Source organism: Coloeus monedula, assembly GCF_965178545.1.
Source record: "Coloeus monedula genome assembly, chromosome: 18".
Lineage (NCBI taxonomy): Eukaryota > Metazoa > Chordata > Aves > Passeriformes > Corvidae > Coloeus > Coloeus monedula.
The window spans coordinates 9,624,714-9,760,703 of NC_138798.1; the positions used below are offsets into that span (position 1 = coordinate 9,624,714).

Consider the following 135,990-nt stretch of genomic DNA (forward strand, 5'->3'; position numbering starts at 1 on the left):
TCTATGTATCTGACCTATTCTTGCTTGTGTCTTTAAAACACAACTGGTTTTCTCCAAAACGTAACTTGCCAAATGTGACTATTTGATGATAAGACACTATGCAGAGTTGGCTATGAATGTTTATTAACATCACATGGAAATCTGTACTCCAGAGAAGACAAACACGAGGCTGTCACCATACCTACAGAGTCCAGAGAACCAACACAAGCTTTGTAGGCTTCTCCTTTGCAGCAGTTGAGTGGCTGATGTTTGTAAGTTTTCCTCCCATACAGGATCATCTCAAGTATCAACACCTTGTTAATGATTTAACTGAAAAAAACCCTTAAGTTTAGTTAAGTTACTATTGACCTGGATTGACTAAAAAAGCAGATGACCAGGATGTGGGTTCTGACTTCCAAACAGATGTTTCTGACATTTTACACCAGCACCTCGTGGCAGGGGCCAGAGCCCCAGTCACTGCTCTCCAGTGCCTGCACAGGTTACATCTTAGTTACTCAACCAATCACAAGCAAAATTCAAATTGTTGCATACACCAGTCATTCTTACAAGCACAGTCAAGGGCATCACAGTAAACAAAGGTCATGGTTTCCAGAGACCCTTACAAGCCTTGGCCAAAGAGCACAATAAATACAGTGGTGGAAGAGCACAGATGTGTCAGGTGTCAGGGTAGAGGAGACAGTGGTAATCTGTATAACCAGAGATGCATCTTTTTCATGTGAGCCTCCAGAGCCCAGCAGTATTGTCTGAGAAGAGGCATGAGGATGGAACAGGAAAGTATCATTCAGCCTGGCAACAGCATTTTCTCCTGCTTAATTCTTCCTTTGATTCTGGAAAACTTCAGTTGGCACACTCTGTTCACCCACAAAACAGGTCATTGTAATGACAGAGTGAGGGCTTAAACACACTGCTGTTATCGTCAAGGTTTTAAGACTGAACACAACAAATAATACTGTAAGTTGAGGCAAGTTTTATTTAGACTGTACAAACAGGGTGTTGGGGAAAAAACACAGTGGCTTGATGTTGGGACCAGTTCTATGAATTAATTGGAGTAAGAAATTAAAAAGGCACTAATCTTAAGAAAAGACACTCCATATATTCTAAGAATATAATTCATTTAATACTGTTAATCTTATAGCACAAAAAATAAAACGAGCTATGATCCCCAAAATAAATTTTAAAAGCTTACACTTAATATTATTGCCTGAAGATCATGGTCTTTAAATTACATAATGGTGTTTAAAAGTTTACACAGTGAAGACTGTCTCAAATACAAGGCCACCTTTGCCACTGCAGTAATTGTATCCTTGTCCCAAAATACACTTTAACACAAATAAACAGAAATTGACAACTATACAGGAACACTTTCACTGGTCCCAAAAGGCAGTCTTTTAGGCAAATCTCACTTTCAAATGTGGGTATTGAGGAAAATGCTTGAAAACTGGACTAGAAAACAAAGGCAGCCCACTCATTCCCAGGATGTTAATACAATATAAAAAATTACTTTACAGGCACATGAAATGGCACAAAGAATGCTGTTTTTCCCTTTACAAAAATAATGCTCAGGCTCTTCAGAGCCTCAACCCAAACAGGATATTCCCTTTTGTTTATTCTTTCCCAATTTGTAAACAATCATGAATTAAATTAGCGCTTATCCAGTGATGGACACTGATTAAAACAGTTTTCATTTAAACTTTCAGACTGGTCAGAGGCTTCAATGTCTATATACACATGTACACAGCAGGAGGAAGCCAAGCCTTTCGTGATAGTTGACTACAGTGGCACCAGGTCATTACACCAGCTCCTAGTTCCAAAGCAAGGACAACTTTAATGGTGCATAGATTGAAGCCATCACTTGTAGGCTCTCATGCTTCATATTAAGGTTACCTTACACGCCCAAGAACATTTACACGGATAGATTATCACTCATTTAAGAGGTTTCATAAAACAACAGCACATGTGTAAGCAAGCGACAAGCGATTGAGAACCCAGAGTCCTTCAAAGAGAAACACACACTGATCCAATGCAGTCTTTATATGAAAATACTTGTCTCTTAGTAAAATAGCTAAGACACATTTTGAAGCAATGTTACAATCAGCTTAGGCTGGTCAGTATGCTACATTGAAACCACATTTTACATACCTGAACCACACCGCTGCTACTTGGAGAAACACTGTTCATTCATGGCCTAAAAACAGGTTCACAGAACTTCAAGAATTCTTGTCTTTGCATCAGATACCACTACACACAAATTTTGCATAGTTTTGAAGGTAAAACACTTTGTTTTTCTGCAGTATTGGAACATAATTAAACCTAAAACAATGGTTGTGTTCAAAGCGTACACCTTATTCAATGAGGGGATGAGTCAAGTTGTTTATTTCAGTGAAAAAAAATCAGGTTAAAAGTTACGTTCAAGATCTCAAATCTCACAGTATTTATTAACCACGCAAAGGAAGAATTCTACAATCAGTCTTCTGAAGAGCTGCCTGCAACTAGGTCAGGCCTGAAATAAGATTTCTCTGCAGCCGACTGAGTTTAGTGCAGTTTGTATTCAGAAGATGACTTTCAGTAGTACAATCCGTGTAGTAAACATGCACGTATTGTTGGGGCACAGGAAAAGCATGACCTTCTTTAATTAAGAGAACTGCATAGCTTTTCTTTGCAAGACAAAATGTCAATGCCTATTGTCAAGAATTACAGCACCAAACACTTCAGTCAATGCTACTCTAACTTCACAGTTAATTTGGTAGTAAAATGCTCTACAAGAACTTCTAGACTGTCAGCCACTTGATCAATACTACAGAAAACGTTAATAGATGAATGGAGAGACTTCTTTAAAACCTGGCATTTTGAGTGTCTGCTTGCAAATGCCATTTCTGCAGTTCTTCAGTGCCTTCCAACTAAGGATCTCATGGCACTTCCACATGAACTACTAACAATGTACTTTATTAGGATCAAGCAACACAAATCAACAAGAAAACATGCTGGAATTTAAGACAATGTTTATATCATTAGACATTTATAACATCTGATGACATTCTGCAAGTGTTTGAAGTTTCTCATTTTGCTACAACCAACAGCCTTCAAAAGCTGGAAAATGGGAGCTGCTGTTTTCCTGCCACCTTCCCCATCGGACATCTGCCTTAACCAGGCTGTCTGAAAAGGGAGGTTTTGTAGTTGCATCTTTGCAGACATGTATTCTGTTAATTCAGTGTTCCATCATTTTGAAAAGAGCATTCCAGTTCACCTACAACACATATTTGAAGAAGGTGGCACAGGATTCCACTGTACCTACGCTTTCATATCCTGCACCCAGGCTCAGGCTGAGCACCCGCATGGCATGAACTGCACTCACCCAGGCACAGCCATGAGTTCCCTGCTGGAGTACAATTACAGCAGGGGAGCTTAGGTACAGAAAGAGGGAAGAAGCTATACTAATAACAGACACCTTTGTGGCCTCCATCAGCCTGAGCATTAACTTATCACATGGGGGAACCCAGGCAGCTGACTCCAATTAACCACTTTCTAGAGGATGCTGGGAGGGGGAGGGACCTGGGTCCTATCTAAACCAGAGCCAATGCCTTAGGAAGAGTAAAAAAAAAGATGCCAGCATGCAGAGGACTTGGGATATAAGCAAGGAAAAAGAAAGAAAGGGAAAAAAGAAGAATGAAAGCAGCTCTGGAAGAGAAGCACAGCAACACAGACATCCTGGTAAAAAGGTGTACTGTGTTTGAAAAGGAGCTTTTGATGAGCTGGGGCTGGCATGCTAGGAAACTTTGGAGAGAGCAGGGAGCCGGCAGAGAAATGGATATAAAAGGTCTTTAAATGTTTAAATAAGAGGATTTTATCGGTATTTACCAAGTTCCTCTGTCCCACTCCTACCTCTCCTCACCATGGCAATCTCATGTGTCTACTAAGTAACAGCTTGATGACAAGCACTTCTGTACTAGTAAAACTACACTTTCAACACTGCAGAAGAGCTGTAGGTAGACCAGGCCATAAGTGTTTCCCCTTAAAGCTCACTTTCTACAGTTAGTGCTTGCAAAAATCAACAGAAATGCATTAAATATGTCAAAACCAAGTTACAAGTATCAATGCCTCCTAGGTTTCCTTATAAATAAATGCCTCAGCTTAAATGCAGTTCAATCAATGGTTATTTGCATTTAACACACACTGTTTCAGGAAGGTCAACAACAAGCTTAAAAGTTAACAGAAAAGAGCAGTGTCTAATACAACTGCTTAGAATACATAAGCTCCAATTATTGTCCTTTAAAGAAACCATCATTTTAAATGTACTACCTTAGGACAGGTCATTTTAAAACTAAATCTTCTTCAGTTCTAAAATTGCATTTTTGTTGTTGCTTTTTGTTGGACAGTAATGCACAAGTTGCATGTTTGATCTAAGATTAGGGCTCTTCCTACTAAACAAACCAGAAAAAGTCCACGGAAGTCTCAACAGGAAAGGTTTTTTTCCCATACCTCTCTGCTATATTCCGGTTCAGTCTTCTCCAGCTTAAGGCCCAACAGTTTTAAAAGTGAAACTAAATTCTGGATGACACAACTATGGTCTGAAGGTCAGGCAGTGACTTCAGTTGTATGTATTCCAAATGTATATTAAAAGAACTGTCAAACTGCAGCAAGCTGGAAAATGGGCAATGCTAGCAATGTGCCATTAAGTCATCATCCCACCTCAAACAATGCTAATGATAGCCAGGAAAATGAAGCAGCAGCGTAAATTGGGCAGAGGGAGTCATTCGTTCTCATCTGGGTTTTGAGGGTCAAATATTTTGACATGCGTGAAAGGGAAGAGCCCTTTTCGACCGTTGACTTCTCCTTCCCACTGACCGTTTATATTCATCCTCGTAACCTTCACAATATCTCCAACCTGCGTAATTAGAGACAAGAAAAATCCTTATCACATATGGGAATCTCACTTCTGATACAAATACAAATCAAATGAAGAACAACACATACAAGCCTATCATAGGGAAAGAAATCTTGCCCTCTTCTTGGCAGAAAGTTCAATTGAAAAACTACTTTTACTGAATACCAACACTTTGTTGCTAAACATAATAATGTTGTCTGCGTTCTTTCTTGGACTCTTAATTACACATATATTTATAAAGATTACTGAACTACACCTCTTTTTCTAGGTAAGCTTACAGCTTCATGCAACAGTATCTTTAGCCTAGATATAAATTCACATCAGTAAAGCTACCATCAGCAATGAGTCACAACATTCATTCAAAAGAGCACAGTACTGGTACTGGTTTTAGCAGCAGCTGACTTAAAATAAATGTAGTTTTTCAAAGAGAGATTCCTAAGGCAAACAAACCATTACTTGAAGATCTAATTCTGATGATCACAGTCTAAGAAGAACCTTCTGTAATTTCTAAAACAACGGTACACTTCCAAAGTGGGGAAAAGCAATCTCAAACTTTTTTTTTTTTCAGTAGTAGATGTAGATTCTGGCTTTATTTGTGGTTTTCACATCTACTTCCTGTCAAACCATTTGAAACAGGAATGATGACATGTCAGGCCTTTCCTACCATAACTGTGTCTCTCCCTGTCTGGCAGTGAAAAACGAGGAAAGTCTAAACTATGATCAAGCAAGAAACAACAGCCCAAATGATGATAAATTATACTCTTATTGTTCAACACCTGTATTTAATCTGGATTAGGACAATTCACAAAGCAAAATATCCAAACTGACAAGAAACATTTAAGACAAGCTAAATACTCATTATCCCTGAAGTGCTTATGGAGAGCTGAACACACTGTCTGTTACAGCAGCTCTCTAACTTTCCCCCTCCCTTCCTGTTTACTTATTTGACTCTATGTGTTAACTACAGTAAATATTTAAAAAGTGACATTAGCAGCTAAGAACTAATTTCACAAAAAGTAGAACCAGCCTATGACCAATGACCAACAGTTCGTAAGTTTCTTTCCCAAACTAGGTCCAAGCTCTTTGCAGTTGTGTCTCAGTTACCAAACTACTACTGTGAAATTCAAAGGAAACTAGCTTAAATCTTAAGGAAAAAATAGACATTGATACAGTATGTAAAGCAATTTGTCTACATTATCTAAATAGTATTAAAATTCAGACCAGATGCAGATAGGCCCTTGGCCAACATCCTTAAACTTCTCAGGTGAGACCTGTATATTTTATGTTAAAGAAAAAACCCTGAGTTTACAAAATGATGTGCATGTCACTAGATGATCTGAAGCCCATTTAAACCAGTCACCAGTACTGTAATAGATACTTTTAAAGATCAGTTAGAAGCAAGAACCCTTAGGTGAAATTTAAGATACTATAATAAGCTCCTTAGCAGTCAGTCACTCAATGTTATGTCTCTTAAAATAAAATTTGTTGAACTTTGAAACTATTCTTAGAGGTTTAAGCCTTATGTTGCGTATCAGAATAGAATTAGACATTTAAGCAAAGTGTGTTGCTCTGCCTTCCCTACTTTTTCTCCACTACTTTGGTTGTCTGTGTCCTGTCTGCCCCCCATATTTGAGACTGTCACACTTCAACAATTGTAATCTTGTGCTTTTGAGAGAGGAGAAAACCCTCTGAACTCCCATAAGTTCTTAGGATATAACTGAGACCATATTACTTTTTTCTTTTTATTTCTTTTTTTTTTTAATGCTGTTCCTAAACTCAAACACAAAGCCAGCACACAGAATTAAGCAGTTAAACACTGCCCATGATACACTGCATGTACACTGAATTCACCCGACTGCTCTTCATCTCTCCAGGGCCTGCTGCAGCATGCTTTAATTGTGTATTTGCTAAAAAGCACAATTTGTCAGACTTCTCACTCAAGAAAGCTTTAAATAGTAACAAGATGACCTAAAATAGGAACCTAGCAAATGTCTCCTTAGGAAAAGGCTGATAACATCTATAAATACTCAGCGTTACATTGCTATATTTAAATAACCCTTGAAGGCAGATCTAAGTTCCAAGTTCGAGACCCAAAGTGAAGAAGGTGCAGCCAACATCACAACAGTTTAAAGCTAATAAGGAGTTGCATACACCAAACCCATTCTCAAACCCTTTAATCTTAAAAATAATCTTTTTAATCAAAAACATGGACCTGCATTTTCTGAGTCTCACAATGTAATTCTGTTCATGCGCTGTAGAGATCAATCCATTATCATTTTGAAGCTCTGGAACAGATATTCTTTAACTTGGCTCTGAAAGATTTCACAATGTGAATAGGTTTGGAAGTCTTGCTTCAGCTGAGTGAAAAAAATATTTACAATATGTCTCCTATTGCATTGCAACAAACTGCCCTGTAGATTAATGATGTAAAATGCCTTTTATGCTGCTGGGTGGGCAAAGCTGCTGCACACCAGCATCTGCCACTAAAGAGAGCTGGCTGGCAAAAGCTACTCCACACATACTCCCTTATGCCGAGAACCACTGGAATAGTGAATTACTTTGCAATAACTTTCTACTATTTTTGAGAAGGCTTTTTTGTAAATGAAAACTGCTGAACATCCTCTTGTGCTATATAATTTTTAAAATGTAGTTTCCCTGAGAAGACTAAATGAAACAGCATGTTGAAATAAGATTTTTGGCACAGGAACCTTGATTTCATGATAGAGTAACTCATGGATCTTATCTTAAAGATCTTAATTTCAAAAATGTCTAGAAAAATCTGGTCAACTAGTCCCTCTATGTATTTTTCCCCCAAGTAGTAAGTAAAAGCATTATTTGGTAAATGCCTTTTAAAGCATCTGTAACATGGTCAGCTGAGGTGCAATCTCCCACTAAAATTATTTAACACACTCTTTTTCAGAGAATGTTTTAAGCCAGTCAGAAGGATTGTCTTATGATTAAGCACAGGACAGAGTCAGGAGACCTGGTTCTATTCTCATCTCTGCCACAAACTTCCTGTATGACTCTGGACAGCTAATGGCCCTTATCTATAAATCAGGATAGCACTTAGCATCTCTCAGATAAGTTAATTAATTCAGTTGCGAAGCACACCAGCATCACTGGAATGAAGTATCACTACTGAAATGAGTAATACTTCTGAAATGCAGCCATTTGGTTACACCCAAATGATAAAAATAAAAATGTATTTTAGATAGCATCTTTCATTATGTCCTTGTTAGAGCATGAATTCAAAGCCCTAGGGAAACACAAGCTGTGGAACATGCCAGTCAGAAAGGTTACTTCATTCACTCTAGAGTCTTTCATACCTGTCTTCCATTTGAAACTGATTCATACTCTGCAAAAGGTTTCCTGCAAGCCATTTTAGTCAACCAATTCAATGAGTTTTACAGATATTCCAATAACTGTATGTTAATAGTTCTATGGTTGATAAAGTTCTGTAATATAAGTTTAAGGAGATAAAAATGCATTAAAATTGTAAATCATTTTAGCCCACTGGGTCAGTGCTATAGAAAACATTGCTCTCTGGAATCCACAGGGTGTTGAATCTCAGTCATTATCCTAATTAGTGTCACAGCTCACCTTCTTTGGTAACACTAACATTAATACCAAAACAATTGTTCAGACCAGCTGCCTGTCTGGAGAAGAACAGACAAGGTCCAACACTGAGAAAATACCTGATATCCCATTGTCCCCAAGGTGAAGAGCTACACAGAATAGGCAGTGTTCAGCCACTCTGCAAACAGGACAAAAGGACGCTGAAGGAGCTGGTGCTTTATGTACTGGAAGATCCAAGAAACCACCAGGCTGAAAGCATAGCTTAATTACCCTTCATTTCTGATGTTCTGGGCCAGAACACCATTGATGCACAAACCAGAGAATCAAACAGTTCAGAGGAAAAGCTTCATCCATTCTTGAGACATGAAAGGAGGTAGAAGGGCAATATAGAAATGTGGAAGTCCTAGATCAAATTAATCCAGCCTTGCCTAGGAACACATTAAAACAAAGGAACTTTGCAGTTCACCAAGAGCCAGGAAAATTGTCAGAGTAGGGGTTACAGCATCAAAAAAAGTGCTGCTTTTCCTTACACGGTGGAAGCCTGTCTCCTTCAGATTAAGCCAGTGTCATGATTGTACAGAATTTGGAGAGTTCACTTTCAATTCACAGTTAGAGCAACTAAAGCTCCCTGATCAACAATTCACACTACACAAATATAGGATCAATATATTGCTTAAAATCCAGACTTTGTGGGTTAGATGCATTTTAATGTTTAAGACAGCAAGGCTAAGTTTCCTTGGCTTAAGAAAAACACAATGCTTGTTGTCTACTGAAAGAAGTAGCCTAATTTCCTAATTAAGAAAGTTCTACTGCTAGCACATTTTGGCCTACTTGTCTCAACTTTCCTTTGAAGAGGGAAAAAGTTAACTGTAACCTAATTGTAACAAGCTCAAGAGAAATACTGTAAGTCAGTTATATAATTATGGTGGATGGATATTTATTTCACCAAAACATTTCAGTGACAGGTTAACTCTGTACTAGCAAACATATACGTACGTGTATGATTGCTACATCACAAAAAGATAAACTACTTAACATTATAATGCTGGCACGAGTCTATAAAAAGCCATCACTAGTACAAAAACTTTTAAAAATACAGTGCAACTCTTGTTTAAAAAGAAAAAATGAATCTTTGATTCCATAACACTGTCAAGTTAAGTCTGGAGAGGAATTCTAGAACCGCTACTGCCTTCAAAATTGACTATGACACTGATTAGAGCATTGGTAACATATTTAAGAATAATTTTTTAAACACAACAGGTATAAATCTGGTGGCTGCTGCTGGTCTCCCATTTTCTGGTTCCTTATCCTATTTAATTCCATTTTATAAGTGAATATGGAATTTGTTGTTCATGTCCTCGTTAGAGCTTGTCAGTTTGAAACAAGGGTTCATTAGCATACTATTGCTAACAGACTGGCTATAGAATTACTACAAGTTTTTAAAGGCTGAGAAACTTTCAGGTAGACTTTGCTGCTCTGTATCACAGTAACAGTGCCACAGAGTCTTTACTCTTATAAAATGCATCACCTTCATAAAGTGCTATCCTGTAAGTCCTTTGAACACAGGATTGACCTCCTAGATTTCCCACAGTAATTAGCAGGACTGAAGAATAGCAATGCATGACCCTGTGGTGCAGAGTTCTAGTCCCAATAAGCACGGGACACTGTTAACTCTGTCCTTCATACTCCTTCCTCTGCAGCACCAGAAAGGAAGGAAATAGCTTCTTGGCTGAAAGTACACAAGTAAAGAAACAGATCTGGGTTGTGGGCTGTTGAGCTTTTTTCAGTTAGGGGTTGGGTTTGGTGGTTTTAATTTTTATTTTGTAGTTTGATTGTTTAGTGGTTTGGGTTTTTTTAATACAGTATCCATAAAATTCTACACATATTAGTAACTAGGTTAGTTGTAGTGAGAAACTACAGACTTCAATCATTTCATTAAAAACATTAAATCTGAACAGGCAAAGTAACTCAACAGACAAGAGCATATGTATATTTTAGAAATACATGTAATTTATTGTAGGCTTTACTAATTATTCCCTGGTGCAGGGAGATGCGCAAAATGACATGTACCACTAGCTGTAAGCTTTGAGATAGTATCTATACTTAAAACTACCATTTTAGCCCAAAAGCAGGTTATAATTAAATTTTTTATTTTAGACAGTAAAAGTGGAGTATATAACACAATAGGATTGAGTCAACACTTACACATTAGTAACTTCAATAATACCAATATTGTTACCCAGACAGGTTGTGAACTGCCAATTCCTGGAAGTGTTCAAGGCCATGTTGGATGGGGGTTGGAGCAACCTGGTCTAGTGGAAGGTGTCCCTGCCCATGGCAGGGGGGTGGAATGAAATGAACTTTAATGTCCCTTCCAACCCAAACCATTCTGTGATTCTATATAATGCTAAATAAACTTAGCCCAGCAAAAATAAATGCCCTATTAACTTGTATCCTACAGAAATAAAATTGTAGTTGCTCTTAAATTGTCACACTTGTAAATTCACAAGTTGAACCCTTGATCTTTATCCAACCAATCAGATCTTGTTTCAGATTTTCTGTAGAATAGTCACTTGGTTTATATTTTTCATGTAAGAAATTAAAAAAACCCATCAAAAAACCCTTGCTTACAAAACAAACTTCTCTTTAACAGGCTATAAATTACTACCTTAAAGAAAAATTCTATCAGCTTCTGTAAACAATAGTGTACAACAGAAACACTGGACTTGCAAGCAGAGAGCTTGTCCCATTTTCAAGCTGAACCAAGAAGAATGACATCGCTCCACTTAAAAGGAAGTTGAGCAGATTACTATGCAATGGCTTTATTTACTCCAGATGGTACTCTCTTCCTTTTAAGTACTGTCTGTGTGCTGACCACACAAGGCCAGAGCCAGCAGATATTTTGCTTTCATATTGTTTTATCAGTTTAAATGAGATTGCACAATCAGCAACCATGGAATTACACTCACAGCTGAACTGCCATTTAGAGTACACCTATACTAAGGTGGAGAACTGTCAAATACTATTTTTATGAAAGAACACCATTAACTTTCTTCCCTAAAACAGTCCCATAACCTTAAAAACAGAAGTTTCAAATGGTTCAGTTTATTTAGCAACGTGTAGAGCCCTCACAAGGCTGGTTTTAAATACTTTATCAGGGTCCTGCAGGTGTTTGGCAAACTAAAGGAAAATCATGAAAAGAAGCTGAATGATTAAGAATAGCCCACGTGACAAAAAAAACCTGCTATAATGAGACTGGTAAAGTTCCCTGTGCATGGGTAGATATGGAGAAGCTGTAACCACTGATTTCAATGAAAATGTAGAGCAGTTCCCAGAATTCTGCTTCTGAAGCCTCTTGAAAAGCCACAGTGTGGATGAGGTACACTTGCAAAGAAAACAGACTGCATGGGAAGACAAAATATGCCAGTGTTGAGAGACACAAAACCATGAGGCAGTAAACGATTAGAGAATCAAACAAAACTTCAGTAATTTGAAGGTTCAAACCAAGTCAAACCTATTTGTTGGCCAGAGAATTAACCCTACTGGTATCCTAGAGTAGTTATACTGATGGGGTTAACTAGGTCATTTAAAGGGCAATCAGAAAAGTCTACTTGTAAGGGCCAGCCTTCCAAGTGGTTCTGCTACCCTGCAGCAATTCAAGTTCCCTGAAGTAATTCCATGACACATTGATAACATAACAAAATCAATTGCTTGCCTTGCTTTGCTTTCAGAAGCATGAGTAGTTTTGGCAGGAATCTTCTGTACAGTGCAGTTGGCAGTGAATTTACACTTTGTTCTGTAGTAATTTTCACACACTGTTCACAAATAACAAGCTGCTAGATTTCACAAGACAAAGAAATTCCAGTGATTCATATTCAACCGTTAAACCCATAAGAATAACCACCTGTAGAAGTCTTACAAATACAGGAGTAAAACAATTAGGGTGAGAACTATGAATAATTGGAAGTCACGAATATAACCTTCCAAATTGCAGTCAAAAATATCAGCTTTGACTTGCAAAGTAACTGAGCAAAAACAACAAGAAAAGTTCAAAAGTATTTTTAAAACCATTATTATTTTACTTGCTAAAATGTTGTTTCCTATGCTTGTTTGCTTGCATTTGTTCCTGGAAGTATTGCAGCACATTCAAATTTCACTTTTTCCAGGTGAGACATTTTTGAATTACAGGTTAACTAGCCTTCAGTATCATCTAAATGCAAAAGTAACAATCTTAGTCTTCTGGATATAGCTTTGAAAAACTTCTTCCAATCAATCATTTATTCCAGTTAAACTAGAACTATAACATAAATTCTTTACTATTTACAGAATAACACTCTGAAGTTTTACAAGATATCTCTAATTTAAAAAAAAAAAAAAAAAAAAAAAAGCATTGCCAAGCACAGGAACTTCCAGCACTTTTGGAGGTTACACTGTACTCCTTCAGCTAACCTCCTCACCCCCAGTTTAGGTCTTAAGTTTCTCAAATTCCACTTTTGAAAACCAAAGTAAAAGGGACTAGAGTATTTCCAATATATTCTGCCCAGATTTCACCTCTCAGCACAAGATCTTCAAGTGCATCTCACAGCTGCAGATCAGAAACACTAAGTGTATCAGCCAGCAATCTTTACCTTTCTCTGGAGGATGCTACTGTCAGTTCTTAGCCTGGAACACGGCAGTGATTAATGAAACACCTCTTTCCTTCCCCAAGATTAGGTGGAGAAGCAAAGCCATCCTCTCACTAGCACTTATTACACAGCAGCATGTGTACACTGCTATCCTTGTAACATTTGCACAGTTGAAAAAGCAAGAAGGGAGGGAGAGTACAGGTCCTAAAGTTACTTACTAGGTCACTTTTCTCAAAGGAAGTGGTATAGATGAAGCAATTCCTGTGGATGTTTCTTCAGAATGTAACCTAACTTCTCAGTCCCTCGACATAAATAAGCAGACTCCACATGAAGTCATCCACACTAACTTCACTATAACAATTTTTAGTTTCTTCTTCCACAAGGCAATTGAAAACTCTTGACACTGGAGGAAAAACTTACCTCTAATGCCAGCGCAGTCTTGTCATAAGCACAGGGTACTCTCTTTTGGATAGCTTTGGCATAGACTGGTCCATTCTGTGTGGATGGCAGAGGATTGATCACTGCTCCAGGTGTACTGGATACTGAAGGAAGGGGAGCTGCGGTTTGAGGCTGAGCATAAGCATGGGCAGGTTCTGGAATACCGTAACTGTTGGAATTCCTGTTTCCATGCTTCCCAAGAGAAGATCTGACTAGCTTTTCTACATAAGGAACAGGAATCATCCCAATCCGACCATCCTTGTTTCTGGCACTCCACCACTGTTCTTCTGGCTTCTCTACAATTACCAGTATCTCGCCCTTTTTAAATGGAAGATCCTCGGCATCGTTACCAGGAAAGTCATAGAGAGTCCGAACACACTCCACATTTTCTTCTGCAGTGGACATGGCAGGGGCAGATCCAGATCCCATTGGTGGACTTGGATACCTGAAGATTTGATAAAAGTAATAGCTATTGGTTTCTATTTCCAGTAACAAAGCTAAGTACCAGGTTTGCAGTAGGAATATCAATTAGAGAAGAATGACTTACTTGGATTTGTGACAAAAGTATTGGCTTGGTAGCACTGTGAGGCATTTCGTAAGTAACTCACACTCTCAAATAATTACTTAAATACCCGGAGTAGCTTTCCCAGAAATCCAAAATAATCTATCATGGGATGCAGAAAACTGGGAGAAATAATGCAAAATCTTCATCTACCTGTTCTGGGTTGTTGTGAAGATCTTAGACTCAAATTAATTCTATAGCTTAAGTTATGAGAGTAATGATACAAAAAACCAAATTAAGACTATTTGGGTGACTGAAGCGGAAGGGTAATATATAAAAATGTAGCTGTGAATCTCTCCAAGAGCCCACCACCTCCAAAGTCACCCAAATAATTTTATTTTGTTTTTAACTTCAGCATCCACTTCTAATGAATTCAGTAACTAAATGCTAGACTTGAGGTACCATAGAGGAAAAAGGGAACAAAATTAAGATGGTATGACAGCTTCATAAAGACAGTATGAATTACTTGCATCCACTGATAAGAAGGGACTAAAAAAAAAAAAAGCTAGCCTTCTAGAAATATTCCTTTGCCCATTAACCATATTCTCTTTATTTTAATAATTTTTTATTACTAAGTCCATCACTTGTCAAATACAGTCACTTTGTTGTCTGTGATAATATGTAAGATTGTGAAGATTGTGCATCAAATGAGAATGCTTACACTGCAATCTATTTTCATCATAAATGTTATACATTTTATTCAAAGCAGCTGTCAAAAAACCTTAATGGATATAGGCCACAGCAGATACTTATTATCTAAGCTATGATGGTAAGAATGCCTGTCATTAGCCTACTTCAATTCTCTTTTGCTACTTGCAAAATATGATAGAAGTCAAATCCCTGTGATTTCTGCAAGACATGCCAGAAGCCCTGAACAGAAAGGTATTCCATCTTTCAGACACCTCGCTGCAGCCAAAGCAGGGGCAGAAAGTGAACCCTTCGGGGAGCAATTGCTCTGCATAAGCAAGAACTCAGGAACATCAATGAGGATGGTCAGAGCTCCCTACTAGAAACACAAAACAAACAAAGTTTAAAATGGTCCATTTACAACTGTTTTAAAAGTTTCAGATATCATCTCCAAGATCTAGAAGTACTTTAGGACTCTATATAGAAACCACCTTTCACACTGTACTTTATGAAATTAAAAGAATGAACAGCTTTCAAAAGCACAAGCATCTGAGAGCAACGTGCCCAGGAAAATGCCAGAGAAATAAGAATTAGCATAACAGTTCTGAAGCACATACCTGGCCACTCCTATTCTAAATCTAGTCCATTAACTAAAAATTTAAAAAACCAAAAATCTGGAAATGCTACCTTTCATCCCTCTTGCAGCAGGAAGTCTCTTTTGCACAGAATTTCACACCATCAACTGCATAATTGATTTTTCTAAGAGTTTTAACAAAAATCATGCTAAGAAAAACCACGTGGTCGATCCCATTTGTAGCTCTATAAAAAAGCCTGTCAATTCACAGCAGGTTACATCCCATCTGTCTCTGTGCTGAGAACAATAAGCAACCAAAACCTTGGAAATAAGGTGGTACTAAAATGTTCACAGAATATTTCACACAAGACTCCCAACAAATACCAAGTGAGCAAGTGCAGTCAGCTCTAAGTTCTCCAGTGTTTTGAGAAAGCCAAGTCAGTCATGGCCATAAATGATTAAGAACAAGTTTTTGCATCCAGAAAGGTTCAAGAGTATCCACGCTGGAGAACAGAGATAAGCATGAAGATTGCTTTAGCGTGAGACTTTTTTTTCTTCCCAACTCTCCACAAGTTTAAGCATGCACATAACACTGGGCAGCTCCATTTAAGCATTCCTGCAATGGTGAAAACTATTTTTTTTTCACCTACCCATCTCTCTAGTCACAATCACTACCCAAAAGGCTGCCAGCAGCTTGAAGAGTTCCTGAAGCTTGAGCTTTCTGTCACATCCTGCCCATCACTTGACAGCTTTTCAGAAAGACTTTTGAACACTTGAGTTTTTCAACCTGACAAGCTATTGTCAACCTCTGACAAGTGACTGACTATCATTAAGTACTGGTCTATGCCAAGGTTCAATTGTGATTATAAACCTCAAAGTTATTCTTTCCTCCTAAGAACTTGCTAATCTGCAAAACATAGTAAGATATTAAAAAAAAAATTCAGTTTCACCTCTAAATTCTGCATTTTAGTATGTCACTACTTTTCTCTTATTTCATTTCGTTCTATCCAGAAAGCCCAAAAGCCTTGAAAAAAGATACTGAGAAAGGCTTTATTAATTAAAAGTAAGGAATATGTTCTACGATTCTTGATAAGCAGTTTACTGATGCATGTTGCAGGTATGTCCCATGCAGGGACCAGGACAGAGAACTAGCTCATAGCCAAGTCACATTGTCCCATCCTCCCAGAACAGCATTTCTCAGTGAAGTGCATGGTATATGCAGATATAGATGAATAGTGCCATAACCAAACTGTAAGAAATAAGTGTTTCACATTTTTTTGGCAGAGAAATGCCACTCTAGAGGTTTGGGAAATGCTGCCCTAGAATGTATTAATGCTGACTTAACAGGGTGAAGCAGTCTAATCACACAAAAGCCAGTTCTATTGTAATCAGTGTGGGTGCAGTGGTAGACAGCAAACTAAGCTCACAGGCTATACTTCAATCACGAAAACGACTGGTGAACCACTTTCTCAACCATCCTTGGAATGGAGAGACAATACTAGAAGAAAAGGGTAACACAAAAAGGGTGACATGCTTTGTTACGACCACACCCTCTTTCAAGACAATTATAGCCCATGGTAGAGGTACATGGTACCCTTACACACAAGGTCAGCACAGGGACCGTGGATAATTTGACTGAAAGAGCAACACTTTAATTGTTAGCGAGATCCAGAACGTTAAGAAGGCCCAGTGTTAGAAACGAATGTTTCCTCAGCATTTATTCATAGCATCTACATCCAGTGCCAGGCTCCCGGAGCTACTCGGCTGCACTATGACACCTTTACAGGTCTCACCTCCTCGCGCCACCCGGAGCAAAGGTGGCGGTGGGTGTGGTGGGGGCGGGGGGCACTCACCTGGGCGCGGGCTCGATGAGGGTGGTGGTGTCCAGGTAGTGGATCTTGTAGAACTCCAGCAGGGCGGGCAGGTGCTCGAACTCCTGGTCGCCGATCTTAAAGCGGCGGTTGGGCAGGGAGTTGATGATGTAGTGGGAAACGCGGGAGTTCTCAGACACCGAGAGGACGTAGTCCCCCGGGCAGGTGGACGAGTCCCGCACCAGAAACATGCCGTGCCGCTGCCCTTGTAGTCGCGTCTGCGCCTCCGCCCGGGACACCGGGCCCACGTACCAGCTGGAGCGGTCCGACGAATCGAAACGAGCGGCGGAGGACATGGCTCTGGGAGGGGAAGGGGAAGGAAAGGGAGGAAGGAAGGTGAGGAGCCCGAAGGCCCAGGCGGAGGAAGAGACCCGGGGGAGGCCTGGGCAGAGAGGCCTGGGAGGCGGAGCGGGCTGGGGGCGAGGGGGAAGCGGCTCGTGCCTAGTCCAGGAGAAAGGAAACCCAGGGACAGCGGGATAAGGGAAAAGGAAGCTCCGTGCCGCTGGAGGCGAAGGGCCGAGGAGCGGCTGGGGTGGGGCTGGCCAGACGCGGCGCGCAGGGCCCCAGTCTCCCTCAGCGGCGGGGTGTGCAGGGCATCCTTCCCGCCTCTCTCAGGCCTGCGGCGGGCCCGGCCAGGCGGGTGACGAAGAGCACCGGCGGCTGACACGGACAAGCGGCCCGAGAACGCGGCGAGAGGAGCCGGCTCGGGGCGGGACGGGGGAGGCAGAAGCGCCGGGCACCGCGTCCTCCCGCGGGTTCCTCCCCTCAAGAGCCGAGCACCAAAATGGCGGCTGTGCCGGGCCGCGCAAACGCTCCGAGACACCGCCCCGCGCACGCGCCATGGCGGCGGCAGCGCGGGGCCGCGCCCGCCTCAGGGGCCGGGCTAGGGGCTTGTGCCCCGCTGTTGCGGTGCTCGGTTCTGGCGTCCGAGGGAGCGGGAGGGCCGCCCCTTCCCCATTCTCCCCGAGAGTCACTCAAGCCGTCCCCGACGCACCCCCGGTCGGTGCGGTGAGTGAGGGGGGGGGGTGGCCCCGCGCCTGCCGCATCCCCTCACAGCGCAGGGCTCCTTCGCTGCTGCAGGCGCGCTTTGACGCGGGTCACCTCCCTAAAACTCCCCAGCCCTTGGCCTTAAGGTATCTGAGGGGGTCCGTCCATCTTCTCCACATCCCTCTCTGCACGTTCGCCCTCCTCGGTGCCGCCCAGCCCCAAGCTTTCCCCCCAGTGCCCCGGGGCTGCCTCGGGCCGCTCTCTCACTGCTCCTGGATCTGAGGGGTGCCAGAACCCTGACCCCAGGCGGTTTGCAGACAGACACCACCTCCCCTGAGGTTTTGCTGTTTTTTACTGGTTAATTAATTTTCTTTTAAGGAACAAAACGGCCCGCTGTGATAATCATCTCTGATCTCGAGATAACTTCCTACGTGCTCTAAGGGGCCGTTTCCTGCCTCTTCATAGCCTTGTTCCCAGATAACGGGGTCAAAGCCCTGTCTGGCTCAGGCGGGAGGGAAGATGGTGTCGCAGCCGCTGAAGAGGAAGGAAACCCCGGAAAGGACTCAGCAGGGCTCGGGGGCAGCGCTTGGCACATGGTGCGGATGAGCTGTTTGAATTTGAGAGGGAGGTTGGCGCCGTGAGCCCAGACAGGCACCGGGCTCTGAGTCACGTTCCGGGGGCCAGCAGTAGCATTCGGCCTGTCCAGCTGCAGTGGGCAGGGGCGCGACAAAATAACTGCACTGGTTCCCCGGACGTGCTAGAAACCTCTGCGAATGGTGTGATTTTAGCTCAGTCTTGTGACTTTGTTTAATTTGTGCTTTTGATTTTGGTTTTTATTTTGCTTCAGGGCTGGCAATGTGAAATGAAGCAGCACTTGAAAGAAAAAAAAAAAAAAAAGCAAGCCAGTTCAGATGTCTGTCTTGAAGTGCTTAACTGGACTGTTGTGCAGTGTTATTCCAGCTTTGCCGTCTTTCTTTCATGCTCTGCCTTTTCCAAAAGCTCAGTCATTACACAGTCATTTTTTTCCTCTTTGTTCCTCTTCGTACATTGGCAACCAGTGCCAACTGAGGTGTCTGGATTGGAACATATGGGCTGTGTCTCTGCAGACATTTAGCAGAGTTCAAATCATCTAAAATGGAAGACTCCTCCAGTGTCATGTTTTAGACAAAACCATCCAGGAAAAGTCTCATCATTAAGACGAAAGGATCTTAAAGCAGCCCCTGAATCCATGTACAGGTATCATTTTACCAGCCGTTGACATACAGCCATCTCCTCGGTGGAAAACAACAGCTGTTAGTCATGTACAGCAACACTGGCAAAACAGTGACCTAGAGATGAGTAATTACATCTGAAAATTCACATCTCTGCAAAAAAAATTTCATCCATTACTAGGAGAGCTTATTTAGTGGCTATACCTTTGATCCATTCCTACTGGTTTAAGTGCTTGTATCTACTAGGAAGAGTCCGTTTTAAACACCTGTAGACAGGCTACAATAGAATATGAAGGTTATGATGTTTTCTTGTGTCATTTGAACAGATCTGGCTTGTTTTCTGTTTGACTATGGCCAAAATACAGATTAAAAGATGGCACTTGCAATAATACGCTAAATAATGTTTAAAAATAATTACAAAAGCTGTAAGTTAGCAGCAGATTTAGTAACACATAGTATATAAAAAGGAAATAAAAATTCCTGTTCCTTCATTTGATTGAATTACAAATTTTGTTAAAATAAAAATCAAATATACAGAGTGATTTTGCTTCCATTTTGTATGGATAATGATAGAATCTCAAGATAGTTGGAACATGTCAGAAATAAATAGTATTAATTATAAACCAGTTTTTGTGCAGTACTGCATGGGGCTGGACTGCTGCTGGAGAACCAACACACCCACCTTCCCACCCAGAGAGGATTCTAAGGCATGGAGAGGTTTTCAGTTTGGAAGGAACTGCCAAATTAGATGTTCTGAACTTGTACGTATGTAGGTTATGTGCATCCTTCAAGTAATTCCCTCCTCAGTTTTAGTAACTGTGGTTAAACTAAACCAGATGTTTTAGGTAAAAGATCCCACATTCTACTTCCATATGAGAAAAAGTTGACTTGTTCAAGATCATTAATGTTTTCTGATAAGACTGGGCTTCAACTTCTAGACTACAGACAGTCATCTCAGGTGTATTACATCCCTACAAATGCATTTGGTTTAGGAAGAATGTGTGAATGTCTGGTACCACTTTACCTTTTCATTACATATCAATACCTTTATGCTCTTTGACTTTACCTGTTGGCAGCTTACACTCTCAGAGCATGGCCAGGTAGTTGTAATGCGGTGGAGGAGGTGGGGAGCTCAAAAGTGCAACAGCTGCCGATGAAATAAAAACTCAGAATATTCCCTTGAGAAGGCCCTGTACCTCTTTCCCTGTGCCCAGCTGCTCCTTCTTCCTTTCACCAGAAGCTTCTGATCCCATCAGTTGGGCTGAATGCCAAATAAATTGTACATGTGGCTGATCCCTATGTAAGGAGAAAAATTTCTGTCAAGGGTACAGAATAAGAATCCTTATTTTGCTCCAAATCGAGTACTGGGTATGCTTCCAATGCAAAATTAATGACCCTAATTTAAACTATGAGGAAAATGAGAAAGGATATGTTGGATTTAGAAGTAGACAGCTGGAGAAGAAATACAGTAGTGAAAGCAGTTTTGAAACAAAACTGAAGCAATCACAATCACTTCTGCAAATGTGGAAGCCTGAAATACTTCAGTCTACTAATTACAAATCTGGCAAATATGCCTGTACAGCTTTACCTCTGTGCTGGCAGGAAATAGGAAAATAGATCATCAAGAAACCTAATTACTATTCTTCTGGACTTCCTAATGTATCAGCAGTTTAACTGTTGGTATTTTGATCACTCAGTTCTGGAAGAGCTGTTTGATTGTTCTCTCACAGACCAGAAATAACTTAAAGCTTTCTTAGTTCATTGTCCATCTGTCCACAATGTCATGTTATACTGTCTCAGAGGGCTTACTGTAAAAAACAAAAAGCCTTTTACTGTCAGGTACAAGACTGACATATTTAGGACATCGGAGAATTTATAAATAAAAAATACAGAATCAGTTGAAAATCCCCATGAGTACATGTTTTTCATGAGGTAACAGAAAGCTTAAGTGGGCTTGTGTAAGTTCAGTTCCTGAAGCATCGTTCTTGATAGGAAAACCAATTAATAATGATTACAGCTCTGTGTATCAACCTGTAATCTTTCCTGCAATTTGTTTATATAGGTAATTGTAGTAAACAACATGTGCTTTATGTCTGCTGAGTAAGAGAAAACTGACATTTTTAAAGCAAAGCAATTTTATTATTGTTTAGCCTATGTCAGTTTGAAAAAAGGACATGCTGGCCTAAAATGAGCTACTGCTAAAAAAATGATTAGGATGGTTTGAGCTAAACTCCATGGTTTTTTACCTGAATGAAATACATGCAAGTAAGATAGTGCATACTGTAATTTTCAACAGTCACCTTATGCTCAGATGTAAAGAAATTTTGGGGCCAAAAGTAACAGAAGTTTTATTTTTATCAAATATTACCCGCCCTTAGGTTTAGTTCATGTAACTTAGGGTTATTTTACCAGTAAGTAAAAAAAGAGAAAAAAAATAGTGTAGTGCTAAGGTAGATGATCATCTCCTTTAAGTAATTTCTTTGAAGCCACATTCTGAGCCTTATATACATTTGCTTTGCACAGCATCCAACTGCAACATTTAGTGAATAATGCAATCACAAAGTTGCATATGCTGATAAATGGAATAATGGATGAGCTCTCTAAAAATCAGTATTCAAACACAGGAGTGACAGGGTAGAAGCTGTAAAAAAATCCCCAAAAGTTTTCTCAAGCTGTTTCTTTGGCTTATTGATTACTCATTAATGTCTTCTATTCTCTTATGTAATCTAAGAAATAGCCTCTCAGGTTGGTTATTTGTAACAGTGAGTAATACCCTCTAGTGGTACACATAGGAAAAGGAGCTAGATAAAGAATGATTATTCCTTTTTTCATTGTTAAAGAGGCTAAGTAATATTTCATCTAAGTAACATAAATAACCCTATATCGTTGTATAACATAGGGCATCACTGGTCTGTCTAAAGGTGCTAGTTAAAATGGAAAATGCACTGCAGTGAGTTAGAGGTCTGTTAGTTAGAAACAGCTGGGTCTTTAATCACTTGTTTGCAGATGAAACAAATTGCCACCTGCAGTCTGGAAGGAGTGGTTCTAGTGATACTCAGGTCAGAGAGGTATGTCCTTATATCTGAAGGCTGCATTTAATTCCTACACATTAAAAGTAACTCTGTAGGCAAAAAAGGAATATTTATCAGTCTCTAATATTGCAGTGTAATAAAGACTTTATTTTCAGACTCTGTGTGCGGTTCAGAGTTCATTATCAAAAAAATATTTTCTGCAAAAGCTCATAATCAGTGTTTCCTGCAGTTACCAGGTCTTCTGTTTTATTTGTCAGCTGGCAGAGGTTCAGAGATGAAGGTGAAAACTGACAGTGCTAAAGTCCAACAAATGCCCCTCTCACCAAGAAATGTTATTGAACTTATTTAAAGAAATGTGCAAATACTTTTGAATCTTTTTCCAGAAGTCCAGTCTACTAAAGCAGAGTAATCTAGGTCTGTTTTAAAATGATCTTTGCTTCCATAAACAATGTATCCCCAAGTAGGGGGAATATCCAGGAAGTTACTCCATTTCTCTGAAGTAGCACATCCATGTACACTATTTATCATGATGTGATGACACTTGACTAGTCCCATGTCATTCTGATTGTCACTGTTTTTGCCTTTCTGCAACTCCATTATTGCTATAAGATTTAAAAGCTTTTGGTGGTTTGTCAAGATTTTCTGGGGGCACTGATTACTCCACCCTTCCAAGAGGAAGGATCTCATACTGTTCAGTATCCCACTGATTCAGACTTTAAATCAGCTTCTAACCTAATGTTAAGCAAGATGGTAGTCAGGAACCAATTATTTTAAGGCCCCATGAAGGAAGGATTTACTATGCCTTATCTTTCTCAGCTGTAGTTCCTGGCATTAGTTCAGCTACTGCAGTGTCTCAGACCAGTGTAATCTTCGATACTTCTCGTTATCTCATTATTTTTTTCTTTTGCTGTGGCAAACCAATCTCTGTTCTCTTTATCCTCTTCTAAAGCATATAATAACAGAATAAAAAAACTGCCCATCTCCCAGGCTGGTGTAACTTTGCCAGTACTGCTGTAGGATATAATGAAACTTTCAGCCGCCACATCACTGTTAATAAAATGGAGACAGCAGTTTAAAAAGGTCTGACAAGAATTTATTAATTTATGGTTCAGAACAAATGTGTCTGACAGTGGAATGACGAGATTGCCATATTCTGTACGGAGTTTTTCTAGAAATCTTCTTTCCACTGTGTTGACAGGACTTGCAGTATAGAAGTTCGGGAGTGGGTGTCAGTTCACAGACTCACCCAATTACAAGGATGGCTGCATGCCTAGATGAGATGAAGGTTCAGACTTTCTTGCTACTGTTCCTGTTTCTGTATGTTCAATCTTGCTGACAAACTAATCCAGCTGTCTGACACCTGGCACAGGAGGGTGACACTAGGTGTTACCTTCCTGTATTAAGCGGGCTAGGAAGTTTTATTACCCAAAAGAAAAGGAAAAAAGAAACCTCAAGAAGCTATTTCAAGCTAAAAGCTGGACGGAAAGAAGCTAGTCAAGCTGAGCCTTCTGTGCTTTTTTTTCTGTCCATGCTGAAGGCTGAGAAAAGCCTCCTTCAAAGTAAAAAGAACCTCTATACAACTGGGGGGAAATGGCAGTTGTGTGGTTACTTTAAAAACGCTGCTTTCTTGCAGGTGCGCAGGTACTGACTGTAAGTGCATTTTGTGCAGAACACTTGCAAATGGGTAGATATTAACTGTGAATGGCATTTTGTGCGGAACACTTACTTTTAAAACCTTTAAATACTTCTATGTGTATAAGAAAGACATATAAAATCTCTCAAGTACTTTCCCCAAGCCTTAATTTCCTCATCCACTGGCAAAAAAAAAGAAAAAAAAATTAGAGTTTTCTAATCTTCACTTGAGTTGTCAAATTCCTCCCAGTCTGATACGCTCATAACTTCTGATGGAAAGTCAAGATGATGCTTCATTCGGTCTGCGTGCCATTCTGAGAGCCACTTCTCTGTTTCCATTAAAATAGCCCTGGGCAATGTGAGGACACAGGCAGCCATCCCAGAAATATCATCCTCCAGCTGGGGTCCTTCCTCCCAACAGTCTCTCTCTGCATCATAAATGTGGACATAGTCCATGCGGATTCCTCTGTTGTGGGATCTGCCTCCCAAGACATAAATCCTGTTGTCTAAGACCGCGATGCCTGGCTCTCCATGTCCTGCAGGAAGTGGACATACATTTGTCCACTGATCAGTGCTTGGCTTATAGCAGGCAACCTGAAAAACAGAAAAGAAAAGAGAAAAGCCAAAACTGAACTTGTATCCTAGTGACAGAGCCTGGCCATAAGGTAAACTATTTAGGAAGGAATATCATCAGTCTTTTGACAGTGTGTTGATCATGGAGAGAGCATATGAGTGTGTAATAGAAGTACAGTGCTCAGCAGAAAGTCGTGCATAGTTGCCACATAGCTTTGAAATCACAAATACTGACCCTGCTGCTGGAGTAACAGCTGTATGTCATTCCAAAAATGTACACAAAAGTGAAAGAGAGGGGAACACGTACTAATATAAGCCCAGACATAATGCACCTGTTTGCATTAGAGAGAAAATGCTGGAACATACAAATATGACAAATCTGCTAAGCTGCCTCTGTGCCATGTGTTGGAGAGTTTTAGATTACATTGGGTACCTACTTGGCTAACTGCTTTCATTTGTAGGCACCTTCTTTCATCATTCAGATATGCTCTTCAGCTAGATTTAGTTCTGCCATCTCCACTGGCTCTATAAAAAGTTACTTTTTGTGCCTTCTTTTTAAGTCTCTAGCAGTTCTAGAAGCTGGAATACGGTTCAAGAGAATTCCCTCTGGACATCTCTTACCATCAGATACTGTACATTTAAATTGCATTAAACAACTGCCATCCAACATATCCTTAACAGCTCTGCCCTGCAATTACACATTGGTAATTCAAAAATTCTCCACTTAGAAAAAATGCATGTGAGAAGACAGCATAAAATAAATTTAACTGATGTGCTACTTATTGGGCATGTGCATGCCAATGAAGTTATCCATCAAAGATGTTTTCAAATTGATAAGAATTCCAAGTGCTAGAGCTTTAATGCTTTGTGGGTGAGACAAAGTGTTGAAGACAGACAACAGTAAATAAATCATTGCAAGTTCTGCAGGTGAGTGAGGGAGAGCTGGTGCAGCAGCCATTGCTGAGCAGTTTTACTTGCATACTTAGTAGGAGAAAGACATTACATCTAAGTGCCAGCAGCCATAAGAAACCAAGAAAAGACAGGTGTGACATGGTCTCACCTGGTGAACATCCCTCCTGTAGCCAGAATCATTGTTGCTTCCCCCGATGACGTAGAGCTTTCCCAGCAGTGCAGCCATCCCATGCCACGCCCGTCTCACTGGGCCATCTGCTAGAACGTCCCAGCGGTCAGTCCTTGGGTCATAGCACTGTAGTTCCTTCAAATAGTCTTCTCCTCTCCTCCCACAGGTGATGTACATCTTCCCATCCAGCGCTGCTCCCGCATGGGCGTACACCTGCATCACCACACAAAGGGGAAAGCAAGAGCTCTGGATTGATGTATTTCTCCCAGTTTTGAAGCAGGGAATAGACATGAAGGGAGTGATATTCTTCATGAATTATGCAGAGATCAAAATCTGAAAGGATTTTCTTATGGACCATTCTAAGATATTATAATTGTGAATTTCTGAATGAAACACACTAGAATTTCTAAAACTTCCAGAACTGCAGTGTTCTCTGTCTTTATTGTTCCTTGGTTAGAAGATCATTCATACTATACTTAACTCCCTAATCTACTTGGAAGCCTTTTGATTGGTGATTTTTCTTATACAAGCAGTGTTATCAGGAATGCAAGTTATTCTACTCACTAGCACTCAATTCAGGCTTTTTATATTTTCAGCACTGACACACATTTATTATTTGTTTTGTTAATAGTTTAAAGGATTAACACAATAAAGGTGCAGACAAAACCAACAAGAAACAGGAAAAATAAGCATTTAACTGGAAAATGTAATTTATATATATTATTTTATTTTATTGTTATTCATTTATTCCATATACAGAGTTTACTGTTTTCCATCTGAATATTAGCAAATTTAAAGTTACACCTGAGAAAAACAACTAACAAGATTAAATCAGGAATTGGGGAACTGTGGTAGTGTGTGTGGCTAATGCACTCCTTACCTCCTTCTTCAGAGGTGTCACATATTCCCAAGTGTTCGTTTTAGGGTCATACCTCTCCACTTCCCTCAGGTCTTCATGGTAATCTCGGCCTGCGACGGCATAAATATAGTTGTCCACGACACAAACACTGAGGTCAGCATGCTCTTGCTGCAGGGACTGGATCTGGAACCATCTGTTGTGTCGTGGGTCATACCTTGTAAAAGAATGGGATCAAAGAAAGTTATTCTTACAGCCACAGAACCACTGCTTGGAATACCAGACAGCTCCACGGATGTGGGTTACTGCACTGTCTTTAGCTGAGATTGAGCTCATCTGTAAATGATGTGAAATTTGGCCTTGTCAGCATTTTATTATTAGCAAAGTTGTTTTATTCTATTTATAGAAGATCAATTTTAGCTGACATAATCATGCTATAAAAGCTTAGGTTTTCCATTATCTTGTACACTGCTGTCAGGTTACATATCACAATCTCTGTTTGCTCAAAGCCATTCTACAAGCTAACACATTCTAAAAATAGCACAAAGACTGAATCTGGATCTTCAAGAACACAAGAAGAGCATAAATATGTGGTGGGTTCTTTGATTCTTACCCCCAAATATCTACTGCTCAAAGTGAATCTCATTATTCACTTTCATATCAAACTATCTCTCTCATCTGGAAATTTTAGTTACAGAGAAAACTGGTTGAGAATTGAAACCATGCATGCCAGAAAATAAGAGCAACTCAGCTAAGACTTGTAAAAATGAGCACAATATAAAGGCAAAAGGGTTTATATCTGTTTTTGCAATGTAATGGGCATGAAAGTCTAAACCTGATCCTTCTTACTGCTCTTTTCCCTGTCACACAGTAATATAAAAGGACTCTGGAATGCTGCTATCATGCATACATTTTTGAAAACCTAATGGTAATAGCATTTTATTTAAAATCCTCTTGTATTGGGACAAAAACTACACATAAAAGGCTTCCAGAAAATGCTAGTTAGAGAACATCTAGACAACCTAGAGTTCCAGGCTCATTACTGCTTCCCACACTTTTAATACTTCCCTCCTCCAACAAGGCAGAAAGTAGCACGAGTAATACTCTTGAATGAGTAGCTGTTTCTACACTGTCAGTCTTGGTTTTGTCTCATAAGCACTGCTGGGAGCTTCCTGTTACTATGAAGCTCATTCTTGTGTTTTCTTTCAGCGAGGCTCCTGCTCAGTTCCTAATCTTTTGGCTGGCAAGTGTACTGACTGTCTACTGGCTTACTGACTCAGAATGGGCAACTGGGTGGCAATAAAATTAATAGGATTATCCTTATCTTACCTCCAACACCTTGACTCTGCTCGAAAACCACTTACATTGTTGTCTCCACCAATTAAATATACAAAATTATTGAGAACAGCAATCCCTTGGTTGGACATTCTGGGGGCTAGTGCAGCTGTAAAGTGCCTCCACTCCCCCAACAAGGGGTTCAGATACTTCGCTTGATCACTGAGGACAATGGATGGAGTAGAATGCATCCCTCCAAATCCCACTACACACTGGAACTCTGATCTCAGCTGTGTCTGGGAGCTCTGAAGCATTGGCTGAAGACATTCGTTCTTGTGGTACATTAATGCATCTGCAACTGTATCTTTTAAAGGACATGGACTTAATTTGTCATGAAGCCTTTGCAGGATCTGGGGTTCCATCAGAGGAAAACGGACTGCCTCAAGTAGCTTAAGGGGCTCCATCAGGGAGACCTGATCTGTCTCCAGTTCCTCTGGAGAATAATGATAAAAAAGTGCTCCATCATAAACTTCAAACTCATAGTTAACCTCCAAACGGTTGCTGCTGAGAAGGGAGTAGACCTTCTGCAGGGGTAGCTGTCGGTACACTTGTGTCCTTGAGAAAGCTGTAAAGTTCTTCAAAATGTAGGAGTCCAGCTGCTCACTCAAATGCCTCAAGTCATAGTGGTCAGCTAGTCTGTACACATCAAGGATGTTCTCTTCATCTACCCAGGACATGAGGAAATCACAACAGAACTTAATGACTTCTGGAATCTGCAAGAGAGAGATATTTTTCATTTCAGATACCATGTGCCCCACACTTGAGAGACAGGGGACTGAAGCCTGGGATGATGGTAAGGAAACTGTCTACAAAATGGCTGCTCTCCTCACAGTCTGATCACCACAGTCACTTGTGTCCTATTCACCTTTCTCCAGAGAAAAAGAACTCAGCGTGGGTATATAGATGAATATAATACAGCTCTTCTAACCACACTGCACTACAAGACTGAGTTTGGCTTCAGGTGCAGCAGCAATGTGTCTTCCAAGACACATGGGACACTGGGCAGCCAGGCTGTCTGCTCTGCAGTCTGCCTGGGAGCAGTCAGGAAAACGGAAGGCACGGAGGACATGGTGATGACAGTCACTCTGTGTTTGTTCTTTCAGAGCACTACAGACATTCTATATCAAAGATTGTATCTGTAACAAATATATCACTCAAGAGCACAGGAAGCCATTGGAAAAGAAAATTAATATTTAGTATTGTCTTCTGAATACAATTTGAAGTCTTATATGGCAGGAGGAACTACTGGCAAACAAAGAACTAGCTGCTGTCCAGGAGCCCCTCTGCTAACAAAGCAGTGCTAAGTGTGCAAAAACCAACCAAAACTCATAAAGTTTAAGATTTAGTACCAAAGTACCAAAGCCTTGTGCAGCAGTTAGCTGCAGGGGAAATTAGAGAAAAAAAACTTGTCTTAAAAGCACATGAACCCTGCACTTAGTGCAAACCATAGTGGCAGGATTTCCTGTAGTGACGGGGTCAGGAGAGGCCATGTGCCTGTGGACTCACTTGGGGAAGACCTTGAGCAGCACAACAATTTCTGAGCAGCAAACCCTGCTCTTCACCACAGGCCAGAGATATTTCTGTTTCAGGGAAGCTTTCATAAGCAGATCAGTGAACGTGAATGCTATATAAAATACTCCTCTAGATGAAATGGTTAATGTTTTTAAGTAATGAAACCACTGGCACAAATGAGATGTACAAATATCCATTCATTGTTCCTACCCTTCCACAGTTAGTTCCAATGGATACAGCATCCCAGAAATCCTTCATATCATACCCATGCTCCTGCTCACCTCTTAACCCTCCCTCTAACCAGTTATCCATGTTTTCTGTTTCTTTCATCATTGCTTTTGCTTCTTGTTTCTTTTTTGTCACATCTCCCAGTACCTCACCTGAAGTTGACAGGCTGCAGCTAAGGTTTCCTGTACACTGTTCACACTGAGTTCAAGCTCAGAAGTGTAAATGAAGTTCAGGATTTTACACATTGCATTGTAGGAGATGCCATGAATATGAACTTCTTCTTGTTCCATCTCTCTCAATCCTCCTGCAAACATTCCTCTGCAAAACAGACAATGGCAAATGCTATGGTAGATTTGCATTGAAGCTATTTTCAGTTTGCTCATCTTATGCTGTCCTAAGAACATAAAAAATATTCAGAAAGATAAAAACCTAGCTAGACATTTTTATGTGATTACCTCTTCTCTAAGTTAAGAGTACAGGCCTTTAGGACCTAAGTAACTCTTCACTGTGCAGGAAATCAGTAGGGGCAACCTAGATGGTACAGTTTACAGGTGAAGTACTTAAATACAGACCCAGTATACATGGATGGTCAATGGTCAAAGGCAGATACTCTGGGTGTGGGGGAAGAGGAAACACAGAGGAACTTGGGACTGTTGGAATAGGGCAGTTCTTCCTTCAGTTAGAAGTTTGCCTGGATTGACTTGGGTGTTTGCTCTATGTAAACAAAGAAACTGCTAATCAAACTGACTGGGGAATGCCTGGTTTAATGGACAGCGAGTCGCCCTACAGCCATCTAACAGTGACCCACCTCCAGTGACTTTTTCTATATTATGAAATGATCACCACAACAGGCAAAGTCTTACAATGCTAAGGATATGTTAAAAGCCACTTAAAGTGCACTAAAGCAGAAGACACCAGTTCAGATAGTCTCTCCTCTTTATAAACCTCCAAGTACCACAGTGAATTTAGTGGAGGTAAGATCAGTGTGCAACAACAAGAGCTTTATCTCTGTAGAGAAATAACAGAGAGATGAATAAAGCCATAATCAGTATTTTGAAACATACTCAGCTCCATCTTATGGGTCTGATTTTAGATTCAGGAGGAGTATGCCCAGACAGAAGATTTGGATGTCACAGTTTTGAGTAACAGTCAGACACATGCTTGTTACTGAAGTGTACCTGAAGTAGTCACAGGACGCAGCCAGAAGGATGCGATGAGCCTCGATGGGTTTGTCTTCCACTACCAGAACTACATCGAAGAGGATGCTGCTGTCCCGGAGAGACACCAGGCCACTGAGCAGGGCCTGGGAGTGCTCTGCACTGCGGTAAGTGTTGCTGGTGCGCTGCTGGAGGGAGGGCTCCAGTTGAGCTTTGTGTGGCTGAGTCAGCTCCTGATCCTCCGCCATCCCAGGCAGAAATGCTCAGCCACCAGCTGTAGCAGAATGAAATCTGTGAGACAACAGAATCCACAAAGGTTTGTGCCTTTTGCTTTACAAATGGTCCTCTGACCTCCGCCTGTCACAGAAAATAAAGCAACTCTTCAGTCAATGCAGAGACAGTTTTATCCTGAACAAATTATTCAAAGTTATGATACTGAAAACAGACAGGTGGACATCAGCACACCAAAGTGGCAGAATAAGGTTTTCCGAAACCAGCTATTCTGACTCCTGGGTTTTCAGACCAGTATCAGAGTATGTGTCACATGGGTATTTTTTTATTCTTGGCAAGAGTTTCACTTCCCTACCCATTACCAAAACCCCTTGTTTCTTTTGCATTTCTGCATCATCTGCAACAAAAAACAGACCAATTTTTTGCCAAATTCCAAATTGCCTAATATTCTCAGGTAACTTTCTGCAATGTAAAGTGCACCTTCCATCTTTCCCTTAATATTTTACCACAGACTCAGAAAGCTCTCCTCTCTCCCTGTTTTCGCTTTTTCCGTTTTCTGTAGCTGAGCACATTTCCAACTGTAATTGTGCAAAATACTGTATGAAACTGCAGGTTTCAAAGTGAGTTTCTTTATTGTGGCAACTTCAAGCTAGCATGCAGAATTACTTTCCACTTCCCTGTGATTCCCTGCAGAGAGAAGGTATTTCCTCCAGAATGGGCACTGTCCAAGGCTATCCTGTACCTTTTTCTAGGGCTGCCACTGACACACTGGGAAGGTCCCCTATGTCACATTGGGAAACACCTGTAAAAAGCTATCTGGAAGTGATTGTGTTTTATGTCTATGGTTAAGCAATCAAAATCTCATGAGTCCTCTTCTACCATCCTGTAATTTACCCTTTCCATTGTCTTTGAAGAATGCCAGAAGTTGTAGCAGTCAGAGCTTATAGACTCTATCCAGTTGCCAGAGTGCATTAAAAAAACAGCCCACATTAGCAAAAGGAAGTAAGTGAGCTGATATGGCTGCTAACACATTCATAAGATCCTCTCTTCTGTGGCCTGGGAAATAGCTTAGTGGCACAAGGGGTAGTCACAAGGGGTTAGCAGCAGTAAGGGAAGCAAAAGGAGAACAAACTCAGCAAATCCAAAAAACCAGTGAAGAAATGGAACCATTGTTTAATTGTGCCAGCCATAGACAGTGAGTGCAGCACTGGAAATCTCTCCGAGTACTGCAGGTATTCTGTGTATGGGCAGCGAGGATGGAGCTACCCACATGACACCAAGAAATATGAAAATGTTTATTGTTCTGCCTGAGGAAGTTAGCCTACACTGTGCAAAACAAAAGGAAGGTGGTGTTGCATGGTGAATGGGATGGAAAAAGCCCTGAGAAAGTGTATTAATGTTTGTCTGCTCTTTGCCAGCAAAACCAAGACAGCAGCTCAGAAGAGGAGCTCTGACAAGACAGCCTTCTGGGGAGCACTCAGGTCGATTATAGAGGGAAAACTATCCATCATCAGCTGAAGAGATGAGTAATGGGTTATTTTTCATGAAAGGTTGATGCTTTTCCTAGAAATCAAATGAAAGCAGACAAAACATTACTGTATCATTGCATTTGCTCCTGGGGAATACTAAGAGAGATGGATTGAGGCAAGGGAAATAATATAGTAAGAAAGGCAAATGAAACAGTGAGTGTTACATGATGTTGATCACAATTTTCCTTCACTAAAAGGAAATAAATGCAGCAAAACTAAAGTCGGGTGACATATAGTCCAAATGAGGAAGTGATTAGCTCTGTTAATGTGGTTTAATGTGGTTAAAGCTCCACACAGGTTACATCTTTTCCTCAGCGAGCTGTATCAAAGGAAATCTCTATGGAAGTAAAATCACTGTATCAAAAAGCAGAAGTAAGAGCAACAAATTAACTATTTTCTGAATCCAAAGACATTTCATGAGTAAGGGAAACAGCATGACCCTTGATACAATCTTATAGTGTATCACATAGTGCAGTCATTGGTGGAAGAGAGGCCAAGGCGAGATAAGTGAGAGATAATAAAACTACACAGGTAACTGAAGCCCTGTAACAAGTGTTAGCAAAGAAATGTATTGTAGGAGAAGCAGGTTACAGAGAGAGAGATACATGCAGGGTAGAGTGGAAAACCCATATAATCATGCAAGCCTTTATTAATTTAATTTAAATTAATGTGACTGTAGATAGTTACTGTTCAGAATACATTCTGTATCCAAGTAATCTTAAAAAGTAACAGAAAGGGGATGAAGCTTTCAGTAGGTAAAGCCCCAGAAGGGATCTGATCTTACAAATGTGGTAACTGGAACCAGGAAGATTAAATGGTATTATGAAAGAGAGTAAATAAAAATAAATTAAAAGGATAAATCATTCAGTGATTCTGTAGCCAGTATAAGCATTAGTATCTGAACAGCTCTCAGTGACAAGTGGGGGCTGTCTCGTAGATCTGCAGGGAGTTTATCTCACAGTTAGAGTAGAAACAGACTTGAATTATGCCACAACTATTATCAGGATCTTAACAAACCAGCTCTTCTGTGACCACCCAGTGTGGTCAAAAAGAGATGCTGGGAGTGCAGCTGAACCATCTGTGAACCACAGCTGATTTTTGGCTAGTTAACAGCTGAACCTACAGATACTTTGCTATGCTCTGCTTTCTGAATTCCAGCAGTCCTGACCTCTTGTTCTCAACTTTTGCCCCTGGGTTGTACCTCAGCTGTCACTGGTGAGCTGGAGTGTCCCTCAGGGTGGTCATTCATGCATGTACATCATTCTAATGAATGGCTCCCAGCCAATAAAATTAAAGGTGAACATTTGTGGTATTAGTCTATAAAGTCTAACTGACTTATGTGGTTAAGTCTTCCTTGAGCCAAAAGCCAAGAAAAGCCTCTTAACTCCTGCCTAGGTAGTTTTAGGAGGTGGTAGAAAAGAGGTGTAAGACCAAGAAGGGTAGAGGACCACTGAGTGGCTGTGGGGGATGTGGTCAGCTGAGTGTGCTCAGCTTTGTGACAGCTGCACCAGGAACAGCTGGGGTCGGGTGGGCAGGAAGGTCCAAAGAGTGGCTGCTGAGGCAGGGTTAGTGGGGTTGTGTTGTGGGCTCCTCTGAAAGAAAAGTGGGATGGATTTGGCATTTGAGTTTTCTGGACTAAATACAGTGTGTTTGGTAAGCTAATTGATCATTTTGTGTATTTCTTTGGGTATTGTTCTAAATGCTGATTGCAAAATCGCTGAGGAGGGATTATGCTATTAGCACAGCACCCTGCTTCTCAAACTGTGTAGTCTAACTGACCTGTGTGCTTTTAGCCTTTGTTGCTGTCTAAAAATCTTTTCTGTTAATTCTTTATTAAAAAAAAACCAATCAACCCAGAGCTGCCTAAGTGTAGTGTATGCAGGACAGTCCTAGATGGAGAGAGAGAACAGGTTTGTTCCCTCTGTCCTGAGCTTCTCTACTGTCAGCTTCTTGCTTGTAGGATGTTCCTGAGGCTTCTGCTTTCTTAGTTCTGTTACTGTGAAAACAGCTCTGTGACTGAGACAAGTTCTTAGAAATTTGAGTACTATGTTTTCTTTCCCTTCTCTTCTTGAGCAAGTTTATCAGTACTGGTCAGCTGTTAGCAGTGGGCTTCAGTGGCTGAGTACTACAGAACTAACCCTGCAGGTGGAAAACATGAGGTGGAAAAGATGAGGAATTCTTTGAGTTCACTGGGCTTCTTTAACAGTACCAACGATAAAAGTATTGTCTCATGTGCTGTGTGATTGTCTTGTATTCAAATTCCACTTCTACAACATCTACAGATTACTGGTGTGAAAAAAAGCAGAAGTCTTAGGCTTCTGATTATTCAACTGAAAGAACTCATTAACTACCCATGAAAAGAGACATGGTAATTTTTTAAAACAAAATCCCCTCTCTGATCAACAACAGAATACTTGCTTTCACAATACAAGTATGTGGCTTATGACTGAGGAAGTTGGCACTGAGACAGGAGGAATTTAGGGAATGGACTGTAGTTTGATCAGTGGCAAAATGGTGAGAAAGTGGTATGCTGGTTTGCTCTTGTGCTCACTGAAAATCCTTATCCTCTTAAGAACACAAGGTCTAGGAATGGAGTAGCTCAACTACAAGCGGAGGAGAAGGGAAAAGTTAAAGGCATGGCAAAATAGATGTGGCAGAGGAGAATGCAGTGTCTGTCCTAACTGCATTTTTCAACAGAGATCAATTGTTAACACCATGGTGTTCCTGTGTTGCCATTACAGCTAACTCAGCCTTTATTTTCTGGTGAGGGATGCTGTGCTTTAACACGGTATAGATCATGTACAGTGCTGAAGTCTATTGTTGGTGTTGTGTGGTATGATACACACCTAGCCCAATATTCACCCCTTGTATGACCAGCATCCAGGTCAGAGAGATGCTCCTAATGTGTGGTGCATGTGTGGGTTTGGGGGTGTTTTTTCGTAAAGTTGTGCTGACAGCCTTGATTCTCTACTGTAGAGAAATGGCTGGATGCAGGAAGGATTAACAAAGTTAGTTTCTATGGAAACTCAGACATTTTTGTATCCAAGAGCTCGTGGCTGTCAGTTACATCACTACAAAGAGGTGTTTTACGCAGATAGTGATATTTTCTTGTGCATCAGCTGTGCCCAAAATAAACTAGAGCTTGCTGGTGTCGGGTATCCAAATCTGTTTAGCTTGCTGCCATATGGACAGGTGGCTTGAGCTTGATGAGGGTCCCATGCTTTCTTAGAAGTGTGGAATAATTTAGACTGGAAAGAAACTCGGGAGGTCTCTAGTCCAATCTGTGCTTGAAGCAGGGAAACCTTCAAAACCAGGTCAGGATGTGGAGAGCCTTGTCTAATAAAGTGCAAAATCTCCATCCTTGTCAGTAGTCAGAAAACTGATTGTTTAATCACCAGATTTGTCTTCTTCTTTAGCTGTCTGAATTTTTTTCCTGCAATTTGTGACCCTTGCCTCTCATCCCTGGCACTGTGTACCACAAAGGAGAGTTTGGCTCTACATTGTCCTGTGCCCATTAGGCAGCTTAAAAAATGTCAACTGGCTCTGCCCTTATTCTTTTTTTCCCTGCACTGAACAAATCCAGTGTTCCTGCCTTGCATGTGCTTGTATCTTCTTGTAAGTGCTCCTGCCCTGTATGCTTCCTCCACCGAATCCTCAGAGAGCTCAAAACTGGGCACAGTATTCCAATTTTTTCGGATTATGAGTCCTGAATAGAGTGGGAAATAATAATTTCACATGACCTACTGGCTGTGCTCTTGCTAACATAGCCCAGCATGAACCTGGACCCTACTGGAGGAATCATATTCAACTTGCTGCTCATCAGGGTCTCTTCTTCCAAAGCTGCCTTGCAGCCAGGCTTGTCTCCAACCTGCTCTGGTATATGGAGTTACTCTTACCCAGCATGACTTTGCTTTGCTGTTGAAAATGATACAGTTCCTCTTGGTCCACTCTTACAGCTTGCTGTCCTCTTTCTTGCAGGCCATAATCATCATAGCTTTTCCCTGACACAGAACAACCAGTGTGGTGTGCTGGTTGTGATCCAAATACATTAGGGCCTTAAAAGTCTTAGTGCATTGGAGGAATTTTAAAATCTGTGCCCTAAGGCTTCCCACAACTTCATCTCTCCCTAGGGAGTAACAAGGATTAGGATTTAAACCAGGCTTCCGCGGCGGAGGCCCTGGACAAGACAAAATCCAGGACCAGAGCAAAATGCCAGTCATGCTGAGTCTCGGGGGTTGCAGATGCCAGCAGGCAGAACCTGGCTATGTACCAGAATTTTAACAGGGCAGAGGGCACACAAACAAACAGATCAACTAAGTCAGGGAGTGTGCAGAAAGGGGAGGCAGCTGGGTGCCTGCCAAAATAGTTGGGAAAACAAACGTGATGCCACAAACACTGTAAAATGAAAAGCAAAACTATTGTTCATTCCAACTGGAGTGCAAATACTGGAATAATTCACCAACTATGTGATAATTTGTAATGGGCACTTGCTACATAGAAGACAATTGAGTTCATGTTATGTGTAGACAAGACTTAAGCCAATTTCATGCTTTATCAAGGAAAAGGGAAGAGGGGTGAAGGGAAGGCAGAAGCTTTTACAGTAATTCTTCTTTCAGAATCCCTCTAAGCATTCACAACTGTGCTAAAATAAATATTCTAAAATACTCCATTTTAGGGACCTTCTACAAATACAAGAAACAACCCAAACAACTCCTTCTGACTGAGGTCCCCACAAAAAGAAAGGAGGATATCTAGTATTATATAATATCTCAGCATTATTTTTGAACACTCAAACGATGATGTGCTTTTGCCTGGTCTGTACACACAGTGTTCCCTTACGTCACTAATGGAAATATGCAGAAACATACTCTGAATTGACTTTCTGAGCCATTTTCAGTTTCTAGCATTAGTAGTATACTTGAAGTGTGGGAGGAAACCAAAAGGCGTGGCTTGGGAAACAGCTTTTGCAAACTGTGCCGTCTCACAAATGTTGACATTCATTTCTTTCAGCAAACATCTGGGGGGGTTTTGCTTCCCACCCTCCCCCAAAGCTATTACAAGCTATTTCTAAGACATATCCAGAATAAAACACGTCCTTTAAAATATATATGACAAAACCACCATGAAATACATCAATATTTAAATAAATGGATATTTAAAAATATTTTCCTCCTGTGAATAGCAGTATAACCTAAAGAGTATGAGCTTTCTAATTTGGGTGTTTTTTCTGTAACAGATTTACAACTTACCCATGTTCATAGAATTGTAATGTTTTCTGTTGTGCAATTTTTGTGTAATTTATAAGTTAGCAAATATGCTCAAAGAATTTTGAGAAACTCAGGTAGCTGCCAAGACTTGAACCTGATTTGTTGAATGCTTAAATCACATCATGACTTTTAAAGTATTCTAAAAAACAAGGAAGAAAAAAATTAGGAAGTAATTATTTCTACGCCAAATACAACACTTAAATGACCTGGAAGAGAGCAAGGGCCTCTTCCAGCACGTTCCAGCTCCAGCTTCTCATCAACATGAATTTTTTCATGTTATTCACTACATTAATTTTGTTCTGGCAGGCATCTGTGGGGTTCTAACTCATAACTTAGACATTTTCCAGGAACACAGAATGAGCAGTTTTCTCTGCAGGGGAAGGTGACCTGGAATTGCACACCACTAGAAGAGTCAGCCTGGCTCTAGACCAACACTGTGACGAAGAGGTGAAAGCCAGGTCAAGCACAGTTATGCTTTTACTTTCTGTTGCCGGGTTGACGCTGCCTTTGCAGGTCCTGAGACCCGCTATGGTCCCACCTGCTGCCCCCCTCCCGTGCCGGCAGCCCAGGCGCAGCAGCCCAGGTAGCCCTGCACAGGTACGCGGGGCCGGCCTCGACCTGCCGGGCGTCCTCAGCGACTTCGGGCAGGCGCCGGGGCTGGGGCTGCCCCCGCACCTGCCACAGCCCCCGGCACCTGCTCTGGCCGCGGCACCTCCCTCCCGTTATCCCCCAGTGCCCCCCGGACATCCCTGCGGCGAGCAGGGGGCAGCAGGACACGGCCTCGGCCTGAGGGGTCGGACTGGGACACGCTCACACGGGCGGACCCGGGGCTCCCCCTACCCCCCCCCGGGGAACCGTAGCGCTGGTGCCGGCAGGGGAGCACCGGGCGGCCCGGCCGGGGCCCGCATTCCCTCACCCCCGCCGCAGCACCTACCGAGAGCGGCGGCGGCGCCTCCGCCTTCATGTGCGACCCGGAACCCACCGGGCGAGGGAGGGGCGGCGGCGTCCGGAACCGGGGCGGGCGGCGTGGGCGGCCCCAGCACCGCCCGGGCAGGTACCGCGGCCGTGCCCGGTGAGTGCCGGGCCGGTCACCGCCGGGGGGGAACCCGGGGCTGTCCGGGCCGGTACAGGGCACGCCCGGGCCGCCACCGACGAGTAGCGCTCCTGGGCCGGACTACATTTCCCAGTGAGCCTCACGCCGAGCAGGCGGGACCGTGCGAGAGTTGGCCGGGCTCGCACCGGGACTTCATTTCCCGCAATCCCTCACGCGCCGGAAGCGGCGGCGCGGCGGTTCCGCGGCGGAGGCCCGGGGGAGCGGCGGGGAGGCGGCGGCAGCGGCGGCGGCGCTCCCGGTGGCTGCGATGGACGTGACCGGGCCCGAGACTGACTGGCGCAGCGCCAACTTCCGCCAGAAGCTCGTCAGCCAGATGTGAGTGCGAGCCGCGGGCTCGGTGCTGGGTAGGCCGCGCGGGGGCCTCGGCTCCTGCCAGAAGGGCTTGAGCGGCTCCTGCCGCCCCCGGGGCCGCCCGCGGAGCTGTGTCTCGCCCCGTGTCCGCTCCTCTGCAAGGCTTTCCGGCCCTCCACTGGCTGGCTGGGTTCCTGCCCGGTCCCCGGTGTTTCCTCTCCCACGGGCCCTCTCGCTAGGGTACCTCGTTATCAGGATTTGCTCAGACCCTGTGCGGGGGTAACCGTGAATGGTCTTTGACTTAATTTTTCCGATCCTCTTTCTCTTTCACTTTTCTGTTCCCCAGCAATACCGACTTCCTTCCCTGCTTGACACCGTCTGCTTTAGGGCTTTGATTTTGGCAGCGTCCATGATGTTGTGAAATTTGGCATATTCAGCCCCATGAAAATCACTCTTACGGGCTTGCTCTGACTTTTGGGGGCAAATATGAAGTAAAAATGCTGGTGATTTAATGGGAAGTTCAACTTGTTGCCTTTTCAGTTGTCCTTTGTTACACAACTGCTTTCCTTGAATTCCTTTGCTGCTCTGCAGCTTTTTCTATTTTTTTGGAAGGCTCTTCTGCCCTATACAAGGTGGTGAGCACAGAAGTGAAAGCGATGTTCATTGTTTCTAAAGTAAGGTTGAAGTGCTAATTCATGTATACTTGGAAAGTTTGACGTTCCTTTGTTGATTATAACAGTCAATATCTAAAACTGGACTGTCTTTGTTTTATAACATGTAAGTAGTTTGACTGTTTGTGGGTTTACTATAATTAGGTGCTGTTTCAGAATTAAACAGTGACAGTGTTCACTGAAAAAGTATGATAATGTGTATCTGTCAAAGCTATGTAGATTTTCTTGGTGCTCACAACTGATGTTTCACTTTCTAAACTTTCTGTAAAGTCATTAATCTTGTTAGATTAATCCCTTACTTCTCCTACTCTTCTACTGCTTCATCAAAACAAGCAAACAGAAGTGCCCTTGAATGCTGTGTAACTTTGAGGAAATAAACATGAGTAAGCACATACAAACCTAACACAATAAAACTGAGTTTGTATTTGCCCTGCAAACAGTAATGTTTTTCTCTGAGCTGCAAACAATGCTCATAAATGTTTCAATGCAAGTGTACAACAAGGGATTAAAAAATTACTACTACTGACCAAAAAATCTTTAATGTTAATGCATGTGAAGAGATGACAGTAATCCTAAACTTTTAGTAAATGCCTTCTATTTATTTTCTTTTACGTAAGTGCACAGATGTCTCTGTATGATTCATGTGCTTTTTATTACAGATGTAGTGACAGTCTTTTTTTTTTTTGTCACTTCGTTGCACTCCATCCAGTTTTACAGTATGGATCAGATGTTTGCATTCATTAAAAAGCAAGCAAAACTGTTACTGGGATGACTGGGATGAGTTGTTACAGTGACTGCACAAGATTTTTTTAAGCAATTACTGTGTGTTAGATATCTGAGAACAGCCTGGCCTGGTTTCATGTGGCACTTGGAATAAGATGAAGCTAGCCAGAAGTAGAGTTTGTTGAATGAGAAATAAAAGCAATACATTGGCTAAAAAAACTTCACCTCTCTACGCAACAAGTTTGTATTTCTTTCCAGAAGCTCCCAGTTTTGTCATTAGAGGCTGACATAGTAAGTGGAAGAGGGAGGTAATTAAATATCTGGTGAATCATCTGAAAGTTTTTGTAAGTTGTGGGAAGGTTGTTCCTAGCAGTTATGAAAATACAGTCTTCAATGTATGTATGTCTTCCAGTTCATCCTGCAACTAAGAAGTGATATTTGTCAAGATAAATTTTTAACACTTGGTCTTGAACATTAAAAGCATGAAACCATTCACATAATGCATTTTGAGTGCATCTTTATATGCTGGATATAGATGTCTCAATTTATTGCAATTTTATACTTGGGTTTTCATTACAACACTGAGTTTAAATTTTCTGGGTTTTGGCTTTGTTTTTCAAGAGTGACTTTTTGTGAGTGAACATTTCAGTGTGGACAATGGGTATCCTGAGGAATGTGTACGTGGTCCATGTGTGTGATTTGGTTATGGACATTTGAGAGAATAGTGCTCTTCATGTCCTAAGAAGCCTCCTCCAGTATTAGATTCTGTGTGTCTGCAGGCCTAAGCAAGACTTCCGTACTGTTGCAAGATTGAGGAAGCCTGAGCTCAGATGACTGAGGCTGAGAAGCAGCTTTGGCTTCTCCCAGCATGTTGCAGGAGTCAGCAGTGATGTAGGAGTGTGGATATACACTTCTGCTTGCAGGGCACCACTTTATTCTGGCCCTTACAGAGAGCTGGTACATACTGGTACCTTGGGAGTCTCCTTTCTAAAGGCCTTTTTTCCTTCATATGTTTTTAAATGTTGGTATTGCCTGAAGGACATATCTGATATGGGTTGTAAACTCAGTCTGTGGTCGTGTAGGGCTCCTGCCCTGAGCTGCTTCTAGGCTGTGTTAGAAGGGAATTGTGTTGAGTGTAGGATTGGGATGTAACTCAAGTTGTGGGATGGTCCATGACTTCATGTGGTGTTGGCTGTGAAACTCCTTGTCCTCTTGTTCCGCTCTAACAACTGATTCATGGAGTCATGGTGTGGACTCTGTAGAGAGCTGGGGTAGTTTTGAAGGAGAACATTTTCCGCAAGATTTCTTGATTAGACCAGCTAGCCTGAGTGAGAGTTGCACATATTTGGGCTGGAAACAAGCTTCTTGAGAATGGAGGGGGAACTCCTGAAGCTGGTGTTGGTGTTGAATACTTTGTGGTGTGAAACCACAACTCTGAGTGTTTTGCATGAAATCAGGGCAGATTTTTAGTACAAATCTAATACACATTTACTGAGTGCTTATAAGGCAGATGAAGTGAATTGGCTGGTTCCATCTACTTCCCAAAGTTTTGTAGAGTTGGGTGTTCTGCAGGGAATGTTATTTGGTATCCTTAGCTCTGTGCTAAGGCTATGACTCTTTTTAAACTGACTTTCCTAGTCTTTTAATGTAACTATTTTTATGTTGATTGCAGTTAAATATGTGACCAAGGAACAAGTTGTGTGTTTTTGTTTGTTCCTAGTCTAAACCTTTATTGGAATGCTAACAGATAGGACATGGAGAGCTTGGAGTGGCACTTTCAGTAATGCAGATGTAGTCATGATAATACATCCTTCATATTCTATAATGTCAAGAGGAAATGGTAGATACATATAAAAGCAGACAATTTTTTTGCTGTGGATTTTTTTCTGAGTTCCTGATACCACATCGATCACTGTCTCTATCACATCCACTAAGTACTACCTATATGTTGCTTTCTTTACTTGCCTCTGTGCAATCTTTGTCTTCTCTTTTTGTCCGCTCAGTTTTCAGCACTCTCAGCATCAAAGAGACAAAATACATTGTCTATGTATTGGGACTGAAAAGCTAAGGAGGATTCAGAGTAGTGTGGATTTAGAGGCAGCCTTTCCAAAAGGGAAAGTGTTAAAAAAAAGGACTTGTTAATAAAGAATTGGATATAGCTTCTTCCTCCACAGCAGAGCTCCTTTATGAGCAGTTCACTTTAAGGCTTGTTTGCCCATGGAGGAATAGTTACTCTGCATTATGTTCAGACTTTGCTTCAGTTTAAGTAACCTTCATACATAAGTAGCATTGTTTTAGTGGCTGCCAGACCCCACAAACAGCTTCCCATGAGAGCCTTACAGCAGGTACAATGTTCCACTGTGTTCTGTGTTCAAGACTGCAGCAGTTTAGCTGTAAGCTACTGGTTTGCCAGGTAAGAGTGTGAGTTGTGGCAGCCTAAGTTCCTGCATCTGTAGCATCTGCTCTTCTCTTCTGTGACTGTGATTGAGTTAATTCAGAAAGCTGAGCTGGTTTACTTCTTGTGCAAGCACCATTCCTGCTGCATGGGAGGTGGTAGAAATTCAGGGGAAAGAAAACAGTAGCGTCTCTTCAGAGTGGCTGAAACTTTTAGGGCCAGTGCCCTGACGTGTATTTAATGTAGGGTAGCTGCTCATGCAGTGGGAGTCAAGGAGAAATACTTTCTGATATGTTAATTACAAAGTGAAAGTATTTCCTGATCTCTTGTTTGTGGAATTTAGACTGTAACTGCTAGGCTGCTTTAAAAAAGAACAAGTTTTGCAGGGAAGTTTCTGATAATGACAGTGCCTAGAGGATTTGAATAGGGCTTCACCTAGCTGAACTCCTTGTTTAAGGATGTCTTTCTTTGCATGATCCATAGTCAAATTGGTTGCTGCTCTTTGATGTACTGAGAATGCCCCTTCTTTTCCACTCATGTCCCATCCCACCCTGCCCATTGCTGCACCTCTGCCCTTCTCTTTCCCTAATCAATGCTCCCACTCATTATCCTCACTCACTGGTTAAACCTCTGTGCCTTTAGGGAACCTTTTTTGGTTTGTTTTGTTTTTCCACCTTATGTTTAGAGAATTCTTTTGGAAAATCCTGATGCTAGGAAGATCAATCTCATTGTTTGCTGAACAGGGATTATATTAATCATGTCATACAGCTTTCCTCAAATAAAAAAGTCCTTGTATTTTGTCAAAATAATACATCAGGCAGTAAAATAATGACTTGTTTAGCAGTTGGTCTTGAATTTCTGCAAAGAATATTTGTGTTGCCTTTTAGAAATTAGTTGGCTTTTTTCTCCGTTATTTGAAGAAACTTTAAAGGGTGGCAATTTTAAGTAATATGTGGTGGTGGTTTGGTTTGGGGCTTTTTTTTGTGATGGGTGTTTGGGTTTTTTGTTTGTTTTTAATCTATAAATTAGAGAGGAGTAAAAAAAACTGTTTCAAGACCTTTCTAACTATAGAAAGTATTTTGTGATGCCCTCAATTAATACCCAGCCTTGTTTTTTCCTCTTTTTTTTCAGTGATGAAGCTATGCGGAAAGCTGGTGTTGCCCATAATAAATCTAGCAAAGATATGGAGAGCCATGTGTTTATGAAGGCCAAAACAAGGGTAAAGCATCTCTATTTGCTTCCAGAAGTTATTGGGTGTCAAAAGAAGTTTGGAACAAATTGCAGAAATAGCAAAGCCAGTGCACTTAAGAATACAGAGTTATTTGAAATTTTGATTTATGTGTGCTGCTTCTTTTACCTTGAGGGGAAGTGAGGAGTTCTGCATCCAATAGATGCATCAAACTGGACTTAGTGCAAGACAGCTTTACTGATGCTGCAGTGTTTCATGCATATATGGAACCACAGTTTTCTTACCTGAATATTTGTGTGTAGTGAATTGCATAGAATTTCCTTTATCTACAATGTAGCACCATTCCAGTTTGGTGGTCAGAAAAACCTAGGATATCAATGAAAAGGCTCTGTCAAGAATAACCCCAAGGGAAGAGCCGTGGTCTCTGTGAAAGTCTGGCTATAATGTACAATTCTGCACTCTATCAAATCATAAACTTCTTCCCTGGAGCTGTGTTATGAGAAATCGGATGCTGTTGCTGTCTCCAAACAAGCCATGTTTGAAATAGAACTTGTCTTGGTGAAAATGTTAAAATGCTGATGTCACAAATCTGTGCCTGCTGTTGGCATCCTGCCTGGTAAGTTGTTGTTTCATAGGCAGGAAGGCTGTCTCAGCCCTCTGCAGCTTCCTATACATTAAGAAGCACACCAAGAAAATATTTTGAAGAATATTTGTCTTTTCATTCTGACATTTCTATCATGTCAGTTTTCCAAGTTATTGATTTACTTGTATTTGTAATATGAACTTAGCTTTAAAAAAAGTTATTGTAGTATGAATGTGACATAATTCAAGGACTAAAATAATTCAGTGTGCCAAGTGAGCAGGTTCTATCCTTATAAAAAAGGAATTACAGTGGATAAGAAGTGGAAAATGAATGTTGGTTTATAATGTTTGCATATTGGGATCCTGTTAGTGTGGCTGTCAGGGAGGTTCTTTCCTGTGAATTTTGTGGTTTCTTGGCATTCTTGTACCATCAACCACAATGACGTATTAGTAAAAATATTCCTAGTTAATAAACAGACTGTTTCTTGGAAGTGAACTGTTCTGAAAAGCCCACACACATTGTAAAGTAAAATCCAGTATGTTGAGGAAGAATACTGAAGAACCAGAAAGTATGTTATATGGTTATTCTGTTTTCATTTCTTATGCTAAAATACCTGTTTTTCACTTCTAGGAGGAATATCTTTCTCTTGTGGCCAGACTTATTATCCATTTCCGAGATATTCGTAAGTAATTTTTTAGTTTTGGTTTTCTTCTCAATCGTGGTTACTCATTGAGTCTGCCAAAAAAAAAAAAAAAAAAAAAAAAAAAAGAGAGAGAAGTAAATGTTAGGGCTTCTGTGTGTGATTCTGCATGTGATTCTTAACAGGTTGCTTTAAAAATCTTCCTGTAGTATGCATGCCTAGTTTCTAAATACTGTTTCTTTCACACATCATTTAGAATTGAAAAGTATTTGAGAAATTCTTTAAACTTGCTACGTTTCCTCCTTCCTAATTTTTCCTGTGTCTTTGCCTTCTTTCCATTTTTTGTATAGCATTTTGATTCAATTAAAATTGGCTTAGGTTAATGTATTTTATTAGAGCTACAGTAGATAGTGGGTTTTTAAAAATTTTTTTAATTACAGTGTGAATATATTTCTTGTAGAGAGTATATCCAAAGGGTCAATGTGACAATACTAGTGAAGATGATTAATTGTTTTTTTCCTTGCAGACAACAAGAAATCTCAAGCCTCAGTCAGTGGTAAGAGTTCCTTTGTTGTTGTTGGTTTTTTTCCTTCCCCCATACTCTCCATTTCTAAATAGAACAGCTTAGAAATCAGGGCTGTGGTGTACTAAGAATAAAGCATCTGTGTATTCCCTTGCTGGGGTATTAAATGCTGCTGGAGTAAAGGAGGGGTAGTGTGATAGTCTTGGAGTTGTTCAGTGGTGAGGGTGACAGGCTTGGACAATGCTTAGGATGTAACACAGCAGACTTGTTCGTTTCCGTGTTTGTACTTTTGTTAGCTCACAACACAAAGATTCATGAAAGCAAAAGAGTGGTTGAAAATAATCTCCTGCTGAGCAGCCCAGGTTCCTGCCTGTTGCCAGCTTTAGCTTCCTCAGGTGTTGCATCAGAGGCAGAAGCATTTGCGGGGTATATGTGCTGTGCCATTTGGCTGAGCTTAGATCTGATCCTGGCTTCTTCCTCTGTGCTAATTCTCAGTACGTTGCATGCTAGGGACATAGTATGGTCCTGTACTTTAGTCCTTCTGTAGGGTGAATATGCAGTCTGTGATTGATTAACATGCAGTCTAGACTGCTGGAAATTATTTTATAAGTATTCTTAAGAAAGAGGTGGTGTGTGTTCTGTACCTGGTTAATATTGCTTCTGCACCCCGTGTTTTGACCTCTTGAATTGTCTTTCTCTCTTTTACTTCACTTTTATGTGTGCCCAGGATTAAGATTATGAAATCTGTCTTGAAAGGCACTGAATTTATTCAGTGCATAAGAACAGTGATGTTAGAAGGGAACTGTATAGCAAAGTACATCCTCTGGTCTGAGCATTGCTTCTCTGACTTAAGGAGGAAGATCCACAGTGGGACTCTCTTGGTTTTTGAGGTTAAAAACTGCATGTCTTTCAGGAGTTTTGTTGGCAGCTTGTTTTGACTTGGGTATAAATTTGGAGGTGGCTAGTAAGTTCCTTTTCTCTAATGTATTTAAAATCTGTGTGGGACTTCATGACACTGGAGCACTTAAAATCATCTCTATTTACAGAGAGGCAAAGATGTGCTGGAAGCCTCTTGCCTCACAGGCAGGGCAGCGAATCTTAGTTTGTCAGGGTACTGGACCTAGTCATGGTCTGAAGTTGCCAGATCAGAGAGTGGATGATGGAGAGCAGAGGATTTTGGAAAAGTGATTGCATGGCTGGCTGCATATCAGTATCTCTTTTCTTTGTAGATCCGATGAATGCCCTGCAGAATCTAACTGGGGGTCCCACAGCAGGAGCGCCTGGGATGGGCATGGCTTCCCGAGCTCAAGGAGCACCAATGAGTGGGATGACAGGCCTTGGTCCAATGGCACAGCAGATGAGTCTCCCAGGGCAGCAGCAGCCTCCTGGAACCTCAGGAATGGCCCCTCATGGCATGCCGGGTGTCTCTACAGCTACTCAGCAGAGTAAGTGTTCAGTTTGCTTCAGCCACTGAAATTGTTAGATCAGCTTTTCAGTAATAAGTCCTTTCCTCAAGGAAAAGGTGCTGAAGAGATGTCACACTTCTGGCTAAATCAGCCAAGTGAACTGCAGAAGGAATTGATTTTAAGTACTGCTACCTAATTGGATATATGTCTTCCTTAGTATAGCGAGCAACAGTGTAGCCGTCGTATGAGCAAATTCTTCTTTCATCCTGTCAGCTTCAGAATACTGTTTTTGTAGAGCTCACCTGTGTTTTCCATGGTATGGTGCTTCCTGCTGGTGACCTTGGTGCACACTTCCTCCTGCACATTTTTACTTTCTTTACTAGGTTGCTGACTCAATGGAGGCAGAGTGAATTAGAAGTTGGTAGTACAAAGTGTAATTAATTCTGCTGTTAATGTGCCTCATCCATTTGAGGAAGCAAAAGTATATACTGCTAATGAAGGACATTAATTAATCTCACATTGTTTGGGTATCATGTTTTAAGTACAGTCTATCTTCTCTGTAGCCCAACTTCAGCTTCAGCAGATAGCTCAGCAGCAACAGCAGCAGCAATTCCAGCAGCAGCAGGTGGCTCTGCAGCAGCAGCAGCAGTTCCAGGCCCAGCAGTCAGCCATGCAGCAGCAGTTCCAGGTCCAGCAGCAGCAGGCAGCGGCTGCTGCGGTGGCCCAGCAGCAGCAGCAGCAACAGCAGCAGTTGCAGGCTGTCCAGCAGCAGCAGCAGCACATGCTGAAACTGCAGATGCAGCAGCAGCAAAACCAACAGCAGGTGATGACAAACAGCTACAATGGCAAATGTGGTGATTGGTTACTTGTCAAGTGAGGCTTGGCTTGTGTGGAAATATCATCTCTGCCTGTTACTAACACATTTCCACTTTAGGGTAGGGCTTCAGGTTAGACTGGCAAGTTAATTGACAGCAATATATTACATGCTAGGGAAAGGCTTTACAGATGTTTTGTTTCTTTCTTCCCTCATAGCAATAGGGAATTAATATCTCTGTCTCTTTCTTTTTATAAATGTCAGGATTGTCTTTCATTCTGACACAAATAGGTGGGAGAGAACAGCACTTGAATTACTCTAGCAAAAGTGGCTGTTTTGTCATTGTGTGAATAACAGGTTGCCACTTAAAAAAATGTGTGCGGAGCACATAATATATGTACGCATGTGTATATATACATACATCATCCTTAGGCACAAAAGCAGATGAGGAAACTTCAGCTGTCATATTCTTGCACAGTTTTTGGTAAGGGGTGATTACATTTGAAAAACTGTATCTGAGCCCATTTGTACAGGAGAAGCTGATGGACTTCACCTTTGCTTTTAAAAGTTGCAGGAAAGCTTGTAATGTGGAAATACAAGCTATAGCACCATTTAGGGCTGAGATATATGAAGGATGAGTGGATAAAAAGGTTTAAACCCTTTGGGTTTAAAACATCAATCTGATGTATTAGGATTCTGTTTACTTTTGGTTTATGCTATAAAAGTACGTCTGCTGTCACGTTGCTGGAAGCTTTATCATGCTGGCTTTTCCTGCTTTTCAGATGCAGCAGCAGCAGCAGCAGCAACAGCTCCAGCGGATTGCTCAAATGCAGCAGCTACAGGCAGCACAGGTCATGCAGGCGCAGCAGCAGCAGCAGCAACAGCAGCAGCAACAGCAGCAACAAATACCACAACAACAGATACAGCAGCAGCCACCTCAACAAGTCATGCAACAGCAGATGCAACAGATACAACAGCAGCAACAGCAGCAGCAGCAACAACAGCAACAACAAGTTGCTCAGGCACAACAGTCTCAACTTCCACCACAATCCCAGCCTCAACCCCAGCCCATGGTATCTCAACCACAGGCAATCTCAGGACAAATTCCCAGTCAGGTTATGCCTGTTACCCTTACGCCACAGCAGTTAAAAGCTATGCAGGTAAGGGCCAGTGACCAGCTGATTGTTGATTTGTTATGATCATCTAGAGAAATAAAAAATATATCCGACTTTAGCTAATAATGAAATAGGAAAACCATAACTTGTTAAGAGCTCTGCAGTTAGCAAGTTATGAGTACAGGGTGTTTAAAGGTTTATATCTGGGCCTGCCAGTACAGAGCAGTTTTGTAACTAAGAGTAGGAGTTTTGGAAATCTGTGAAAACCATTCATGCAACTAATATTTAAAACTAATTTCTTGTCTCACTCTTGAATGGACAAGTGAAAAAAAGAGAAAGAAACATACTCTGGTTAAAGAAAAATTATCTCAGTGTTGTTTGCTTTTCTACAACGTGAGCAAGTACATTGAAGTGTTTTAGACTGCAGCCAGTGTTATCTCTCTACCATGCTGGCTTTGCTTCTGCTGCCATGTTGGGAGGTTTTGGTCACAGTTTAATATGCTGGTTGTTCCTGCCTTGAAGAGAAGGTGGGTAAGACAGTCGTTTTACTCTGTTGAATCTCTTGCCTGGTAGTCCTCTGAGTGGTGCAGCTTTTTGAAGGGTTATGGTCATTTTCACCTGGGCTCCATAGGTTGCGGTTGAGCCGAAGCTCAGACCTGCTTTTCTTCGGGCCTTGCTGGGGGGGAGTGGAGTGTCAGCCACACATCAGAAATGGATGAGTTGATATCTCCACTTTGTGCTCCTATCAGCTAAGCTAGGAGTAGTTAAATGTCATGATTGTCACACTGACAGATGTAATGAATGTATAAACATTTGAAATGCTGGTCAACTTTTTGCCAGAAAGTTAAGTATCTATTATTGTATATAAGACCTGATAGTACAGGTAAGAAGTTGCAAGAAGTTGTTGAATTGGGTGTGCAGTCTGTGGGAAAACTATTCTAAATGTTTTAAACATGGGAACTTGTTTTCACAAAAAATCTCAAGAACTTTAGTTTGTGAGGCTGGTCTTGTCTCCATACCCTTTTTAATGAGCATAGTCAATGCAGTTGAAACAGAAGTGTCATACCTTACTCAGGTATGTATGTTTACTTTGGTTTTTGTTCTCATACTCAAGGTAAGAGCTCAGCTGGTCCAGCAGCAGCAGCAGGCAGCAGCAGTGCAAGCAGCTCAGGCCCAAGCTGCTCAGATGGGAGCTTCAGGGCAGGTAAGGGCCCAGGGGCCGGCATCACAGGTCACAGGCCTGTGGCAAGTGCATGCTAGAGATGAGCATGGAGTTGGGTTTCTGGTGGTTTCTGACGAGGGGTCTGACATCGGTCATCCCCTGTATAAAGGGGATATGGTCTTCTATGCTGTTTCTCCTTTGCCTGGAGTCAGAGGCAGGATTTCATTGACAACCTCTCTGTGCATGCTCTCTGTCCCAAGTAGGTACGAGTGTTGCCTGTACTGACACAGGAATGCACATGAGTAAGACGGTCTCCTGTGGGCACACTACAAGTCTGACTGTTGGTACCTGGAGTGTATCACCTCTTCTTTCATTAAACTCTCTTAGGTGACTGCTTTGTTGTGTAAACTGATTTCTGTACTGTGAATCTTTGCCTGCTATCTTTAATCATATGTGATTTACCTTCCATCTTCATGTATTGACTATAAAAAAAAAATAGTATAGACAATGAAATCTCTCTGCACTCCCCTTTCAGTCCTTTCATCTTTCATTCTTCTTCTGAGTGAAATGGGCAGTAGATCTAGATTGCTCTTGTTCTGGATGTGAATTGTGAAGAACAAATGGCGTGTGTCACAAGTGCAGAGTTACACTTAAAAAAAAAGTGCTGGGTGAAAGCTTGTTGTCTAACACGGTTTTTTTATCCTGCAATACACTTGCAGCCCCAGTGGTTGTTTCTTGATGTGTGTCTGGTATGAAGGAGACATGGGGAAAAAAATGGGAATGGCTTGAGCTGAACCTCTGATCCCATTTTCCACAAGAATATGAAAGTCTTTTGTGGCTTACCTCTGTAGTGTTTCATATTGAGGCATTTTACAGACATGGGTAAGTACAAATATCACTACTTTGTAGATGAAGAGAGAGGCAGACAGATAAAATGACCTGACTAGGTTTAATGGCAGAATTTTTTTTGTATACCCAGACATTCCATGTTTTTCAAGCACCATTTTCCGTTCAGTGTACAAGTAATTGTATAGATTCAGTAAGAAGCTTTTTATATGGACTATGATAGCAATTGCTTCTTCAATGTACAGACTTGTATCAGGGAGGGTATCTTTAGCATGGTAACTCTCATGTGGCCCATGTCCTTGTTGGTGTGGCCAAGTTCTGTTTCTGAGTTGGTCCTTTGGCTTGTGTCAATGTAACACAGGATGTAAAAGCTGAGCAGCGGTAAGTACAGTTGGGACAGTACTGACAGCAATGCAGAATTCTCTTCCTACAGTTGAAATGTGAATTAAAACTTGCTTGTTTGTTAAATAATTTCCAGGTGGGAGCTTAGGGGACTGGAAGGAGATACTGACTTTTTTCCTTGTTACTAACTCTAATGGTGCTCTTTTCAACTCTGAAGCAGATGGATTGTGTTTATGTAGTCAACTTGATTCTTGCCCTGTTTAGTGACTTCATGTGCCAGTGGCTTAACAGCACAGCACATTTGAAAAGCTTTGGGTGATGGTTGACAGCGAGTTTTGTATTGCAGCTTTATTCAGTCCTGTGTAGTAAAGTTGGGGATTGCTCTCTGTCTACCACATATGGAGTTTGGAGTATTCTACATATGGGCTTTACTCCATTTATGTTGATGCCATTGCAATATGAGTCTACTAAAATTCACTTACTACTATGAAGTCCAGTAACTAAATGGGTTTCTTGTACTTGTCTAAATGTTTTCTGTCTATAGTAGTTTTAAGATTGTGGCTGTATATAATATTCAATGCAGCTTCAGCATTGGGAGTGTATAAGGATTTTCTTTAATTTATAAGAAGTCTCTTTTAAGACTAGATATTTGCTTTGTATTTAGTACATTTTTCAGTAGCATCAGCATTTTTTATAATTCTGCCTTGATTTCTTTATTTGGTTCAGGGAAGCTTTTTTAATAAACAAATCCTATCCCAGTCTTTGCTTGTTACATTTAAACTTAGTCTTTAAGGGCTTTCAAACTGGGAATTTTGCTTGCTATGTCTGCATTTTTTCTTTTCCATAAAGTTTCTGTAAATCCTTTGTACATAAAAGTCTAGGATTTAAATGTGGATTCATGTGAGTTTTGAAGTTCTTCTCTGAAGTTATAAAGACACCACACAGGTCAATGTTATCCTGCTTGGGTGTCTCATCCTTGTGAGCATGGAACTCACAGGGAAGCTGATAGCAGTAGTGTCCTAGCAACCAGGGAGCTATACAAAATGCTTGCAGCACCAAGGAAAAAAAATCTGTAATCAACTGCAGTTAAGTATCAGTAAAGTTTAAGGCACTGTTCTGGTGCAATTCCTTCAGATGCTCAGAATGCAGAGTGGCTGTTGCTGTTTGAAAATCTGAGCTGCCTTTAGTGCAGTGGCAGTGGCACTGTACGTAGGTGTGCTCACCAGAAGCTGTGTATTTATGGAATGCTGAATGTTTGGATGTTAGATAAAAGAAAATTACAAGTTCTGGATTCTTATTGTTCTATTCCACTTCATTTTTATCATATAATGGGGTTTGGAGCTTACTTTGGAGGGAGATCCTCTTCTTGCTCTCTGATTTATCTCAATTTACAGGGTCTGGAATTTTACCCCATAAGAATCAATTTCGCTTGTGGAGGCAGATTTGTGTTCAGTTAAAATCTTTTTCAAAAGTACTTAAACATTTCTGGCTGTGTTCTTGTTTTGTAAGAGTAACTCCTTTATGGATATATTGCTTTGGAACCCCCTTTCTTGACTCCATTGTCAAAGGGTCACAGGTTTTGTAAATATAAATGAGCTGGAGACTGGGAAAAAATAGATTACTTTTGTTAAGAGAGTGGAATTGTGTCATTTTATGTATGTATTTCCTTTCCAAAGCACACATTTCAAAAAATACAAAAAAAACCTAACCCAAAATTGTATGCTTGTGCACTTGTTTGACCAACCACAGTACTACAGACAGTTGGGAGCCTTTGAATTGGAGTTTGTCATGCTGGTTTCAGTGGTTTGCCAGACACTTAACCTGTGAATATTCTTCTAATTTCCTTTGCCTCAGTGGAAGTAATCTAAATCTTCACACTTTGGTGGTGTGGCTTCAGAAACATGGCCAAGATGGGACATGTGGGTCACCATAACATGCCTGGGATTCCACACGCTCCAGAGATCTGTGTGCATTCACGAGGGTCTAAGATGGGGTGATTGTGCCTGAAAGGATATTTTTTCTTCCCCTCCCTAGCAATTTCCCCCTTTGTTTTGGTTTTGTTAGGGTTATGTTGCTTCACCAGCTCTCATATTGATACTGTAGCTCTTCACTGCACTTCGTAGCATTCACCTGTGCTTTGTGGCAGTGCTGGGTTGTTGTGTTTGCTCGTGGCGGCTGTTGCATGCTGTGTGTGCACGTGTGCATGTGTGTGTGATGTCTGAAGTGCTCTCATTTGTTTCCCTTTTGAAATCCTGTCTCTGACCATCCCTCTTTGCCTGGATGGAAAGGGACTGCATTGCTCTGATGTTGTGAACTAACAGCTGTGCTGAATTTGACACTATTTTCTTTATCAGTTATTGCTTTCCTTTTTCAGTCTTGCTATGTTGTATTTAATTTTATTTATTTTTAACAATTGTAAGCACATGCATTCTTTGACTCTAGAGACATGTTGCTGGCTGCTTCAGTCCATTTACATAAACACCAAGCAGGAGTGCCTCATACCATTTACAGGAAGGAGACTACATTATCTCTTAGGTTAGTTAGGATTGTGTAGGCTCCTTGGTAACATGTAAGCTAGGAAAAACAGGTAGCCCAGAGAACTTAGTGTAGATCTTTGAAGTACCAAACAGAAGCTCTTTGACTGATAAGTGAATCTGCCAAAGCTACCTGAATACTACCTCAAAAATATGCTGATTTTGTTGTAAATTCTCAGTATGTGGTGTAATATCAAATTTTAAGTAACAGAGGGCTATACATATATATATGTGGCTTATGCAGGCTGATGGTTCTGAAAGGTACTTTTAGACACTGCAGAGCAGCATAGTCCTAATACTACTTTAAAATAGTAGTAGAGGAATAGGTATTTGTCAACATAATGGAAATTTAAAAGGTATATTTGACTTATTCTGTGGGTTGTAACAGGAAGGAAATAGATTTTTCAAACCTGGAAGTCCTTTTTGTTGTCTTTGGCATTGTTATACTGGCATAGGTTAGGCTGGTGTGAGATTTGCTCACTGTGGAGCATTGTACTGACAGTTGCTGTTGAACTGTCTGACAAAATGTCTTGTAATGGAGGGGGCATTTGCAAGTACTGCTAAATCCTTGGAGTCCACAGTGGGGGAAAGCACATCAGAAACCTATGGCATTATAGAGCTTCTTATATGGAGCATTCTTGGCAGCAATCTTAAGAGTACTTATTTCCAAGAATTTTAGAACTTCAAGATGTCAGGAAAAATTTAGGGATGGCCCCTCGTGGAAATGACAGGATACTCAGCCCTTGACCCACGGATCTGAGTCTGCATATCGGCTCTCTCAAGATACCAGGAGCTCATTAGGTGCTCTCTGAAAACAGATAGGAGTACAAAAAGGAGTTTGATTTCCAAGCCAGCACGTTAGGTTAACCTTTAGAGAAAAGCTCACTAACCTTCCCTTCACGCTCCCCCCTCCCCAGTTCCCGGAGGTTGCATGTGCTTCTCATCCTGCCAGTGCACTGCATTTCTTGTTTTGCGATTACTTTTGTCTGTTGTCCCTCTGTCCTCAAAGATGATCACCGCACCTATGGCCCGAGGTGGGATGCAAATCAGACCACGGTTCCCGCCTACCACCGCTGTGTCTGCTACACCACCAAGCTCCATCCCCTTGGGCGGACAGCAAATGCCACAGGTATTTACTGGGACAAAGCACATTGTGTCAGGAATTGTGCAAAGCTTCACTGCCTGGGTCTGTAGCGCTGCCTTTCAAGCAAGGGGACATTCACGATTGCATCGAACAGTGAACTTGCTGGTGTTACTCAGGGTGTTGGTCTGTTTAGGTTGTGGTTTTTTATGGATCGTTTTTCATTTTAAGTAACAGGTTTTCTGAGCACTTGGGTTATCAAATAAAGCATTTTTTAAGTGGCATAGATCTTTATTTTAACATTAAAACTTCTCCATGTTCAGAATTGATTCAAGTCTCAAATTAAAGGTCCATGCTCCATGAGTGTGCATTTCTGACTGTTGCAAGTCAGCACTGCAGTGTACCTGGCTGCGTTGTGTCCAGGGCCTTGCTTGGCTTATGTTCATGCTCTGTACAGGTGCTTCTTGCCTTATTAGTAAACCTGGCTTGTTTCAGTTTGAGCAGCTTCTTGGCATGATATCAGGGACACAGAAAAATTTGAGCTGTTCTTTTCTTTCATGGTTGTGTAGGAGGAACTGCCAGAAGGATTCCACTTGTACCTGCATCAGAGAAGAACCAGTGTAGGCAGGCAGGCAGCTCCTATCCAGCTGTGGCTGGAAAATGCATGAGGTCAGAGCACTTCATTTCTTCTCAGGAGTTTGCAAAGGTAGTGACAATGACCAGAAGGATTCTGCAGTCCTAGGCAAACACATCTGTTGTGACTTCTGGTTGAAGATGGATGGTCATTTCAATCCAGGACAGTGTGTATATGTTAACTGTCATAAACCTCAGGCATAGCTGTGGCGTCAGAGGGCAATTCGTGCTTTGGTCACTGTAGCCCTACTGTAGCACTGTAGTATATATACTGAGATAATCATCTCCCATTTGAAATATCCACAATATTTGAGGCTTTCCCATGGAGACTTAAATATTAATTTTGCTCATATTTAATATTTGACTCACAGCATGACTTCTCAAGACTCAAGCATTCAGTGCCATAGGGTGGTCTTTTAGCACTGTCATTGTTACTGAGGAGCTTTGATTTCTGACACCAAGTGAACTGGTCATCAGAAGTGTTTTCAGTGTCATGCCAAGGATTATGAAAGTGATGTAGAAGCCTGAACAACTGGTCAAAGCAGAAGAAGAAGAGAAATTTTTCATGAACAATGATTGGTGTGAAAATGGCTCCTGAGCAGGTGCTAGGATGGGTGAGTGAGTCATGGTTTACTGGTGGCCGGAAACATGTTTTGAAAGGCTGTCTGACCTGCCATGTACTTGACAGCTCTGGATCAGCATGAATCTCTAGTACTGTCTGCCAAAATATTTTGTTCAGGTTCTAAGTAGATTAGAAATTAGAAATGTTGTCTTTTACACCTCTTAATCTTGTAAAATGCGTAGCTAATATTGTCTGTTGTACATAACTTCCTTGTCATCAGAGTCCTTGCAGCTGGTCACAATAGGAGTGAAGGGCTGTAGCATATATGTGGTTATTAATCACTCATTTAAGAGCATGTCCTCTCCTTGACTATAGTATCAAAATCCATTTAGATGTGGTGATAGGTAGTTCAGGGTGTATTTTCTCTAGGAAAGAATCTTGGTATTGCACTGAAGAATGCTTTTCAACAGAAGGACCAGATGTGATATCAATACCTTGTGGCTATTTGTTTTTACCCCATATGACAAAACAGTCTGTCCTTTTTTTGTCACAAGACTTATTTGATTCTCCAGTGAGTTTATTTGTTTGGTTGGGGTTTTTTGCTTATTATAGTCTTTTCAAACAAAACAAATTGCTGATATGACATTGTATTCCACAATCACCTGGTGTTTTGATTTGAAAGAGAGTTAGAACTGAGAGCCCTTACCAGCCTTATCTCCTGACTGCTGTTCTGTGCCTGAGACTGAGCAAACTGGAGATAGAACTCATAGCTGGATTTATCTTCCAGGACAGTGTGCTCTGAACACTAAGAGTAGCTTTGATTTAGTGGATGTAAATACAAACTTTTATCATGCAAGCCTAAATATCTTTTGGGCAAGACTTCAGAAAATTAAGAGTATGGTGTCATGATCAGGTCACTGTAGAGTCACAGAGCAAATTCGTACTCAGTGGGCTGTAGTAGCTGTCCATGGACATGTTTTTATGTGCAGAAATTCATATCCCTCAGTGAAAAAATATGTAGTTGCATTTCTTTGTATCTGTTGAAGATGCAAGGTATACAAATGATCAGTAACCATGGCTTAACTCTGGAGTTGAATGAGTTCAATGGAGTTAAAGCTCTGGAGAGGAGGGGTTTTTCTGTCTTTTGGGTTCATAGCAATTTTTGTGGTGTGTTTGGTTGGTTGGTTGGGGTTTTTTAAGCCTTCTTTTTACTCAGAGTCAGCTGCAAAGAGCATTCCCTAGAAGTTGAAATTTCATGAAATTGTTACAATCTTTAATCTGTGTCCTGCAAACAATGTAGGAACCTAAACCTGAATTCATCTTTAAATCTGTTCTATAGAACAACTGAAATAATGTAGCAAATGAACTGCTGTCAAAGAAAACTAAGGCAGTAAGTTCAGAACTGCCCACTTACGAATGTTTTTGACAATGTCACAATTTTGCCTACTATCAGACATTGGCCTTTGCTGTTCTGAAATGAAGCTGGCAGAGAGCAAACCTGTTGCAAGAAGGAAATCTGTTTGCCTGTGCATGTATTTGAATGAGGAGGGGTAGTGCAAAAAAATTCAATTCATCCAGCGCTTATGTACACAGCAAATGCTGCATGTCCTTTTCACTTTTCTGCAGCATTTGTAAATTAATGTAAATAATGTCCTTGGTGCCGAATTACACACAGAAACCTAAATCTGGCAAAAAAACCTAATGAAATCTCCTTCCCTCCTTCCCTCCTTCCCTCCCTCCCTCCCTGTAAGTGTTCAGATGTAATTGTGTGTGACCAACGTGAGACACTTAACAGGGGCCTGATGCTCAGGACATGATTAACCACTCCAAGCGGTCTTACTCTGACTTGATGAAAAATGGGTGGAGTATCCATATGGGTAAGTTCTAAATCACTTGGTGCCTAATAGCACATTAAATAGACTTGTGAAAAATCAGGGAATGCTTTTTGCAGTGTCCATCCCAGCTTCCTTCCAAACATGGTGAGCTGCCTGGTGTCGGAGGCAAACTGTGCTTTTCAATCTCAGAAATGCTTTTCCAGCTGTTGAGGAGAGACACGCTGTTAAAGAATCCACCTCCTTTGGAAAACAGTAAGCACAGGCTCAGTAGTTGTTGACTATGGAGAAAAGGAAGATATTGTAGCTGATTTATAACATCGTTCCAGCCTCACTTGTTCTAGGTATTACCTTTGTGGGAGAGATTGCAAAGGTACTGGGGTTATTGAAGATAGAAAAAAACCATCATAGTATGTCAGGCTGCATTTGATTTTAAACTATTCTGTAATGGATGATAAACTAGTATCTCCAAGCTTAGCAGTTTTGCACTGAGCTGGGGATTGTTTGTGCCCTTTTTGGGGGGGACTATGACCTTTTGCATAGCTGCAATGTGATGTACCAAGCAAAGCATTTCCTGTTGTAGTCAATGTGTCCATGCGAAAGTAGACAATGTGCTAAATACTCCAGTGTGCTAAATATCATGTCCTCTGGATACAGTTGGATTATTTAGATGGATATTTAACAAAAGAGTGAAGGGCAACACCAATTTGCAGTGCCTGTAAAGTGTCTGGGACTCGTGGATTTACTGGAACTTTCGCTTAAAAATGGTTTAGACTGAGGGAAGAGTTGTTAATTCAAAGATGGTGATCAATGACTTACAGATTGGACACATGGGTTAATGAGCCACAATATATTGCCTCTGCAGGCTAATTCCATTTATCTTTGTATGTACTTATTTACAGCCTCAAGTCATAAGATCTCTGCATGTGCCTTAAACATGATCACTTAATATCTGCATTACTATACCATGCCATTTTTTGTTTGGTTTTAAGTGATTAAGGGGAAAAATGTGTGTTAAAACAAATGTGAGAAGTTGCTCAAATTTTAGTATCATCTCGCTCTGGCACTGTAGAATGTACAGAATAAACTTAGTTGTTACCCCTGGTTTGGTGCTGGAAATGCTCTTACCTGACGTTTTGTCCTTCAGGCACACTTCATCATTCTCCAAAGGTCAGAAAGCTACTTCATTTTTTTTCCCACCCAGCCATTCCGTTTGGAGTTTCTATCTCCACCCAGATTTTCAGAACTCAATATTTAAACAAGATGTTGGTGATTTGGCTTACCTAATTTTTTTCTTCCTTCTTCCTAAAGAAAGCCAGTTGAGAAGCTACAGTCAAGTCTGACAGACCATTGAAGACTGTAATTAAAATGTTTAATAAGGAGGGTTTTTTGACTGTTAATTAAGTGGGAACTGTCTTTTCTTCCTGCTCTTCTTTAGTTCTAATAAAGTCCAGGTTTTTCACATGGCACTTCCGACATTTTAATTGCAACATGATGGTTTGGGCAGTGCAAAATAATTATTATACAGTTAATTCAAGCTATGTGCAGTTTTAATGGTTATTTCTACTGAAGTTGGTAAGATTTACTGCCCTGAGAGCTTCAAGAATGATACAGGTGGGAGTGTCCTTATGGAGGAGAAAGGAAACTAATGCTTTTATTTCTTGTAGGCCTGGGGGATACACTTCTCTCCACAGGTAAAGCCTTTTAGTTAGGTTCCCATCCTCTACTCCCTTTTGTTGTTACTGATAGTATCTTTTGCCACATTCCAGGTCAGCCAGAACAATATTACCATGATGTCATCCCCATCTCCTGTCCAGCAAGCTCAAACACCCCAGTCAATGCCTCCACCACCACAGCCGCAGCCATCTCCTCAGCCAGGCCAGCCAACTTCTCAGCCAAACTCAAACGTCAGGTGAGCCACACTGCAGCTTTTGAGGACTTCTGTTAATGCCATAAGTGTGAGGTTTTCAAAAACATTCAATATCTCTTAATCAGTTTCCAGTGAAGTGAATGAATTTTAATAACAACTGCACTGGGAGCACAGGGGAGACTGCTGAATACACTCTGAAACCCCCCATTTTGCGTAAAGAATCTGTGTATGAAATCCTCACCAAGGCAGAACTACAGTGTCATAACAATGCCTACTAAAATCATATCTGCTTATAGGCTGATGATCCCTCCTTGTCAGATTCAGGTTTGATTTTATGCTTATTTTTCAGTTCTGGCCCTGCTCCATCACCCAGCAGCTTTCTCCCCAGTCCATCTCCACAACCATCGCAAAGCCCAGCAGCTGCACGAACACCTCAGAACTTCAGTGTCCCATCCCCAGGTCCTTTAAACACTCCAGGTAAATGATCTGAGAGCTATACTGCAGACCATGAGTTGGGCTGTGTTTTGGTAACTGTAATAGTTCCTAGGAAACCCGTTATTTTTGGCACAGTGTAAACTTCCAAGAGTTCTATGTAGCAGCTGGCATTGCAAGTAGTGAACGTCACATACACCACATAACACAACAGCTTGGATTCCCAAATCAAAGTCAATTGAAACCTCTTTTCTCATCACTGAACCATGTAATGGGTTTTTCTAAGTTCCCCCATATTTTGAAAAAAGAATGATACTTAATTTAATGGAGCAAGTTTATAGAGGCGTTCCTTAGTTCCAACAGGAAGGAACCCTTAGCGACACTGTGCAGTTGTAAAGGACATAACCACTTAATTGCAGGAGCAGGCTGCTTTGCTCCAGAACACCTTCCCAGGTGTCCTTTGGCACTTTGCACTTCCCTCCCAGACATAATAAGCAGTTTGTGATACTGTGAATGGAGGTGACATACTGGCTCCTTTTCATGCCAGTGTTGTATGCTTTGCAGTTAGGAAAGGACCCACTTAACAAAAACTGCAGTGTATTTATTGTATTTATTTAGTGTTTAAAGCATCAGAGTGAAGGCAAGATAAAGACCTAGAAAATGGGTTTATGGAACTTCGGAACTTTTCAGAAAAGTACGGATTAAGTGGGAATTGCTGTTCTGCCCATGGAACGTGTTATTTCTACACAACACTAGAGGCTTGGGCAAGCACCTAAACTATGGAGGGCATCCAGTTGTGGATTTGGATATTTGACATGAGCTACACTTTGAGAGCAAGATTCTGAAATGCGAGAATAATGTTCTGCAGTATCTTTTTTCACCCTGTGACATGCAGTCTTCCTTTTTGCTAGGAAATCCAAATTCTGTCATGAGTCCAGCCAGTTCTGGTCAGTCAGAGGAGCAGCAGTATCTGGAAAAACTCAAGCAGCTATCAAAATACATTGAGCCACTCCGGAGGATGATCAATAAAATAGATAAAAATGAAGGTGAGGTTTCCTATATTTGGCCATGCATTTCTCTGTGTCAGCTCTCTTATCTGCTGAAAGAAGCAGTACTTTGTCTTTTATGGTGACTTCTTTTTCAGGGATTAAAAATGTGAGAGAAAGTGAGCTGTGCTTTCTTGCTTCTAACTAAATATTTTAGTGTGAAGAGTGGGCAAAGTCCTTATCTTTAAATTCTCATCAGTTTTTCTTTTACTTCTGATGATTTTGAAACATGTAGAGTTTATGCTTTGGATATACTTAGGATTAGATGACAGGTCTTTAATCCTCACAACTTTCTTTAGTATTGGCTCATGTTTTCATTTTTTGACAGTATGTTTTATTTCTGTCTGCAAGAATGGAAGCTATTCTTGTAGTCAGTGTTTGTGTTTCTCATACTATTTCAGACAGGAAGAAGGACCTGAGTAAAATGAAGAGTCTCTTGGATATCCTGACTGACCCTTCAAAACGGTAACATTTTCCGTCAGTTTTCCCAACCGTTCCAGAACTCTGTTGTTTAGCACCCAGCCCTGTTGCCATTGAGGCTGTCTGTGGGGCTCAGATAGCAGAAACACTTCAGCTGAGGTGCCCATTTTGTGGGTGATGTGGGTGCAATTTCTCTTCTTCTGCAGGTGCCCCCTGAAAACGCTGCAGAAATGTGAAATTGCTCTGGAGAAGCTGAAAAATGATATGGCTGTGGTATGTAATGCTTTGTGCCAGCAAAGATAAGTAATTCGTTCCAAAAGGTCTTAAGATTTGGCAGGATTATTTTTGCAGTTTTTATTACTCATGCTGTTAAACCTTCAAGGAAGGTTGGACAAAATAAGAAAACAGGAAAAAATGGGCAAGCATTTGCTTCATGTAAGTCACCTGTATGTATCTTTTAACTGAACTTGCAGTTTCTAGTGCTTTGTGCCAGGACTTGCATAGTTTCTTCTAGGGACTGTGGCTGATTTCAGGACAGCCTTCCTAAACCAAAACTGCATATGGGGTTTTTTTGCTTTACTTCCTCCCTTAATGTTACTATATACAGTTTTGAGAATCATTTGCATTCCATGCATTGGAAGTTTACTGCTGTAAAATTTTCCAGAATTAATAGTAGGTATTTCTATCTTTGGTGATGATTAAAAGAAAAGGGGCTTCTGCTGTGTTTCAGCCTACTCCACCACCTCCCCCAGTGCCCCCTACCAAACAGCAGTACTTGTGTCAGCCACTTTTGGATGCTGTTCTGGCCAACATCCGCTCACCAGTCTTCAACCATTCCCTGTACCGGACGTTCATGCCGGCGATGACGGCGATTCACGGGCAGCCCATCACGTACGTACCACAGGCCTGCTGCCTGTCTTCAGTGCTCATTATTTGAGGAAAAATGATTTTGTAGAAACTATTAAAAGAACAGATGGGTTTATGGATGGGAATGATATAGCTTTTCTTTTTTCACATGTGAAATATTTAACAAGTACAGTGTTGGCACATTTTCACCTGGTCCCTTTGTGGACTGTGTTTTACACAGGGCCCCAATTGCTTCCCCTCGAAAACGGAAATATGAAGAGGATGAAAGACAGACCATACCAAATGTCTTACAAGGAGAAGTTGCAAGATTAAATCCTAAATTCCTGGTGAACCTGGATCCTTCACACTGCAGCAATAATGGCACAGTTCATCTCATATGCAAGCTAGGTAGGAAGAAAGGGGGAAATGTGCAGTTTGGTTCCTCCTTGGGATTCAGAGGCTAGAAACCAAGCTCAATTATGCACAAAAAGCCTACTGTCTGGCAAGAAATGCTCTGTTCTGATGGAAGTGTGTTTGCCTTCTAGATGACAAGAATCTCCCAAATGTCCCACCACTCCAGCTCAGTGTTCCAGCAGACTATCCAGATCAGAGCCCTCTGTGGATAAAGAACCCCAGACAGTATGGTATGAAGATGCTGCCATGACATTTGTTGGGCATGTGTATGTGGCAGTAGCGGGGAATTGTGAACACCTAATGTTGCTCTTTCACTTTAATGTTTTTAATATGATTTTTATGACAACTTCCTTTATGTGTTATCTTTTTTTTTCCAGCAGCCAATCCCTTTTTGCAGTCAGTGTATCGATACATGACTTCAAAACTATTGCAGCTCCCAGACAAGCATTCAGTCACAGCACTCTTGAACACCTGGGCACAAAGCATTCGTCAGGCCTGTCTCTCTGCTGCGTAACAGCTAACCTCCTAAATCATGAAGCGACAAAGGTCTCAACAGCTGCCCTCTTCCACATGGCACTGGAAAACCACAGTGTGGGGAGGTTACTTCAGAAGAAAGAAGCCTTATGTTGTTTTGTTTCTAGGTTATCAGGTTCAGTAGAGAACCTGATGTTAGACTTAGCTTTCGTGCTTTCTCTCTTCTGCCTCTGTGGACTTTTGCCAGTCTTTTCAAATATACAAAATGTGTATATATGGTTCTCAAGACTGTATTTAGGATGAGTTTTTATTGTCTTCTTAGAGAAGAAATTATATGTGGACTTCCATCAGGGAGTCTGGTATAAGAGGGGTAGGGAAAAAATGTCCTAATTTGCTTCAATATTTGCTCAGTGCCAGTATTTTTTTCACACTGTATGTTTTGTGACCTGATACTGCCCCAGAAATAAATGAGCTGCAACTAGAATGCGCTTGCAAACTTCCCAGTGGGAGCAGGAAATCTTTTTGATTATTAGCGTTGCCCAGAGATGGGATAAATTACATCCTTTTAGACATCCCTCAAATATGTGAGGTAACTCTGAATAATTATATAATTATACTTGGGGGTGGGAATGTGGAACTAAACGGAGCAAAAAAGGTATTTTATAGCTTATTTTAAATGCTACTTTGTATAAACGGTTTTTGGTTAGCATGGACCACTCCAAAAGAATAAGGTTGATGAGAAAGAAGAGATACTAATGTGCACACTGACTTGCTCTGTAAATTCAGTAAATGTGTATGTAAAGCTGGGGGAGGGATCAACAGTATAAAGGCCAAATGATACAAATCAATCCAGCAGGCTCATAGCTACTTTTCTTCTTTTCAGAGTCTTTCTGAGGCATCTGGCTTCCATTGGGAGTTAATGCAGTGCACTGAAAATGTTTCTATACTACATCGGTTTGTTTAAACAGAAAAGGCAAAAACCAACATTCTGGAGTAGAACTGGCAACTAATATATTGTGCCTTAAACAATGATGGGCACTCAAGTCAGTCATCAGCTGCCTTATTGTTGGGCACTTTTCATTAAAACATTTACCACAAGTAACTTGAATTTAATACATTTTTCATATTTCCCCGTGTCTAAGTTGTTCCCTCTTAAGTTCCTGGTGCAGGAGAATTTCAAATATCAGATGTTCCAATTATATCCTGCCCCCTCTCTCTCTGTACTGTGCAGCAAACCTTAAAGAGTAGCTGGGCTCTCTTACAGTAGTGTCAAGAAATTGCTATGGCCTCTGTAAATCCATGTGGTGTCATCAGTTTTAGGATGTTTTTAAATGTGGGTACTTAGTAAGCACTGACTGAGGCAGCAGAATGCTATCAGTATTTTGTACATGAGCTAATGCTTGTTTCTACTGTAATAAATTTATTATTATTCCTGTGTTGGATGCTAACATTGTACTGCTCTTGCCCTGTTAGATACCAGTGTCACTGGATGAGGGTTACTGTGTTCTACGGTAAATGAAAACTTACAGGCTTTGAAGGTTAGGGGATGAAATCATAAATGGCTCTGTATCTCATGCACCACTGTCCTTACTGTCCTGAGTGAACTGGAAGACCTGGTCAAGAGGTTAGTGATAGGATCTACGTGTGGCATGGCTTCAGTTTTATAAATACTCATGGCTCATTCTTCCCCCTCCAAAAAAAAAAAAACAAACAACGTATGCACTAGAGTCTACAGGAACACTTTTATAAAAATAAAATTTACACTGATTATCTCTACAAGGCCACATCATTGTTTATAAAACTCCATTAACTTCAGTATTAAAAAATACTTTAGGAAGGTCTGATAAAATTAAAACATTTTAGTCATGGAATCCCAGGCTCATCCTTAAAACATTTATTTTTACAAGCCAGGAAGAGGGAGCTAGTGTTCATGTGGCTTCCATCCTTCAAAGAAAAAAGTCATTATTACAGCATAAAGAAAATATCCAATTAGGATAATGAATGTGCAGCCAACTGGCCCAATGTAAAACCAGGATGCAAGGAAGTAGATCATCAGCAGAGAAATCAGAGTCCTGTAGCTGGCCAGAAACCTCAGACTGATCCTGGGTCCCCAGTTCTGGCTTGTTCTGTCCCTCACCACAGGGCTGTACCTGATTTTCTGTACAAGCTGGGGGTTGGTAAGATGGTAGCGACAAAGTCTGCCAACAAAATCTTCTCTGGAGCAAAGCACTTCCATCTGATCAGCAAACTGAGGTAAGAAGCATTTAGAAGTTAGTGTCCTCCTGCAAATACTGTCATAAAGTAACTTACTTTATTTTCTTCATTTATAGAATGAGGATTATAAGAAATGGGGGCTCAAACTGCACTTTTAAACAGCAGAACTGTCTTAGTGCAGACTTGCCTTGTGTTCCTCATACCTAAGAAAATAATTTGCTTTTCCTGTTTTAGAAGTGTTCATTCTGAATGTTACTCCATTGTTCATCAACCATGAGCCCCTTAATAAATCACATTTACAATGTTTTGTGTAGGAAAAGCAGAATTAGAGGTACAGAAGCAAGCCTCTTACTACTAGGAAATACCCATCTAGACCACAATAAAGAAGATGGAGTAAGAGCAAATGAAGTGTCATGTATGTACATGTGCAGTAAAGAACAGAAATGTGCAGTGGAGAACACAGAAGGAGGCAGTGCTGTACTTACCCTTTCGTTGAGCACTGAGGAGAAGCGGAACAGGAGGCGGACAAGAGCGGCATTTTCATAGCTGCGGATGGGCTGAAGCTCAGTATCCCCTTGATACTGCACCTCAAACCTACGTAAGCCATTTATGATCTAGAAATGGGAAAATAAACACCTCATCTTGTAGCTCCCATCTGAAACACCTTTTTACTGGCACCTCTCTTAGCCCCAAGCAAGTTGCACTTCTCTTCATCATAGGACAACTTGATTTTTCAAGAACAACCTAGGGAGTGATATGGAATCGTTTCTCTCTCACCTGGTACCTGCCCAGGGGTGTAAGAATGAGGCCGTTCTCACTTGCAATGCAGTCTGGAAGCTGTTTTTTTCCATTCTCATCTTGAGCTGTCCCACACTTCATCATCATCTGAGTCAGCTGGGCTTCACTCAGCTACACAAGAATAACACAGTTTTAAAGCAGGTGTTTGATCTACCCCCTAGTTAATTTACTAATTAGCATTGGAAGTCTTTGACAGCCAGCTCAGATACCAAAAACTGCTTAATAGCACCTCAGTTAGACATTAAAATGAGAAGAACTTTTCCAGATTTGTCTGTGCTTGTCCAGTTCTAGAGAAGTGCTCTGGTTTGTATCTCCCTTAGCTCTCAAAGAGTATCAAAGAGCTGTCTCCTAGGGCAATTCTGTGTAAGGGAGTGTGGCTGCAGAGAAATTAATCTGTTATTTTTAACAGTTTGTCCATAGCTGCAGTTGTAGGTTTGATACTTAGAAATTCAGAACACCTAATTCCATCTATATTGAAAATGGGTTTTGAAGCAGTCAGGTAAAGTCGAGAAGATGTTAAAATTTAAAAGCAAGGTCTTTGGATAACTCTGTGACCCCACAAAGTACAAGAGACACAGATGTACATTTGACGAATCCCGACTCTTGTTCTCACTGCACAAGTTCTTAGAAAGATGTTACGTACCTTAAAGATCTGGCACAAATATTCCAGTGCCTTCTCTAAATATTCATCTGTTTTTTTGATGCTGTCCTGCCCAATTTCATCAAGGTCATTGCCTGTGTAGGAACCATTCATGTCAGATGGTGTGAATCTAAACCACGAGAAGAAGGACTGGCTGGCCATTGTCTCTGCAGAATGGTCTGATATGGACTTTGCTGTCTGCTGTGCCTGACAAATTAACTGAGCCAGTTTTAACACCTAAAACAAAAAACAAAACAAAATGGTGTGGGACAAAGATAAAGGATCACTAAGCATCAATAAATGGATAAAACTGTGCCTTGATAGCTGAAAGTGAGAGCAATCCCAGCAAACTCACTCCCTTTAGTGCATATGGATTTGTGCTGACTGACTGTTAGTTGGATTTCCAATAGGGCATAAGCAGTTCTGTTGAAGCATTTAAGAAATCTCAGTGCTGCTTGGGTTCTTTTGATGCATTTTTTTTTAATTTCTGCTGCTTTGACTTGCTGGTAGGTACTGATCAATCAGAAGATCCCAGTAAGCATGTTTGAGAGGATATACCATATACTGCTCCAAGGCAGCAAGCTGTTACATTAACTTATTTATCAAAGAGAAGCAGATTTTTACAGCTGTGCTGGACTGAGACCCCTCAGGGTCTAGAAGTCACTGTCAGCAAACTAAATTATACAGTAATGCAGGGTGTGAAGTGTTCCACTCTTAACTTCTCCTGACATGGATGCTCCACACTGAGAAAACATCTGTCAAAGTAGAAAGGCAGGTGACAAGGAGCTTGTTGCTTACCAAATTCCTGACTTCTGTGCCAAACATCTGTTTATACTGGAAGTCCTGTCCTTCCAGGCTGTAAACATGACTCTTCACCTTAAATGAAGCATCTGTAACAGCTGGAGATCGTGATGACAAAAAACTCCCACCAAGAGTGGGGCTCATAAAAAGTCGGTGTTGACGGTGGGGAATAACAAGTTCTGGCTCCAGGAATAACTGTTCTCCTAGAATTTGAAAAAAGCAGTGAAGATGGTTACATAATACTGGTTTTGCCTGGGGAAGGCCCAGCTGCCTTAAAGCTGCTGGCCAACTTTATTTAGAGATTGAGTTCTAAGGGGAAAAAGGCCTTAATTACTGTTTATTATTTACTTCTCTCTGCCCAGAGCAGAAAATGTCAGAGTGCATTTAATGCAGACCATACAAGCAGCATTTTAAGTTTGTAACATTTTTCAACAAAAGGCAGTGGAGAAATGTATTTCAGACATTTATATTTGTCAAATCTCACCACTCCCAAATTTACTGTTTCCTAATTATCCTGAACCACATGCCTGACTCTTTTACTAAGTATAGGGACTTTCAGAGATATACAAAGTTTAAATCCTGAAGTATATAATGAAGTAATACAAGGGTAAGAAAAACTGACAATTGTAATTGTGTACGTTATTCTTTAAAAAGAAATTGTGGAATGAAATCCATTGTGATTAGAAGAGAACTACAGACTTACTAAACCAACTGACAAACATTAGTGAAGAGACTTTTGAATGGCAAAATAGCACGCAAAATGGGAGAGAAGTCTATTCACTTCAGTGCTTCTGGGGTGAGATAACTATTGTGAAGAAAGATTGAGACAGGACAACATAAGATGTCAAAATATCCTTTTACCTTTCAAGATCATTTCAGCTAGATTGGGCTGAGCAAAAACCTTAGCAACTCGGAACACCATGAGGGCATTTTTTGGACTGACCAAGTCTGTTCGAAGAGCTCTGTTCAGAAATCCCACAAACAGCTTGGTATACATGAGTAGGTTTTCTTGAATGAAGGTAGCCCTGTCAAAGTGAGTACAGGATTTGTGAGTACAGCTATTTAGAGACTTGTTATTTTGTCTTTTACCAAATCAGCCACTAAAGGAATGTTTCATGTCTTTGGAAAGATTTACACTGAAAACAAAACAAAAACGGGTGTTCTAAGAAATCATCTCTAGTCTCATGTAGGAATTCACTTCAGGTTGGTGCATAGTTCCTGAAATACCGCTGTTTTAGTCAGGATCTCCATGAGGGTTGGCTCAGATTACTCACAGCTGCTCCCCTCCTCACCATTTCTCCGAGACGCTGCGAGGCAAAGGCTCTGTGCTTTGTGGTGGCTTTTCGGGTGCATACCTCCAAGGCTGCAAATAACTTAACCACATCTCAAGAACCTAAGCAAAATCACACATAAACCCACATGAGTGCCAGTACTTTTTTGGAGAGGAAGGCAGGAAGGGTTTTTTGTTAATTTTTTGTTATATAAAGATTTCTACTGCTCTAGAAAAGTGATGTAAAGACCAAGAAACAGCAATAACTAATAACTAGTTCTGTTGAGCACAGACTTAGGTGGAGAAGCAGGTACATACTGCTCTGAAAGAGGCATCCAGAGGCCAGTGGCCAAAACAGTGTTGCAGAAAGATATAAAGCTTCTCCTGGACAAACCGAGGAATCACAACCCTGCAAAAAGATTCAAAGTCACATGTATCAACTGGCAGCAACTTTTAAAAACAAAAAACCCAACCCTACCAACCAACAGCCCAACACACTTCCACAAACGCAAAAAGAGAAAGAATTGAGCAAAATTTGTTCTTTTTTAACTGAAACTACTTCAGGCCATCGAATTTCAACTAAAATTATTAAATGCCAAATACTAAACTAACCTTGGCCAGAATCCTCTGACAGCATTTTCTTTTCTCTATAGACTAGGGCAATGGCTGCTGCTGAAGCTGCCCCCCGTCAGTGGATGTGAGAAACATGATCCATTAGCTCTTGTGTACTTTTAATAATGTACTTCTGTATTTAGCATCAGAACAGCATAATTCAACCTCTCAGAGAAAGCTGAGGTTTTCATGGAGAAAGCTCAGCTTTTCAGGGGTAAGTTCTATACATTTCAGAGACATACTCATGTACTAACCTTTTAAACTCCTCCAGTGGGCTGGCTGTGTGGGAGTGGGCTGAAGGGGAGAGAGGCTCTGGTTTCAGGCTGTTGCTGAAAGCATGCAGATGTTTCACAAGCAGTCTTACCACTAGCACGTGCTCTTCAGTGGGCTTGAATGACTCCTAGATTCAAAACAAAAGAGAGGCAACTAATGAGTGTCATTTGCTAAATGCCCAGGGAATCCAGGAAAATTATATTCTCAGATCAAAATACAGGAAATGCTCTCTTCCTTTTAGGTTCTTCAAACCTGATTTTGGACAGGCTTGCTCCCCAGGACAAGCTGCATCAATCTTCTGCCATCAGTTCACTAAGAAACAGTAGCATATTTGGATTGTAAGAAAAGTTATCTACAGTACTCTAATGCACTGAATTTTGGGCCAGCTTTAAAGAACAGAATAACTTGTAGATTTTGACTTACCCCTTTCTGAAAAAAGAATATTCAGCCTTTCATTATGGCTGTAAGTTCATTGCTGCAGAAGCACAGCAGGTCCTTTGTTTATGCTCATGGCTGGCTTTACTGAGTTCTCCTTCCTATGCTGGTACTCATCAGCCTTACAAAAGAGAATAATCCTAGACAGAGTTATAGGAAGAATAAGAATTGTTTTGAGTCCTGTGAGATCCTGTTGGTTCTAACTCCTCCCTATCCTTAGGGGGAGAAGTACCCTGGGTAGAGTAGCACAAGGAGTGATGGTGAGCCACAGTGATGTTACTAATGAGAAAGTGAGTGTTTGATATAGCAGGGAGGTGAACAAGGAAAAGAAGAGCTGGTTCTCCTGTGTGCCCAGCACCAGAGTGAGTCTGCTGCAGAATGTGCAGACAAAGCACAAACTCCTTTGCTACTGTCATCTGCTTTAAGAATAGTGAACTAATCTCAATCCACCACTGAAGGCAGATTTTGACATCTGTATTCTGTTTCACAGAAGTTGACAAGAATAATGTACATGAAACATAAGTTACAGCTGCAAATACAACAGAAAAGTGCTGGAAAGGTGTATTGGACAATAGCTGCAAGAAGTTTGCAGTGCTTGAGGTGGGGAGGGAGTGTCTGTCTGTGTGTGTCTTTATGTCCTTTCTCAGCAATACCTGAGGCAAAGCAGATGTGTTTTCACACTCTAAGATTTTGAATACACTGTGACATTCACTCCAGGAAGAGATTCCAGGCTCGATGACAGATACAGTTCTGTAGTGCAGCCAGATCTGAGACTCTTCTAAGAGAGGGATAAACCTTTACCAGTTCTAATGAAGGCTGGGCTTGTTTTTGACAGCTCCTACTTGTATCAGCATGTTTTCCACAATCCTGATGAGTTTATGCAAGAGGGTAGAACTCCAAGAATTTGTGTGGTCCTTGGAGTTTGGACCGGGATTTCCACAGCAATTAGAGAGGCTGAGTACTCTACTACAGGCCTTGAAAGGGTGTAATGTTAAAAATCCTAAGCCCCCTTTGAAGGTACCTTTGCAATTTACAACCCCACACTATTTCAATACATCATTTTGGGTGACGTTAGTAGTTCTTCCACGTAGCAATTCTTATAATTTCCTCTTAGCCTGGATCACCACCATTATGAACATCACTGGTTTAAAAACTCTTTTTCCCCACATGTGTTTTTGTTGTCAAACCTTTTCATACAGGATGGAGGTATGCCATTTTTAATTCTTAACACAGTAATTAGATGAATGGAACAGTAAAAAAGATTTAAAGTAATACTTTCTGTGTTCCTTTCTAAACAGCACCTTGAGATACCATAGCAGTTAATTAAAACAAAACATAACAAAACAAAAGGATTGAAGAGCAGGGAAATGGCATGTAGTGCTAAGGAGCTTTAAAATACGTAAGCTTAGCCCTCCCCATTCCCAAAATGAAGACCCAATGAATAAAGGGCTGAAGTAGGGAAAGAGGAATCAGCAATCTGTTCCAACAGGAATGTTTTTGCATGCACATTTCCTGAACAATCTGCAAATGTACCACTCGTGCTTTTGCAAAAGTGGACAGTCAAGTTGACATTGCCACCACAAATTTAGTATTATCCAATGACATTTCCTTGGCTAAAAACCCCCAGATGTTACCTACCTTAATCTGGGTGACAGCCATGCAAATTCTGATATTTCCTTCCACGCAAAGTTTGCTTAAATGACTACTGTGTGAGAAGCAGAAATCTGCCACTGGAGAAGACAGCTTTGGTGCCAAAAACCAGCATTGCTGGTAAGTGTTACATTGCAAGAATGCATCTTCAGAAATAGAGTTTCCAATTAGTCCTCATAACATGCTAGTTTAACTCTTTTCTCCATGACCTTTGCTAATATCTCCCAGTATCTATTTCACCAAAAAATTTAGTGAATTTCAATGCAGTGTTCTCAAATTATAAAACCACACCTTGGCAGAAGAAGCTGCTGTACAGCCAGCACCAATACACTTCGCAGATTATATAATGGAACAAGATTTTTAAAAAGGAAACAAAATGAAAAGATGATAATACTTGGTATGCGTGGAGGGCCTGGTAGCTGGATTGGGCAGGACTACCGTGGTGTTTACTGGAGATACTGAGTCGGTAGTGGAGAACCTCCAGCTGAGACAACAGAAACAAAAAGGAAGGGGGGAGGGAAAAAAGGAGAGAAGAGAGCAAGAGAAAAAAAAAGTGAGAATGAGCCCAAGGAAGAAGGGTGGGGGGAAAAATGAACATCACAAATACAGTCAGGGACAACATATCACAATAACAACTGCAGCCACAGTATCCTCTTTTTTCTAGTGTTCTGTAGATTGATTCCACAGTATTTCTTATCCTTTACCAGCTTGGAAATACAACTGGGAGCAGGTGTCAAAAAAGTGGCTGTTCTCTTTGCTATGCTCAGAGCAAGGACTGGTAGGGGATATGGAGCTTTTGCCAAATAAATTTCCCATTTCAGAAGTGAACTGAACTGCAGTAACAAGGATTTACACACTGTTACAGTGTTTTATTAAAAACTGATAAGAGTGCAATATTCTGCATGCGTTTTACATCCATTTTGAAAACTTTGTCATTTCTTCCTGTTCTGCTGGAGAAGCACAATTTTGTATGTGGAAGAAACTCAAATTGAAGTTCCCTGTCCAGAGAAGTCCTATGTCTTCTCTCTACTTAAAGGCCATTTGGGAAGGCTGCAGGTCGTGTGAATTTCCTCAAAAGAGGAAATTACTTTTGCTATTAGGGAAACATTACATATCTAAAAAGGCAAAGACATACCTAGCACAGTGTTATATGCTGATGCAGAAGGCATCTTGCCATAACACTGAAGTATCTGCAAGCCTCAGCCAGATCCCTTCTTGAAGGAACAACCTGAACAGTATTTCTGACAATGATAGTGAAGAGGATACTGTAGCAACAGTGACACACATGTATGAAATTAATGAAAAAACATAAAACAAAAAATGTACACTACACAGACCCCAATGACTGTTGTCAGGCATCTAAACTAACTCTCCAGATCACACCTCTGCTGTCTTTAAACAGCCTCTACCTCATTTCCTCCAGTGTCAGTTTGGCAGCTTTTGGTTTCACACCCTTAGAGTGGCAGGACTGTCACTGCAGGCTCCCCAACAGCTTGGGCAGATCATCTGCTTCCAAACTGACTCCCCTGCCACAGGAATCTGCAACCCCCTGTATTTTAATGGGTGTTCCACATGCAGTGCTGGGGGATGAACACCTGGCATTGGAAGGTCATGAAGCATTACATGAAGTTTTATCAAACTACTTCTTTTTATGGGTTTCTTGTGGTAACAGCAGAAGGGAATAGGAAAAAAGATGCTGCACACTTGGACTCTAGATCATCAGAGAAAGAAAAAACAAACAGACAAAAGAATTGGAAAATAGTTGAATTAAAAGGGAAAAACAGTGACAGCATAGCAAATAGCAGCAACCTGAGGTTCACAGCAGACCCAAAAAGAATTCAAAGCTATTTACTATTCATGCCCCTGCCTTCTACTTATAAAGGGAAGTCTGTGACAACACCAACAAGGTTTAAGGAAAAATCTATGATTCTCCTTCCCAAGAAAGCTACTTATCTAAGATCTGTCTTGGCCTGTGAAAGCAAACAAATCTGGCTGCTGGACAAAGAGTGAGCAAGTTCTGCAAAACCTCATCCCACCTTCCAATACAGATATGCAGCCATTTCAAATCACTGATGCTCAAACAGCTCTAGATCCAGAACTGGACGGTCACTAATTACCCTTCCTTCCAAACACTAAATGGAAGGCTAAATGGAATCAACTGAACCTGCATCATTATTGATAATTTTAAGAATAAGGTATAGGGCAATCTTGGGTCCCCAGTCAAGGTCTTTAATGCTTGTGTTAAAATAGAACTTACACCTCTGGATGTTCTACTTCCTCATGTGAGGAACTACAAGGCAGACTGCTCTCCTTCAGCCCACCCAGTCTACAAAGTTCAGTTTAAGCATCACAGGCTAATGAATAGTCCTGGCCCCAACTGATCTGGAACCTTTCCTTAGTCCTGCAGGAGAGATCCTTCATCCATTTATGTATGTCACAGGGAATTCCAGTCCCCCATTCCAGTGCTCTACCCCCCCAAAGAATGAAGACCTCCTATTTTACATGTTCATGATTACTTCCCATCAAAGATGAAACTAAAATACCATCAGGGAGTTATGGCCTCAAGTTGTGGTTCAACACACCTTGTGGAGGATCCTGAAGTGCTGATTTCAGAGAACTGTAAGCTCTACCTAGGCCCTACTCCACCATAACGTGGAGAGTCATTGTCTGCAACTGCTGCTCCCTAGTGCTAGAAGAGAGCATCTGAAATACAGAGGGTGAACAGAGGAGAGAAGTTTAAAGCAATCATCATTTCTGGCCTAAGCACAGCGCTTGATGCACAGAGACTGGACAGACAGACAGACCAAAGGTACTTCAAGCAAAGCCTTTCCATCACAGGTGCACAGCCATGCTGCTGGGAGTCCCAAGTGGAGACTTTGCAACATTAGTGAGTTTGCATTTTGACCTCAACTTTGAGAATAAAAGACAAAACCCATCACATTTCAGCTCTCCAATGTTTTTCCCTAGCTAAATATAAATGTGTTTTATTTCCTATCCTGTGGAGTGAAGGATAAGAATTTCTCAATCAACTCTCATATTGCACTTCCACACAGGAATAAATCCTGAGTAGCTTTTATTATTTCTCTCCCTTTCAATGAAAGTCCCACTGTGACCCAGAGGGAATTCAGAGGATCAAGACTTTCTCCTTCAAATTCCCTTTACATTTATGATGTCTTTAATCTTAGCCTCCCCAACATTTACTTCTTACATGCAGTAGTTTGTTACTGAACAGGCCACCACAAACTGCTTACAACAGTGTATTATCTGAGCAAGAGCTTGTCAGATAATCCAAACTCTAGCTACAGAACTGCTTCTGACACCATTATGGTGAAAAGCATGTTTTGGGACATGAAACAATAAAAATGGCAGTTTAGTAAGATTTTTTTTTTTAAAAATTTGAATTTAGGCTAAAATGTGGTTATGGATGTTAGAAATTACCAACTGGTATTTCAGTAACAGTTGCTATCTCTGCTGGAAATCAATTTTAGCTATTTTTAGCAGTCATGTTTCCCCACTGGGATTTAACACAATGGTTTTATAGTGGCATCTTCTCAATCATTACTACTTTAACATTGATGTTCAGATTGTTGTGACCATCCCACAAACTCATCTTGAACAAAAAAAAAGAAACAAAAACCAGAACAAAACTAACACAACTTCTGCAATGAAGGCAAATCTGGATGACACACTTATTCACAACATTCTTTGTAACTGGATTATCAACTCTGACACACTCACATACATACTCTGGTAAGTTATTTCTTTCCTTTGCACCAATATACAGAAAAAATTCTCCACAGAATAGGAGATTTACCCCAAGGTAAGAGCTCAACCATCAGGTGATGTTTACGAATGCAGTACAAACTATTACCTTGACGTGAGGGGACTGCATTTTCTGATACATTTCCAGAGAATAATGATGAAGCCACATTTCAACAAAGATCTGCAAAACAAGTATTTTCTCAGCTAGGGGAAGAGAAATAATCCTGCACTGTCAGTCAGAACATAAACATAAGGAAAACCACAGTATATAACTTGAAAACTAAGCTGTACTGGTAAACAGCACCTATTCAAGATATTTCAGGTTGTCACGTCAACGGCTGAGATGACAAACTCTTAGCACCTGCCAGGCATCAACTAGTCAGTTCAGCAACATGGCAGGAACTTGTTTCAGAACAACTGCTAAATCCAGATTTTCTTTTCCTTCTCTTGGTAGTGAACAAAACCAACTTAGCAGTGTTCAACCTTTGCATAGAGCATAGAACTGATCTAAGATTTAAAAAAGAAAATCAGGTGCAGAAACTTTTCCAGAAAAAAATATTCAAATGCCTGAGACCAGTTGTTAGATCCTTAGGCTAAAAAAAGATATTAAGTGCCTTTCTAAGCTACAACTTAACTGCTTCACAGTGGTTCTTTGCTGCATTAACAGAAAGCAACAGCTGCACTGCTCAATTCCAAAACCAGGCTAAAGCAAACTGGCCTAACTGCCTCTGCTTTAAAAAGAAGAGATCCCTCAGTGAGCAGAAAGAAATGTTGCAGGGCGTTTTCCTCCTTAAATGCAACGTACCTGAAGCAGTGTTTCTGATCTCCAGATCTCCTGGGAAGCTGGGTCAGCATTCACAGAGGGCTGGTGGGCAATGTGCCGTTTCAGCAGGCTGGTGTGATGCATGCCATAGGAGGAGAAAGGCACTGCTGGAGACCTTTGAGGACAAATGCATGGAAATACAGAAGTCAGTAAGCCTCGATGCAGTACAGGGGAATGTATCATTGCTTTTAATCAGTATTTTATAAACTAGAAAACAGGTTTTTAAACTGTATAATTGATTAAGTTTTCAAACTTCTGCAACTTACTGTTACTACTAATCACTTCAACTACAACTATAACCAAACACTGCATCACTATTCCTACGTAAAAAGTACATACGGATCGAAGTGTGGATGTTGCAAAATGATTAGAGGATCAGGGACATGGATTATTGATAAAACCAAATCAGTAGAAGAGCTGTGCAGGCAAAGGCCTGCAAGCAAAGGCCTGCATGAGAAAAAACCTCCATGAGAAAGTGCCTGTGTGAGAAACAGGCCTGAGAAACAAAAAGGGAGTTTTAAGGAGGTACAGTCCTGTGCTGATAAGATATACTGACCATGAGAAGGGAGGAAGATTTTCGATCTCTCAAAACAAAACATAAAGCTTGCCAAATGTAGTCTTTTATCTAACCCAATTATGTAGAAGTAAGAATGTGCTTTTGTAAGCTTAAACCAATCAAGAACTGATAAGCTTGTATTCAATACTACGTAAGTGCCTCTGTACTGCTAATAAACAAAGCTTGCTCTACCAATCACATTGACTGTCCCCATGGCTTCCCCCACCCGAAAGTTGGCATTTGGCGCCCGAACAGGGACTGGGACTTCGTTTTCTTGACTAAGGTGGGAGACCAACATGGCACCGATAGCAGCAATCGGGGGGCAAAAGATCAGCAGCTGCAGGCAAGCGTCTGATCTGTGCCTGGACTGACCTGACACAGGGGTCCGCCGTTTCGGCTGACAAGGGCAAACCTGGGAAAAGGCTGCACAACTCCTGTCAATAGGGGTTGCGGTAAGACGTGGACTGCGGTAGGACGCAGATATGGAAACAGAGGTGACCCTTAATTTATTTTTACACTTTTTAGAAAAGCGAGGAGTTAAAGAAGTAAACCTTTGTAAGGAACTAGCTGATCCAAGATCGTTTAAAAAGAAAGCTAAAGAAGCAAAAGCTCTCGGATTAATCTGGAGAGCAGTAACTGGCACTCTCACAGAGATGAAAACAGAGAGGACAGTGGCCACAGCTGCCATAGAGAGTGGCAGCTCCAGGTGTGGTGGCTACAGGAAAGGAACAGATGGGGGTCTTACGGAGCGGCGGGCAGAGACTGGAGCGGAGTCCAGGGTAGCACGGTCCTTCCGGCTGGCTGCGGAAAACCGATTAAAAGCACAGCAGCACCCGTCTGCTCACTGCAGGAGCTGCTGAACTCAGCAGGGCAGGACGTTACCCCTCCGACGTCTGAGAGAGGAATGGCCGCGAACGCGGAAGCTGAGCCGCCAGACCCAGGGGGCGGGGCACAGGCGGGCCAAAGAGACACAGGCAGTCCTGCTGCCCGACCGAAAGCGGCAGAACAACGCAGAGGTCCTAAAGCTCTCCTGCTGAACAGCAAAGTAATGTCCAGCTGTGAAGAGGCTTCTGCGGTTTCGTCGCCTGCAAAGACAGAGCCAGCCGGGGCTGCCGGGAGTCGGCCCTGGGAGGGGGAAAAGCACCAAGAAATGATACAAGAAGTAATCAAAAAGCTTGCTGACTTATCTACATGAAGCATTTTGTAGTTTATCTTTACAGCAGATGTTCTGTGTCTGAATGATTGCATCAGCATCACACAGTCGTTGTTAACCCCTTCACAGTTCCTGCTCTGGGAACGAACGTGGAAACAGCTAGCACAAGAAGCTAGCAAACATCAAAGTGACACACAAGACCCACTGTATGCACTCCAAGCTGACATGCTAACTGGAAGCAGAGCTTACAGGGCAACAGTAACACAGCTGATCATGCCTGTAGTCATTCATCAGTTGTCACAGACTCTTGCCCACAAAGCCTTGTTGTCAGTACCTGAAAAGAAGAAGTCTCCCTCGTATGCAGCAGTCCAACAGGGGCTGTCTGAGCCATATGATCAGTGCATTGACTGTTTTGTCAGCAGCCTTAAAGGATGCAACTGAGCTCTCTGAAGAGCTCCAAGAGCAAATGTTCCAAACACTTGCATTTGAAAATGCTAATAGGCAAACTAAGATAATTCTTGCCATGCTGCCCCAAGGAGCAGGTGTAGATGAGATGCTTGTACGTGCTACCCGTGCAGAACAGCCATCTCAAACAACTGCTTTTACTGCAATGCTGCAGAATGTCCTGCAACAACAGAGACAAGTCATCGCCACAGCACTGACCAGAGGGGTGCCCAGCAAGTGGTGCCGTGCTACAGGACCCCGAAGCGAGAAGGCACATCGGCTCCTGAGGAGAGTGACGCCACTACTTCAACAGCTGGGACTGAGGAGCCTTGAGAGAGGCTGCAGACGTGGCTGAGTGAAGGAGCTGAGGACTTGCCAGATCCACCACTCTCCGTAGCAGGAGAAATAGCGAGACTCTGGGGTGAATGTAACAGCTGCCCTGGGTGGTTGCTAGTGACTTGTGGTGGGTGTTGGGGAACTCTCTCCAAAGACAAAACTAAAAAGGAGAGTTGCATAAATTTTTAGGTATAGCATCAGACATAGAAATAGAGTAGGGAATTAGTTTTTTTGACTGTCTTGAGACGAGCATTAGCGGACATTTTCAATCAGCTGTCCACCCATTTAGATCGAGTGAAAGCAGTCAGTTTGGCTAGCATCTATGTTTTTACCTGGTACTTCAGCAGCCAGAGCTTACGCTATTTTGCATAAACTTGCTTGCTTGGAGAGGGATAAGTTAAACATAACTTCGCAAATGCTTAATGAGTTGTGTAAATGTTACTAGTGTTAGACATACAATATTACAAAATTAAGTAGCCATTGATTTTCTACTACTAGCTCACAGCCACGGCTGTGAAGAGTTCTAAGGTATGTGCTGTATGAATCTTTCTAACCACTCTGTCCTAATTTACAAGCAGATAAGTGAGTTACATAATTAACCACACAATTACAGAAAAAAGATGGTCTCAGCTTAGAAGGATGGTTAAAATCACTAGGTTTAAAATCATGGCTAGTTTCATTTGCGCAGCATTTAATTACTGTTAAGACTAGTAATATTATTAACAATACTGTGCTTACTTTGTCTATGCCAATGCTTGCAAAAGATGATATACAAAGTTACTACATCTGTAGCAAATCAAATATTGCCTTTACAAAAAGAAAAAAGGGGAATTGTTGCAAAATGATTAGAGGATCAGGGACATGGATTATTGATAAAACCAAATCAGTAGAAGAGCTGTGCAGGCAAAGGCCTGCAAGCAAAGGCCTGCATGAGAAAAAACCTCCATGAGAAAGTGCCTGTGTGAGAAACAGGCCTGAGAAACAAAAAGGGAGTTTTAAGGAGGTACAGTCCTGTGCTGATAAGATATACTGACCATGAGAAGGGAGGAAGATTTTCGATCTCTCAAAACAAAACATAAAGCTTGCCAAATGTAGTCTTTTATCTAACCCAATTATGTAGAAGTAAGAATGTGCTTTTGTAAGCTTAAACCAATCAAGAACTGATAAGCTTGTATTCAATACTATATATATAAGTGCCTCTGTATTGCTAATAAATGAAGCTTGCTCTACCAATCACATTGATTGTCCCCATGGCTTCCCCCACCCGAAAGTTGGCATGTGGAGGTGTTTTCTACTTGTTAGAGATTTTGTTCCAACAAGCCGTATTTTGTCTGCACTGTTCCCACACTTTGCCCCTGGCACTGTAGCCATTACCTGGGAGTTGGGGAAGGGATGGCTCCCCCAGGATTTGAAGAAGGTGGGGGAAGGACACTTCCTTCTGTGGGCAGGAAACACTTCAGGTATGTGTCCACCAGGATGAAATAAGCACTGTTGGAAGGGCTGACATGATGGGTGACAGGTGAGTTCTGTAACAGACACACAGGGCATACCTGGGGTTAAACACTGCTGCTTTAAGCCAGTGCTGGGGAGTGGTACCAGACTCCCTCAGCATAAAAAAGCAGAAGCCCAGTGGTTAGAAAGGGTGAATTGGCAGTAAAGACCCTTTGGAGCAAAGGTAAATGAGCTGTAAGAGAAACGCTGCTGTAACAATGACTGTAACCAAGCATGAGAGGAGAGGTAACAACAGGCACAGGAACCAAATAACCACACCCCACAGTACGAAGCTGTGGTTATGACTGTAGAGAAATCCTTACTGGATACAGGGGGAGAGAAACTATTTGGAATCCACTGCCTGCTCCTTGTTGGCATGAGACTACGTACTGGTGTATCTAAGGTGGGTACTTTGTTTATTATCCAGTCTTCCATCATCAAGTGAACCAAAGCAATAAGAAATCCCAACAGAACAGATAAAATTGCTGTTAATTTAGCTACACAGCACCCCAGCAGGCTCGTAAAGCATTAAGGAGAAAGGTCAATACTATTTTAAGGGAAAAAAAAGTGAAACGTACTTACCTTCTGTGTAATCAAACTAATTGCAAAGTAAAACATGTAATATTCAAATGGATCTGGAAGAACAGAGTTAAGGATCACATAATAAAAAACAGGTACAGCTGTTAAGATATTAGGAGATGCTGAATAGACACTACATTTGTACTTTGTCAATGCTAAATTACCTTGCTAGAGCTTTTGAGCAACTTCAGCCTTGGCTTCCTGCTTTCCAGCTGACTGAAACGTTGGTAATTGAGGTGTTCTCTGTGTGACAAGGTGTGTTTGTGCTAATCTTGGCACATTTGACTATTTCAAACTGAAACCAGCACAGCTACAGCTACACTGCTTCCAAAAGTGCAAAGCTGCAAAGTGACCATACCCTTTTCCTACCATATTGCACAAACTACAAGTAGTTACAAAACCAAAAATTGTGAAATACAAGCTCTACAGAAGACACTGGGAATTTTGTTGTTGACTTGATTAAGGCCAGAAATTCCTCCACCAAGGGTTTATAAGAGGACACATTTATTTTAAATTGTAATCTAAACATTTCTAATCAGCCCAAACTCTTCAGCATGACCATGATTTACCCCATATACATAATAAATGCGGAACAGAAACACTCATGATCTCTCAGTTTTAGATATTTAAAAAGAATTAGATACCCAACCGTTAAAAGGATACTAAGAGCCAAATTCAAACCTAAACCACCAGATGAAGGAAACTGGACTTTGTTGTGGTATAAAGAGCATTCTGGTAGAACTTGCTCTTGTATTGAAGCCTTCACAGGGCCCTGAAAGACAAAGTAATGAACTATTAATCTGGCTACTCAGCATATTGCAGACCATGTTTCCAGATAGTGAGATTCTGCATTCCAGCATTCTGGGGTGATCTCTACATTCAGCTCAGCGGGATTTTATTGCATTGCAGTAGCTCCTTGTCAAAATGCACGGTCTGTAGAGAACTCTCAACTTGCTCTCTGAAAATGAGTATTCAGTATTTTTAAAATTTAAATTCAGTATGTTTTTAAAAAGCCTTCACTGTGACTTTTCCAGTTGGAGTGGGAGCAGCAGAGTATTGGTGTTTGGCTGCTGGTTTTGATCAGGTAATTGAGCTGTGGACCAGCAATTACCACATATTTAAATGAGGTTTCATTTTGTTAAAAGACTGTAGGACTACCTGAATCGATTTCTAGATAGCATGTAGGTGGTAGCAATGGAAGAAACACAGCAAAACAACTCTGCAGATGAATACTTTTGTTTGAAATGGGATACTTCATATCCAGGATAGCAGTTAAGACTTCAAACACATGGGCACAAAGCATAGGCAGGGAAGACACTCTCTGTGATAAGTTTAGAAAGCCATTTTCAATCCTGCAACTACTAATAACCACACAACTCTCTCTGGGGACAGAGCAAGAATCACAGTGCAGCTTTCTTGGCTGAACACATATTTCCAGCTGCTGAGAACCACAATCTCCTAGAGATTTTATGGCTGGAAACTCTCCTCCTCCAGGAGCCATTTCAAGAAATGGGTCTGCTCTAAACCTGGAGCTACGAGGCTGTATCTTGGCCAATGCTGAAGTGTAGATATAAAATGCATGCAAAGTTCCAACAGCTGCAACAACAACTACATTCCCTTCTTACAAACTGTTCAGTTACTCACTGGAAGGTATGAGACTGGGAAATCATATCTGTACTCTTCTGCCTGGAGTTTGTAAACCAGCTTCATCATCGGGCCACTGCAAACAAGCACCAGAAAGAAAATCCCATGGTAAATACCCTCTCCTGCCTCACTTCTGTGAACTTAGGTTTGCACAATGGAAAAAGGTGAAACACTGGTCATTTGTTCACCAATTCATTTCTTAATCTGTGCTGAAATGAATGAGTTTACCTGGGATCCAGGAAATCCAAAGCCACAGAATATTCATTAGGATTTGTTTTTCCTTGCAAACAGCGAAGATTCCAGCCTATGATGATACCATCCAGGCTGCCAAAAATGCTCTCCACCAGCCATGGGAAGATGCCATGTAGTTCCTTTAGGGAAAACAGATCCAAAGAATTAATGTGCACAATGCCTCACTTGGAAAATCTCTACTGCATGTACTAAAACACACAGAGATATGTCTGCCATTTATTTATGACTGTTTCTGGATTATCACTGGGCAGATCGTCCATTCAAAACGTGGCATTATAACATGACAATTATGGCAGATCTATCCTGATTTCTGATCCTACTGAAGTTGCAACAATGTTCATCAGCATCATTTGCAGTTATTTGCCATATTTTAAAAACAAGTGCTCTTTGTAAACTGAGGCTGAAAGGTATTAATGAAGGGTGGTGAAATGAAACAACCTTTTAATGACTAGAAAAAGTTCTGAATTCTTGGAAACACTGGATTCCCACTGTTTCACTGGGGGCCCTCAAAACTCAGAATCACAGAATCAGTTAGGTTGGAAAAGAGCTCTGAGATCATCGAATCCATCCTACGGCCGAACACCACCGTGTCAACCAGACCACGGCACTGAGTGGCACATCCAGCCTTTCCTTAAACACCTCCACGTGACTCCATCACCTCCCCGGGCAGCCCGTTCCAGGCCGTTTGTCTTGATAAGGCAAAGAAAACAATAATATAAAAACCCAATGCCCCTGAAACTTGCCGGGCAGTGAGGCTCTGAAAAAGCAGTGACTGCTCACCTTGGCAGGGAGCTCCTCGATGACCGTCTCCAGATCGTGGCACCTCTGCGCAAACGGTTTGTTGACACAGTCCGCCTTCAGCGTGGCCTGTTACGAACCACAAGGGAAATCCGATCACCGCTGCGGGGCAGGACAGCACTTACCGCGGCCATGATGTGCGAAAATCCGCGCCTTGCGCCCCTCCTCCAGCGCAGCATTTCTGCCGACACCTGAGGCTGCACGGACCGACCCGCGGGTGCCTTCACAGGTACAGCACCAATGTACCGGGACACCGCTCCGCTGCCCGCCCGGCCCGGCCCCGCCGCGCCCCGCGGGCTCGCACCGCTGCAGCGCGCCCATTCCCACCCAGCAGGCGGGAGCCGGGCCCCTGCAGCGCGGCCGTGGCCTCGCACCCACCAGCAGGAAGCTGGGCTGCTGCAGGTGCGGCCCGGCCATGCCGCCTGTCCCGGCCCGCAGCAGCCCCGGCCCGCAGCAGCCCCGGCCCCGCGCTCCCGCGCCCGCGCGGCCCTTCTGCGTCACGGCCCGCGCAGATGACGCCACCGCGGCGTTGCCATGGAGAAGGCCCCGCGCTGAGGGGGAGTGGGGCCCGCGGCCGGAGGGACTCAGCGCCTTCTCAGATCCATGGAATATTCTGAGTTGGAAGGGACCCACAAGCATCATCGAGTCCAGCTCCTGGCGGTGCACGGGTCACCCCAACAATCCCATCCTGTGCCTGAGAGCGTTGTCCAAACAGTTCTTGAACTATGTCAGGTGTGGGCCCATGACCACTGCCCTGGGGAGCCTGTTCCTGTGCCCAGCCACCTTCCGGGGGAAGGACCTTTCCGTGATATCCAGCCCAAACCTCCCGTGACTCAGCTTTGTGCCGTTTCCTCGAGTTCTCTCCCTGGTCACCAGAGAGGAGATCGGTGCCTGCCCCTCCACTGCCCCTCGTGAGGATGAGTCCTCCCCTCAGTCTTCTCCAAGGTGAACAAAGTGCCCTCAGCCCTCAGCTGCTCCTCATAAACTTCCCCTTCGGACCCTTCACCATTCTCGTGTCCCTCCTTTGGATGCTCACTAATAGCTTAATGTCTTTTTTATACTGTAGTGCCCCAAATGGCACACAATAGTCAAGGTGAGGCTACCCCAGTGCAGAGCAGAGTGGGACAATTCCCTGCCTTGCCTGGCTGGCGATGCTGTGCCTGATGTCCCCCAGGACACGGTTGGCCCTGCCAGGGCAGTGGTGACTCACATCCAACTTTCCAGGACCCTCAGGTCCCTTCCCACAACTGCTCTCCAGCCTTTCATTCCTCAGTCCATACAAACAGCCAGGATTGCCCTGTCCTAGGTACAGAATCCGTCACTCCTGTTAAATTTCATACGGTTGGTGATTGCCCAGCCCTCTGATTTACCGAGGTCCCTCTGCAGGGCCTCTGCCCTAGAGGGAGTGCCCCATAATCCGTGTTTGGGGCTCCAGGGGTTTCTTTCGCAGCTGTACCCAGAGATCTGTTGAAAACTCGTGGTCTCCCAAGGCAGAGGGAGCCGCGGGCAAACGCTGACATCAACTCCCGGCTTGGTGGGGAGGCGAGGCCATCCTTTGCTGATATTGGTGTGGGATGAGCATCGTGTGAGCAAATTAAAAGCAGTGAGGGCAAAGGCAGACCTCATTGATAACACACACCTCCTGACTGTTCACAAGGGCAGTTTTGTCCAAACTATGGCACGCGTGGGTGTGCCCTGTGCTGGATGTGATGCACACATGCGTGTGTGTCCACGTCCCTTTGTAGATAGAGACTGACTGTGAGTGAGCACAGGCTCTTGAGGGGTCGGTCCGTCCTCCAGGCGGGGATAACGAGCTGCTTTAGCTCCAGAAAAAGCTACTGGGACTTGATGGCAAAGATTCTGCGATGTGTTTATTTAGCTGTAAAAGTTATATGTGTGAATGTCAGGAATTAAGGAAACATTAGACCTGATGTATTTTCCGTGAGTGATAGGATCGGAGAGAGAAAGCAAGAAGAAACAAAGGATTGTGTGAATATGTGGAAACAGAACACTGGAGGTGCTCAGTGGGGATGGCTCAGTGATCCCTGTTCAAGCAAATAGCTGCATGGGAGAAATACATCAAATTATTTTAAGAACTAATGGAACTGCTGAGGAGAGCTGTGGAACGACAGTTTGGTGTGCTCTGGAGCCTACTGAAATTGATGGTATAGGTCCATTTTCTCTCTTCCGTGTATCATTTTCAAAGGTATATATCAAGACTGTATATGTATTTTTTTTCCCATTTTGCAGATGCAAAGACCGAAGTCCAGAAAAGCTGTGTCACCTTACCTAGGTTTCCTCTGATATGCCACTTACCTACGTTTCTTCTTTCCCTTCCTCCCAAATTTTAGCTGCCTTTAAGCCACAGCAACAAGAAAGGCTTTTTTCTGTTGTTGGTGTGTTTTTCCTGAGAGAAGTATTCCTGGGAGAGTTGGAGGCTGAGCTGTTTCCTGCAAGTATGGATTCCATGTTTTGGGGCTTGTTTTATGTTTTTATCATTCATTGTCAGAGGTTTCTGACAGGCATAGAAGTGGCTAACCAGACATACTAAGAGCTCTTCTAGGTAGCCTCACGTTTTGTCACCTTGGTGTAATCACTAGAGCATCAATCAAACTCTACAGAGGTAATTAAGTTAATGTAATTGTCATAAAGATGAATGATTCAATTTGTGCCTAGAAGATTAATACAACACCCAGTTACCAGAAAATCCATGAGGAAAAGAGAGCCTCTAAATCCTCCAATGCCAGCTTGCACTGTTACTGATGCTCAGGTTAGACATTTGGGACAAGTAAGGAACCAGACTGTGTGGTTCTGGTGCTCACAGTGCTGTCTCTGGACTGCACACAGCCTTTTTTCTGAAAGCTGTACTAAAAACCTTTGCATTAATTTATATGGGGCATCCACTGCATCATCCACAGGCATCAATGGGAAGTTTGGGTTCAGGAGCATTACATCAAGGCTTTAGTAAGTGGCTTTTCCCCTTTAAAATGAAGTGGTGTTTGTAGTGAGAGATGCCATCTTTTATAGAGCTGATGGATATCAGAGGGAGAAACAGAAGCTTTTGGACACACCAGCTTCTCTTGAAGTCTGAGTCAGATGCAGCAAACAAGTCCAAGCTGGGAACACATGACTATAACTTCAACCTGGTTATGCTGATTTATGAAAGGAAAAGACAAATTAGAAATAATCTAATTTAGAGAAATAGTATAGGCATCTGATAACATAGACTGTGTTGCTTTTGCAGGATTAATTTAATCTCTTCCTGTAAGTACACGTTAGAGTGTTCTAACAGGGAAGATCTGTCAAATGTTTTCTTTTGGCTGGAGAATTGTTTGGGTGTTGATATGTCAGGGATGGGTGAAGTGATTGGAAAACATACAGTCTGTTCAGATGCGATGGGAACAAAACCAGACTACCAGTTAATGAGAAACCATCTGGAACAGGACCTGGATTCATAAAGGTGAGGAGAAAAGGGGAATTTTCAAAACTGTCATTATGTTTCTAGCCCAACCAAAGTAACTTCTCTCTCCAAAGCTGTTCAGTTCATGCAGACATCAACTTTATACTGTTCCTGACATGCACAGGCCTGCTAAGGCTGTCAGTCAGAGTTTCACATGGCTAGGGATGGGACTTCATGTGTAGTCTGAGAAAACATTAACTCACCCAGTGCATGTGATGGATTTTCCTGTGAAGGAATTGTCAGCAGGCACTCAGGGTGCATTGAACCATTGCAGATGAGGCATCCCCTTCTCCACCCAGTTTGAGTGTGCAGCTCTTTGGGCATCCGTGGTCATTTTTCCTAATGATTTCTACAAATTTGTTCTATTTTTGCCTAGTTTCTGCAGGCAGAGCTTGCCTAAGATATTGCATGACAGCATGGTATCAGGAGTTCCAGCTCGAGCTTGCCTCCCACAGTCTTGGGAGTACCTTAAGAATAGTCTGATTCAATAAGCAGTGTATTTTGTGCCTGTTTATGGGTATATGGAGTTTTGCAACTTTGGCAGTCCCATTTTGAAGATTTTCTTCTCCATATGAAGTGCTAGAAATTTGGTTTTAATTAAAATTGGATTTCTTCCATAATCACATGAATCCAGGAGTTTGAGGCATAAATAATCTCAGCATTTCAACACTTGGGATAAAATATGAGTACTGGTGGCAGTGTGTGTGAACATAATGCATTATGCAGGGAGCTAAAGCAACTCTTGGATCAAGAGTCTGAGGAAGCTGGAATATGGTAACCATTACTGAGTTTTGCTTTTTTATCATAGTGGTTGAGTGTGAGTGGCCGAGACACGGACCTAGACCAGCAGGGAATCTGAATAGGTTATTCAAAAGAAACAAGCTGGTTTTATACACTTTTCCAAGGCACAGTATTTCCTTACATGGTAATTCTCGCTATGTGACCTATCCCATGTTGCCACGTCAGCAACACGCTTTCTAAATGTCCTTCTATGGGGCGATCACATGGTGTTCACCCATCTGTCAGCTCCCGGCAGGCTCCTCTCCATAGGAGTCTGCCGTGTGACACCTCCTCCTTCCAGGGTCCAGTGGAGACAAGCCTCTCTGTGCCGCCACGTGCTCCTTTGTGCCGCCATGTGCTCCTTTGTGCCGCCATGTGCTCCTTTGTGCTGCCATGTGCTCCTTTGTGCTGCCATGTGCTCCTCTGTGCTGCCATGTGCTCCTTTGTGCTGCCATGTGCTCCTTTGTGCTGCCATGTGCTCCTCTGTGCTGCCATGTGCTCCTTTGTGCCGCCATGTGCTCCTTTGTGCTGCCATGTGCTCCTTTGTGCCGCCATGTGCTCCTTTGTGCTGCCATGTGCTCCTCTGTGCTTCCATGTGCTTCTGCAGGCACATCCCACAGCCCATAACCCAATTCTATCATATCTCTTCCCACAGCTGAGGTCTGGGATTGGGCTTTGAGAAGTAAAGCCATACTTAAGGTACCATTTTCCATTCTAGTTGCTGGTGGTCCATATTCTGATTTTAAGTAAGGTTGGCCTGGGCAAGAAAACACTTTGTGCCATTTGTGAGAAGCTTTTCCTGTGTATTTTGAAGGAAACAGTGCTTCAAGCTGATAACTATGCTTTCATTTCCAGAAATTTCCCTGTTTCTAAAGCAAGATCTTGTTGCAGTAAGATAAGGATGAATTGCTCAGCTTTAACTTATACTCGAAGTGTGCAGTAGGAGCTCTGCTTGCTATTTATACTTTGCCCAATTGATGTTCCTGTTTCTCAGTTCACCAGGTTTCTGCAGAGTGCCACTGATGGCAAAGTCACCTTCTCCTCATGAGTTGCAGTTCTACCTGTGGGTCTATAGAACAGGGGCACTACGAAGGAGGAGGTTGCCTTTGGCTGCACCTACATCCTACCCCTGGATGTGCACAGTGCTCCACACAGCCCTGAAGGGAGGAGCAGGCTCCTGATTAAATGCTTCTCTGTCTGTGGAATTTGTTACAGAGACCCAAATCAGCCTCTACATTCTTTGCATTTCCAGCTGTACAGTCTGGACCTTCCAGAGAGAATCTTTATTTGTCAGGTAATTACTGTTCTCATTTAGAACAGATACCTGTTTGTGTTCCAACACATTTCCAAGGGTCTTCCCAACTGCATGATATTCAACCAGTGCGGTGGAGAAGCATCTGTCCTTCTGCAGAGGGACAGTGATATTCCTTGCTCCACGGTGATGGGTACCTACAAATATGATCACTCCTGCTGTGTCCCTGAAAGGCAGCTTCTCTATCTACAAGATTTGTGTTAGGTGAGTTTTCCCAAGGAACCTGCCTAGCTGTCACCATGGCAAGATGTCCTTGGATTAGTTTAGCATTCAGGTCCTTTTATAACCCCAGTACTCAAAAAAACCCTACATAAGTAAATACAGCTCTAAGCTGGTTAATAAAATGAAATATAATAAAGAAAAAATAATAGCCTTAGGAAGGGAGGCAGTTCAGAGCTATAATATGAATGGAATAAGCTGTAGCTGGTTGGTTTTGTAACTGATACAGTATTTCATGTTATTTTTATCCTTCCAGTTAATACCAGATACTGCCATTCTTAAAGAGCAGTGAATCTATTTAATGATACCTTTAATAATCTCTGCTTTCCTTTTGAAAGCCATATTTTGGAAGCAGAATGTCTCTTCCACTAATGGCTTTCTGCCAACTGGCTTTCATCTTTATCCTTTCTGATTCTGCAGTCTTTTACCCCTGTGAATAATTTGCTCTTAGAGCATGCTGTTTTTAGCTCCTGGCAGTCAAGAAGAGAGAAAGCAATGTAGATTGCTGGGGTGAGTGACCAGGAGGTGACACTTGAAAGCCTTGAATATTGGCTGCTTCAGCCTGACAAGCACAATGAAGTGTGCATGAATGGGGAATGACATGGAGCCATGAGGGAGGATCAGTCACAGGACCTCAGAAAAGAATATGAAAAAGAGCAAATAAGTAAGATCCCCTGAGGCAGAAAGTAGAGATTCATGTAAGAAGCTTCTGTGAATACTGGACAACTTCTGGTGTAGACTCACCTTTCAAATCTTTTACTCACATTTATTGTCCAGCTTCTTTTTTTAGTTTGGCTTAACAATGTGTGAGGCCACAGGTTTTCATGAAGATGCTTACAGACATGGCATTGACATTTGTATTTAATCAAATACACTTTTAAAGATAGTTTGGATTTATATGATTTTTATCTTCTCAGAAGCTGACACTTTCTTTTTCTTTGAAGATGGAAGATGGATTTGTTTCCTTGCAGTACAAGTGTTGAAGTTGCTTTTCTAATATAACACCATTTTGAATGTAACAGATTTACCACTAACCATTATTTGCTTCTTTAATTTTATTTCTCAGTCCAAGTCCCCAATTCTGTAACCAAAATTGTCACGATAAAATCTCCCAGTCATATGGGAGGTGGAATTAAGGATGGAATTAAGAGTTTCTGCTTTGGATGCCAAGCCAAGCGTTTAAGAGCATTTGAAATGTTGAAATGAGAGAAACTGTCTTGGAACAGGCTGTTCTTATCCTGAACCAGATTTCTTGGTGCATTTCCAGCAGTACTGAACATAACTGAGAATGGGCCCCAGAACTAAAATTTGGTACCCAGTAGGACAGGACCTGTTCTACTGCTTTGCTCCCTGGGGCGTTGGAGCTAACCTAAAGCAAACTGTGTGCAGGGGCACCAGGCTCATGTGTGCTGTGTGTGAATGCAGGACACAGAGCAGATAGATTACCAGCCAACAATTCATCCTATGCACGTGAAGTTCTCAATTGCCAGATTTCCTGGGTTGAAGTTTATTTTGTATCATGAGACTGGATTTAAAATAAACCCTGCAATTCTTCATTGTGTGTCAGCCTCTAATACATGTAGGAAGGTCAGTGGGATCATATGTGGTGCAGGATGGCACCTAAGGTCTTACAGGAATACCATAAAAAAAACAAAACATCACATTGTTCTGTTCTCCAATACTAAAATTTTATAATCTTGCATCTAAATATGAAATATTGAATAGTGAATGTCACAATAAGTGCCTGTAAATCATTCAAGTTTGGAGAATAAATAAAACATTTGCCTGAGGGGAAATATAAATTTTTATTCCCCCTGTGGTGGGAAATGAATGTGATTTGTAGGATTGCTGTTGGTTAAAATGAAATACAGTTTATTGCATAAAGATGAAGGGATTCAGAGAAGTGCCATGTGCAGGGTTATTTCTGTTGTGCTGTGTAAGTGTATGGCTTGACTATCAGCAGGTCCTGTTCTAGGGAGCTCAGAGACAGACTGAGAGTAGAAATCGTGCCTGGACTGGGCTGTCATTCAAGGATAGAGGTCAGATTGTGTGGCAGGTACCTCATGCCTCCATATCCTGTTCTTATATCCTTCAAGTTCAGAAGTTTTAGAGTTGCTGAACAAGCCACAGTAGAGGAAAAAAAGACATTGGCAACCTTAGGTATCTAAGGTGATGTTAGCTGGAAATTATTGAAATGCATAAGCAGAAAAACCCAGAAATTTCTGAGTGTTTGCAGCTCCAGGGGTTAAAAAATCGCCACCATCAATGCCAGAAGAGCTATTGCTGAACCTGGAGCCCTATCAGTAATTTTCTCCAGACCTATCATCTGTTTTGTGTAGTGCAAAACATGATGTAATGTCAAGAACATTATTGAAGCAATGCTTCAGGAACAGCGTGGGGAAGATCCTTTTTCCTGTAGGTGTCCTCATCTTGCAATCTTTTCACTAAATTGTGTATTAGTTTCTAAATGCCCTGAGGCACTGATGGATTCTGCACAGATGTTTCTCAAAATACAGCCCACCTGACATGACAGAGTGCTCATCAAAGCAACACTAGGGACAATTGGGTCTATCCCCACATAAACCTTACCAAGTTTTGCAGTGAATCCCATTGTATAAGTCTCAGTACAGACATAGAGTTAGGAACCAAAGAAAGAGAAATCTAGATGTACAGTGAGAGAGGGGCACTCAAGAGGGGTTGTCAAGGGGTTGTCAAAAAACTGAGAAAACTGTTAGTAGGGTTCCCTCAACACCTCATGCCCTAGGAGTGCAGCTATTATTCTGGCTTAGAGCCAAGTCAAAGTTTAAAGTCAAGATTATGGCTCTGAGAATGAGAAATTCAACCATATAGTAGGAGTGGAGTTCAGAGGTGATACCACAAGGAAATGAGGGCTTTTTCTTGGGTTCTCCCCTGAGCGATCCTTTGACTGGGGGCTGGAGTGCACCGTGGATAAGGGACATCTTAGGGGTAGGTGAGGGATGGGGTCTAGTGGCTCTTAGGCAGAGACAGTGGGGTCATAGGATCATTTAAGTCAGAAAAGGCTTTTAAGACCATAAAGTCTAACAGTTAACCCAGCACTGCCTTCTTCAGCCAGAGCCTTGTTCCCCTGTGCCTCCTGAGCTGTATTTCCTGGGCTCAGTGCAGATGGTGCCCATGCCAGCACCATCCAGGCACCCCAGTTGACCAGGAATGTAACCAGAACCAGAGGTGTGGAGCCTGCACAGCAGCCCCCAATGCCCTGGCAGCGGATCCACTCCTGCTGAAAGCATTAGGGCTGTCAGTGCCAGAGAGGAAAAGAACCATGCCATGGATTTTTCCTCAGCACAGCCAGGGTTAACACAATACACCCTCAACACCCACTTATTTTTCTTGGGACAGAGCTACTCTCCTATATAAATAGAGATTAAGTTCATTGCATCCTTCTAAAGGACCCACTATCAAATTGTGTTTAGAATTGCACAGAGGTCCAGGGAGAGGGCAGAGTTCCCAATTTCACTAATGAACTTTGATTCCAAGCCTGTATCTTTTTTTTTTTTAAACTCTTCTCTATTTCCCAGAAATGTGTTCTGCTTTTCGACCCTTAGAATTCATATCTCATATTTCAGCATGCTGAGAGATTCCAGCTCCAGATTCCTTACTTCCTGTCCATGACGGTTTAACCTCTAGGCATTCACATTGCTTCCTCACCATCATCGAGCTGTAGCTGTGTGTTCCTCTCCTATTGCTGTCCACTTCATACTGTTCTCTGCTGTTCTCTGAGTGTTTGGATTTAACATTCCTATTACATCTAATAAAAGGAAGTGACTAAACACCAACTTTTACATCATTTTGCTGTTAACTGACATTATATGGCTGATCAGAAATGCCAAATTACAACCTCAAGAAGAACAAAACTTAGCTATATTTCTTCTATCTTCTAAGAGCTGTATTTCCAGGATGAGAATTCATGCTGCACTGTCACAAATGAGCAGGCATCAGCTTGAAGCAAGGAGGTGCCTGAAGGCTACTTCCAACTTCTGGCCTTGTTATTGAGGGTACTACTGTGATGGTGGGATATTATTAGTTTCAGAAGTGCAGACACCCGTCCTCTGCAGCAAATAGTCACCATTAATCCTCACTTTGCTGAGTCACTGGGGAACCACCAATGGAACTGCTTGGACTCAAAAGCAAGTTCCATCTTAAATTTCATGTGGAAGCTGGCTATTATGGATAGCAGCTCTTAACTGTGGTCTGATGTAAATATTATTCTCTGTCATGTTCTCTGTTGGAAATTATTTCCAGTCCATCATGTGTTCTCAGTGGGACAGATATGTTGTCACTGCTTCTGTCGTGATTGTCGATTCAGCACTTAAACCTTGAATCTCAGGTGACTTCATGTGTCAACATAAATACAGCTGGGATAGGAACCTGCTTTTGGGTTTCTAGTGGGTCATGGGAAATGAAGTTTATAATTTGTAAGCTATGATTTGAGATGGTTCTGTGTTTATCTTGAACTCCTCTGTCACAACATATTTGCATTATCAGGAGATCCCACTTAACTGTCTAACACATTCCTGAGGCATGAGCATGCACTGACTGTAGGTGCAGGGTTATGGCTGAATGGATAAAGCCTGTGTTTTTGTAAAAGAGTAAGAGGTTACTTAAATCTCCCTTGTTCTTTCTTGTTGTAAATCCCTTTATAGTTCATATTCCAGGACTCCTGCTGAGCTATGACTGTACTTCAGCTTGTTTTTCAGAAAAGCCCCAAAAAGTTGGCTCAGTTGCCCAAAGGGTCAGAGGACAGGCAGCTCTTTGAGTCTCAGTGAGTTTCTTTCTTTCTGATTGTTCATTTAGAGTAACCAAAGAGTTCCCAAAGCCTTTATTCTGAATTGTTGCATGGGCTGCTCCTTGGGACTTCAGGGCTCAAAGTGCTGCAGTCAGGACGGTGTTAAAGGGGACATAATTGGCTGTGGGTTTCAGAAGCTGCTGCTTTGAGAGTGGCTCTTTCCTGATCACCTCATTGCTCTGGGCTCACTGGAGGGGCAGCAATAGGTGACAGGCCTGACAGCAGAGTCCTCTCCAGTGGTGAAGTGACAGTGTTTCCTTAGGTCAAATACAGCTACTTTGGTAAGTCCTGTTTTTCTAAAGCAGAGACTCACCACTGTTATTCCATGGCTGGAATAACAGCAGTCTGGGAGATGACAAGTGATGAGCCTGATGGGAAGCAGCACAGTGAAGATGTGTTTTGCTCTGAAAACTTTTATTATGCTGTTAATCAGAAGCTGGATGAAACTGGAAACATCCATTAGACTAAATTATCAAGGGATACCAGATACAAAGAGGCACTTGTGGCTCAGGATGTTTTTGAATTTCAGGTATTTGGAGGCTGAGAGAGCATTTAGGGAAGAATCACTACATTTATTGTTGAACTTTTCCTGCTGTAGTCTTCTCTCCACATCCAGTGCCGGCTGCTGTCAGACACAGGAGCTCTCAGTTTGACTTTCCTGGTTTTTTATTCTAATGTAAATATAGTCAGCATCTAAGCCTATTGTTTAGAAAGGACAGAAATGTAAGCAAGTGAGACAAATGTTCTTTAGACGAAACAGTATCTACGACCATGAAACCAGGACAGGGCTGTGCTGTATGTCTTTACATTTGAACATTGAACTGTTTCAGGGGGTTTTTAATTTTTTTTTTCTCTTTCTAAACAATGTATAGAGAACAGAAAAGTTTTCTGAATATAAACACTTTTGTTTTTACTGAGTTTCTGTTTTCAAAATGGCCATTTGTTTGACTTTGAATAAACAAGCCTCCAAAATATGGTGTTGGGCAATCTTGACCATTAATGTGTGTGATAAGTGTGTTCCTGTGTGTGTCCAACTCTGTTCAGACTGACTGAATTTCATGTCAGGCAAGGAAATACGTGCAGTCTGCTGAGAGTCCTGGCTTGGCAGGTTTCTGGAATCCTGCACAAAGCTGCCCTTGACTCTGCAGCAGGTGTCAGACCTTGAGAAGGAAGCAGAAGAGGGAAAGTCCAACTTGGCTCCAAGACTGAGATGTGGCACCATTTTAGCACTTGACGTGAAACAGAGACTGACATTCAGGAACTGGGTTTCACTTGTCCCAGGCAGTGGGAAATGGGAATAGGCAAAGGAAGGAAAAAGTGCTGGTTAACTTTTGGCAGGAGCAAAGGGCCTGCTGGGGGTTGAGTCTGGAAGAAGTGTTTCTTTGGGCCTTGGTGATGGCTACCTGACTTGAAGGACTAAGTTTTCCCATTCCAGGATGTTGTAGATGCTAGGCAGAGCTGCTGAAAGAAAAGAATTGTCCCTGTGGTGGAGGCATGGCTGGGCTCTGCCATGTCAGGAGGGAGCCGAGAGTGGCCCCAGGCACCAACTGTCAGAAAGGAGAGAGATGAAGTTTCAGTAATAAGCCACTGCCCATGCTCTTGGGCAACCCAGAGGATCCCTGTAACTGATTATGAATTCCACATGTTTTGGGGATGGAATGCTTTATGGCTATGCAGCACTCAAGAGGCTGCACCAGGAACTGCCAGCTGGGAAAGTTGTGTGGACATGAAGAAGATCTCAGAAAAGAAAGCAGCAGGCAGGAGGATAGATGCTGGTGGGATAATGCGATGGAAATACCTGCAGTCACCTGGTAGGAGAGCTGTGGATCTCTGTAACTCATCCAGGGGCCTGAAGTGACAGAAAGTTTGGTCACTGCTCACGTACAGCATCCAAAAACTCTGTCTGAGCTACAGTGGAAGTGGAAGCACTGTGAAAATTGCTGGTCCAGACAGAAAGGAAAAGAGGGCCAGAAGGGAAGCCAAGATGCCATCAGCCTCATGGCTGTAGCACCTGGAGCTGGGTTTTGATTTCTTGAATTTCGGAGAGGATGATGTGTGAGGCTGAAGGACCATGTCTGTTTTCCATTCTGGCTGCTAGCATGGAGCTCTGGAGATGTACACTGTGATCCAGTTTCTGTGTTCTAAAAGCTTTCAAATTAATTTAATTTTCATTAAACTAGGACACCCTGTCCAGTCACTGCTGGAAGTCCTTTAATCTGTTGCAGACAAACCCCAGATGTTTCTGTGTACATTATTTATTTTGTCCTTTCTAGACTGACCCTGGTGCACCACATAGAAACTGTTTCTTTTTGTTAAATGCTGCTGCTTCCATCTGCCCTTTGGTATGGAGACCAGCAGCCCTGCTTTTTGTGGAAAAACCCCCCCACAAAACACAACAAACCAACCATCCAAAAAACAAAGAAAAAAAACCCAGAAAAGACCCCCAACCCTCCACCAAAACACACTCCCCCCCCCTCCCCCCCCCCCCTCAAGGTATTCTTGAGTCGACCTTTTTCCTCATGCAATGACCTTTCTTTTGATGACTTCTGGAAATCTATGCATTACTGTACTGGCTTAGGGTTTGAATCCAGGGGAGGCTTGTGAAATGTACTGTGCTGGTACAGCTACTGCCACGTGATTTGGAAAGGGACCACGTAATTGTTGAGAATTAGAATGCATTGCTGACAATAACTTACTTGCATTTTTCAATCTGATAAGCTGAAAATGCCTTACTTCAATATGGTAAGAAACTCAACCACCTTATGTACAAAGAAAGGTCTTAAAATTTAATGTACAAGGTAGAAAAGAAGGGAAGGATATGGATGAAATTCTGAAAACAGCTTATTCTCTATTGAAATAAAAATTTGTAGTACTCAGGCATCTCAGCTCAGGTATTCTTACACTATATATTTAACATTGACAAAGATTAATATTCAAATTCTAAATGTGGGAAAGCAGGGATTTTTTCCATTCCCATTGTTCATGCTCATGAATAAGCAGTAGTTGACTTCTTGCATTTTCTACCCCATGTTCCAGCTGAGTAAATTTTGGGACTATAATATCAGCATGTCCCTAGAGGAAAGAGTGTAAAATTTTGAAGGGAAGAAGGAGACATTTACAATGATCAGAGTGTGGGAAAGTGTCTAACGATAACTAATACAACAGCTCCAAAGGGAATTGTGCAACAGCCTGGAAACACCATATTTGAATACCAGGGAATTTCCAAAGTAAAACCACAGTGAAAGATAATCAGGGAAAAAGAAAAGTACAGAAAACAAACTGTACAAGACTGATTTTCTCTTTTCCTGCATGCTGCTCTTCCACTTTCTAAGGAAGAAAGCAAACAGTTTCTTGTACTCTTGCACAAGGAAAGGGTTACCTCACATGAGCTCCCAGGGCCATTCAGAAGGAAGGGAAGTCATTGTGAAGCAATGCTGTTATCCCTGGAACCAAGACAGAACTAGGAGCCTACATCTGTAGTTGCACGATACCAATAACCTTCATTTTTTGCACCAGGACATGGCAAGGCCTGTTTATGGAGCTGGGTTTTATCCTTCTGTCAGCCTCTCCATTGCTTTGCTTGTGAAGTACATGAGGGTCATAAGGGCAGTTGAAAACCTGCTCTTCCCCCTTCCCTTGCAGAGAAGCTCATCTTGCTCTGGTTTTCCATATGTGCTGGCTCTCTGAGATCCTTATTGACTTACAGCATTCACACATCTGGCTTGTATTCCCAGGATTTCCCAAAGAGCTGGAAGTGCAGCAGGGAGAGGGCAGTGCTGCAGAGTTCTTAGGCTGTGTTTAAGCTGGGGCTCATGAGAGGGGAGCCTAAGGCAAGAGTAGATGAGGTCTCTTCAGCAGCTTGTGGTGTCCCAGAGGCACATCCTGGTCCCTTCCTATCCTTCCTGCACCAGCTGCACATGTCCTCCCTTACTCTCCCTTTCAGCGCTCTGATGCTGGTGGATGTCGCTGGATTCCAGTGAGATGGTAGGAAACTGCAGAGCTCCAGTGGGGATGCTGTGTGGATGCTTTTGTTTCTCAGAAAGAGCTGCAGGGCTAGGCAGAGGTGGGGCCTGCTGACTTCACACAAAGTACAATCTGTTTGGCTCCGTTTCACCAGTCCTGCTCATTTTGGAGAGGAGATGAAATCCAGATACTAGTCCTGGTCTTGATTCCTGACTCAGAAATTGCAATGTGATTAAGCACTTTGGAAAGCCTCACTGTGCACAGCACTGCAGCTCTGTCATTTACCTTGGAATCCCAGAAAAGCCTCAGTTCTCATTCAGGGGAATTTTTAAAAAATATTTCCCATCCTTGCTCCTTTTTCTGAGAGGATGAGGTTGTTTTCAGATGATCTCTTAAGACAAAAGTCCCCATTATTTTTATATACCCTTAACACCAAGAACTTTAAAAAAAAGTAAAAAGTGAAAAGAAAAATGTTGCAGAAGCTGCACAAACAGCCTAATGCAGACATCACATCCCCATTGCTTGGGGCTCAGTCTGTGCAGCCTATGGAGTGTTTGCCCTCGTCTCCTGCATGGTGTGAGCTTGCATTGACTGACTGCATGGGGCCAGAACATGGACCAGGGACCCAAAGTGTGGGGATGGCAGGGGGGGGGAGATGTGGGAGTGTTTGATGGGGGATAGTTCTTGCTCTGTGGAGTTGGGAGCCAGGGTGATAGAAGCTAGAGAAGCATGTAGAGGGCTTGGAAGAGAACACACAGTCAAGCTTGTGGTTTTGCCAGCATTTAAATAATAATTTACCTGGATCCCTCTCCAATATAGAGAGCAGCCCACAAGAGAGCCTGTGCTGAGCATGTTACTCTGCCTGTGTGCAGACCTCTGCCCTGCTCTGTACCAAACTTCATGAGGTTTCTCTTCAAGTTCAGCAAGGTCCCTGTGGATGATGCTCTGCTGCTTGTCAGACACTCTCCTTAATTTAGTCCAAGCCAGAGATTTGCTGGTATTGCATTTTCATCCTCTTTGATTCCCTTTTTGACTTCCAAATTGCATTTCAACAGCACTCCTTTTTCTGGACATCTTTCTAGGGCTTTTGGCATTAAAGAGTTCAGGATTTGAGCATGTTACTTCTTCACTCTGTGGAGATCCCTGGCAAAATCACTCCTCAGCTTCCTCAGTTGATGTGCTTCCCTCATGTGCCCAGAGTGGCTCGTGTTGCCCTGTGCCAGGCTCTGGGGAGACCGAGGGACCTCCAGCCTGCACAGGACTCAGTGAGCAAACCCTGATCCAGGCAGCTCTTGAATGAGCATGGCAGTGAACCAATACTCACTGGCTGGGGCTCACTGAGATCATATAAATCATATGATGGCAGCTGTATAGGTAGTTACTTATAGATACACATGCACTTTATCATATTTAGTACTTTCAGTGACTTTAGTACTTCCGAGTGAGTTAAAACCCTCCACAGATATCCTTTGGGGTCACTACTGTAATACTCCGGACTATTTTAGTCAATACAGAGTTCAGACAGAGTTTGCTGTTAGTGTCTTTGGATGCACACAAAGCTCCCTTTTGTTTTCTCCTGCCAATACTTTCGGCTGTTATAGTAATTGTACTAATGAGGTTTAGTCTTTAAAAAAACTGCTTGATTTGGTCCAGAAGGGCACTCAAGAGTTAAGGACTGAATCAGAAGGTTCACTGTTCACTGTTAATCTAATATTGAACATAGCTGCAGTGTTACAGAAAGAATAAAGTGCTGATGTTTGCAGTAAACTGTGCCTGGATATCCTCATTGAATAAAATACACGGAAAAGAGTTTCCCTTGGGCAGTGGTTTGTGCCATGTGTCCCACTAAGCAGAGCTGTGCAAAAGTTTGCTTTCACCAGGTCAATGCCACTGTGGAATAGAGGTTATTTTGGTTTGGGTTCCACAGAGTATTTCCGTCAGGCATTACTTTGTAACCAGCAGGAAAGGAAGAAGGAGGCAGCAGCTCTGCCTTTAACCTTGAAAAGTTCAACAAAGATATAGGAGTCCCTGAGACTCTGTAGGTCCCTTTAGGCTTTCAGTGGTGTGAGAAATAGTGTGTGTCCTGTGACTGTCCTGTTCAAGTGCTTTCTCTTTGTTCATGCTTGCAGCCCACAAAGAGAGATTAAGTGGGAAACTGAAGGAAAGTGTGGCTGAGGAAGATTGTGCCAGAGTAATATTGGCCTCTTGATACTTGCTGTCCTCAAGATGTAGGTTTGTCCTCTCCAGTCATCCGTCACTGCCCTGCTGCTGTGCTCCTAAAACATGGAATGCTTGTGATCACCCTCCAGCCCTTTCAAGGCTTGTAGTTTAACCATTACAGCTGGAGCCAGAAGTGTGTTTTTGAGATTTGAGATGAAGTACTGCCAAGTTTCTCAGCTAGAAGTGTGAGAGTTATTCCCTGGCATGCTTTCAAATTAAAAGGAAAACCAAAAAGCCAAAAGGTACTTGAATGTTAATCTCAGCAAAACATAAATCTATGAGTAAATTAGGAACATACTTCCCTGTTACTGATTTCAGTAACAAAAGAAGAGTTTGGCTTTCCTGGATCAGGGCAGTTTATGGGTTTAACTGCCATCCTGAATTCTGAGAAATAACAGAGGGAAGAGAAATACGAATGAGAAATTCTTGAGTACCAGAATTTCCTGCTTCCAAGTATCTGGTTTTCCAGATTCCTGCAAACTTGGTTTTTGTGGGAGCAGACCCATGACCCTCAATAAAGGAAACTTGTTTGTGTGCAAAGGAAAACAATGTGCAAAGTTTAGTGTGTAGCAGTTTCTGAAAAACTGTACTGAGACAAATGGTTCAAGAGCACCAACTGTGGAACTCACAGCCATATGCCTTAGAAAATCTCAACAATAAATTCCCTGAATGTTGCCTATTATTGGATTATTTGATTATCATATAAAGTCAATTGATATTCCTGGGTTAAAAGTAAACATGACTGGAGGAGGGGACAAATGGTGTATGAAATACATCCAATTTGGCTTTGGTTGCATGCTCTTGGAAGCTTTCCTAGACTTTGTCCAATGGTTAAAACCTAATTTAGAGCTGGGAAATGTAAAATGCAGTTTTTATTTATTACAGTAAGAGCTTGGTGACTGTGGATAATGCTCTGCAAACAAGCAGCAGCAGAAAGAGGCATCTTCTTGAGTATGTTGCAAAATAATTTGGACAGTGTAGAGACCAAGGCAAATGAGGTTATTTAGGACTCTAGTGTGAGGATGGCTCATGAATTTGGTGTGCATTTAGGGTTTTTTTAAATTATATTTTTAAAAGATGAGATGAAGAGTGATAAACTGAGTGTCAATATCCTAGCTTTCCTTTGTTCAGTACAAATGTCTGACTTTCTGTCCAATGATATTCTTTTCTTCCCCTCAATCAATGGAAAGCAACACTAAAGAAAAGGAGGCAAAACACAATGCTTGAAATGTCATTCATGCCACAAACCAACTCTTTTTCTGCATACAAAGCTGCAACCTTGTTTTTCTTAGTCTGGCCCTGGACATGAATCCTGCTTCAATACAGAGGTTTCTGTCTTCTCTGAAGGTGGGTCCTCGATTTGCATCTCCAGGTTTATTCTGCCAAATGAAAAGCATGCTTACACCTCATGTAGATGCTGGGGTTCTTTGGGATTGTCTCCTCACCTCCAGGCTCCCAGTGCTGGTTATGAGGGGTGTCTTTCAACCAGCAACCAGCTTTCTTCTCCTCAAACATGTCTGATGCACCCATCATTTGAAACTAGCTTTATGGTCAGAGCAGCAGCCAGTACAGATGGCAGCTCTGTGTATCAAGACATGCTGGATCTTGAGGTAATTTTACATTGGCTTAGTGTAATACACTAAGCAAATGTGCACAATCCCCAGCAAGGCTGAAGGGGAAGCTCCTGGTGCCTCCAAAGCTCGCCCTGGTCCCTTTGGTCACTAGATGACTTCCTGTACTCTCCTCACCAACTTAGCCCAATGGCTGAGACTCTTCAACAGCTCTGCAATAACCTGAGAGGGAAATTGAGAAAGAAATCAGAGGATTTACACTCTTTGATAATTTCTCACCCTCCACAAGGTAGCTGTGGTATTCACATTACCTTAACAATGCCTGTACTTCGGACATTATGTAATATTCACATTTGATCTCTTGATTGCAGATTTGGACAAAGACATAGCAAGACCCCAACAATATAAAGGACAATTTAAAGATACTCTGCCTTTTTATAAGTTAATAGATAATGATTCTGTTACTAATTAAAGTTCTAGTTAAAATTTCTCTGAGTTTATCTTGGCCTGTAAAGATCTTTAAATACCTGAGTCCCCTTTCAAGCAGCATACAGAGCCCTTCATGCTGGCAGCAGAAGACCAGAGAGTGAAAGGCTATGTATGGGAATTTCTGCCAAGGCAAACTATGCTCCCAGACAATGATGGCAAATTTGGAAGTTTTGAGAAACAAACAAACAGACAACTAGAGGTCAAAGTCCTGAATCCCAGCATGTGAACTGCTAAGCACCTTCTGACATGGGAGTGTCAGTGCAGAGTTTGTAGTATCATATGGTCAAAGTTGAATATTGCACCAAGACTGTGAAGGTCACACAGTGAAAGAGACAAGAAGGCTCAGTCTTCATTTCCATATCAGAAAGACAAATGGGTTTGCCTGTGAGAGGCATCTGTCAGCTGGAATAGTCATAACTATGTCTTGGCCTTTCCAGGACATCCTTGGCCTCTCCCTTGGTCTGGGAGATGACACTCTCTTTTACCCTCCTTGCTTTTCCAGGTCTCCTCCTTGACTGCACAATGATAATTTTCCAGTTGTTTGATGTGCTGAGTTAAAAACTAAATTTGACAGAAATCTGGAGACTACAGTTGAATTCTCCATGGCATTTGAAGAAAGCGAATGGGCAAAATCCACTTGAGTCTATTGGTACTGAGTGGTCTGCCCTGCTGAGTTTAAAAGGAAGAGCTTTCCCAGAAACACCAGAATGATGATAATTTGTCAAAACAAAAACATCAAAGTCATGTAGGGATTAAGAAATTCTAGAAAATCAGCAATGTTTTGCAGTGGAGTGAAGAGTCACATTAGAGCTGAGGAGGCTTGTTTACACATGCCAAGGTATATTTGCCAGGTGAGACTGAGGTGTGGAGACCAAGAAATTATTACCTAGGGACCATGGTTTTATCTTGGACAAAACCATGTATTTTTCTCAGACTGTTTTCAGTTCCCCAAGATAACCTTATGAGAAGATACAACCACAACAAAGACGTTTTATCCCATCAAATCAATTTCTTGAGATATGACATGTGAAATAGTATTGCTTAGTTATAAGATAAAGTTTAGTGAGACAAGTTCAAAATCTGCTTTGAAATACATGTGTAAATCTGCACAGGTGAATTCCCCTTCTCCCAAGTCTAGCAGGGAAAGGATGACAGGTAACATCTTTTAGAAAGACAGCAGGCAGATGTGGAGCCTATCTTTAACTTCTTGAGTGCAAGAAGAGCTGTGTAATTAAGAGGCTGTTAAAGATCTAGCTGGGGTGAGCTGCCCTGGGTAGCAATTCCTGCTGCTCATCACTGCTCTGTGAGGAATCAGGTCTGTCCCAGTGAGCAGCCATGCACAGGCTCTGGGCACCAGTGTTTGCAAAATGCTGCTTTATTCCAGTTGTTCTGTCATGCTCATTTACAGAAGATGTATGCTGGGCACTGGCAAGGTGTAAATATGAAAAAAGTAAATAAGATTATAATAAATGATAAAGTAAGAGTAGATATGAAGGTTCTAGCTTTGTATCGTGTATTCAGCTTTTACTGCTTTGAGTAGTTTTATGGGAACAAAACACCCCAAGTTTGCAATGTAGGACTGAGGTAATTTTCCCAGTGATTCATGTGTTAGGTAATTTGTGTGTCAAAAATGGGAAGCCAGAGAGGCTGTGAGAAGCCGAGGAGCAGTGTGGAGATTTCTCTTTGAAATGCTCCAGGAGTGAATGTGTTAAATGTTTTCATCAGAGACACACACAAAAAAGGCAGATTGTGGATCTGCAAGACAAGTTTATAAAAGAGAGTGAAAAGCCCCTCACACCTAAGAGAGAAAAGAAAGAGTAGGAAAGAAAGAGTAGAAAAGGAAAGAAAGAGGACACCGTTTCCTTTTTAGCAGCTTTTAATGTTAAAAAGAATGTAATACTCAGTCGCTGGGGGCAGAGCCCACTGCAGTGGGACCTCCCTCACTAAACTGCCGGGATATATCTACTTCCCCCCTGAGCAAAGCAGGCGCCTTCTCGAAAGGACTGAGAGCCTTCCAGCTCCTCCGGCGGCACAGGAATAGCCATGTCCACGGGGAAGATCTGTTCCCTGGTGCTGCTGACCCTGGGGGTACTGGCGGTGGCAGTGACACTTGTGGTCATCCTGACTCAGCCCAGGTGCGGTCCCCAGCAGTACCTGCACGGTGCCGTGGCTGCTGACACCGAGACCTGCTCCCTCATCGGCCGGTATGTGCACGGACCGCTCAGCTCCTCAGCAGTGCATGTCGTGACTCGGACTAACAGACGGGACAAGTACTAACTACGGGCGTGAGCTGGGTTTCTGCCTCGTCCCCGCTCTGGGGCTGAGCAGCGATGCTGCTCCCCGGATGTCTCCAGCCGAGAGAGCAGACGGAGCCTCTGCCTCCGTGGCTGACGCTTACTTTCATTATAGTGTCCCAAAAATTTGCAGCTGTGCAAACCCTTGGCCATTTGGAAGGTATAAATATTTATAGTATACAAGTACAAGGCTAATTTTAATTGGGGAAGTAAGAAATTTACTTTTTATGGCATGGTAGGTCTGTCAGATAAGTGACTTAGAATAAATTAAGAAGTTAGAGGAGCTTGCAGAGAGCTACAGCCGGACTTCAACAGAGACAAAGAAGGAAGGCAGGGAAAGGGGGACTGGCATCCCAGCTTTTTGGGGGTGTGTTTCTGGACTGAAGCCTGCAGCGTGTCTGCTATGAAGAAAAAAGCCAAGAGCAGATTTAATTGAAATTGAGTCCAGACAATAGAAGTAAAAAAACCATACATCACTTGGAAAGAAAGACGTAAGTAGAAAGAATTCTCTAGATGCCCAGGTTGTACAACTGCAGTTTGTGCAATAACTTCTCTCTCAAACATTTTGACTCCCATGCTATTATTTTACTGTTATTGTTCCTTCAATTATTAAATGCCTGTATCCATGAAAGCAGAAGGATGGAAGTTTACAGGCTACATGTGATGCTGGATGCTTCAGCGATGGATGCTGGAGCTGTGTGCTCTACCTTGTGGCTGGGGGAGTGAAATGAGACATGGTGGCGTTGTACCACACTTTGCCATGTCTCACCTGTGATTCTGGCAGTGACATGCTGACACAGCATTTGTGAGAAGCTGGAGAAAATATACTGTGGCTGCACATATGTCAAGGAGTGAGATGGGGTTTTTTATGTGAAGCCACAGGTTAGTTCTTCAGAAAGCAGAAGTATTTTTAAAATCACTATTAATGGAGAAAGAGGAAAATACATTCTTGGGTTGCCCAAAGAATCTCCTGGGGAAAACCACTGCATTTGTTTGTGCAGCTCATGCAAATTTTAACTTGATGTAGTGTATAATCAGCTGGAAGGCATTGAAGCGAGAGCCACAGAAATCTGTGACCAGTGGACAACTGAGCAGCTTTGGCTAGTTGGCTACTGCTGCTGGGCTCTCACCTGTTTCCTTCCCTTCTCTCACCAAGAAGCTCCACAGACTTCCACAGCCTCCACCATTGCTGCAGTTGCACCTCCAGCACACTTGCTCACAAGGTCTGTGCTGTTCCTCCAGTTTGATGGACCACCTTAAATTTCCTCCAAATAGTTTGTCAATGACCCCACAAAATCGTGCCCTTGCTCCAACTTCCTGTCACACTTTTTTCCCCACTTTTGCCCATCTTGGGGCATCGGCACATCAGGTCCTGCTGCTCCACATGCTGTCTCCTCCAGCCCTGCCAAGTCGCTGGGATCTCCCCAGCCATGACTATTCTTTGCCTGGGAACTCCACTACTCACTCTTTGCCTGATGGTCAGCTCTATTTCCCTACTGCTGCTTTTCCCAGTATCCTTTGCCTCCAGCCATTCTTGGAAACCTTTGCGCTCGTTTCGTGCTGTCCTTACTTAGCTTGGAATGAAAGAAACTCCTGTGTTGTTCTCCCAGCTTCCTCTGCTCATGTTCTTGTAATAGATTATAATAAAAGTAAAAATTTTAATAAAAATGTTCATCTCTAAGCTTGAGATGAGAAGCTTTGTATAATATTTGCTCTTTTCCTTGTTATTGTCATGTTTCTCTCTTTGTCCCACTGGCCACAGTGGTGGCTTCTAAGGAAGGAATGTTTTTCTCTGTAGGAAGCTTACTGCATGCTCTGTACTAGATGTTATCTTATTCATTTCCTCCCAGACATTTCTGTGCTGTTTTATCTGTATGTCACTTTTTAGCTATTATATCTGTATGTCACTTAGCACATGATGGTCACCACTAAATTAGAGCAAACCGCAAAGTGAGAAAATGGTGTTCTTTCACTGGTATCAATGAGGAAATCTCACACGGCAGTTACACTGAGAGGATGCCACAGCAGAGGGGCTTTGGCCAGGGGCTCAGCCTTTCAGGGCCATCTGCTCTGCTCAGTGACCTCCTGTATGACTCTGCAGGGCGAGGGCTTCCTCAAGTCTGACTCAGGGTCCCTAATGGGAGTACCACAAGATGATGAGCATACAGCAGCCTCTTGCCTCATCTTTGCTGAATAAAATTCTAGCATTCATAGGAATTTTGTCACAGCAGTAGCAATAAAATCCAGTTTCCTAGAGCAGTCCTGGCCATTAGGTCCTGCTGTCCCCACAGTTCATGTGCCACTTTACTTCAGCAAAAAGGTGAGAGTAGGGCAAAGCCAAGCACCCCTAGATGCCAGTCCCTAAAGACACACTACAGGGCTGGCTTTTCTTCCCCACTGACCTCACAGACCCTCTCTCCGTCTTGGACCCCGGGCTGCCCCCCTGCAGCCACTCCTTTGATACTGCAAATCCCCCCTGAGCTCACAGGAATCCATGCGGGGGATGCTCAGAGAACTGGTCTGGTGTCTAAAGCCTTGGAATCTAAAAGCAGCACCTAATCTCCGACTTACTTATAAATTCTGTTCTTTAATTTAAAAATCTTGTTTCTTTTAAAGATAAACCACATGCTCTGTGACTTGTCAGGAGTGAAATTCCTGGGGCACTACATGATATGCTGTTGGTTTCAGATTCTTCTGTTTAGGAGTCTTTGTGTGCTCCTAATTGAACTTACTGAGAATAACTGAACAAAACCTCTTGCATGAGGAGCAATCTTGTATTTCAATGAGTAGGATAGTGGGTTGGGGAAAATACCTCAGAGCCCATATGTTTTCCAGCTCTGGAGATTGTGTTCATGTACTCTGGGACTGTGTAAAGTTGGACTTTCTGAAATCTTTATGCAACTCTTTGGCTCCCTGCAGAAAGTGAGCAATCTCAGTGAGCCTTCAGCCTGTCATCATCCATGTTGGCAAGTCCTGAGCTAAACTTCCCCATCAGTGCCCAACTCTCAGTGCTGAACAAGGTTCGGTCTCTTGCTGCATTTTTTCTGCTGGAAATTGGGGACTGGAAGCAACATTGTACAGCTGTCTGGTTCAGACTAAGACCCTGCCCTGGGAGAAAACTTGTCTTGAATGAAGTGAAACACTTTGATGAAGAGAGATGGGAGGCTAAAAGGAGAATCAGAGCAGTTTTTACCCAAAGATGTGGATTTGGTACCACAGTCCACCTCAGTAATTTGTCCTCATGTCAAGAACCCTGAAGAGACAGGAGATGATTGCCCTGTGACAGTAAGAGGTACTCAAACTTCACCTCCAACTCTGAGCCACTTGTTGCCTCCTGGAAGAGGGTCTTTTCATCAAGCATGCAAAAAGCTCTATATTCCCTGCCAGTGTGCTGTCTGAGCTCTGTCATCCACTGCTCTGCATTCCTTTGTTTCCCAAATAGCAGAAGCAAGAGCCAGCATAAAATCAGGGACAGATTTAGGAAAAATGTTCATTCCCAGCGGTGGGATTCACTGCAGCAAGGCGAGCTGACCTGGCCTGGCCCACCAGTCATCTCTGACCCCACTTCTCCAGTGTAGGCTAGCATAAACCCTGGGAACTGGCTTTGTTTGAAACCAACACCCCCCGGAGCGACAGGATGGTGGGGAGGATGAGAATGGTGGGACTTTAAGAGTCAGAAAACGTCTGCAGTCCTGGGAAGCTCAGTTCTAGCCAGAGAATCTGATGCAAAAGTCCTTTTCAGTGACGGTCCAACAGATTTCTTTAGTATGTTTATATCCCAAAGGATTTGTTTTCCCTTCTTGTATGTTTTAAATTTGGTAACTGTCCCCTTTTTACAGAAATGGTTGTTGGTTTTGCTCTTCATAAATCTTAAGGACGCGGCTGCTGTATAATGGGTGGTCTTCCAGTCCCCAGCCTTCTTTAGCAGAGAAAAACCCCCGGTCAATACAATTTAATACTTTAGCATTTCCTGTGTGTTTAAAAGGGCTTGGGGGCTCCCTCTAGCCTAGGGGAGAACAGCAGGCTTGCTCTGCAGTCCAGCATACCCCATCTTTGCTGTGAGCAAAGTGCCACCATTCACCCTTCCAGGGAGGGTGAATCCCTTTTTGCTGCTGTTGGAACGGGACTTGGTTGTTAACACCCTCTTCTGCTCCTTATTATAAGGAAACTCCATTAATGACTAAACCCTAAAGCTGAAACTAAGTGTAGGAAGAATATGGGACAAAACATTGTTATCAGATCTTGTCAGCTGCAGCACTGGTATCTCTAGAGAGATCTGGTTAAGGTGCCAAACTTTGATTAAGGATTTTGCATTATAATTAAGGTCATTGCAGCAGAGATCCACCTAAAGGGAGCCAGGTAATGGGACATAAATCCAGATGTGATTTTGCTATACATAACGGCCTTAAACTCCCCAGGCATTACTTTCAGGGAAGTGGCAGGTCTCTGACTGAAAATGGGTGAGCCATGTACAGGAAGCCATGTGTGACACACCAAGAGCCAGCTCAGTGTATTTTTTGTTGAGTTTCAGTCTCAAGAAAGGTGTCAAGGCTGGAGGCCAGTGTGAATGTGCTGTGAATTTGGGTGAGAATCTGGCGCTTTTTCGGAGTTGGGAAAATGTACCTGATGTTACATGTTAAGGTCTTAGTGCATTGCATTGAAATGCACACTATGCTATCTCCAAGTTTCTTTTTCAAGTTGTTTTTCACTGCCAGAACCATGGGTTTCCCTGTCACCAGGTTTTGTACATGTGCTGCCTCACAGTCCACAATCCAGGGGCTCTGGGGAGCACTGGCCCTGGTCAGTGTAGCAGTCCTTCTTCCCTCTTTTTCCAACTTTCTAACACACTGTCTGGATCTTCTGAAGAGGTGACTCAGTTTTTTAGGAAGCCCTAGTGTCCTTCCTTTCTGTGGTCAGCAATTAACAGCTTCAATTCCAGAAAAACACCTCCCAGGGACATTGCTGTGGTGAGTCCATCCCCTTCTGCAAGGGGCTGGATGGGTGAGCCTGAGCCTCAATCTCCATGTTCGGAGCTACAGCCAGGGAGCTCCTAGAAGGCCAAAAACCATGCAGATCCCAAACAGAAAACCTGGTGTTCCCTACTATTTCTTTTCTTCGCACTTGTCCACATGTTATTTCCTTACAGGCAGTGTTTCCGAGGCACTTACGGAAACAAAGGGAAGGCACAATCAGTGCTCCTGCTGGCAGCATCCTGTTTCTGGACCCAGCAGGTCCCAGCCATATCAGTGGATGTAAAATAAACACCAGTCTCTGTGTTCCCATGCAAACTCTGGGAGCAGTTGCACTGCAATTAATGAACTATTCCACTTTCCCCTCTGGCTTAGCCTTATCTGAGCAATAACCCAATAAAACAGTCAGGAACCTTCCTGGCAAGCACCAGTCCTGGCTACTGGCAGGCTGTGCAGGAAACGCCACCCCATTTCCACTGCAAGGAAAAGATGTTTTTTCAGATGTTCTTGAGTGGAACATTTGTTGAGACATGTTTCTCTAACCGAACCTTATTGCTGTCAGCAGCAGGAGGCTGCCTTAGTGCCTGTGTGCTCTTTGATGTAGCTGTGCCTTCGTAGAAGCAGTTGAGGGGGGGTTTTTTCCTGGTTTTTTTTTTGTTTCTTTGTTGGTTTTATCTTTGGGAATACAGGGACATTTTTGTGCTAATAAGCCCAGGAAGTCACACTGTAGGAGCAATGAAGTTACTATTGTGCTAATTGACACTTTGTCTCCGGAGTTTGCTTCACATGGACCCAGTGTTCCCACTTCAGTGCCCCTGTCCAGTTGACCAGCATATGCCTTTACTAGGAATGACATTTGGGTAGCTAGAGATCAGTTGTTTGGTTCCTAGCATGTGGAGAGCCCTCTTCTGTGCTGAGATTATCCTTCTCCATGTCTTGGGACTCCTTGCTGTCCCTTTTTGTCCACAGCATTTGCAAGCAGCTGCAGTTCTCTCTGTCCCATAACTCTTTTCCCAGAGGAAGTCCAGTATCACACAGGTCCAGCCCCCAGCTGCTTTCTCCTCCTGCGGACCCTCCTTTCTTTCTCTCTAATTGTTCCTTCTCACTCCAGCAGAGGAAGGTGCCCCTCTGTGCCCTCACACCCCACACTGCTGCCAGTACATTTCTCCAGCTGCTCTCTTCAAGCTAGGGCTGCCCTGCAGGGGCAAGGAGGCATTTTCACATGGTTCCTCCATTCCGACATTCCTGGATTTTAACATTGTTTTTTTTCTTCCCTTCCCACCACAGGAACATCCTGAAAAGTGGAGGCACAGCTGTGGATGCTGCCATTGCTGGCTTGATCTGCACTTCAGTGATGAACCCTCAGAGCTCAGGCCTGGGTGGTGGGGTCATATTTACCATCTATAATGCCAGCACAGGTATGCGCCTGCTCTGGCCTCTCCATGGTGCCTCGTCCCTCTGCAGACACACAACTGCTGTGGAGAAATCAGAATCCTTCCTGTTCTCTCAGAGCAATAGTTTGAATATAAAAGCCACATCACAAATCACACTTGTGCTCTTAACCCAAAGCATCCACCACATGGAGCTGTGATTGTCATTTCACAGCAAGAACGTGTGTGTGCAGGAAAGAGCTTTGATATGAAATGAACTGAGTTTGCCTCTCCTTTCCCCTCCAAAGCAATCCCAAAATGCATTTCAAAGTCCACAGCTGACTGCAGCCAGGTGTGAGTGGCACTGTGTGAGTGAAGCAGGCAGGAAGCTCAGGCAGTGCCTGCTGACACTGGGGCTGTGTCTCACGCTGCCCTCGTCGGTGCTGGTGTGACTCCCCAAAGGGGCGTTGAGACTTCCTGTCCCAGGAGATGCATCTCCACTTCAGAAATCTAAACCTAACAATGTTCAGTGTCTGCTGGGGAGCCTTTCTGTGTTTGGCTTAAACTCTAGTGTTGTTTTCTTGCTTTTATGTTTTTAATGTGGGGGTTTTTAAGTCTTGGCTTCCAAAAACCCCCAGAGCTTATATATCTAATAGTAATATCAACAATGAATGCAGTAACAATATCATAGTTTTAAAACCCATGCCAAGTAGTCTCACAGAGTCACAAATCTGGAAATGTTTGGGTGTATCTTACGCAAGAACTTAATTTGGCTGAACACCTATATTTTTCTTTTTTTTTCCTTTTGGCAGAGCCATGGAACTTTATTTCCTGACAACAGTCCTCCTCTGCTACCTGAGTTATGCTACTGCACAGAGCTGCCCGTGTCTGTGCCCAGCTCAGGTGCCTGGTACACTGTGGGCTCCTGCAGCACAGCTGGCTCAGTGGACTGTGATAGGGACAGATAAATACAAGGCAGAAAAGGAGGCAAAATGATTGGCTAAACATATACAAGTGTATGCAAGTGGGGGTTTGGGTTTGTTTTTATCTTTTCAAGCTCTCTGATACATAAAGGGTCTTTCAGGATTACCATTTTGCTTTAAACATGATGGACTTGCTTCATCATCACTTGGTAAATGGCCCTCCCAGGAGCATGAGGCTCATGTTATATCTCTGAGATGTCCCATCTGCAGAGGAAGTGCAGGAACCTGCAGGTGTGAGGCAGAACATCCCAGCCCACGTCCCAGTCCATGGACCTTGGGAGGAACCTTCACTGGCTGGAGACAAGCCCTGGCATTGTCCCTGTACTTTCAGTACCTTTAGGTAGCACTGCTTGGTTTGCTGTAAATAAAAGCACAGGAGTCAAGGACAAGGTGTGCTGACACCTGACCCTCCAGGTGCACTTGGCATATCTGGCAAAAGGCTCCAGAGCAGCTCAGCTCTGGGCCAGCAGCATGTGCAGTGCTACTGCAGCTGACTGAAGTGTGATGTTCACCTGCTTCAGGAAGTCAGTGTTATGCATTTCCCTCTTCTTCTTTCTAGGAACAGTCGAGGTGATCAACGCCCGTGAGACAGTCCCACGAGTGTTTCCTCACAACTTACTGTCTGGCTGTGGTCCTGGTGTCCCCATTGGTAAGGACACAGCCTGAGCCTTGAGGGCTGTGTGCCCTCCTGGTGTGCACAGAGCTCAGGGTGGGGAACAGAGCACCTCGCTGAGTTTGTCTGGAGTTCTATTTAGTTTAACACACCTACCTGGGTTGCTTTTGGCAAAAGTAAGAAAAAATACTAGGTCCATAAAAATTCCTGTTTGGTAATAACACTGGCAACCTGACCAGCGAGGCGATGGGGAGCCAGCATGAGGAAAAACCACAATGTAACTTCTCTCCATAGGAAGTCTGGAGTTAAAGTCTGAATTTCCCAAAGCTCTCATTTCCCAGAGAAAAATAAGATCAATAGATTTCTGGAAATAAAAGAAATCAATCTAGTGTGCTTGCTCATGTCCATACATTGGGGAAGCGCACTGGCACACTGGGGGTTGAGCTGCTGGGCTTAGGCACTCCTGCTTTAGCAGCACATCTTGGATCTCTCCACATTTCTTGCTGTATTCATTCTCCTTCCTAGAATGTTATCTTTTGTGGTATGTCCTAGATTCTAGAGGAGATGTTCTTATCATTGGAAGAGCCTGAAAAGGTATCAGGAGCGGCTCTGGTTGGAAGGGATAGCTGGAGGTGTCTGCTCAAAACAGGGTGATATCAGGGGTAGCTCAGGCTGCTCAGGGCCTTGTCCTGTCACATTTTTGGATTTCTCCAGGAATGGAGAATTTCACTGCTTTCCTTGTTCTGGTGTTTGACCAGGCCCTATGGCTGCCATTTCTCCAGTGTCCAGCTGCCAGCTCCCTTGCTGCAGCATGTGCCTGTTGCCTGTTGTGCTTTCAGCCCATCTCAAGCCTGGCTTCAGCCTCTCTGTACTCCTGCTATTCAGTAACAGGAAAATACATGAACAGGAAAAGGTAATAAACAAACCAAGCCTGCTTTTAGAAGCCTTGGTTGCCTCTACCAAATCACACTTCCATTGGAGAGCTTTCAGAGAGGTGAAACCCCCAAGCCAGTGACTTACTGGGTGTGACACTGCTGCTCTGTTCTTCAGGTCCCCACTGGATTGGTGTTCCTGGAGAACTCCGTGGGTATGAGGAAGCCCATAAGCGACATGGCCGCTTACCATGGAAAGCCCTGTTTGAACCAACCATCAAGCTCCTTTCAGAGCCACTTGTCATTTCCCCAGTTCTGAACAAAATACTCCATCATCCAGCCTTCTCTGGTGTGGGGAAAAGCCTGTGGTAAGACCCATGAATGAAACTGCAGTTTGAGGACCATGACCCTTTCTCTGACATGCTGACATGGAGCACAGGCTGCTGCTGTGGCTTGTGCTCAGGGAATACTTGCTGTGGAGGGGGAGTGAATCACAGAAGTCAATTTTTAAAAGAGGCTGCAGTGTAGCACTGCCTTAGAAAGTACACAATGTACATAATCCAGATCAGCTCCAGGCAGGAAAAAGAGGTTATTGGCCCTGGGGACAGAACAGGCTCATGCTGTAAAACTGATCAATGTTCTTCTTTAACAGCCCACTGCTATGTGATGGTCAAAGATTTCTGAAGCTTGGCGAGACCTTCCAGTGGCCAGCACTGCAGCAAACACTGCGAGCTGTAGCAGAACACGGAGCTACAGTGTTTTATGAGGGACAGATAGGAGAGGCCCTGGTGGCGGACGTTAGGAAGGCCGGTGGGTAACAGCTACAGGTAGTCCTGATACACAGGCCTTTTTCCCAGTCATTGGCTCACACTGAGGAAAGCCAACACATGCCATTTGCTTGTCACTTGGGATAGTACCTGGCATGGGAAGAGGCCACCTTTCCCCAATTCCTATAACCCAGGCCCAGAAACAGGGCTGAGACCGCCCAGAGCTCTGGCCTTTGCCCACAGTGCTCATGCCCTGGCCCCTCTGACTCTTTTAGGCTTTGTGACATCCTGGGGCTTGGCAGCACATGAGGATGCATAATTGCAGTGCAGGGTGGAAGGAATTTGGGGTGTATGGGGATGGCTCTTCACAAGCTTTTGGCAAGGCTCCGATACAGGCATCCCACAGCACCTGTATGAGTTTCTGTGCTAATGGCAGCTCCTGGTTCTCTGTTGAAGGGTCCAGTCTCTCAATGGAGGACCTTCGGGCATACAGAGCAAAAGTGTCCTCAGCTCTGAACATCACCCTGAACAACCACACCACGGTGTTCGCTCCAGGACCACCCATGGGAGGTGCAGTGCTCATGTTCATCCTCAAGGTATTGGAAGGTAAATTCCTAACACAAAAGGGTCAGCAAGAGATTTTCCGAGAGTGTTGCTCCAGAGTGATAAAATGTAATGAGCAAGAATGGAGTTGTTGAACCAGAATGGGGCCCAAAGCAGCAGTGTGACCATGCTATGCAGCAGGAGGATGAATTGGTTCACTTGTATAGTGGGTCAGCATCACCATAGCTGCTGCAAAGGCCAAAGGATGCATGGCTTTCCCAGTGCTTCAGAAGAAATTGAAGTCACAGTGGAAATTAGTACTGGATTGTTTCTGTGTCCACATCCTGCTAAAGCATAGGGGAAACTTGGTAAGAACTGGGGTGGGAAGAGGAAGCTCCTTTCGACTTTGTTTTTTCCACTTCTTGAAAAAACTTTGCCTCAGGTCTATTGACAAAATTATTTCATCCTGCTCCTTAGTGTATAAATTCCATAAAGCGTCACTGGCAACACCTGAGGAGAAGGTAGAAACCTATCATCGCATTGCAGAGGCCCTGAAGTTTGGCAACATGCTAAGACCCCACATGAGTGACCCAGCCTTCTCTGAAGCTCAGGTGAGCTCCATGGTGTGTGGGTACAGTGCTACAGCACCAAGCAGTGCTCTGACATGCTCCTGCTTTGCAGCCTGGAAGGAAAGAAAAAGAGCTGCTAATGAAGAGCAATGCAGCTGAATTGCTGAAGGCAGAGGCAGGATCAGGCTGTTTACTCTGCAGCTTCAGCTGTAGGCTGGCACTCACTTCCCTGACAAAGGATGTGCACATGCTCATGCCAATGTTGAGGTGACTTGGTGCTGAGCTTGGTCCATTTTCTGGGATGAGAGTGGCCTGCGGCTGAATGCTGCCACTCCAGGGCCCCAAGCTCTGACTACTGGGGCTCAATTCCCAAGGCTTCCCTGTGCCCAAAGACATGCCTGTGCTTTAGTGACCAGCTCAGTGTCCTTGCTGTGCTTGCAGGAGCCTGTGGAGACCATGTTGTCTGACCAGTTTGCTGGGTTTGTGAGGCAGCAGATAGATACTCGTGGTGACCACCCACTCAGCCACTACAACCTGCTGGAGTCCCTCTACAACAACAACTACAAAAGTATGGGCACAAGCCACATCTCTGTGCTTGCTGCAGATGGCAGTGCCGTGTCTGCCACCAGCACCATCAACTACCCGTGAGTAGGCCAGGGCTTGGTAACAGTCACACAGGCTGTGTGTCAGGTTCACAGGGGAGCTGCAAGGGCTGGGTACCAGAAATGCAAAACCCTTGGGTTTCAATGGTTTAGGCAGCTTCTTAGCTGTGGATGCCTTTTTCATGTGACAGCAAAGATCTGTGAGCATCAGCTCCAAGGACCATCATAATTCAGGAGGATGCAAGAACTTGCTGGGCTCTTGCTGAATTTCTGTGGGTTGAGCAAATCCCCACAGGCACCAGTAACAGGGAACTTATCTCTGTCACCATCAGCAGCACAAATTCCTTTTGGACACCCTCACTGGGACATTTGCAGGTGGGGAGGAGACAGAATTTACCCACAGGGTGCCATATGCAGTTAGTATCATTCACAACAGGAGAGCCCTGGGTACTGAAAGGCTTCATCTTTCCTCCCTGCAGGTTTGGCTCCTTTGTGTATTCTAACCAAACTGGGCTCATTTTAAATAATGAACTTGCTGACTTCTGCATAGCAAACAGAAGCATTAAACCAGGTGAGCATCCTCATCCTCAGAATAAAGAACAGGGCCGGGGGATGGATACACAGGCTGTGTACAAGTGGGCAGGGACTACCTGTAAACTACAGGTACTCTTTCCTTTCCTAGATCTGGATGAGAGCAAGTTTATTTCAGACTAAAAGAGAATAAAGCCCTGTAGTGTGTCTGTGTCTACTCACATATCCCCTTGCACGGAAACACTGCAGTTTGGTTTCTAACCAGAAAAATGCTGAAGCTGATCACTGATTGATGGTAAGGGGAGGGAAGAAGTAAAGAAACTACTGCTAAGACAGGTCTGCTGGTATTTGAGGCTCATCTATGATTCTAAGTATAGAGCTGCTACAGGCTTGCACCGAGCTCTGTGACGCAGCACTGTTGGTGCAGACATGGCTCTGTGCCATAAGCTGTCCCTGCTACATCCCCTCAGGCCTGCTGAGAGAGGACACCGGTGCTGCTGTGGCAGGATTTTTGCTAAGGGTTCCTCATCTTGTTGGATGAGCTGCAGCAAATCCTGAATACTTGCAGGATGCCCTGTCCTGCATCAAGGAAAGCTTGTTTAGCCTGTGCCATAAAGGTCCCAGTTTCTTGGGAGACAGGCTTTCAGTACAAGGAAAATTTTCTGGAAGTCTTGAGCAGCTTGAGGAAGGAACAGCAGCTTGTTTTTCTGTGGGAGACAAAAGAAAGGCAAGGTAGATGAACTTGTGTCCCTCCTACCCTGTTAAGAGCCACATGGAAAGAATAATATCACTGATTCTGCTCTAGGAGAGAAGCCTCCCTCAGCAATGGTGCCTTCCATCCTCGTCTCCAGGTCAGGAGACATGCTGGTGATCGGAGGAGCCGGCGGGGGCTGGATTATCAGCGCTACCACCATGGTAAGTGAAACCACTGCAAGCTGCCTGTTCTTTCAGCCCTGTCAGATTTCTAGCCATGGTCAGTCCCACCTGCTCCTTCTACTCAGCTCTCCTCATATCTTGACTCCTTGGCACTTTTTAAAATTTGCAACTTAGAAGTCACTGAAGGCTGCAGGCTGTAGGCCAGGGAAAGCATTCTGCGAAGTACCATTACGTGCTCATCCTATTCTTTTATTTGCCCCAAGCATCAAGTATTGGTGACCACAAAAGCAGGAGACCAGGCTGGTAGGACTATGGGTCTGGCTCAGTGCAGCTGGGGTTGGACAGCCCAGGTTTTATCTCCAGTTGGGCAGTGTGGGATTTGTTTTGTTGCAGGCAATTATAAACAAGCTGTGGTTTGGCTACGACTTGGAACACGCCATTTCTGCTCCTGTCATGCACACCCAGGGTGACAGTGTCCTGTTTGAGGAACCATTCAGTAAGGTGAGTGGCCTTGGTGGGAAGCAGATTGCTTCTGTAACTCTCCTGGGTAATCTTTATTTTCCCTCTGGCTCACCTTCTCCTTGTTTAAACCTCGCTTTCTCAACCAGACTCCACACACATCCTACATTTTCACACCCGGACGTTAAGACCTCAGGCCCCTGCCCCATTCACTCCATTTCCTCTTCTCTCCCCCCACAGGAGGTTAGGACTGGCCTGCTGGGAAGAGGACATAAAGAAAAGAAAGATAAACTTGCAATGAATGTTGTACAGGGAATTTCCAAGGAAGGAAAATGCATCTCTGCTTACTCTGATAAAAGGAAGCTGGGGAAGTCGGCTGGATATTAGCATGAAATGTCATCACAATTCACAAAGCCACAGGAGATTCAGAACCTGCTTTGCTTGGACATGCCCATAATTGCCTGTTCCCATCAGGATGTCTCCTGGAGCATGGGCAAAGCCTGTGATTACATCTAATTCCATCAGGCTGCAGGTTACCCTCAGGCAATACAAGGAGAGGTCAGCCAGCCTTGTTTAGAGCTACACCTTCCATTATTTATGTGATACACAGAAAACATATTTCTTTCTTGAGCACATCAGTTACTCAGAATGAGAGAATACAAAGCAGGAAAGGAAAATTGGTCCAAGCCCCACCGAGAACACTGTGAAACGACCCAGCTGTGTCTTCCATTCCTGACGGAGTCTCAGTTTCTTTCAGGCTGTTCCACAATAAGCTTATTGCTGGGGCTCAGCAATGTGAAATACGTAACTATTTTAGCTATGAACAAGAATTTTCTGCAAGGTCAGGATTTTAAAATCTGAATCATTCAGGCTTAGAGCGTGGGTTTGGAAAGGGAAGAGATCAAAATTCCACACTCCCCCTCTCAGTTTTCCCATCCAAAGAAGCCAAACATTTTCGTAAGGTGGCAGATGAAATCACACCACAGCACAAGTGCTGCCCTGCCTGCTGTTTTCTGCCTTGGGAGTGCAAAGGGTAACTGCACCAACACTTCCTCCAGCCCTGCACACAGTGACTCTGAGAATAGCCTCCCATGGGAGGGATGTGATTTCCCCGCTCCTGGGACAGACAGGCTTCAGCTGAGCTCCCTGGAGGTGCCTCTCCCTGTGGTGAGAGGAGTCCCAGTCTGTGCCAGTTGTCCCTCCTCAATGCCAGTACACCAGTCTTTGGGAAGGCAGGTCAGGACTGCAGTGGAAGTGCTGCTGTTTCTGGAAACTTTAGAACTTTCTTCAAACTGCAGAGGATATGTTATCAGGAGATGTCATTTGTAGCCCTGAGCTCAGCCTGGCCAGGCAAACACCAGGACTGCTGAGAAGTGATGCAGCACTATCAGGCCTTAGCAGAATTCTCCCATATCCTACACACATGCTCCCAACCCCCGTTTACCACAGCTAGTCGCCAGTGTTCCCTTCAGACCACAAGGGGGTCATTGTAGGACTCTAAGAACTATCACAGAGAGAGAAAACTTTTGGAGAAGAGACCTGAACTCATGCACCTGGATGCAAAAGGTCTTTTGCAGTTAATCCATAACCTTGCCCTGCTCAAAATGGCCAAGAGAATCAAACATTTAAGAAAGTAAAATGTAAAACCCAAAAATCTCCCAAATCTCTTCAAATATTCAGGGTCAAATTCTCAGAATCCTCTAAAATTCCATTTTCTGAAAGCTTACAAGCCTGATTGCCCTAAGGGTACAGTGTTGTGTGTGTGTCTGAAAGAGAATCAAACCAGAGCCAGGCACTAGCAGAGCCCTCCCCCTCAGCACAGAGCCCATGGGACTCCTAGTCCACTAACAAATACAATTCCTCTGTAAACATCATAGCAAGCACACACTATTAAAAAACACAAATTAAAACGAGGCCAGCTAGATTATACGCCAATGTTTTTACCCACAAAGCCTGTCCAATAAAGCCATCAATTTACTGAAATCTCAGCCTTCACTTGCATTTTAGTGATGGTCTGAGTGAAGCTGACCAGAGCCAGACATGTTTTCCTTCAGAAGTTATACACCAAGGACTGTAGCATGATCCCTGCTGCATCAGTTAATGATTGCTGAGTTACCAGATCGTAACCACAAGCACTTAATCACACAGCTGGAAATCAAGTTACTCGTGCATGGCGCCAGCTCCATGCACTACCCCGCTCCCTCCTTGTCCAAGTGGAATTCACCTTAAATCCCCCAGTTCAGGAAGAACTGCTGGTTTCTCCATCAGAGCTGCTCACTCAGACTGTGGAAGTGGCCTGGCACCCTGTGAGGCAGCATCACAGTGCTGGTGAATGGGAAAGGAAACAGAACCAAAGGCTGATGAGGGGCAGTTTTTATGTTCACTTGGAAGGGGTTACATTGACTATGACTACCAAAGAAACCGAATCTATTCAATTTGCTGAAGTTTTCTACCTTGATTAAATCCCTTGCCCCAGCTACCAGTTGCTGGGTGCATCAGTTCTAGTGTCAAAAATAACACCCGACTGAGAGCTGTGCAGGGGAAGCACTGACAGGCGCCAGACACCATCTGCAGCTCACGCCACAGCACCAGACGCACAGACCAGATCGGATGCTGGCTTTGGCAAGATCCATAGTTATTTCCAGCTAACCCCACTGAGCCGAGAATTTTCAATCAGCAACTGAGAGTGGCACTGGCTGGAGACAGGGAGAGTACTCCTGGCTTCCCTATTAAGCTTCAGGACTACCTTCAGCAGCGCTCCGGCCCCCCTCCATCATACTTCCCTCCAGAAAACCAGAGTCGTCAAGTAACTAAGTCTTCCATTACCTTTGCTTCAGACACACCTTAGGGTGAAGCATCCTGCAGTACTCAGCCTATCACCTTTCCAGTGCAGTAGTATCACAGCTACTTCCCACCACAAAGACATGGGAATATTATCTTTAGTCCAGTACTCACTGCAGTTTAACTACTTTGCTATTAACTTTGCAAGTGAGCCAGTGAGCAGTTTAAAAACCCATCAGAGATTTAATTTGCAAGACAGAAAGGAATGGGAATGCAGATCTTTCAGTGTGGCAGAGACTTCCAATCCTGCAGTCATCCCTAGCAGAACACCTGGTGAAGCTGAGAGATTGTATCTGCTTTGGCACCTCTGCTCTTGCCCTGCCACCTCCTCACTGCCACTGAAATCTGCTTGGGCCAAGAGCCTCTCAGTTTGGTCTCTCCCCATTCCTGCTCCTTCCAACAAGAGAGCATTATTTTTGTACTGAAATCAGCTTACATGGACTTTTAAAGCATCATTGTACAGAGGCTGCTCTATTTTCTAATGAAGTCTTTAAGTTATACTTTTAATAAAGTGTTTTAACACCTGTCTGTGAATCTCTCCTCTAAACCTGTTGCCTATCCCATTACACAAGCAGAGAGGACTCCATGCAGGTGTTTCCAGCAGTAACAGTTGTTCATTCTGCAGCCTCATATGCCACTGGAGAAGCCGAGGAATGGTGCACTTGTCTCTCACAGCTGGGTTTTGTCCCCTTGCAGAGGCTGGATGGTTGCCAAAAGAAAATTGTGGTAATGTCTATAATGAAGAATAGGGGCAAGAGGTGAATCCTCCAGCTCATGATCTGAATTGCCTTTTAATGGTACAGCTTCCTTTCACATCAGCTGGAATCAGTCATGGAACGAGTTCTGTTCTCCCTGCCCTGCACTGGGGCAGGCAGCTCACGTCAACTGTGTGTGCCCAAGAGCAGAGGGAGATGGTTGCATTCAAAAGGTGGGACATGGAATGATGAGGGACCCCAGAGATCATCTTGTTCTGACCCCCCTGCCACGGGCAGGGATGTCATGCACTAGACCCAGTGGCTCCAAGACCCATCGAACCTGTCCTTGAACATTTCCAGGCACGGGGCAGCCACAGTTTCTCTGGGTAACCTCTGCCAGGGCCTTACTGCTGTCACAATCAAGAACTTCTTTTAATATCTAATATAAATCTACTAAAGCTATTTCCTCTTGTCCTATCTTGAAGACTTTTCCCTGCAGCTGAAACATCTCAGAAGCTGAGCAGCCTGGAGAGTACAGCTGGAGGTTTTACAGCAGGAAGTACTGACTGGTATCTGGCTGTTGATGCACAGACAGTCCCAATGTAGGGTGAGTAGTGGGATGTGGTATCCAAGCAGGTGGCAGAAGTGCCTGCTCCGCGTACAGATATGTCCAAATAAGATGCAGATAATTACAGCTTGAAGAAGTAGCCATAGCTTTTTAAAAAAATGTAGGATGTAAGTGCAAGTTGTAGCCCAGTTTAACAAATCATTCCTCTGCAGTAATACTGCTAAAAAATAACCAAACAAGTCTACTTGGGCAGAGTCAAGAATTCAAATGCATTTATACAAGAACAGTTGTAACTAAAAGTGTTTTAAGCTTTCCAGAGGGGAAGTTTTTTAACACAGGGTATAAATAATAGGGGACTTTTCTGACTAGCAGGAAGAAATTCAGGAACATAAGAACAACTGCTGCACCATGAATTGTTAGAGGCAGCCCAGCAGCAGCCACTCAGACCTGTTTCAGAAAACATGATTGTACAACAGGCATTTCCCAGAAAGCAGTTCCCTTCCAGTTTTGGATTAAGTGTAGTGACTGTAAGATTTCAATAAGCTTATTTTGCTGTGCAGTAATTTTCTTTAGTTCCCATGTCACACCCAGCCAAGAAAGAACTCAGCTAGTCCAAATTGCAAAGGCAGCCTGATATGGAGGAACACCAGTGGTGGAATTACAAGAAGTGGAAAAGTGAAAGTCTCAGTTCAGTGACAAGAGGACACAGGCTTGGCCCTGACCTGGTCTCCTGAGGGAACACAATGACTAGAGGTCATGTACAATCACTGCTGCACCTAATGCAGCACCACCAGTAAGAGATCAAGAAAAGGAGCCAGAGCACACCCCAGGGCATGTTTGGTAAAAGTCACTCATTTGGGTCAAATGATATAAGCAAATATGTATGTCAAAGTCATAACTCTGATTTAAGCATCATCTAGCTATCACTTTATTCTGTGAAACTGGGCTCTCCTCAATTCCAGACACTTCTAGGAAAGAGGTTGCATGATGCCTAAAACTTCAGCCTTTCATTTTCTCTTCTGTATTTTAAGGTTCTTACAAACTGACAGGAAGTTTCAACAAGCCAAATAGATGAGTTAACTTACTGCCACTTGTGTATCAAGGATTTCAAAACCACCACTAGAGCATGACAACATCCTGGATCATTTGGTTTTGATCTTAGGCTAAGTTTATGTGATGTGATGTATTGGTCCATGCTGGTAGGTGAACACCAAACCTCCTCATGCAGGTACAGACACTCTCAGCTGCTCCATATCAGACAGGGATTTCTGAGAAGTCATTAACAGTGTGGTTAATGGCAACTTACCTTTAAACAAGAGTAGCTGCAGCGTGACCTTTTTAAGAAGTTTCATTTCCCCAAACTCTGGTATTTCACGCCTGCAGTACAACATGATAAAAAGCGAAGTGGAGGAAAAGCAAGCTTGTTTTGGATATGTAAGTATTATTGTTTACTTCATCAAAGGAATGAAGAAAAGACAAAAATCTCAGAAAAGCTTCTTTCACACAGACTCTCATCATCTCTTTTTGCAGCAACTGTGCAGGCAAGGAAAATGTGTGACTCCGTACTTATTTATTTTAGTTGTGCTCAGAGTTTTACAGGTAGCATCTTCCCTTTAGACCTTCTCAACAGAAATATAAAAAAGTTTGAAGCCATTTCCCCATTTCCCCACGCATCTCCAATAAACAACTGGGTGAAATGCAGAAACAGCTTTTGTTAACAGAGTGGTGAGTTGGGCCTATCCCAGTCTAGAGCTGGGCTTCCTGCTATGGCACAGATCTATTCGTTTGTAACTTAGAAAACCCAGTCCCAGAGTCCTGTAACTCCCACCTACTCAACAGGAAACAAAAACTTCTCTAGCAGTGACAGGGACATTCCTGGTAGCTGACACTGTGCAGGGGAAACACTTCCTGCAGCTTGAGTGAGCTGGACCTTCTGCAGAAACTGGGCACCCAATCTGTCTTCATGGGATGGAGAGGAGGCAGGGAACAAACTCTTCAAGGCCGAACAGACTCTTCAAGTAAGTACTGCATGTCCTGGTGGACATGCCTGTCTTAGTAGACGGCTGTGGCATGAGGCACTTCGGTCATGGCTGTAGAGAACTGTCCCAGTTCCATCAACAGAACCACAGGCAAATGTGTTCTCTTTTCCTGTGAGAAGTCCCTGAGTTGCAGATCTAAAGGATCTTCCCCCCAAACACACCTTGGTGTCACTAGACCACTGAAAAAAAGGAGCTGAGCCAGGTCAGTAGCCTGCAGGGAAGCCCCCTTTCCGTGAGTCGGAGGCTGCAGCCCATCCGCGCTCCGTTCGGAGGATGGCCTGCACCACCGCGCCACCGCTCACCCGCGTCGTGTCATGCTTCCTCTTCTTCAGCTGCTCCTCTATGCCCTGCAATGCACAACTGGGTGAGCACAACACCAGAGGGGAACTGTACGTGCTGCAGTCTGTGACCTGCATCCCCCACAACCATCCAAGTGCTCAGTGCCCATGTCAGGTAGGGCTAAATCTACATGTTGTTCCTCCTCTTCCCTTTGTTTTCTGGGATGCCCTACTTCTGAAGAAGTGGAATTCAGAATATTTGATATTTGTGGCGCTCAGTGTGGGTTACCAATACTGGTCTTGGTCACAGATATTCACACACTAACAGCCAGGACTGATGGATCCTGTTTGTCAGTGGTGGAAAACAGACTTGTAGAGAGCAGGACATCCTCCCCAGTGCTGGCAGATATCTCAGCTGTTACCTTCATAAGAAGCTTATTAACAGAGGAACTTCTGCATAGTTTGATAAGAAAACTGCATTATGTAGGACTGTTTTCCCAAATGCAGACTCACAGGCTGAGATATGTACAAAGCCTGCAGCTGTCTCAGGCCTCTGGGACATATAGTTCCTCAGGGTGAATGAAGCTGCCAGCTCAGGTGAGTGGTCTGGAGAGCAAGGCAGACCTTGCCACCAGCTCTCAGACTGACAGTACTGTGCTGAGATCTCTATTGTGAATATATTTTCAAGTCTGTTCCCAGGTCCCTCTGGGCATACCCTCTTACTAGCTCTGGGCCAGGCCTTCCAGATTCACCATGAGGTTACACAACAGGACAAGAGCTCCCTGAGACTGACTGGATTTAGACTGTGGGATGGTCTGGGCCCTGATATGGTTTGCAGTTTTGCAAATCCTTTGTGCCAAACATCACTGCAAGCAGATGCTCAGTTTCAGATACGGGTCACTCTTCAATGCACTGGCTTCACACCTGAGTGTGAAGTGACTGAGTGACTGAGACTAAAGGTACACTTTGAACACTTATTGTGACCCAGCACTAGATCTCTATCAGCTTTACTACTGCTCACCTAGGACCATTTGGCCAAACCTGGTGCTTGCCTTCCCAGCACTAGGAACCCAGCCCATACAAGTTCATGTACGGCTCTAGTGAGACCAACCTCCTCTATTTGCTGCTCGAGCTCTGTGATATTGGGAAACAGCTGATCATGAATTCTGGGCTCTTCCACTGCTTTCTTCACATCGTAACCAAACCAGATGGAATTCATGATTGTCTGTGAGATGCAAAAAGCCTTAATGTTAATTACTTGTCTTCAAAGAAGTCTGACCCTTGTAGCCACACAGGTAGAGGTGCCTCAAGGATGTTCACCAGAGCACATAAAAGGCACCATTTCTGGTTTACATGGCTTTCAGTGGTTTTTCTCTTGGCTAAGCAAAACACAGGTACATTGCAGCCAGTCAGGTTGTATATGCTTAGGAGGATTCCACACAAAGAAACCATGAGTGACTAAAATCAACATAGCAAAAGGATCAGATCCTTAAGCTATGGTGGCTGGATTTATGCCACTGTAACTAAGCACACAACAGTCACCTCAACAAACACACCTACAGCTTCCTGCTATTGTACAACCAGTTCACTTAGGCCTGGCTCATCTCTACAGGCTTGAACTGCAGGCTGGAGCTGCTGGGAAGTGAAAACACCCTCAGAGTTCAGGGCTTAGGAAGCTGCTTGTAGCAGTTTTTACAGACTTCTCCTCTACCTCAGCCAGAAAGCCAGATCCAGCCTGGTGCTGCTGTTGGCTGGCACAGGGGACAGTCACTGCTGCAGTCACTCTTGGGCTAGTTTGAGCTGCCACAGCAGCTCACAGAGGCCCTGCCTGTCAGGCCTGACACTGTACCTGTGCTAAGTTCTTGTTTAGCTTCTCAGTGTGACTTTCATCCAAAGTTTGGGATGTTGGATGGGAATGGCTCTAAACTAGGTAAATAGGTTCGTGGAGATCCAGAGAACAGAAGTCAAAGCAAATCTTCTGCAATGGTAAGAACAACGTGCCAGAGAAAATGACATGGAGTCACTGAAGGAGGCAATTTAATAGTAGACCTTTTGTAGCCCTGGCAGGAGTTGGTGTTGGAGGACTGCCCCTCAGAATGCCAGGCAGGAACCTCCTTTTCAAGCCCCGGGCCCCCAGCAGGGAGCCACAGCCATGATCCTGTCCCAGGTGCAGACAGGAATCCCCCCAAATGCTGCCTCTCCCATTTTGCCTCATGTTGTCCCCCATTTGCCCACACTGTCACGTACCAGTGCTGTTGCTGTAGTTATTTTTGTTCCTCCAGAAGCACCAACCACCATCCTCACCTTTTTCATTTTATCCACCAAAATGGAGGGGCACATAGAGGACATTGGCTGTTTACCTGTTGGGGACACAGATGCAACACAGAGGCTCAGTTTTCTACCTGCAGCTCACAAACTTCCAGCTCTTTCTCCATGTCTAAACCCAGAGCCTCAGTATCCACCTTCCTGACTCAGCTCATGTGTCCTGTTCAGTCCTTGGGGATCCCACCATCCCCTGCACTCATCTCTTTCTTGACTCTCTCCCGCCCCTGTCCTCTGCAGATCCCAGACCTGTGTCCCATGGCACAGATGCTGCAGTGTGAGCATGTAAAACACAGCCAAAAGACTGAGTCAGGAAGGCAGTTTGCAGCTACCTGGAGCTATGAAATTTGCTGGAGAGGGAGGGATCCCAAATCCATTGATTATGTAAGGCGAGCTGAAGTCATCCATTTCATCATTAAATATGATTCCACTCACGTTGGATCGTACATCAGAGCCAAAGCTGGAGAAAACAAATTGTCAAAGACAGGTCAAAAGCGCAGCAAATCTAGGAGGAGCTTCAGCTGAATTTACTGCAATGTGAAACCTGGGATTTGATTGGAGTAACACTCCACTCCCTCCCATTGTAAAGGACTTTCTGTCACCCCTAGGGGGGAAGGAAGCGGTTAATACCATGAGTACACAGCTACACACAGAGGAAAGGCAGCCCAGAGCCCTTCCTACAGCTCCCCTGAGAGGACCCCATGGAGAAAACCAGCACAGCACCTAAGTACAACTAATTTCCCTTCCAAGGGGGCAGTCTGCACTCCATTCAGAGGCAGCACAGCTCAAAGGTGGACACATTTGGGAATGACTGGGGGGTTTGTTAAATGTGTCAAGCTGGAGACATTTTCTATGGATAAAAATAAGCTTCACACCTTGGCTCCAGACCATATGTGTGAACACAGCTCTTTCTGACAGCACTCAAAGCCAAACACTGTGCTTCCAGGCCAGTTGTATTAGTTCAAATTCCTTCCAAAAGCCTGGGAAATCAGAATCAGCAGCAATAGCTCTGCTTATGAGAAGATCCAGATACAGTGAATGTTGTTTTGGTGGTGGAATTCAACATGAGAGAAGACACATCTTGTCCTCTGACACAAGAATGAGGCCTCAGTGTTGAGCACTGACCTGCAAGCTCAGCAGAAGTGCCCAGCACTACTGACCCTACCCCACCCCAGAGGTGACAGCTCAGCCGTGGTGATACCAACCCCAGAACCAGCACTAGGAAGATGGCAAAGGCCTACAGGGAAGGAATGTCTGAGCTCATACTATTGGTTGATGGTGCTGGTGGCGGACACAGCACTGCCATCATCAGCCACAATGGAGATGTGGGATGTACCGGCATTGTCTCCAGTGTAATACACGGGCTCATAGTAGTCAACTGGATGGGAGGTGTTGTCTGTGATTTTCCTCCGGAGACCATCCGCAAAGAACTCGGATGTCATGTTTCTGATTGCCTGTCAGAGAAATCCAATGCAGTTATTCAGCAGATTAAGAGACATGTAGTTATGAGGCTGATATCCAATACTTCAGATCACAGTGGCAAATCCCAGCAGGGAGGCTACAGTTTTCCCCCAGGGGCTTTCCTTCTTGGATGATGGACATTGGACCAAAAGAGCATTTCAAGCTGTCACAGGAGCAGCTGTTACAGTCTCCCCTTTGCGTAGAAGTTAATCAGCATCCATTATTGCAGTGCTATGGAAAGCTGCCTCCATGCTGCTGTAAGGCAAGTGGGGCTACACTTGCTTCAGAGACAAGAGGAATGGGATCAGATTGAGAGGACAAGGCCAAGGCAAGCTCTGACCAGAGCTTTCCAAGTTAAAAATTTATGTTCATCAAGCTGGGCTGGGCTCAGAGTCTGCTGCTTTTGCAGGCACAGAAGTAAAAGCACAAAGTGCAAAGCTGGGAAAAGCAGGGTTTCTGTCTTCACCCCTTCCCATCTGTTGCTCCATTTAACTACAGGCAGGACTCTAGTTAGAGAGCCACAAGGATGCTGGGAATATAGTGAATAAAGCTTCAAACACTATAAAACCAGGCAGGGTTAGACCTAAATGTACTCCAGATCTCCTGGTGAATTGAGGAGTTTGCTTTTCCTTACAGCAGGAAGGTTGCCTCTATTTATAGCCCTCACAGCTCAGCCATGAGCCACACAGGACTTTTTGACTCACAGCTATTTCAGTGCCTGTCAATACCAAGTGGCACAGGCACTTTGGTGTTGCAGAAAGAAAAGGCTTTTTCCAGGTACCTCTGTAATGTTGACAAATTTTGGGTCTCCCAGCAAAGTCCTCTTGGCATAGGCAAAACGAAAGGCCTCCACTATGCGGTGGTAGGTCAGACCTTTCTCCTCCATGGTTTTGATGCTGGCAGCAGAGAAGTTATATCCTGGCAACAGAAGGCAAATAACTGTGAACACAAAGCATGGGGTCAACGGACTGCTAATGCACCTGTGTCACATGAATAACCTTGAAGCCCAGTCTCTACAGAGATGAAGTCACTGGACTGTCCTAATCTCTACATGGAGAACACAGGAGCTCTGGTAGTTTTGAACACTGTGAGAATCAGCAGAAGAATTTGTACTTGCAGAGGTGTTTTCCAAAGAAGCCTCAAGTACATGTTAGGTTCCACCCATATGAATATCAGGGAAGTTCCCCTATCAGGAGAATATTTCTCCTCTTGCACCTGTATTTCAGGTAGGAAGGCAACATCCCTGAGTTTACAGCAGAAGAGGAATGTTTCTGCATTTCTGATCTCTCCTGGGCTCTCAGACTTCTCACCTGCTGGACAGCTATCAGGGGAGGCCTTGCTCCCCCAAAAAAGGTGATGTCTTTGGAGCTCTCCCAGCTCCTGCTGTCTGTAGGGCACTACTCTGTGGCACTCTCACCTTTCAATATGTTGAAAATGAGGGCCAGAACTGGGCCACTTAGGGGGGCACTGGGTGTGTAGAGGGTGAACTCCCCAAGTTTGATCTGTATGGGGTCTTCGATCACTGTCGCATTGTAGTCCCGCAGGTCTTCCAATGTGACAATTCCCCCTGGAAAGAGAAGGAAACTAGAGATGTGGGTTTATGTGATCTCTGGTGGGAAGAGGTCATATTCCATCATCATGAATCACAGCAAGGACTGGAGGGAACATAGATAAATCCAAAAAGTAACAAGGTAAAGAAAGCAAAGATGTGTGCCCATGAGATTTATTCCTTGATAGATCCATCTGAGGTTCAGATAGTCTAAGCATGAAGTTGGGCTGATTTACAGCAGCCAAAACTGACAATCCATCTATTTTTCAAAGGACACCAGCAGTGTCAGGCTACAAAATGTCCTTAGGAATCCTGTTTACAGGAGGAAGAGGCAGTTTTTGATGCAGATGCTTTGTGGAACCCCAGAGATAGAATAATTTGAGTGTTCCATCACTTTTCTTATCTGAAGGGGGAAGACAGTAAGTAATTATCCACCACAAATAAAGTCGGTAAATGACTCACACGAAGTTCACCAAGCTAACCAGTGCTGGCTGGTGAGGACAGGATACTGCCACCATCTAGTGGTACCGAGAGATCAAACAGCTCAGAGTTCACCGGACCACCAAGTATGTAACGTTTTAGGTAGAAACTCGTTGGATTCAGGCTCTGTGAACAGCCTGTATCTACTCAGCTACAGCCAGAGCTGCACAGACTTGGGAGGCTCTGTGGTACAGAAATGCACAGTTAATACTCTCCATTTCTGACTGAGTTTCAAACACATCCATTAAAGTGCTTCTTTTGGGTGTCCTGTTGCCACAAATCTCAGAGGCAGCATTTCAGGGTTGGCCCCTCCCAAGGCTTCTGCAGGTCACCAGCTCCTCCCTGGGCTCTGAGCAGTCTGGTCACTCCTGCTGCTTGGGACAGATGTCCTGGTTCTCACCTACACTGTGGATGTCAGCGATGATCTGCTTTGCCAGGCTTCCTGTGTAAAAGGCATCTGCTCCTTCTCTGGCTATAGTCTCGTAGGTCTTGGCTAGTTTGGGCATCTTGATGGTTTCACCCTCTTGCAGAATTTTCCCTCCTTTGCAGAACACTTCGCTAACAGAGAAAGGAGATTGAGAAGATCAGGTCTGAGAGACAAGTTCAAAACTATGCGTATCTGTGGCAGCTGAACCAGTATGAGTGTTCATGCTAGATGCTTCTTGGAGAGAAGAGAAACTGCCTGAACCATGGCCCAGGGGTCCTGATATCTTGCACTGGGACATACAAGTGAACAGTGTTTTCTGACCTGTGATGCCACATGCTCAGTTTGCTCAATGGACCCTGCAGCAGGGATTTTCACCACGGCAGCCACCCTCCCTGCCCACCCGAGGGGCCAACAAGTGCCTCAAGATGCACAGGAGGGGCCATAGTCCTTGAACTCAGCAGTTCAGTTCAGAGCACAGTCTATTATGCCATGAGGCTCAAAGCTTCCAGTAAATCCAGGAGAAGTGTTTCAGTCCCTGTGTTAGATCACTTTAAGGTAGATGGCTTCCTCTCTAGCTCCCTTATGATGGATCAAGAATGTGCTGCTCTGGACCTGCCAGATGGAAGGACAGGAGATAGGCCAGGGTGTACATTACCAATTGGATTGGAAATGAACCTGCAGCTGGCAGAGAGTTTAAGGAAAAGAGAGAATTAAGCATGATCTCCAGCAGGGCTGGACATAAACACTAAGGATTTGACTGTAAGAAGTGGAGGAGTATTTAAAACACTTCATGCTCATACTCTTTGCCAGAAGTGGATGGTCAGAGGCATTGCTTGAGGAAGGCTGATTGTAGAGTAAGAGATGATTCAAATTCCCACTGCTTGACAGCAGCTGAGATGTTGAAGGAGACTGCAATTGCTCCAAATGCAGGTAAGATCAGCTTGGTACACTTACAGCATGAGGAAAAGCTGGAGATTCAGAAAATATGTTGCCATGTGGCAGATTGATCCCAGCACGTACTCTAATTCCACTTTTGCTCAGACAAATGGACTTTAGGAGTAGAATCTATCTCCCTTTAAAGGTCAGGACTGAACATTCCTAAAACTGGCCCCATGATTTATCACCTTTAGGTGTCTGCAGTGACACCAGCAGGCACAGTGAGTGTGGTTACTGGAGGGGATGCACACTCTGCATTACACAAACACAGGGACTTTGCAGATTGGATGCAGCCACCCCAAATTTCTCTGCATACAACAGCAACCACTCTACCTACCACAGCAAGGGATTGCTTTCGATTGCCTCCTCTTTTGATTTGATGGCTGCAGCAAGGCCTTTCCCAACAGGGAATCCTTCTTTTGCCAGCTTGATACTGGGCAGAAACAGGTCTTTCCATGCCAGTTTGCCATGACGTTTGTGAGCCAGCTCATAGCCACGGATTTCTCCTGGAACAGCAATGGACAGTCCTCCTGGAGCAGAAAAGGAATGTGTTAAGTCTTCCACAGCAAGAAAAGAAAGTGGCTGATGGAGCAGGAGGTAGAGCAGGCATCTCTGCCAGCCCTGTTGTAGGCAGGGCTTGTGTGTACTGTGACCAGCTCAGCTTGTGAGAATTAACAGAATTAACAGGGTAACTTGGTCTGACATTTGTGCCTACATATTCTGAACTGCTGAAACACCTCTGTCCTTTTGCTGGTAACTCCAGTTTTAGGGTCATTTCCCCTCAGTAGGCTCTGTACCAGAGCAAAGCTGCTCGGAACACAGAAGCTATCACGGTGAGAGGACACAGGCTGTGACATACTTAAGTTGAAAACTTTGTTGCAGCATTGTAACTACAACTGGAACAGATTGATTCCACACTGCACAGTGATACAGCAGTTTGCTTCAATCCTGTTTTCACTGGCATCTCCCAAAAGTTCAACACACTGCTCAAAATCCCTCCAAGGTGCTGTTCCTTCTTGCTTAAAAGAGTGACCATGAGGAGAACTAGTTAGTAATGCTTTCTATTTCTTACTAGAAAATACTTTCCTGAAAGGAAACTTCTCTGGAGGCCCCAAGCCATTAGTTGAAGACACCATAACAAGTATTTAGGGAGGACACCTGAACTGACAAAACCCAAGGTGATCCACACAAAGATTTATTCAAAGAGGTGGAAAGGAAAGATGGCACATATGGAACAGGTCATGCTCAGTGCTTTGCATTCACATGCATTTTCATGAAGTGAAAAGCAGAAAATGCTGGGGTCTTGACTAATTTAAAGGGCACTGTTTTTAGCTTCTTTGTCAGGCCAGAGTTTGCGAATTGTGTAAAGCAGAGGATATTTCTAGGGGAGAAATCCTGCAGGTAGGCAAGAACCTAACCATAAGAAATGTTCTTATTTTAGATGTGCCAGTAGCAGCTAATGCTGGAGCTATGTGGTCCCCCCAAAGCAGTGAAACAGCCTTTGCCATACCTTTCAGAGAGAGCTGTGTGTTGTTCCCAAACATGTCCTCTGTTGCTCTTTTTGGAGCCACCTCTCTTGCATTAATGATTTCCACTTTTCCTTTAATGACAGAGCAAGGAAGATGATGTTTAGCTCTGGACTCAGCACACAGGCACGGTCTCTGCTGAAGGACTCTGATCAACATGAGCTAGTTTCTTGGCAATTATTTTGAGGACATTCCCCCAGAGGCTGTGAGCATCAGTCATTTACCTTCTCTCAGGTAGGATAAATCACCTGCCTTAGGTGAAGTTCTCAAGCTGTTCCAGCTATGTATGGCCCTGTCCCTTACCTGTGCTGCTGTAGATGGTAAAGAAGAGGCCCCCTCCAATGCCCATGCTGTGAGCGTTCATGAGTCCTACACAAAGCAGGGCTGCAATCGCAGCATCCACCGCTGATCCTCCTTGCTTGAGGATGTCCCTGTGCAGCAGAAGGGAAGGTGACATGTGACAGTGTCTCAGCTCCCTGTGAGCAGTGCATGCAGCTTGTCAGAGCAACTACAACAGATTCTCTGGGGCACATTTGTCCACGCCCAGTCTATGTGTTCCTCAGGAATAGGAAGTTTTGTCACCAGAGAGAACAGAGCCTAATGATCTGTGTGCAGACCAGATCAGCCCTCATTAGACACATCCATATCAGGCTGAAAACACCAAGATGTGACAGAGTATACGTGGGGACAGACATTCCACAAACATTCGTTACACTGTCATAAGAAATGACAGTTTTCTGAGGAGCCTTAAATCTGCAGCACTTGAGACTAGAACTGGAGGATATCCCAACAGAAGTTTTTTTAAAGGAGCTAGAAAGACAACTGTTGTTCTCACTGCTCATGGAGCCAAGGAATCTTTACCTGCTATGTTGTCTGTAAGCAACTGCAGTAAAGCTGGTCAAGCATGGTAAAAGCCTGGGGTTTATTAGGATCTCCTCTTTCTACACGGAGATTATGTATTGATTATCCATGCTGGGAATCTGTCAGGATTGCACCTGTACATTGGGGAAGCAGCAGTTCTGTCTAATGCAAGAGCTGTCAGAGCTAATGAGAGTCAGGGCACAATGAATGGGTACCTTCCAATGATGGAGCACTGCCCCGCATCAGTGGCCACAGCCGCCCTCTTGTACGTGTGTGCGTCCCTCGAGCCTGAGCGCAGCCCGAAGAAGAGTCCCAGGAACAAGATGAGCCCCAGCAGGGCTACGGTCACCACTGTGACCACCAAACAGCGCGTCTTCATCTTCCTATGGCAAGAGACAGGATTATCAGCCCTGCTGCCACCTCCTTTCATCTCCTCAAACCAGCAACTATCACTCAGGTAAGAACCTGCCTTGCAGCAGGCAGGTAACATCATATACTGAAAAACCTCCAGATGCATAGGTGAGAAAGGAAATCCAAGGAGCAGAACACAATTGGTGTTAGTCATGACTGACATCATCTTCAGAACAAAAATTTTTTAAAAATTCAACTTCACATAATCTGCTTTTAAATGCCATGTCTGTGGAGGAGTCTGTCTGGAAGGTTGCCAAGGACCAGTGCAAAACACATCTTAGTCATTAGGAAGCAACCTTGGACAAAGCTGCTTGGCACAACCCAGTATGAGCACAGTTCCTGCTCCTGCCTGGGGCCCTTGGCCAGAGCACCTTCCTGATGAGCCAGGCACTTCCAGAGAGCCATGGCCAATGCTCAGGTCTCCATGAGTCCCAGTCCTGCACTCAGCTGCTCTGGGGCTGCACAGGGCTCATCTGAGAGTGAGCACAGAATGCCGAGGAGCTCTCCGGGTACAAACAGGGATGAGTCGAGAGCTGTTGAGTGGATGGAGAGACACTGCCACCTTGATGGGACAGGCAGTTCAGCAAATAGCAGCTTGAACAGATACTCTTTGACCCATTTTCTTTTCCATTACAAGACTGTTCCAGCAAAATAGACCAAAATTAATCATATTGCTTCAGAGACCACCTTCCCCCTTTGTACTGCAGCTTTGGGTTTTTTACCACAACTTCAACACAACAGCCAAGATGCCCTTTACCTTACTGAAGCATCTGCCATCCTCAGAGAAAAGCCAGTCCATGGAATTGTGGTGAAGAATGGATGCACCTATCCCACTGTGTATGCCCAGCTGCCCAAGGCAGAGTGAACTCCAACAGCCAGAGCAGCACTCAGTGCCTTGCAGCAGCCACACACACAGGATTAGGCAGCAGTGAGTGTGCCAGCACTGAGCTAACTAGAGGAAACAGGCCAGGCCAGCCAAACCAAAACTTTTCTCAGAGCGGGGTGATTAGCAAGCAGGGCCCCCCCAGCCTCA

General features: G+C 43.2%; 6 protein-coding genes across 13 annotated transcripts; 2 read left to right on the top strand and 4 right to left on the bottom strand.

Moving 5' to 3' along the window:
• Window positions 1-234: 234 nt before the first annotated feature.
• Window positions 235-17,938, bottom strand: CRKL (CRK like proto-oncogene, adaptor protein). Of its 4 annotated transcripts, XR_014226936.1 has the most exons (5): window positions 17,138-17,938; window positions 13,504-13,966; window positions 4,477-4,882; window positions 2,140-2,185; window positions 235-851 (listed from the first exon to the last, which is right to left on the bottom strand). XR_014226936.1 is itself a non-coding variant. In XM_082293612.1 (3 exons), exons 1-3 carry the CDS (start codon window positions 17,449-17,451, stop codon window positions 4,748-4,750), a joined length of 912 nt encoding a protein of 303 aa, XP_082149738.1. In that variant the 5' UTR covers window positions 17,452-17,938; the 3' UTR covers window positions 235-4,747. The 4 variants fall into 4 exon arrangements, 1 of the variants encoding a protein (XP_082149738.1); XR_014226937.1 differs by having other exon boundaries at window positions 235-2,185; XR_014226938.1 differs by having other exon boundaries at window positions 2,140-4,882.
• A 5,055-nt stretch (window positions 17,939-22,993) lies between these two features.
• On the bottom strand, window positions 22,994-38,936 carry KLHL22 (kelch like family member 22). 3 transcript variants are annotated; one of them, XM_082293777.1, is made up of 7 exons: window positions 38,721-38,936; window positions 30,781-31,033; window positions 29,755-29,920; window positions 27,857-28,575; window positions 26,552-26,744; window positions 25,651-25,884; window positions 22,994-24,611 (listed from the first exon to the last, which is right to left on the bottom strand). In XM_082293777.1, the coding sequence occupies exons 2-7, from the start codon at window positions 31,005-31,007 to the stop codon at window positions 24,234-24,236; spliced, it is 1,917 nt and encodes a 638-aa protein (XP_082149903.1). In that variant the 5' UTR covers window positions 31,008-31,033; window positions 38,721-38,936; the 3' UTR covers window positions 22,994-24,233. The 3 variants fall into 3 exon arrangements, with proteins under 3 accessions (XP_082149903.1, XP_082149904.1, XP_082149902.1); XM_082293778.1 differs by having other exon boundaries at window positions 30,781-31,050; XM_082293776.1 differs by having other exon boundaries at window positions 30,781-31,116.
• Window positions 38,937-39,078: 142 nt separating this feature from the next.
• Window positions 39,079-65,177, top strand: MED15 (mediator complex subunit 15). 3 transcript variants are annotated; one of them, XM_082293547.1, is made up of 18 exons: window positions 39,079-39,215; window positions 44,112-44,199; window positions 45,383-45,434; window positions 45,919-45,948; window positions 47,145-47,360; window positions 47,885-48,144; window positions 48,918-49,295; window positions 50,365-50,454; window positions 55,144-55,263; window positions 60,012-60,154; window positions 60,462-60,589; window positions 61,456-61,590; window positions 61,992-62,055; window positions 62,217-62,283; window positions 62,741-62,901; window positions 63,098-63,264; window positions 63,402-63,500; window positions 63,648-65,177. In XM_082293547.1, exons 1-18 carry the CDS (start codon window positions 39,148-39,150, stop codon window positions 63,782-63,784), a joined length of 2,403 nt encoding a protein of 800 aa, XP_082149673.1. In that variant the 5' UTR covers window positions 39,079-39,147; the 3' UTR covers window positions 63,785-65,177. The 3 variants fall into 3 exon arrangements, with proteins under 3 accessions (XP_082149673.1, XP_082149674.1, XP_082149675.1); XM_082293548.1 differs by having other exon boundaries at window positions 63,651-65,177; XM_082293549.1 differs by lacking the exon at window positions 55,144-55,263.
• Window positions 65,178-65,474: 297 nt separating this feature from the next.
• Window positions 65,475-84,761, bottom strand: SMPD4 (sphingomyelin phosphodiesterase 4). Its single transcript, XM_082293546.1, has 19 exons — window positions 84,654-84,761; window positions 84,258-84,344; window positions 83,454-83,596; window positions 83,226-83,301; window positions 82,245-82,353; window positions 81,585-81,637; window positions 80,886-81,037; window positions 77,005-77,137; window positions 76,309-76,380; window positions 72,832-72,921; window positions 70,334-70,479; window positions 69,786-69,876; window positions 69,490-69,590; window positions 69,059-69,222; window positions 68,195-68,400; window positions 67,400-67,633; window positions 66,736-66,867; window positions 66,444-66,572; window positions 65,475-65,992 (listed from the first exon to the last, which is right to left on the bottom strand). Exons 1-19 carry the CDS (start codon window positions 84,690-84,692, stop codon window positions 65,666-65,668), a joined length of 2,484 nt encoding a protein of 827 aa, XP_082149672.1. The 5' UTR covers window positions 84,693-84,761; the 3' UTR covers window positions 65,475-65,665.
• Window positions 84,762-105,157: 20,396 nt separating this feature from the next.
• GGT5 (gamma-glutamyltransferase 5) lies at window positions 105,158-119,310 on the top strand (the record flags this gene model as incomplete). The annotated part of the gene is made up of 12 exons (XM_082293308.1): window positions 105,158-105,318; window positions 111,666-111,796; window positions 113,291-113,380; window positions 114,395-114,584; window positions 114,869-115,026; window positions 115,440-115,589; window positions 116,004-116,137; window positions 116,537-116,739; window positions 117,177-117,268; window positions 118,034-118,143; window positions 118,498-118,605; window positions 118,804-119,310. 12 exons carry the CDS (start codon window positions 105,158-105,160, stop codon window positions 118,948-118,950), a joined length of 1,674 nt encoding a protein of 557 aa, XP_082149434.1. The 3' UTR covers window positions 118,951-119,310.
• A 5,599-nt stretch (window positions 119,311-124,909) lies between these two features.
• On the bottom strand, window positions 124,910-135,749 carry GGT1 (gamma-glutamyltransferase 1; the record flags this gene model as incomplete). The annotated part of the gene is made up of 13 exons (XM_082293208.1): window positions 135,715-135,749; window positions 134,762-134,929; window positions 133,989-134,116; window positions 133,670-133,759; window positions 132,497-132,689; window positions 131,197-131,354; window positions 130,185-130,334; window positions 129,549-129,685; window positions 128,573-128,760; window positions 127,639-127,766; window positions 127,232-127,344; window positions 126,096-126,209; window positions 124,910-125,053 (listed from the first exon to the last, which is right to left on the bottom strand). The coding sequence occupies exons 1-13, from the start codon at window positions 135,732-135,734 to the stop codon at window positions 124,910-124,912; spliced, it is 1,731 nt and encodes a 576-aa protein (XP_082149334.1). The 5' UTR covers window positions 135,735-135,749.
• Between the last annotated feature and the right edge of the window lie 241 nt (window positions 135,750-135,990).

Excerpts from the sequence above, each read along its gene's own strand:
- MED15 (XM_082293547.1), top strand. The coding sequence starts at position 39,148 with ATGGACGTGACCGGGCCCGAGACTGACTGGCGCAGCGCCAACTTCCGC. Across the intron at positions 61,591-61,991 it reads TAAAATAGATAAAAATGAAG|ACAGGAAGAAGGACCTGAGT; the intron begins GTGAGGTTTCCT and ends ATACTATTTCAG. Across the intron at positions 62,284-62,740 it reads TGAAAAATGATATGGCTGTG|CCTACTCCACCACCTCCCCC; the intron begins GTATGTAATGCT and ends GCTGTGTTTCAG.
- SMPD4 (XM_082293546.1), bottom strand. The coding sequence starts at position 84,692 with ATGGCCGGGCCGCACCTGCAGCAGCCCAGCTTCCTGCTG. Across the intron at positions 77,138-80,885 it reads ATCCCTTCCCCAACTCCCAG|GTCTCCAGCAGTGCCTTTCT; the intron begins GTAATGGCTACA and ends TTGTCCTCAAAG. Across the intron at positions 69,591-69,785 it reads TGGATGCCTCTTTCAGAGCA|GTTCTTGAGATGTGGTTAAG; the intron begins GTATGTACCTGC and ends GATTTTGCTTAG.
- CRKL (XM_082293612.1), bottom strand. The coding sequence starts at position 17,451 with ATGTCCTCCGCCGCTCGTTTCGATTCGTCGGACCGCTCCAGCTGGTAC. Across the intron at positions 13,967-17,137 it reads CTCATCGAGCCCGCGCCCAG|GTATCCAAGTCCACCAATGG; the intron begins GTGAGTGCCCCC and ends TCAAATCTTCAG. Across the intron at positions 4,883-13,503 it reads AGACTGCGCTGGCATTAGAG|GTTGGAGATATTGTGAAGGT; the intron begins GTAAGTTTTTCC and ends CTAATTACGCAG.
- KLHL22 (XM_082293777.1), bottom strand. The coding sequence starts at position 31,007 with ATGGCGGAGGATCAGGAGCTGACTCAGCCACACAAAGCTCAACTGGAG. Across the intron at positions 26,745-27,856 it reads GCAGAGTCAAGGTGTTGGAG|GTATGACCCACGACACAACA; the intron begins GTAAGATAAGGA and ends TTCTTTTACAAG. Across the intron at positions 25,885-26,551 it reads TGACACCTCTGAAGAAGGAG|GTGTACGCCCATGCGGGAGC; the intron begins GTAAGGAGTGCA and ends GTGGTGATGCAG.